This window comes from Gorilla gorilla, chromosome 12 (assembly GCF_029281585.2).
Source record: "Gorilla gorilla gorilla isolate KB3781 chromosome 12, NHGRI_mGorGor1-v2.1_pri, whole genome shotgun sequence".
NCBI lineage: Eukaryota > Metazoa > Chordata > Mammalia > Primates > Hominidae > Gorilla > Gorilla gorilla.
This window is the reverse complement of record NC_073236.2, coordinates 97,868,884-98,013,062: the sequence shown is the minus strand read 5'-3', so window position 1 is coordinate 98,013,062 and position 144,179 is coordinate 97,868,884. Positions and strand designations below refer to the sequence as shown.

The 144,179-nt window shown below is 41.3% G+C and overlaps 1 protein-coding gene, 1 long non-coding RNA gene and 1 pseudogene across 2 annotated transcripts; 2 read left to right on the top strand and 1 right to left on the bottom strand.

Moving 5' to 3' along the window:
* The first annotated feature begins 53,850 nt into the window (after positions 1 to 53,850).
* LOC115933414 (L-lactate dehydrogenase A chain-like) lies at positions 53,851 to 58,472 on the top strand (annotated as a pseudogene).
* Positions 58,473 to 87,884: 29,412 nt separating this feature from the next.
* Positions 87,885 to 88,283, bottom strand: LOC101142199 (small ribosomal subunit protein eS12-like). Its single transcript, XM_055377781.2, has one exon. It carries the CDS (start codon positions 88,281 to 88,283, stop codon positions 87,885 to 87,887), a length of 399 nt encoding a protein of 132 aa, XP_055233756.2.
* Positions 88,284 to 114,365: 26,082 nt separating this feature from the next.
* Positions 114,366 to 131,650, top strand: LOC134756716 (uncharacterized). The gene is made up of 3 exons (XR_010129810.1): positions 114,366 to 115,387; positions 127,960 to 128,027; positions 130,132 to 131,650. It is a non-coding gene; the product is annotated as an uncharacterized lncRNA (long non-coding RNA).
* Positions 131,651 to 144,179: the final 12,529 nt, after the last annotated feature.

Below are 144,179 nucleotides of genomic sequence, written 5' to 3'. Positions count from 1 at the left end.
TCCAAATACCACATGCACAGTTATAACTGTTCAATTGCTTAATGTCATAAAGACCAACTCTATAAGGTATCTGACAGTGGCTCTAACCTCTATTGCACCGGATTTTATTTGTGTTGTTCACATTTCCTGGTTTTCTACTCATATTTAAAATAGAAAACTAATGAGACATTAGTCTGACTTGTCCCTGCAGAGAACTGGCTTTGCCTTGCTTCTTTCCAAAACCTCTTCCCCCTTCTTCTCCCAGCCTAAGTTGTCCAGTTCCATCAATACAGACAATGCTATACAGACAAAGATGCAGATGTAAGATTAAAAGAAGCAAAGTTCTCACATCAAAAGCCTTGCGGTACTCAAAAGATGGGAGCAAGACCCATTTACCAAGTTCTAGGCCAGAGTCCTTCATCTCTCCAGGTCCATCCATCTGCTTAACTCAAACATTACATCAGATATTTTTCAAAATGACTGAATAATGGCATATTTTTTTTCTTTTGTCACAACTTGCATTGAAATGATTGTGCTCTGGACCTACAGGTGAGTGTATACTCTCTGGAAATCCAAAAAGCTGACCTTGTTTGTTTTGTGTGGGAAGCATTTCAATGAAATGAGAGAAACAAGCCCCGTCAACTACAAACACTAAGAAGAATACACAATGAATGGTGCTTCTTTTCTGCTGGAACATTCATTAATCAGAGTTGACAAGGATATGTGGGCTCACAAGGCGGGGGAAGCAAGGGTCCCTGCTGTTTTCTAATCTGTCAAATCAAGTGCCTCGCCCTGCAGCCTGTTAAGGGGCAGCACTTAGTTGCTTTGAGTACTGACTCCCTTTCTAATGTTGTCATAGCAACATAAATGTTTGTTATTTTCAGGTCTCCAGGTGAAACATATGAGGGAAAATCACCTTGTTGTCATTTCTGCAGAGACAAGAAAAAAGGAGCTTTCAGTCCTTAGAAGTACGAAGACAGTATCTTCTAGTTCGATAGCCCCTTCTACAATAAAGGACTTGGATGTGCAGTATCTTATGCAGCCTCACAACAAACCTGTGAGCAAGGGTGTGGCTTACATCCATGTTACCATGTTTACAAGCAGTAAAACTGAGAAACAGAGAGGGACAACCATTAGAAAGGCAGTATAAGGAAAGATTGGAAAAAATGTAAACAGCCTCTCATTCTAAGCTAAGAGCATTAAACTTAACAATATTATTTTATCATTCCTAATGATATTGAAAAAATAATGGCTCATTTTACAATTACATGCATTTTTACTATTACATGCATCCTGTAACAATCTTACAGGATTGTTACGAGAATACCAATTGTTATATCCTTATAACAATCCTGTGAGGTAAGAATTATACCATGCTCCATTTTAAAAGAGGAAACTAGAGCATAGAGGAGTTAAGTTGCACAGCTGAGATCACAGAAGTGACAGGAGTCTAATCATGCAGGCCATGTCAAGGACTATAATGTGAAATGTGGAGCTTCTGGAATTTTTTGAGAAAGATGCAACATCATCTTTAAAAACCGTCAGGCTGGCTGCTGTGTTGGAAATAAATTGTGGAGATGCAAGGGTAGAAGCCAGGAGACCATGGAGGCTAGAGCAGGAGTCCAAGCAAGACATGATGGTGGTGGCTTAGATCTAGATGGCAGCAAAGAGGTGATGAAAGTGGTCAGATTCTGGATAGATCTTCAAGCCAGCATTAGTTCCTGCTGTTTAGACATGGGATGTGAAAGAAAGAAAGAATCAAGGATAACTTCAAGTTTTTTGGCTTAAAAAATGGAATAATGGATTGCTGTCAACTAAGATCAGTGAAGTTTGCAGCTGTTATAGGTTTGGCAGGAATCAGGGGGACAGGAATTCAGTTTTGGACAGTTTCAGTTTGGGAAGACAGTCATCCAAGTGGAGATGCCAAGTACACAGTTGGATATAGAAATCTGGAGTGTAAAAGAAAAGTCTGGACCGGACATCAAAATTTTGAAATTGTTGGCATATAGAAGGCAGTTATAGCCATAGGACTGGATGAGATAACCAAGAAGGTGAGTATAAACAGCAAAGAGGAAAGGACCAAGGACTGTGCCCTGGGATATGGCAACATTAATAGATTAGTGAGAAGAGAAGGAACCCACAAAGGAGTCTAAGGAGGAGGCACCAGGAGAGTATGGCCTACAGGAAGCCAAGCAGGGACAGTATATCAAAGAGTGGGGAATAAATGACTGTGTCAAATGCCTCTCATCATTCAAGTAAGATAAAGACTGATAACTATGAACTATAACACTGTGGAGGTCATAGGTAACCTTGATAAGAGCCATTTCTGTGGAGCGATTTAAAAACAGAACTGATTAAGTAACTCAAGAGAAATCATGAGGAAATAAATATTGGAGACAGTGAGCCTAGATAGCTCTCTGGGGATTTTGTTGTAACCAGTACAAAGAAATGGGGTGGCAGCTGGTAGAGAAAGTGAGAGAAAAATTCTCCATTTTAAGGTGGGAGATTAATAATATGTTCATAACAATGATCCAGGAAAGAACAAAAATGTCAATAATGTAAGAGAGGAGAGAGTTGCTGTAGTCATGTCCTGAAAGAGGAAGAGGAGAATGCCACCTAGTGCACACGTGGAGGAGGATCTGACCTTAGCTAGAAAAGGTAGAGTGTGCAGGTGCTGATGCTGACAGGGGAGAAGCCTGTGGCAGCTTCTTCCAAAAGCTCTGATGCTCTCAATGAAGTAGAATGCAAGGGGACCAACTTACAGCAATGTTAAAGAAGGCGCTGGAGGTTTGAGGAGAGAGAGGGTCTGAGGTCATTGTCATTTTTGAGCAGGGAGGAAGAGGAGTATTTTACTGATATTTTAGTTTAAACAATAAGTACCTAAAATGCAAATGTAATATAATTACTTCTGGAAGTACTGGAAGTGTGGAAGGAGAGAGAAGTATATATGATTTTGTTAAAAGGGGTAGCTATGCCATTATAAGATATCATCTCATGTAGCAACATTTTTAGCAGATAGACTTCTATATCTAAGAACATACTGAAATACCTCCAAGTAAGGAGCTTCCTAACCATTGCCTATCTATGGTACAATAAAAGGATAGGACATCAGCCTTGAGAGAGAAAAACATTAAACCTCTTCTCCCCATGCTTTTAAGGCCAATTCCTGCCTTTTTTTTCTCTTGTGCCACTAGGATAGAGGTAGCTGGAGTCAGGATAGAGATGAAAAAGAATTTTAAGGAAAACTGTCAGTGTAAAAAGCAATTAAAAAGTGAAGTCGGCTTAGGCCTGGTGTGGTGGTTCATGCCTGTAATCCCAGCACTTTGGGAGGCCAAGGCAGGTGAATCACATGAGGCTAGGAGTTCAAGACTACCCTGGCCAACCCAGCAAAACCCCGTCTCTACTAAAAATACAAAAACTAATTGGGTGTGGTGGAGCACGTCTGTAATCCCAGCTATTCAGGAGGCTGAGGCACAAGAATTGGTTGAACCCGGGAGGCAGAGGTTGTAGTGAGCTGAGATCACACCACCACACTCCAGCCTGGATGACAGAGTGAGATTCTGTCTCAAAAAAAAAACAGAAACAAAAAAACAAAAAAAAAGGTGGGGTGGGAGGGAGTTAGCTTAAAAGTCTGGTGTCAGAAAACACTTGGTCAGGATCTAGGCCTACTGAAAAGCAATATGGCTAACACTTCAAAAAACTGAGCACAGTTTACTATAGTAAGGACATGAACAGCAGAAGACATTGCCTGGAATGGAAGGATTTGCCCTACCGTCTGTAACAGAGTGGTAGATCACTATACAGAGTACCCTATTGACCAGGGCTTGCCTCTACTTTACCCTGGCCTAAAACTTGAACTTTTCACCACTAACTAACCTGTCCATTTCCTCAGTGGGTTCTAAAACACAAACCAGGGAATTCTCACAGCCTTTTACGCGTAGGGGCTCAGGCAGTCTAATAGGCACCATCAAGACACTGAAATGTTGACTTCTTCAGTTCTCTTTCCAGAGGTCATCAACATTCTTGACAAGGAGGCACTGGGGTGTTACATACTCAGGAGCAGCAACATCAAATAGTCCAGGAGCAGCTGTCTGTAACACCCCAGTGTTACAGGGGTCTTTCCTGGAAGAGCCTCTTTTACTCCAAAGGAGTATGAATGGTGATGTGGAAATTAGTATAGTTGCATTAGTTATCTATTTTTGTGCAGTAAATTGCCCCAAAACATATCTGTTTTTTAAAGAGATAGGGTCTCATGGCCAGGAATGGTGGCTCATGCCTGCGATCCCAGCACTTTGGGAGGCTGAGGTGGGCAGATTACCTGAGGTCAGGAGTTCGAGACCAACCTGGCCAACGCGGTGAAACCCCGCATCTAACAAAAATACAAAAATTAGCTGGGTGTGGTGGCAGGCGCCTGTAATCCCAGCTACTCAGGAGGCTGAGGCAGGAAAATCGCTTGAACCTGGGAGGCAGAGGTTGCAGTGAGCCAAGATCGTGCCACGGCACTCCAGCCTGGGTGACAAAAGCAAGACTCCCTCTCAAAAAAAAAAAAGGGAAAGAAAGAAAAGGAAAATAAAAGAAAAGAAACAGGGTCTCAGTTGCCCAGGCTGAAGTGCAGTGGTCCAATCACAGCTCACTGTACCCTCAAACTCCTAGGATCAAGCATCCTCCCACCTCAGCCTCCCCAATAACTGGAACTACAGGTGTGTGCCACTGCATCAGGCTAATTTTTTAATTTTTTGTAGAGGTAGGATCTCACTATATTGCCCAGGCTGGTCTTGAACTCCTGGCCCCAAGCAATCCTCCCACAGCACTGGGATTACAGGCATGAGCCACCATGCCTCGTCCAAAACTTAACATCTTAAACACACATTTTTTTCTATGTCACATTTTCTGAGGGTCAGGAATCAGGGTGCTACTTAGATGGTTTTGTTTTGTTTTGTTTTTGAGATGGAGTCTCACTCTGTTGCCCAGGCTAGAGTGCCAGGGCTTGATCTCAGCTCACTGCAACCTCTGCCGCCCAGGTTGAAGGGATTCTCCTGCCTCAGCCTCCCGAGTAGCTGGGATTATAGCCTCCTGCCATTGTGCCCAGCTAACTGTTGCATTTTTAGTAGAGATGGGGTTTCACCACCTTGGCCAGGCTAGTCTTGAACTCCTGACCTCGTGATCCACCTGCCTTGGCCTCCCAAAGTGCTGGGATTACAGGTGTGAGCCACCACACCCAGTTAGATGGGTCCTCTTAAAGTCACAACACTCCAGTCAAGATCAACTAGGGATGTAATCATGGAAAGGCTCAACTGGGCAGGATTCTCTTCTAAGCTCCTGTGGTTGCAGCACTCAGATCTTTGAGGATTATTGGCCTCAGTTCCTGAGTCCTTCACTGACTGTTGACTGGAGGCTTCCCTCAGTTCCTTCCCATGTGGACCTCCATAGGGCAGCTCACAGCATGGCAGCTGATACCATCAGAGAAAGCAAGTGAGAGGGAAAGAACAAGCAAGACAGAAGTCATAGTCTTTTTTGCAACTTTATCTTGGAATTGATATCCCCTTCACCCCATTCTATTTGTTGAATCAAATGACTAGGTCTAGCCCACATTCAAGGCTGGTGTGAGGTGAAGTGTGGATTGCAATGGATGTGAATATTAGTGGGTGGGGATCGTTGGGGGCCACTTTAGAGGCTGCCTTACCATCACAGTGAACTTAAAAACTAACCAAACATGGCTCCTGGAAGTCTTTCCTTCAGATCATTTGCCCTCATTCCCAGCTGTGAACAAAATAAAGCTCTGACATGAAAAGAGGCTGGCTGTTGCTTTGCTGAGGAGTAGTTTAGCCCGTGGGGCAGGGGGCTGTTTTTATTTCCTAAGCACGTGAGGCTCTAGCTGTAGCCTTTGGGCCTGCTTTTGGCTCCAGGCTTTGCCTCCCCACACTACTTAAGCTCGCAGCTTTCTTAGGCTCACATGGTCCCTGGGGATGCATCCTTTTTTGGGTTGTTCACACATTGTCAGCCGCCATCATACTTCCCTCTCTGAGGGCCTTTCTCACTGCCAGCGACAGGATGCATTTTGTCTCCTGTCAAGAGATTTCCCCAGGAAGGTGAGCAAATGACTCATACTTCTCTCGCCTAAATTCTAGCCCATTCTGCTTCCACCAAGAGGGAAATGGATGGTAGAATTCAGCAGGCGAGAGACACTTCGGAATGTTTCAGACTTCAGTTTAAATACAAATTTCCAGACTTAAGTGTAGAGGACTGAAAGGTCAAATGATGAAGCATTCTTCCAAGAAAGGAGCCATGAGGAATTACACCACACCAGGAATAATCACCTCCCTGGGTATTGTTCACATTGCACCCCTCCAGAGAGCTGGGAACCTGGGGATGAAGCCAACCAGCCACTTTCCTTCCCAGTGCCTTCTACAGCTGAGGAAGCTGGTGATACAGGGTAGAGATTGGCTCCTGCAGTTCAGCACCTCACAAACCTCAACTTGAATCCCAGCTCATTTTATTCACTGGGCAAGCCTGGGCACATGTCTGAGCCTTCTGTGCTTACTCTGTGGCCTTAGAGAAAGAATTAAATGATGCAATTATTGACATAGATTAGGGGCCAAGGAGCTACCCTGCCCTCTGGGAGATTTCTGTCCTCCCAGGGTCCTCACTGTCTCTAAATGCCACGACTGTCCTAACCCTCTCAGCTGTATTTCCCATTTTTCCTCATTGCTTCCTATTAAAACTCATTTTTGAAAGATACCCTACCAGAAAACCCCTCCTCTGAGAGGCTCTCTGGTAAAAGAAAGCTAGTGAGGTCATTCGTCCTGTGGCATTCAAGGCTACAGTTACCCATCAAGGGGGGCCTTACGGTCAAATAGGGACACTAGAAACACCTTGAAGTCCCCCTCCCAGATCTAATCCCAGCCTTTAATCATTTTAATTTTGCCAATTCCAGCTCCAGTTAAATTCAATCCTTTTTATCCTCTCCTGTTCCCAAGCTGTTGAAAATTATAAAAGTCTACTGACCAGTTCCCATTATAAATCTATGCCATTCAACATCATTGCTCACTAATCCTTTTCTTCATCCTTATTAACTATCTATCCCACACCATATGGCAGCAATTTCAATCTATTTTACTCTTCTCTGATCCCCAAATAACCTATCCACTTCTTTCTGAGCCTCCTCCTTCACTGAAAAACTTAATGTTCTCTTCTTCACCTCCTGTTTCCTTCATCTCAAAGTAACTTCATTGCTTCATCTGGTTCCCTGGACTCCCTCAGTCTGTAAAAAGGAAGGACCCCAACCCTTTTCCCATATTAACAGTAAACTTTTGATCCCATGTTGTGTGCCTCCTCCTAGATTTTATCACCTTAACCATCTCCTCTCCTTCTCCTGCAGGTTTAACACCTCCCTTTATGCTTCAGGTTAAGACGCCCTTTCCATTCGTCCTCACCCTTGTCCCCACATCAACAACTCTGCTTCCATCCACCAAGCTCATACGCAAATCACACTCGCCACCCACAGTTCTACATCACTCATGCACCTCTTAACTCCCTAGAATCAGACTTCCATCTCCAATATTTTACTAAAAATTCTTTCTCAAATGTCTCTAAGTGCTAAATCCTATGGCCTCATCTCAGTCCTTTTCCAATCTGACCTTTCTGCAACATTTAATGTAGCTATCCTCTCCTTAAACTTTTTCTGTGTCCTCTGCTCCTGCTTTTTCTACAGTTCCTTTTCAATCGTCATTGCCTGTGCATCTTTTTCCTGTTAGCTCTTAAATATAAAGATTTCAGATGTGGGCTACAAGTCTCTTTTCTTTTTATGCACATCCTTCTGTGTGCAATCATACCAACTTCCTTGGGTCTATTATCGGGTCAACACCAAAGACCCAAACCTGCCTCGCTGATGCTAAGCTCACTGTGAATCTCAGTGCCTTCTGAGATTTCCAATTTCATGCTGAACATTAACCAGAAAATGTCCTGCTGTCACTACCAGCTCACCTATTCTAGAACTGTTTAAGAACAGAATCAATCACCTTCCCCACCAGACCACAAAAAATCTCCTTCACCTGTGTTTCCTCTTCCCACTATTCCTTTAATTATTTTCTCTTCTTTCCCTGTGTATGCACTTAGGATTCTCCTTAGTTTACCTGCGTAGAACTCCAATCCCCCACATGACTGAATGCCGTGAAATCACTAAGTCTGTTGATTCTTTTGCATTTCCATTGGTACCATGTTTATCATTTTTCACTGGGATTTTGCTGCTAGTGATTCATCTTAAAACTCTCACCTCCCCCAAATGATGTGTATTACATAGCAGTAACAGAGTCAAAGTGATGGCCACGAGGAGTGAGACCAAATCACTGGACATGCACAGAGAGTAGATATTCAGGGTGACTGCCACAGAGCACAGAGACATGCCCCCCAGGGTCTGGTTCCAAAGGGATCAAAGTCCCAAACACATCTACTTTTCAATTATTGGGGATGTGAGAATAAAGGTTATACTTCAAGGACACTAAATAATGCCTTATCCAAAGGAAGGAGGGTTTCATGCCTTTAAGAAGAGTCATGATGAAAGAAGAGATCCCTCCAAAAGAGGGATGAGAGGTCTCATCAATGAGCACAATTGTCTTTTTTAATTTTCCAGAGCCATGACTGTGGCAGTAGACACAGCATTTCAGGGACCCTTCTCAGTTGAAAATCAGAGCTTCCCTTGCTGTTCCCCATCTGGTCAGGAAAGAAGATCCCCGTCTTAGTCTTATTACGGTGGAACCAGCCTACCAAGGGACACTGATGCAGGATAGAATGAAGAGACACCTTCTCCAGTCACCTTCAGCTGATTCAAAGGTTCTTGTGGTTTATCAAAACAGCATGCGATGTTCCCATTCATAGGTGGGAACTGAAAAATGAGAACACTTGGACACAGGTTGGGGAACCTCACACACTGGTGTGGGGGGAGGGGAGGGATAGCCTTAGGAGATATACCTAATGTAAACGACAAGTTAATGGGTGCAGCACACCAACATGGCACATATATGCATATGTAACAAGCCTGCATGTTGTGCACATGTACCCTAGAACTTAAAATATAATTTTAAAAAAAATCATGTGAGATAGGAACATGGTTCTAAGCTAAGCGTGTTTCTCTACTGGCAATGAACTGGTGAAGCAGATGGGAAAGGGCAGAATCCATCAAACGGCCATCAGCCAAGCAAGGCCAGCTTTGCTAACCAAATGTTTCAGACACATTTGTCATTCCCCGCCTTCCATGTGCAGGCGCTGCATCTTAAAAACTTAGGGCTCCCATTTCAGCCATCCCATGTAGAAATATGCAGCCTATTTCCACTTCCCATCATGTTGCATATATCATTTCTCTTTCTAGTTTCATTGTGATTTATAGGGATTGCAGGCAGCAAAGAGTCAGCAATGATTAACTGGAGGAGATACCTCTAAGTCACAGATCAATTCACTTACTTATTTAGCAATCTGAAGAAGGCATCTCATTTCTTTGTGGTTATTTTAGTAACACTGAACCTCAGTAATAAATGAGACTTCAGAGCTCATCTTTCTGTCTGAGGTTGAGTTTAAATCTTAGCAGATGGGGTAGGGAACGGGGGCAGAGAGGAAATTTTGCAAGGGGCCTCTCCTACCAGGCCACACACCCAGATAGCCTCACCCTGCACCATAAAGACTCATCTCATTTTATGACCATCAAAGGCTCTGCAGAAACTTCCCAAGTGTTAGGCAAAGATGTAGGTTCAAGGTGATTATTTCATGACTTACAGAATAAATACTTGGGAAAGAGTACTCAACCCTGAAGTCGACACTCACCAAATTACCTTTTCCAGCTAAGGTAGAGAATAATCTGATTTTTTTAGTGCTAACTATAGACTATTCTCCCAAGAAATTTTTCGGTCCTCTCCACCAGTCTGAGAGCAAGAGCTAGCAAATCGGACTGATTTACTTGATTTTCTTTCCCTGATACAACAGTGCATTTAGCAAAAAAATGGTGAAAAAGGCAAGCAAACAGATTAGCTGAAAGAAATTAAATTAGGAAAGAAGCACAGTGAGCCCATGGACTCTTTTTCCCAGGCCTCCGGAACGTCACCACACCTTGATTTGACTCCATTAACAAACTTATCTAGAGAGAGCTGGATTGCTTGCTAGGTATTTTAGTATGTATTAAGTATAAATTCAAAAATAAAAATGCAAGTCCATTTTTGTGCTAATTCCAAGAGGTGGATATAACCATCACACACAGTACTTCCTAGGATGTATTAGTTATTTACATCACTAAATAAAGCGCAAGACAGTAAAATGCGTATCCAATTTTCTGGCTATGGAGGACCTTTGGTCAATTATTTAACTTCTCAGTTTCCCCATCTGTAAAACGGGTATAACAATAGTTCCTACTATTCTATATAGCAGGGTTTCACAACCTCAGCATTATCAACATTTGGGGCCAGATAATCCTTTGTCGTGGAGGGCTGCCCCGTGCATCTTAGGATGTTTAACAACATCCCTAGCCTCCACCCACTAAATTCCTTCAGTATTCCCCCACCTCACTTAAGACAATTTAAAATGTCTCCAGATATTGCTAGATGCCCCCTGGGGGCAGAAATCATCCATAGTTTAAAATCACTGCTGTAGAGGAATAAATGAACCGATATATATTTAATTCTTAGACCTATTCCAGGCACACAGCAAATGCTCATGACTTGACCCAAAGGATAACAAGTCTGGAGAATAGAGAGACAATTTGTTCTTTCACAAAGAAGAACTTCACTTTCCTTGTAGAGCTCCTAATAAAGTTAAAAATCACTCTCTGATACATTTCTCAATCATTCTCCATCCTTCAAAGACCTTGGTGAAAGGATCCAGGTGGTACTGACTACCTGACAAACTTACAAGCACTTGCTTTATCTCCCTCTTCTCTATTGAATGATACAAGCAATTTGTTGAAAATTGTGTTTATTATCCCCGTTTATACTTGAATGCCTGCCCAGCCGAAGACATTGTACACTATAGAGAATATTTTTATTGGATTTAACCAACAATAAAAATAACCCATCTGGTCTCACTCTTTTTATCTTCGTTTAAAAACCATTTTGTTATCATATCAAAAATGTGGTTTCTCTACTACACAAAGTGAACTGTTGTCTCAACTCACTGGCTCTTTGATACCCAGCACTATCCCAGTGATAAATAATGAGCACAGCCATTCCATTAATGGACAGCTCTCAACGAGAAAGTTTGTCCTTACCCCAAGCCTAACTCTCTCTCCTTGTAATCTCTCTGCGCACTGTTCAGTCAAGTACTAATTATGCAGCTGCTGTGTGCAAGGGCCCATGGCCTTGGTCCACACAGGGGTTCTATTCCCTTTCATGACAAAAATCCGGACACATGATGATAATGATGACTTCTAATTTTGGGCCTCTCTTCCCTAGCTAAATGTACCGAGTTCCGTTCACTATTTCTCATAAATTGTGGTATCCTGGCCCCTAACCATTGTGGTCTCCTTCTTTTAGATAAATTTGAATTTGTCAATGGACTCTCTAAATGAGGTATCTGCATTGCACACCACACTCCAGCTGTTATCTGACCCAGGAAAGAACCCAGCAGGGTTATTACATCTCTGAGCTACAACCATTAGACCTGCAGTGCAGCCCAAGATGGGCTATCTCTTTAGCAGGCAAAGCCTCTCAGACTCTTAAGCTTTAAGACAAAGTAAGAGCTCAGATTTTTATCATGCAAATTCCCTCCCAGCAAGTTAACCCCCGCTCTGTGTACTCACAGGCCATATTTTGAACCAAAAATGCATAATCATCTATTTATCCCTACTGTATTTAATCTTGGGGTCTTGAGCAGAGGCCAGAATGTCAAGATAGCTTTGCATGTTGGTTCTATAAACCATGGCATCAGCTACTTCTTCCTCCCCCAATTTTTCCCAGCAGCTTTAGGCCCTCGTAAATTTTAACTTGAATAAATTGTTATATGTGTTTCTAAAAAAGAGTATGCAAACTGTAGCCCACAGCCCAAATTCAGCCACTACCTGTTTTGCAAATAAAGTTTTATTGGAGCACAGCCATGCTCATTTACTATTGTCTATGACTGCTTTCCTATTACGACAGCAAAGTTAAGAATTTGCAATGGGCTGGGCACGGTGGCTCATGCCTGTAATCCCAGCACTTTGTGAGGCCAAGGCGGGTGGATCACCTGAGGTCAGTAGTTCAAGATTAGCCTGACCCACATGGAGAAACCTCATCTCTACTAAAAATACAAAATTAGCCACGCGTGGTGGTGCATGCTTGTAATCTCACCTACTTGGGAAGCTGAGGCAGGAGAATTGCTTGAACCCAGGAGGCGGAGGTTGCAGGGAGCTGAGATCATGCCATTGCACTCCAGCCTGGGCAACAAGAGTGAAACTCCATCGCAAAAAAGAAAAAAAAAAAAAAAAGAAGATGTAGTGGAAACCATATAGTCCACTAACCAAACATATTTACTATCTGGCCCTTTATGAGAAAATTTTATGATCCCCCAACCTAAAGCCTTGAAATATATATAATAGACTCAAGCCAAAATCAGAGTGCTATGGACCTCCAGTTTATTTAAAATGACAAACCAGCACATTTAGGAACAGTGGCTCACACAGCTTTGAATTCATTTAAAAACGAGGCCGTTCCCAGGGCCTGTGCAGAACTCAAAATATACTCTCTGCTATTGGCATTACTTCATCCTAATAATCCCATCAAAGTAAAAATAGGATTAATGAACTAACTGTGAATTAATTCAAAATTTGTTCTCTTATGATAGAAGTAGATGAGGGGAGGGAATGGGAAACAGAACATGTAAATCTTGAAGAAAACAACAGGAGTCTGAAGAGAAAATTGATTCTCAGAAGCCCCTGGAAACCAAGAACCAAGAGGGGTTTTTGTAGAGATATATGGATTTGCTTTTTTGACGATTAATATTTCCTCTCACACTGGCCTTTGTTGGGGTTAACATTGCTCCTGAGGCAGGTAACTTGGCAAATTACCACAGCTGCTGCTTAAAACCTGCCAGATGGGCTTCCTCATTGTTTCCCCCATAGACAGGTGATTACTAACTAAACCCAACACTGTAATGGAATCCAATGTTCTCATAGGGTAGTAAATTCTCACAGACTTAAATCCAGGCAACCCAAAGCCATTTTTCCCCCTTTAAACTCCATGCCCTTTGCTTATTTCCAACTAACAGTTCCCACAGCAGGTTCTAGAGCCTAAGTACCGCAGGCTAGATTGTGCAATGTCAGGCTGACGGCTCAGGGGAAAAAATAATATTTGCATTTGAAAACACACACTGATACAGCACGGATGCCTGTCCCCTCCAAATCTCATGTTGAAATATGATCCCCAATGATGGAGATGGGCCCTAGAGCTAGGTGTTTAGGTCATGAGGGCAGATCCCTCATGAATGGCTTGGTGCCCTCCCCACAGTAATAAGTGAATTCTCATTCTGTGAGTTCATGTGAGATCTAACTGTTAAAAAGAGCTTGGCACCTCTTCCTCTATCTCTTGCTCCCTCTCTTGCCATGTGACACTCCAGCTCTCCTTCCCCTCCACCATGACTAAAAGCTTCCTGAGGCCTCACCAGAACCCAAGCAGATGCTGGTGTCATGCTTGTACAGTCTGAAGAACCATGAGACAAATAAACCTCTTTTCTTTATAAATTACCCAGTCTCAGGTATTCCTTTATAACAATGCAAAACAGAATAGCCAAACCCTATTGTTAACAAATGTTAGGCCCAATGCACTGAGGCTGAAAATGATCTTGCAAATGGGTCATTTGCCAGGAGGAGAGAATATTGCCAAGTAGTTCAGGCCATGGGCAGGCCTGGAATGGAATCTTGACCCGTTTGTCTCCTCCAAATCTCAGTTTCTTCATTTGCAAAATAGAAATAATAGTAACATTTCTTCACAGTGCTGTTGAGAGAATTAATGATATAATGCATATAGAGCACATAGTATGTGGTATCTAGGAAACATTCAGGAAAGTTTAAATTTACAAGAATTTCTAAGACAATACCCAAAGTACCCCTCTCTGGACAACAACACTAAAGTCACACACACCACTTAACAAATGAGAACACAAGAACATGCAAGTTTTCAGATTTTTCCCAAGGCAAGAAAACAAGCACTGGTGCAGATGTGGAAAGAATGTTTTCAGTCTACTGCCTACCTGTGATAACCCAAAAAAGAAGTCATTATTAAACAAGCAATTGCCTTTGTTTTATTGTTTTTCCAAATAAATTCACCCATGTTGAACCTAAAAGCCAGCCACATGTGACTCCCCACGTCCTCCAGCCTTGCTGTATAACCCTTACCTGTAATATTTGCATTAAGAGACAGGTTCAGCTCCAAAGCACAGAGACACACAAATACCATGGCTCAAAATAAATAGACATTTATTCCACCCTTATGGCAACAGTCTGGAGGTGACACAAGAGGTTAGGTAGCTCAGCTCCACAGGAGCATCCAGGGACTCAGGCTCTTTCTGCTTTGTTGTTCTGCCATCTCCTGAGGTCCCTGAACCAGCAGGACCAGCATCACTCAAGAACTAGTCAAATATGCACATTTCTGGGATTCTACCTCAGACTTACTGAATCAGAAATTCTGGGGGCCCAGCCATCTGTGCTTTAACAAGCCTTCTAAGTACTGTCGTTACCCAAGTAGTCAAAATGAACTTACCAACATTTCCATGTTCTAGATCATGGAAAGGTAGAAAAGAAGAAATGAAAGACAAATCATTTCCTTTCAAGGAAGTAAAAGGGAAATTGCACACGTTGCTCCTTCTGTTCACTCTTCCTTGGCAAGATGCATGGTCAAAACGATACATCCAGCTGCAAGGCAAATGCAGTCCCCAGCAGCATAGTTATGGCAAACTGGAGGAATTGGGCAGGGGGCGGGTTCTATTAAAACCAAGAATAAATATTGGGGAAGGGGGACAATTAGAAGTCTCTACAACAGTATTTAAATGGAAATGGATACAGTCTCCCACCCCCCCACACAGAGGAAACTCAGTATCACTGGTACCTCTCAGAGGTTGCATTATTCCCTTGACACTTCTAGATTTGATTTCCTCCTTCCCCTGAATAATTACCTTACTCAAGTCAATCATCCCCTAGTATCTTTCCTTCATTTTCCCCAAAACCCTTACATGAGAGTAGTTACCTGGAACAATAATGGTGAAGGGATATTACTGCCCAGCAGATCATTTAAAATCAAATCTGAGACCCCTTTGTTCTAAAGACCCCCTTACCCCTTCCAACAAGAACCTCACCCTGCTCAACTTTCTTACCCTTCCCATCTCTCAGATCCTTACCCCTCACTTCTGAACTGCCCATGGGAATCTAAAATGGCTGCCAGCTCCTTTTAAAGAGAAATAATTCTTATCTCCACTATGCCAGCAGGGGCAAGGAGGCAGTGTGAGCAGGAACACCCTCTCATACCTGAAGAAGCTAATAGCAAAATTTTCTAAACAAAGGCAAATCTTATCCTCTCTTACCAGGTTTAAAACAATACAATTTTTTCCTCCACCCAGAAATAGGCCATGGTGCCACCCTGCATTGAAGTCAATCAAATCAAAAAGTCTTAGAAGAAGGGATTATGTAATTGTTTCAGAGGTTAGTTTTCTATTACTTAAAATGGGTTCTTCAAAACTAAATCTTAAGTATGAAATGGCACTGATTTACTGAAGCATTATTTCTAGACAAGAATTCTCTCTCCTGCTCTTAATTAAGGTTTTTTTCCCTTAATTACCAGAGGGGAGAAATGTTTAGTTATTTGAAATCTTAAAAGTAGATGGTTAAAAAGTTGAAACAGTACAATTAAGTACAAAATCAAAAAGAAAAATCTCCCTCCCTATTCTATTTCTTCCCAAAGGTTACTTTGTTAGCAACTGCTTGTGTATCCTTCTGGAGGGGGAAAAGTGCTTATTATAATGATGAATATGTCTAAGAATGTATTGAATGCTTAACCCATGCTAGGCACACTGTACTAAGCATTTTGCATAATAAGCCTGTAATCCTCCCAACAACCCTATGATATGAGTACTATTATTCTTAGCCCTGATTTTACAGGTGAAGAATCTGAGGCACAGCAAGAGACTTAGGCAACTCACCCAATGTCACACACTAAGCAGTAGAGATAAGAATCAGCCCATCCAGGCAGACTCCAGAGCCCAACCTCTTCAGCACCATGCTTAGTGGGATCTTCTCCACCCAGTGAACCATACATTTCTCAAAGTAAAGCCATTGAGCCACTTACTCAAGGGATCCCAAGGTATCTGTTTAAGAGATGTTCTCCCTCTCATCTATGCATAGCATTCCTAATTTGTTCCCTGCCCAAGAATTTAAAATATATATTTAAAAGAAAAATACCAAATGGAAAGAATCTTATGGAAATAGAGATCAGACCCAAGGAACAGCAAGAGATGGGCTGGAGTAGCCCTTTCCCTCACTTTCCCTGTGTCATCTCTCCTAAGGAAGCACTGGTATGAGCATTTCCAGGGAAACAGATGGAAGAGGGAGGGAACAGAAGCGGGAAGTGGGTTCTTTCAGCCTAGACGAGAAGCTGGTGGGGCATCTCCCAGGGAAGTTCCATCTAGGGAGAAAAGGTGGCTCCACAGAGGTGTCCTGCTTCCAGATCCCAGAGAAAGGACTTGGATTGAGCAAAGTCAAAGCAAAGTTGCGCCAGTGTTTAAAAGGCAAGGAAGACTTTATTCAAGACTATTGCAAGAAGGAAAGCAATGAACTCAACTGCTGAAACAAAAGGCAGGAGAGGTGTTGAGTACTGGGGTGAATTCATGCAAATGTATGGGAGGGCCTTGAAGCAGGTTAGTGATGAGATTAATCTGAGTTTGTTAACTGACACTTATCATAGTCTCCTATGTTCCCACCAAGACTGGGAGATGGGGCACTATCTTTCTTGATGACTATATATCAAAGGGATGGTATCATCAGTCCCAGAAAAAGACATCTGGATTGAGCAAATGAGTAATTATAAACAAATTACTGGCTTATAAAACTGGCAGCAGGGACAAGAGTTACATCTCAAAGGAGCAGAGAAAGAATTTACATTAAGTTTTCTAAAGTAAATGCTCTAAGAAAATGCACATCTGGGGCCTAGAATCCTCAGGAAGAAGGTTGTTTATAACAAACTGAGAGGACCTTAAACCCACCTTGGTTGGCAGGCTCCTGTTCAGTGACTAGGGTCCTCTGGATGTTTTGCAGGCTAGCCCTAAAGCCCAGATCTGCAGCAACTTTCCCTCTGTGCCCACTGAAGCAGTTCACAGTTGATTTTTTCCTTTTGTTGTAAAATTAGCCCCTGTTTTTGGAATGTGATTTTTTCCCCCTTTAGCTTTGGCTTTCTTCCCTCTCCTTTGGCATCTAAACTTTTAGGTTTTGAAAATCATTTCATTTAAAGAGACAGAATAGAATAGTGAAGCTTTCATAATCAGTTCTCTGTACTGCACCAACTTAGCTGACTTTGCATTTTTTAAATGCTGCTTGGCTTCCTACAGAGGCAAGATAGCAACCATTTAAACAAGGCTGTTGCTAGTGGGCTTTCTTCTACTTAATTCCAGGCAGCTTTCACCTAGATGGTTTAGGTATCATTCTACTCAGAGACAAGACTCTCCAATGGGTGACCCTCAGCTACAAAGATGCTGAAACAGTGTCAACAGCAATTCATGCAGAAAGGAGAAGAAATTCTACTTAAAGCAATACTAGGAGCACAGTTCACAGCCTTGACAACAGACAGTGCCTGTGTCTACCTCTGGAAAAGAAAGTCATTCATCTAAGCATCTTCAAGGGACACTTCGTCAAAGCTTATTAAATTCCTTTCTGCTGGGATAGAAAGTTCTGAAACTGTCCCCAAGAAATTTTTATAAAATCAATGGATAAAATATAAAATAAAATTCAACTAGGCTTGTAACACAACCCACAGTTATCATGAAGCCAGTTTGCGCTTCGGCCCACCTGTGGCTTGTCACTGCTTACTACCCCGGGATGTGCAGGCCTTGTCACAAGACTGTTCTCTTTCTGTTCTACAGATGAAACCTAAGACATTGTGAGATAATAAGCTTTCCACTGAGTTTCTCCGTAAGGCTCTGCATACCCACAAAACTACCCATGCCAGCTGGTCCAAAGGGCCCAGCAAAAAGTCAGCTCGTTAAAAAAAAAAAATAATAATGATTTCACCCTCCTTACTCTGACCAATCGATGACCTCAAATTTTCCAGACTCTCACCCTCCATGATCCCCTAAAAAACTCCTGCCCAGCACTTTGCAAGGCCAAGCAGGCAGATCAGTTGAGGTCAGGAGTTCAAGACCAGCCTGGTCAACGTGGTGAACCTTCATCTCTACTAAAAATACAAAAATTAGCCAGGCATTGTGGCACACACCTGTAGTCCCAGCTACTCAGGAGGCTGAGGCAGGAGAATTGCTTGGACCTGGCAGGTGAAGGTTACAGTGAGCTGAGATTGCGTCACTGCACTCCAGTCTGAGCAACAGAGCAAGACTCCATAAAAAAAACAAAACAAAACAAAAAAAAACCTCTTGCCCAGAATCCTTTGACAAAATGGATTTGAGGCTGCAGCAATTTGTGGCGAGTCAGCCAGGAACCACAAGCCTTCTGGGCATTTGCCTACATCCCTGGGCCCCCTTACCTTTAGGGCAGACCCAGAGACAGCCCAAGCAGCCGCTTATTTCTCCTGAACTAAGAGCTATCCACAGGGGCTGCCCTATTGGCAGGATGGTGTCAACCTTCAGCGCATAACCTTGCCTGCAGCAGAAAAACAGTTTCTGGTCTCTGGAGACATCTCTGGTGAGCTTTCTGTGTGCAACCAGCACCCCCTTTCCTTCTCCTGATTTGTAGGCCTCTTTGGAGGTCTCATTGACCATCTTACCAGTACAAAAACTAAAAACTAAGGAATATATGTTTATACAGGATTTAAGGGCCATTAACCAAATCCTCAAAGACATCCATCTGGCAGTCCCCAATCCTCACACACTACTCACAACTCTAATCAGTGAGTTTTGCTGGTTTTCAGTCTTACACCTAAAAAGGTGCCTTCTTCTATATTCCTCGAGTCCAGAGTCCCAAGAACTATTTGCCTGTAAATAATAAGACCTTGACACTAAACCTGAACAGTATTGCTACACAATACTTCCCTGAGGCTTTAAAAACTCACCAATCATTTTGAGAAAAATACTTGTTAAAGACCTTCAAGAAGTCAATTTAAAAATGAGATTTTGTTACAGTGTGTTGAGGACATATTAGTAGCCAACAGAAACTCTGACCAGAATACTACAGCTGACTAGATGCAGATCTAAGGTATCCAAGAAAAGACCCAGATCTCAAAACCCTTCAGTTAGGTATCTTAGACTTAAACTTTCTCAGGCACAGAAAAAAATCTACTTCAAGATGGAGAAAAGCTCTTTTCATTGTGGCCAGACCCAAAACACGGTGACACGGTGACACTGTGAGGATTTTTAAGTATGACTGGATTTTGCCATATTTAGATTCCTAATTTTGACCTTACAGCAAAACTTCTCTATAAAGCCACCCCCTGCCACCAAAAAAAAGATACTGAACCCCTGGAGTAGACTGGAAAATGTCAAAAGACCTTTCTAACCATTAAAAATATATATATTAACAACTCCAGCGTTGAGAGTCCCTAACCTAAGAAAACTGTTTGACTTGTTCATACACAAGAGACAAGAAATGAGTTTAGGGATGTTAATGAAAGACTTAAAAAATATCAAGAGGCCTGTAGCCTACTTTTCAAAACAACTAGACATTGTCACAAGGGATTGACCTTCTTGCCTCTGAGCCATTGCCACCATTTGTCATCTTCTCCAGGAGACAGTAAAGTCCACACTGGGTCAACCTACCCCAGTACACACCCCACGACCTGTACTCCCTTTGTTAGAACAGAAGGTGGGGCCACTGGTTTACTTCTAAATGGTTAGACATCAGTCAGGCCATCCTCCTGAAAAATCCCAATGTTACTTTAAAAATTATCTTCACTCCAAACCCCACTACCTTACCTCCCCAAACCATGGCTGAACCTATACATGATTACTTAAAAATTATTAAGCAAGTTGTATATTTCTCCTTCAGATACTCCTTACCTGAAAATGCAGGGTGGTTTTTACCAACACTGTGGGGCACCCCTGCCATCTAGTGGTAACACTAAAAATGACAATCATACTTTTCTAACCGGAATTCGGCACATGTGCTTGATATTCAGTCTTAGGAAAAGATTCAATTTTCATTTAGTAGTGATAAGTAATTAAGTCAATTTCATGAAAGCCACTTGACCTGTGGCAAGTTTGTTTCAAATTTTTCCCCAACCCAACCAACACTATTCAAGATTATTGACATTTTTCACTCTCTTAGGTTCATAGACTCACTTTCTGGTATCATTGCCAGAAAGAACATTAGGCACTCATGGAATTTTCCCTTCTCATTTTATAGAAAAGGAAATCTGTCTTTGGACTGAGGCCACTTTTTTTCATCAACAATACCGTTCTACTTTCTAGAAATGTCCTACCAAGAGGCTCTGAAGCTAGCATCCAGATCTACATTAAGAGACAAGTCAAACCAAGCAACATTTGAGATCAGAATCTTCGAAAGTCATCTTTGGCATGGTTTAATAGTGCAATGCCATTAAACTTCCCCATATAACTGGTAAAGTGTAAACTGAGTCCACTCCTGCCATAAGAAACTCCTTGCTTTAAGATTTCAAATACCGCTCACCAGATCCATCCTGTATCTGTGGGTGTTCTTACAAGCTGCATTACAGATTGACAGGCCATGCCTGACACCAGTCAGCCATCAGTCATCTGAAGTTGGACATCACAGTCAGTTGAAGTCCTGAATTAACAACTGTTGAATCTGAGTGATGGGTACATGCAGGTTCATTGCTCTACTCAACCTACTTTTGTGTATATATCAAACTCTCTCTAGTAAAAATTTTAAAAGAAAAAAAGAGGTGGCCTTTGCCACCAAGAAAAGGAAAAAGATGAATTTCCCCCAGCCCCAACAATCAATACTAATCAGAGGTACTGGTTGTTTCAAACTCAGGCTACACATTAACATCTTTTCAAATATATCAATCAGAGGTGCAGTAGCTCATACCTGTAATCCCAATACTTTGGGAGGCCAAGGAGAGAGGATCTCTTGAGGTCAGGAGTTTGAGACTAGCCTAAACAACATAGCGAGACCCTGTCTCTGCAGAAAATTAAAAAGTTAGCTGGATGTGGTGGCTCCCACCTGTAGTCCCAGCTACTCAGGAGGCTGAGGCAGGAGGATCCTGGAGCCCAGGTGTTTGAGGCTGCAGTGAGCTGTGATTGCACCACTGCACTCCAGCCTGGGCAACACAGTGAGATTCTGTTTCAAAAAATAAGTAAATAAATAAAATTTAAAAATTGTAAACGTCAATCCCAACCATAGGCCCTGCTCTAGACTGATCAAATCTGAATTTGGAGGAATTGAGCCCAAACACAGGATTTTTAAAGGTCTCTAAGGGATTCTAATATTGAGCCATGGTTGACAACCACAGATAAATATAATCTTAACTCCTTGTTGCTTTTCATGCCCTGTTTGGATGTTTTAACAGTTAGAAATGTGGCAAGAAACAGAACTCACCCTGCATGGGACTAACCATAGAAATGTAGACAGGATAAAAGAATGAACAGGCACCCAGCAGGAAGCCATTAATTTCCCTAGAGATGAAGGGCTCAGCGATAGTAGCATTACCAGAGTGTAGTGAGGGCAGAAGTTGTGAAAAAACCCTAGTCCTGGATGTGACAAGGGGCCAAAGCAGAGAGGCAGCAGTGACAAGTGCCCTGACCTCCCTCTCCTCCACCACTCAGGCTGCCAGGGAAGCCTGGAGTGACACACTCTCTGGGAGTAGACCCTCCAGGACAGCACAGAGCAGGGTAGAAACTGGCCGAGTGTACACAAGGGGCGGTGTCACACAGTATGCAAGGGGCAGTGTCCCACAGGCTTAACAAAGAGTTGGTGCAAGTGTCAACAAATTCCAACCATTTCCTGCTGCCCGTCTGGCCTGGCCTAATGCCTACCTTCGCCACCTCCTCCTTGCCCGCTGGTGATTGGAGAAACCACTGAGTCACTTGCTAGGACCCACCAATGAGGAAGCACTCAGAGGCTGATCTCAGAGATGGCCTTTCCGTTCTGCAGAAACTATGCATCAATCACAACGAATTTAAGTCAGCAGTCTAGAGGAAATGTAGAATCACATGTCATTTCACCAGCAGAGGATCAGCCTCTGATTTCCCTTTTCTGGACATTCTTTTAAAAAAAAAAATAAGTAAATAAAGAACAGATTGGGCAGTATTGTTTTCAAAGCATGTATCTATAAATGCTGTATGAAATCTCATTATTTGATCTGGAACAGTCGAGGGACATCATCTAGCCTATCCCACTCATTTTACAATAAACATACTAAGACCAGAGAGATGGAGTGACTTGCCTACAGTAACCCATCTGCTGAGGAGCACAGTCCAAATGTTCTGACTCCCAGCCCAGAGCTTTCCTCCCTGTACCATGCTGCTCCTTAAGGTGTTGCCTTCTCCACTGGTCAAAATTGGACCATTAGACCCTGGAGCAGCAAGAGAATGTGAGTGCCTGCAACTTACATTTACCCTTCATCTCTAGATGTGACTTCCCAGATTATTTCATAGCAATTACTTGGTCTGTCTCAGATGACAGAGTTTTTAAAGCTGAGAAAGGAAATAAGTGCCAGAAAGCTTCCGCTGGCTCGCCTGAGAGACACCAGATCCAGAAGGCAGGTGCTGAGTGGGCCACCTAAAGCAGCACTAAGTTGTCCCAGGCAGTCGTGCATGGGAAGGAAGCAGGCTTCATTAGCTTCCTGATAAAAATCCAGCTCGCCCCCGAAATCATTGCTTCTGGAATTCACTCAGCGTGCAGGCCCGGGAGCTGCATCCCAGCAGCTGGCCTGACTACTGCAGAAACTGGCAAAGTCGGCTATAGTCTTCTCTGCCTCTATCCCTTCCCTCACCCCTGCATACCCCTGATAGGACCCCTGTGGCAGGATGAGGGCTTATGCAAGGGCCTGTTCCCCCTTGAATTGGGAGCCTCTGTCTTCAGTTGGGCACAGGTGGTGGGAGACACAGAAGTGGCAGATCCCATGGCCCAGAGATGCTTTCCCCAGCTCGGGTGAAAGGCAGGCAGGGGCGGGCCAATGACTCAGGGCAGCTCTTCTAAAATAAGATGGGCTGGGACACTTGAGTGGGAGGTCCAACCACAGATGAGAGGGAAGACCAGAGATGCCACTGAGTTCCTTGCAGCCCAAGACAGCCACATCCTAGAGAAGGCCACCAAAGACAGCTCCCTGCAGCCCACATTACTGAATTGTCTACCACAATCCTGTCAGCACCCTTCTAAGCACATCACAATTTGGAATTATGAATTCAATTGTTTGTGTACTTATTTATTATCTGTCTCCCTCAGCTGACTTCTTTCCAGGAGGTCAAGGATTGCTGTGCCTGGTGCCCAGGACAGGACCTTATACTTAGTAAGCACTCAAATAAAGATCTGTTGGAATTGTTAAATAAATGGTTGGCTCTATAAAACATCCTTATGCCTAAAGAGGGGCAAACACTTGCAGAGGCAAACAAACTCTTGCATTTGTAAGATGTACAGATTGTAGTACATTCTTATACCTCCACCTCTTGCCTAACTGGGATCCCACTCTGCCCTATAAGATAATAACAACAGTTAACATCTGTATAGAGCTTTACTGATCTAAAAGCCCTTCCATAGCCATTACTTCATACTCATAAATACTCTCCTAGTTTTTTTAACTATTACTTCTTTTAAAAATGGAGAAATCATTGCTTAAATAAGGTAAATGACTTACCCAAAATAACTGCATTAATAAGTAAGAAACGCTTATTCTACTTCCAAATCCAGTGCTCTTCCTGCTACCCCTATCATAATCCTAGTTCTGAACATACACCCAGGAGTGTATTATTGTTCCATTTTTGCAGAAGCTAAATAGGGGCTTTGAGAAAATACTTTGCTAGTCACAATGGCCTAGAGCAAGAACCAACACTCCTCCTTAGATCAAGGGATTCGAAAGGAGAAAAAAGGAAATTGAAGACTAAAGAGGCATGTCATCTTCCTCCTGGTAGAGAAAGAGGAGAAAAGCAAAGGAGAGAAAAGAAAGAGAGAGAGGAAAAGGGAGGGTTTCTGGCCTTGTAATTAAACAATAACTCAAATGGCAACCAATACTCCATGTTGCCCCAGATAAAGAAGGTGTGTGCTGGTCACTGGGAAATGGCAGTGCCCTCCACTGGGAACTCACTTTTGCTGCTACTATGCTTCTTTGTACTCGCAGAACCTTTTTCTTTTGAAGGGCAAAGTGCTTGACGTATAATAAAACTATTGTTGTCATTAATAATGCCAACACTCTGATTTGCATAGTTACATTCTTCCTAAGACTTTAAAGTCTTCCTCACATATCGTCTAATACTCCCTTAGAATTCACATAAGCAAAACACTCCCAAGGTGCTCTGTAAATACATAAAGACACATGCACACGTATGTTTATTGTGGCACTATTCACAGTAGCAAAGACTTGGAACTAACCCAAATGTCCAACAATGATAGACTGGATTAAGAAAATGTGGCACATATACACCATGGAATACTATGCAACCATAAAAAATGATGAGTTCATGTTCTTTGTAGGGACATGGATGAAGCCATCCATAGGAAACCATCAAATAGGAAACCATCCATAGGAAGCCATCCAATAGGAAACCATCATTCTCAGCAAACTATTGCAAGGACAAAAAACCAAACACCACATATTCTCACTCATAGGTGGGAATTGAACAATGAGAACACATGGACACAGGAAGGGGAACATCACACACTGCAGACTGTTGTGGGGTGGAGGGAGGGGGGAGGGAAAGCATTAGGAGATATACCTAATGCTAAATGACGAGTTAATGGGTGCAGCACACCAGCATGGCACATGTATACATATGTAACAAACCTGCATGTTGTGCACATGTACCCTAAAACTTAAAGTATAATAATAAAATTTGTTTTTAAAAAAACATATTTCTGCCTTATCTGTACCCTCTTTGCACATTCCCATTTTGATTATCTGTCTTTGAAACACCAATTTTCCAAACAGAAATCTAAAAATGCAACTGTAAACCTCCCATCTCTGGCAAAATTCTTGCTTCCTTTTCATGCCTTTGTTACAAGTGTCATCTTCTCTCCCCAGGACTTCAAAAGTGGCACAGGACTCACTCTACCCCACCCCACCCTCTTTGCTATCCTTTCCCTCTCTGATGTAAGTAAAGGGTAGAAACAATGGTTGACATACATCAAGTACCTGCTCTACCCTGACACTGTAAAGCTCATTGCTTTACCTACATTGTCTTATTTATTCCTTGTGGTAGAGATTTCTAGTTGTCTCCCAGTATCCACAGTAATCGAAATTTTAGCTGGGCATACAGCCATCCAGAGTAAAAACTATATTTCTCAGCCTGCCTCACAGCTAGGTGTGGCCCGTAAGTAAAAGTATCCTGTGGAAGTTTCCAGGAAAACAATGCCATCCTTAAGCATGTTTTTCCTCTCTCCTGCTTTCACAGAGATTCTCACAAATCTTTATAGTTAAAGAATCTAAAGCATAATCCATTGATAACCTCCACTTTGATTTTTTTCCAGTGATGGTTCAAGGATTACTCACTATTCCTTGATTTCTCTATCTCACCCTTTATACATTGATGGTCTTTGTTCTCTCCTTCTTAGGTAAGCCAATCTTAAAGGAAAGAAGTTTACCAATTTCAAACAGGCTAGAATAATTTTCCTCTTGCCCTCTTCTTTCTGGACACTGCAGATCCTCCCCTTCTCTCTCCTTTTTCTAATTCATATATAACACCACTATCCACCAGGACCCTTCAGCCTCCTGGAAGAGACAGCCAGGATAGAATCCCTGTGAGTCCTCCCACATCTGCATCTGCTGACACCACCCATACATCCCCTCTCCTCGGTTCCATTTCTTCTCAGAACTTACCTCCTGGCCTACATTATTTTAACTACTTCACATATCCTCTTTTCTCATGACTGCTATAGCAATATTGGCTTCTTCCATAACCCTCATTAGATTAAGATAAATATTTATTATTATTACCATCTTACCAATGGGAAAATGGAAGAAGAAAGATATGTGGGGATTTGCCCAAGGTTACACAAAAGGTGGCAGGTGACACCATATTTTTGGATTCCACTCCAGGATCCTACATCTTCCCCTGCATTCCTTTTTTCTCACAAACAGCCTCCTAGGTTTCCCAAAGGCCATCCAAAAGGTAGAAACTCTGACTTTCACTTATACACACATATATAGTGACTTATCCATGGTCCCTCCCCAAGTTTGCACTAAAATAGTGGTCTTCACTATACCAGGCCTATGCTCTATTACAGCCTGATAGCAGAGAGCCAAGTCTATTTATATAGACTGCAGCTTATGGAATTCCAGGTGTGAGGAGATGGATACAGTTTTAAACAGTGGGTCCCTCAATACTAGAGAAGATGCACCCATGAAAATTCATGAGAACTCATGTGTTGGAGGATAAAGAGCCTTGGCCTGAGCTTTACCAGTCACCAAATCAGGAGAAGACAAAGAGCTCAGGACATGATACTAAATCATCTGTGTGGCCTTGAACAAGGCCCTTCCCTTCTCTGGAGAGTGCTTTCAACCTCAACATCACAATCCACTCAAACCAAGCACTCAGGCACTCAGGGAATGCTGAGTATCATTCAGAAGCTGCAACAGCAGCAAGAAGGCATCCTTTAGACATGGAGGTGGAGACTCAGGGGCTACGTTATTTCATTTTACTCAACCTAGATTTGTGAAGTAACAAGAAGTGGATGGAGACAGAGAAGTTGCTACTTCATAAGGCCAAGTGTCTTAAATGTCTTTGAACCCCTGGTTTTTGTCACCCACAATAGGTCCTAAATATTTGATAATCAAAAGAAGAAAATCAGTAAAATGGGAATGGGGACAGGAAGAATTTGACCAGATATCCCATATTAGGTAAGATGGCTCCAGATTCAATCTTGATATTTGTGGCTACATCATCAGTTCCAGACACTCGAAAGGCTGAAACTGGAGAACAGCAGATTTTCTTTATTTCACATGGTTTCACACATTGCATTTTAAGTGCATTTTCATGCATTATCCTATTTATTGTTATACCAAAAAGTAACCAACAAAGAAGGTCACAAAAATCACTGTTGTACTATGAAAGACCTGATGCTCAGAAATATTCAAGTAGCAGATTCCACATATTCTGACCCCAAACCTGTGCTTGTGCCAGCATCCAGATACACAAGAAATTGGACACTGTAGGGCAGTCACCTACAGAGGGATTGAACTACCCAACATCACACAGTGAAGAGGTGCATAACACACCATTGATTTCCATTTTTTGGACAGTGATGCTAGACGTATAACCCTCCCTATTGGACCCCTGGATGGCCCAAGGCAGCCCAGCAATGCAGTTGAAAATGGGACATGCAAATGAGTGTGTCTAACAGCTGGCCAAGAGTGGTGAAGATAGGAAGTCAATAGGTAGTTATATTCCCAACTTGTTAAGGCAGGGGAGAAGAAAGAGCTGAAAACTAACACTTCTTGAGTAGCTACTATGTGCCCGGTTCTGAGAACATACTTTATATACATTATGTCTTAAATACCCACAACAATGCTCCATAGTCAATAGCATTAATCTATTTAACAGATAAGGAGACAGAAGCTCAGGGAGGTGACCTCACTTTTCTGAAGAAGACAGCAAAGCCATGCTGAAATTCAGGTCCATAGGGCTCCCAAACCCATCCTCTTTGAACTCTTTACTCTGCCAAATTGTAAGAGTATTACCAAAGTTGTTACAAGGTTATTGCCAAAGTACTAGGTCCATCACAGAGACAGAGAAATAGCATAAAATGGAGTTATTTTTGTAGGGAACTCTGTCAGTTGTCTACCTGGCCTCCAATCCCTTCTTCCTCTTTCCTAAAGGAGTCCCAATTTTGTTCAACTATCAATCATTTTCTCATGTAGCACATGTGACTCAGGGAAGTTTACTCCATTTCCAACTCTGAGTTTGATTCTGATTAGTCTAAACAAATCAACGACTGCATTTTCCTGGTGATTCTTACTGATCAGAGTGAGCATACGACCAAAATTGACCCAATAAGATTAAATGGAAGAAATTACATTTGTATTTGAGGAATAATTTCTCCCTTCCTCTTCCCTCTCTCTTCCCTCATGTCTCTATCTTCCTCTTCCTCTCTGTTTCTCCTAATGGATTAAATCAAGGGCACAAGTTTTCCCAATCTCTTTTGGCACCTATCTGTGACTAGAAGAATTAGAAGGTGAAATCATGTACGGATGATATGACACAGATGTGGAGATAATCTGGCTTCTTGCTATTTCCGATCCACTGAGCCAATCAACTCTAAAGTTTGCCCTATTTATGGACTTGCTGCTCTATAAGATGATAAATGTCCTATTTGCTTTAAGCCACTTTGGATAACAATTTATGTTACTTGCAGCCTAAATCCTTCTAACTGATAGCTTGTTTTACATCTTATATCTTTACAAAAAAACATGGTTCAAGTTGGATGGGGGTGGCTAATGAGGAAATGAGAGTTTGACTCACTAATACTTGCCCTAATACTCACTAATAATTGAGTACAGATGCTTCTTAATTTACAATCGAGTTATGTGCCAATAAACCCATTGTAAGGTGAAAATATTCTAAGTCAAAAATGAATTTAATACACCTGAACACTAAACATTATCGCTTAGCCTAGCCTAACTTAAACATGCTCAAATTTGGGCTCAAGTTGGGCAAAATCATCTAGCGTGAAGACTATTTTATAGTTAAGTATTGAGTATTTCATGTAATTTACTGAATACTGTACTGAAAATGAAAAAGCAGAATGGCTGTAATGGTACTTAAAGTATGGTTTCTACTGCATGTGTATTGCTTTTGCACCATCATAAAGCCGAAAAATTGGAAGTGAAACCATCCTAAGTCAGGGACTGTCTGTACTTTAAAGTTGTACTGCAACATGACCACTGCTGCAGCACCATGGACAGCATGTCTCTGACCTCTTACTTTCTGTCCTGATGTCTTCCTAGTAATTTTGGATTTGACACACACAAAAAAGCCAAGACTCATGCCATATAGTCATGGGGGCTATGAGTGGTTCAATTAAGCAATTGGAGGCTGAGATGAAGCCCATGGTGAGTTTGGAAAATCCTCCCACTTCATGGTTGTGGAAGACAGTGGTTTGGCTCAGCAGAAAAGAAGCTTCTGAGTGAGTGTATAAGAGGAGTAAGACCACACCCCCCTCCATGGTGTGGGTTAGTGTGCATGGGGATTTTTTGTTATCTGCTTTGTAGGTTCAGGAATGCTTTCAAATAAGTAAAAGAGAGAGAAAAGAATAATGGAAGAAAAAGCCTTCCAGTATAGGAAGAGTGCAACTGATTGTGTCTAAGAGCTGGCCGAGAGTGCTGAAGGGAGCCCAGGAGCTAAAGGACTTTGTGACTCTGAGCATTTTTAATAACCTGAAGGCTTTGGAATCTCCCAGAAGAGAAAAACTATCCCCACGAAAGCAGCAGAGAGGCAAGGTCTGGGAGTGGGCCAGCGTTTTACGGACACTTCCAACAACAGTGGCCGTATAGAGGCACTTCTTGAGGCAGTTTGTAGACTGCAAGCCACTGCCAGGAAGTTGAAGAGGAAGGAAAGGAAAAAGAAAACAGAGAGAGAAAAGCTCTCCTTTATGGATACGAATGAGTCACTCCCTGGAGACTCCTACAAAAATCTGAGAGAATTTCAGGACACTAAGTGCTTACCATTGTAAGATGGGAGACACAGAGCTATCAATTTTTAGGTATTGATGGCTGTGTGGTCATATTTGAGTTCACATGCTGCCGAATCCCAAGACATCTGGATTGCAATAGTATTCCTAGGGTGACTAACTCATCCCAGTTTTCCTGGAACTTTCCTGATTTTAGCAATAAAAGCCCCATGTCCTGGAAAGCCCCTCAGTCCCAGGCAAGCTAAAATGACTGGCCACCCACTGAGCATCCCCCTACCCACCCAACTCTTAGACTCAATACGCCCCACATTGGTCGTTCTCTTAGTCTACCTCAAAGTGGTTCAACAAGATCCAACAAAAAATAAAAACTAATGATTCTCACTGCCCTGAGCCTCACTTGAGCTCCTGAAGTTATGTTGTTAGTGTTAGAAATCAAAGTACATTCTAAGAGGAAGAGACCTGGACCCAGAGAAGTGAGAGAAGGAATGGATATCAAGGAGAGGCAAAAATCCTCCGTGTACTAAGTCAACCCTTGCTTACCTTGGGAAGCTGCCAAACACCCACTGAGCAAAAAAAAAAAGGCAAGTTCAAATGTCTCTTAAAAAGAAATGAGCCAAGGAACAATTAAAGCCCTTGAATGAGCAATCATCCCGACTGGCAACGATGTATAAATCCTTCCTTGATCAAAGCAGTTAATTGAAATTATCAGCCTTTGGAGGCAAATTACTTTTTTTGAATTAGTGAAAGTGTCATTAGAGTGATGAAGAGCTACAAGAAAAATATTGGTAAAGCACTTATTCAGAAAGAAGAGGTCTAAATTTTTTATTCAAAACCACAGTAATTAAATCAACAATATATTTAGTCAACATGGGTATCCTTGAACTATTATGTTGAATATTACAGTCTGTTCCAAGTTATCCTGGAGCAGACAGGTTATACACCAAACCCAACCAAGGAAACTAAAAGTTTATGTGAACCAAATAGTTTGCTATGGTCACCCAAATTCAGTCCTTGGAATGAGCACTAGGTAACATCAAATTTGGTCTATTTACACACTGACTCTGATTTAAAAGTATCCTTTCTTCCATGTTCATTGTAGAATATATGTTCAGTAAGACTTGGTTATTTTAATTGCTCTGTTTTGGATATTCCAATAATTTAGACCACTGGTTGTCAAACAGAAGCAAATTTGCCTTCCAGGGGATATGTAGCAATGCCTGCAGACATTTTTATTTGTCATACCTGGAGAGGGGGATGCTATTGGCATCTAGCAGTCAGAGACCAAGGATACTACTAAATATCCTGCAATGTGCAGAATAGCTCCCCACAATAAAGAATTGCCCGAACTAAAATGTCAATAGTGCCACTGTTAAGAAACTGATTTAGACATACGCTAATTTGAGGTTCAAATCTGAAAAGCTTTCTTGACCAATAAATGGCACTAGCATAGTAAACAAAAATGTTATTTTAATTACTAATCAGATAACAGTATTTGAGATAAGTTCTTGCCTGCTAACTTTGAGTGTAACAATGACAATATATTTTTTCTATTCCTTAAAGCCAATCTGTCAGGATTTTTAATTGGCTATTTGTCATTATTATTTCTTCAAAGTATTTACATTATGTATTCATTCCATTTCTTTTTTTTTATTTTTTTTTTTTTTTTTTTTTTTTTTTTTGAGACAGAGTCTCGCTCTGTCGCCCAGGCTGGAGTGCAGTGGTGTGATCTCAGCTCACTGAAACTTCTACCTCCCGGGCTCAGGTGATCCTGCCATCTCAGCCTCACCAGAAGCTGGAACCACAGGCACACACCACCAAACTTGGCTACTTTTTTGTGTGTTTTTTGTAGAGACAGGGTTTTGCTGTGTTGCCCAAGCTGGTCTCAAACTCCTGGGCTCAAGCAATCTACTCAACTTGGCCTAATTTTTTCATAAACATCTTTAGCTGTTAACTGGATTTCCCCATGCCATTGAGCCAATTACTCAATTAGTGAGGTTATTTCTTATGGTAATATATTTACATTAAACTCCAAGTAGAAAAAGAAATAGAGATAAAGATATATGATGCAGTTATCCTAAGTGCTCGCTTCAGCAGCACATATACTAAAATTGGAGTAATACAGTTATCCTAAAATGAGTTAATATACTCATATTTTTTTATTTTTGAGCAAATTTCTATTTAATGAGAACTCAACTAAAAAGATATAATTTTAATATATTTGTATTTTATTTTTTATCTAGTTAACTAACCATCTAGAGTTTTGAAAAAAAAATAACAAAATAGCCACTGTCTCTTTACTGAAAGCTTGGCTTTAGGAGCTAATTTTTTGACTGAGGTATAAATATATTCCCTGTTTCCAAGCATTCAACATGTATTACCTGGGAGACTCCTTTGTCAACAGAGCACATATCAAATCAGTTACTTGAAGTATATTAAGATTATATATGTTAATTTGCATTTGACAAACATGCCTGCTGAGACACTAGCTAAATGCTCAGCCTGACTTGCATTATCAAAACTCACATAAACAGAAAAGCCAAATCCCCATACGGGCACAACAACACGAATTACACGATCCAGTGACGGTTCCTGAGGGAAACGGCAGCTTCCAAGAAAAAAAAAAAATTCTTCCAGGGCAAGTCACAACCTTTGATAAGTCATGTGTTTTTTATCTTGTTGGCTTTCTCCAAAGGGGTAAAGGAGTGCCCTTAGAAACAACAAGAATCATATGTAACTAAAAGCCTAGAGTGTCATTGTCAGAACTTTAATTTGAGTTTTGGCATGGCTACTTAATTTGTAGTACATAATCTTCCTTTCACCCCCTGAAAGCAAAAAACTAACTTCAAGAGAGCAAGCCTGGTGTGTGTTAAAGTCCCAGATTCTAGTGCCACTCTGTCATGGTGGCTGGGATGTTAAGTGAGACCCGCCATCCCAACTCCCCCCACCTCCCCCACTCCACCCCTCATCCCCGCTTCTCAAAGTTCCTATTTCAAGGCCCATCACAGACTGGGTCCAGGAGGGCAGTTTGGCCCAAACTAAAGATCCACAAGTCTCTTTAGCATATTCCTATAGACTTTATTTTGGGAGGGGTTTTAGGTTTCCAGAAAAACTGAGCAGAAAGTACAGAGAGTACCCACACTGTCTTCCCTGACTCTCGTTTCCCCCAAATATTAACATTTTCTACTGGTGTGGTGCATCTGTTACAATTGATGAACCAATCTTGTTACATTATTATTAATTAAAGACCACAGGTACATTACTATTAATTAAAGACCACAGTTTACTAGGGTTCACTATGTTGTAATTTTTGCCAAACGCATAACATCATGTATCCACTATTCTCATATCACACAGAATAGTTTCACTGCCCTAACAATGCCCTATAATCCACCTATTATTCCTTCCTCAAACCCTGGCAACCACAGACATTTTTACTGTTTTTATAGTTTTGCATTTTCTTAAATGTTATATAGTTGAATTTATACTATATGTTGTCTTTTCAGGCTGGATTCTTTTACTTTACAATATGTATTTAAGTTTCTTTCATGTCTTTTTGTGGCTTCATAGTTTTTAAAGCATTGAATAATATTCCATTGTATAGATTCATACAATGGAATAATACAATGGAATATTATTTAGTGATTTTAAAATGTATCCATTGTATAGATATTGTTTCTCCATTCAACTATTGAAGAATACCTTGTTTGCTTCCAAATTGTCACAATTATGAATAAAACTACTATTAACATTTGTATGCAGTTTTTTGTGTAAACGTAAATGTTCAACTCACTTGAGTAACTACCTAGAAGCCCAATTGCTGAGTCATATGGTAAGACTATGTTTAGTTTTATAAGAAACTGCCAAGGTGTCTTTCAAAATGGCTTTATTATTTTGCATTCCCACCAGCAGTAAATGAGAGTTGCTGTTGCTCTACATCTTCACCAGCATTTTGGTATCATCAGTCTTTTGGATATCAGCCATTCTCATAGGTGTGTGGTGGTACCTCATTGTTGTTTTAATTTTCAGTTTCCTGATGACTATAATGCTAAGCTTTTTTTCATATGCTTATTTGCCATCTGTATATTTTCTTCAGTGAAGCATCTATTGGGTTGTTTTCTTATTGCTGAATTTTCAGAATTATTTGCATATTTTGGATACAAGCCGTTATCAGATACGTGTTTTGCAAATATCTCCTCTCAGTCTGTGACCTGTCTTTTGAATCTCTTAACAGTGCATGAAATTAATTTTTGCAGAGCCAAAATTTTTAATTTGAATGAAAATTAACTGGCCAGTTACAGTGGTTCACACCTGTAATCCTAGCATTTTGGGAGGCCGAGGTGGGCGGACTGCCTGAGCTCGGGAGTTCAAGACTACTCCCTGGACAACATGGTGAAATCTCATCTCTAGTAAAATACAAAAAATTGGCCAGGCATAGGTGTGAACGCCTGTAGACCCAGCTACTCAGGAGGCTGAGGCGCAAGAATCACTTGAGCCTGGGAGGCGGAGGTTTCAGTGGGCTAAGATCACACCACTGCCCTCCAGCCTGGGTGACAGAATGAGATCCTGCCTCAGAAAAAAATAATAATAATAAAGAAAATTAACTCAATGTTTTCTTCCATTGATTAATTATGCTTATGGTGTTTTATCTAAAAACTCATTGCCAAACTCAAAGTCAACTAAATTTTCTGTTAATTTCCAGAAGTTTTATAATTTTGCATTTTAAATTAGGCCTGTGATCCATTTTAATTTTTGTGAAAGCTGTAAGGTCTGTATTTAGATTTTTTTTTTTTTTTTTTTGCATTTAGATATCCAGTTGTTTCAGCACCATTTGCTGAAAAGACTATTCTTTCTCCTTTGTATTGCATTTGCTTCTTTGTCAAAGACCAGTGACTATATTTTGTGGATCTATTTCTAGGCTCTCTATTTTGTCCCATCAATCTGTCTATTCTTTTACCAATAAAAAAGAAGCATGCCTAATCCAAAAATTCAAAATTTGAAATGCCTCAAAATCTGAAACTTTTTAAGACTAACAAAATGCTCGAAGTTCATGCTCAAAGAAAACGCTCCTTGGAGCACTTCAAATTTCAGATTTTCAGATTAGGTCTCAATGTACCTATATCCAAATATTTCAAACTCCAAAAAAAATCCAAAACTCCAAACACTTCTGGTTACAAGCATTTGGTATAAGGCATACTCAACCTGTACCACACTGTCTTGATTACTGAAGCTTTATAGTAAGACTTGAAGCCATGTAGTGTCAGTCTTCTGACTTTGCTCTTCCTCTTCAATATTTTATTGAATATTCTGGGTCTTTTGTCTTTCCATATAAAACTTTAGAATCAGTTTGTTGATATCCACAAAGTAATTTGCAAGGATTTTTACTGGGATTGTGTTGCAGGTATAGATCAATTTAGGAAGAGCTGACATCTCAACAAGATTGAGCCTTCCTGTCCATGAACATGAAATATCTTTCCATTTACTTAAATTTTTTTATTTCTTCTATCAGAATTTTGTAGTTTTCCTCATATAGATCTTATACACACTTTGTTATATCTATACCTAAGATTATTTTGGTTCTAATGTCAATGATTTTGCGTTAATTTCAAATTTCAGCTGCTGATATATAAGAAAGCAATTACTTTTTATATATTAACTTTACACCAATAGCCTTGCTATAATCCCTTATTAGTTCCAGGAGGGTTTTTTTTTCTTCTTTTTTGAGATGGAGTCTCACTCTGTCACCCAGGCTGGAGTGCAGTGGCTCTATCTCGGCTCACTGCAAGCCCCGCCTCCTGGGTTCACGCCATTCTCCTGCCTCTGCCTCCTGAGTAGCTGGGACTACAGGCACCTGCCACCATGCCCAGCTAATTTTTCGTATTTTTAGTAGAGATAGGGCTTCACCATGTTAGCCAGGATGGTCTCAATCTCCTGACCTTGTGATCTGCCCGCCTCGGCCTCCCAAAGTGCTGGGATTACAGGCGTAAGCCACCACACCCAGCCTCCAGGAAGGTTTTTTGTTTATTCTTTGGTATTTTCTGAATAGACAATTATGTTGTCTTCAAACAAACATAGTTTTATTTCTTTCTTCCCAAGATGCATACCTTTTACCTCCTTTTATCTTATTTCATTAGCTAGGACTTCTAGTACAATGTTGAATAGAGATGGTGGGAAGGGACATCCTGGCCTTTCTCCCTATCTTAGAAGAAAAGTGCCCAGTTTCTCACCATTAATTATGATGTCAGCTCTGTATTTGTTACACATGCTCTTTATCAAATTGAGCAAGTTCTTCTCTGTCTTGGTCTGTTTTTTGTTGCTATAACAGAACATCTGAGACTGGGAAATTTATTAAAGAAAAGAGGTTTATTTAGCTCATGATTCTGGTGGCTGGAAAGCTCAAGATTGAGCATCTGCACCTGGTGAGGACCTCGGGATGCATCAACTCATGGAAGAAAGTGGAAAAGGAGCCAGCATTTGCAAAGAGATCACATGCTGAGAGAGGAAACAAGATAGCAAAACCAAAGAAGTCAAAAAGTTTAACAACTTACTTTCTCAGGAACTAATCCATTTATGTGAGAACTAATCCAGTCTCACCAAAGTGAGAACTCACTTGCTACTGTGGAGAATGACACAAAGCCATTCATGAGGGATCTACTCCCATGACCCAAACACCTCCCACTAGGTCCCAATTCACAACATTGGGGATCAAATTTAACATGAGTTTTGGTGAGAACAAACCAACCATATCCAAACCATAGCACCTTCTGTTGCTACTCTGCTCAAAGTTTTTATTATGAATGAGGTGTTGGAGTTTGTCTAATGTTTTTTCTCCATCTATTAATATGATTATATAATTTTTCTTTAGTATGTTGATGTGATTTTTCCAATGTTAAACCATACTTGTACACCTATAATAAGTTCTACTTGGCATTATATATAATTCTTTGTATACATTGCTAGATTTAATTTCCTAAGAGGGAGTCTTTAAAGGTTCATGGAAAATATTTATTATGAAAAAAACTATTCATGCATTTCAAAAACTTTTACATCAAAATCAACTCACGCTAACTTCTTACAACATACCTAAACAGGAGCTAGTTTAAGGAACCATTAACAAAAAGGATAAGACATCAGATTGAAAAGAGCCCCTATCAGAGCAACATGAATTCTGCTAAAATTGAAACAAGAACAAACATCAAATTTATGGTGAAACTTGGGTGGAAGAATAGTGAAATCATTGATGCTTTCTGAAAAGTTTATGGGGACAATGACCCAAAGAAATCAGCAGTTTACAAATGGATGACTCATTTTAAGAAATGATAAGACCATGTTAAGGGTGAAGCCCACAGTGACTAGACCACCCACATCAACTTGTGAGAAAAAACTTAATCTTATTCCCATCCTAACTGAAGAGGACCAACAATTAACAGCAGAAACAATTGCCACACTATAAACATTTCAACTGGTTCAGCATACACAATTCTGACAAAAAATTAAACAAACTTTTCACTTAATGAGTGCCAAAACTATTGTACCCACATCAGCAGCAAACAAGACTAAAGCTTTTGATGGAAATTCTAAACATGTGGGATCAATATCCTGAAGCATTTCTTTGAAAAATTGTAACAGAAGATGAAGTATGGCTTCACCAGTACAACCCTGAAGACAAAGCACAATCAAAGGAATGGATACCAAGAGGTGGTATTGATCCAGTGAAAGCAAAAGCAGACCAATCCAGAGCAAAGCTCATGGCAACAGTTTTTTAGGATGCTTAAGGCATTATATTTGACTTCCTTGAGGGCAAAAGGGTAGCATCTGTTTATGTGACAGTGTTTTGAGAAAGTTAACCAAAGCTTTAGCAAAAAAAAGCCCGGGAAATCTTCACCAGAGAGTCCTTCACCATAACAATGCTCCTACTCATTCCTCTGATCAAACAAAGGCAATTTTGCAAGAATTTCTATGGGAACTTATTAAGCATCCACTTTACAGTCCTGTTTTGACTCCTGACTTCTTTTTGTTTTCTAATTTTAAAAATATATTTAAAGGGCACTCATTTTTCTTCATTGAATAATTTAAAAAATATTGAATTGACATGGTTAAATCTCTGGGACCCTCAGTTCTTTAGAAATAGACTAAATGGCTAGTATCATTGCTTACAAAGGTATCTTGAACTTGATGGAGTTTGTGTTAATAAAGTTTATATTTCTCGTTTTTATCTTTTAGTTCCATTTATTCCACGAACTTTTGAAGTTCCCCCATATTTTCCTGAGGTTTTTTCCATCTATATTCATGATGAATATTGGTCTGTAGATTTTCTTTCTTGAAATGTCTTTACCTGGTCTTGGCATAAGGGTAATCCTAGCCACATAGAATAAACTAGAATGTGTTCCGTCTGCTTCTTTTTCTCTAATAGATTATAGAGTATTCGTATTTTTTCTTTCTTAAATGTTTGGTAGAATTCACCAGTGAAACAATCTGAGCATTGTGCTTTTATTCGGAAGATTATTAATTACTAATTCAATTTCTTTAATATATATAGACCTATTCAGATTATCTATTTCTCCTTGTGTGAATTTTGGTAGATTGTGTCTTTCAAGGAATTGACCCATTTTATGTAACATCAAATTTGTGGACATATAGTTGTTCGTAATTTTCTTTTATTATTCTAATGTCCATGGAATCAGCAGTGATGGCTCCTCTTTCATTTATGATTAATAATTTGTGTCTTCTCTCTTATTTTCTTGATTAGCCTGGCTAGGTAGTAATGAATTTCCCTGATCTTTTGTAAGAACCAACATGTGGATGTTGGTTTTCTCTATTGTTTTCTGGTTTTTAATTTCACTATTTCTGCTCTGATTTTTACTATTTCTTTTCTTCTGCTTAGTTTGGATTTAGTTTGTCCTTTTTTTAGTCTACAAGGTAGAGGTTTAATTTATTGGATTCTTTTCTAATACATGCACTCAATGCTATAAATTTGCCTCTGAGAACTGCTTTTGCTGCATCCCACAAATTTTGATGGGTTGTAAATGAAAATGTTTTTATTTAGTTCAATATATTTTTTAATTTCTCTTCACACTTCTTTGATCATGTGTTACTTAGAGCTTTTTTTGTATACAAGTATTTTGGGATTTTCTAGCCATCTTTCTGTTAGAGATTCCTACTTTAATGCCATTATGGCCTGAGAGCATACTTGTATGATGTCTATTCTTTTAAATTGGTCAAGGTATTTTTATGATTCAAAACGTGGTCTACCTTGTGAATGTTCCCTGTGTGCATCGGAAACATATGTATTCTGCTGTTGTTGTATGAAGTATTTTCTAAAATGTCAATTAGATTCATTTGACTGATGGTGGTGTTCAGTTCAACTATGTCCTTACTGATTTTCTGCCTGCTGGATCTGTCAATTACTGGCATAGCGGTGTTGAAATCTCCAACTATAATAGTGGACTCATCTAGCTCTCCTTGCAGTTCTATCATTTTTGCCTAATGTATATTGATATTCTGTTGTTAGACACATACACATTTAAAATGATTATGTCTTCTTAGGGAATAGATCCCTTTTATCATTATGTAATGCCCCTCTTTATCCATAACTTTTCTTGCTCTGAAGTCTGAAATTAATATAGCTACTTCAGCTTGCTTTTGATTAGTGTTAGTATATCTTCATCCCTTTATTTTTAATCTATCTGTGTTATTATATTTAAAGTGGGTTTCTTGCAGATAACATATAGTGGGGTTTTTTATCCACTCTGACATCTTTGTCTTTTAACTGATAAATTTAGACCTTTCCTATTTTAAGTAACTATTGTTATCATTGGATTATTATCAACCACATTTGTAACTCTTTTTTACTTGTTGCCCTTGTTCTTTCTTTTTTGTCTCTTTCTGCCTTCTCCCGTTTTAATTGAGCATTTTGTATAATTCTATTTTCTCTTCTCTCTTAAAAAATCATTCATACTTTAAAAAAACATTTTCAGTTATTGCTCTAGAGTTTGCAAAATATGTTTAAGACTAATTTCAGTTCCCTTTCAAATAAAACCATACCACCTCATGTGTAGTACAAGTAATGTATAACAGAGTATTACCAATTCCTTCTTCCCATCTCTTACACCACTGTTGTTATTCATTGCACTATTCCACAAACTACAAACATTTCTTTTTCTGTTGGCATTTTAGTCTAGGAAACTTCTACTTACATATTTCCAAGCTCATTAATTCTTTCCTTTGCCATGTCCAGTCTTCTGATGGATAAGCCCAAAGGCATTCTTCATTTCTGTTACTATGGTTTTGATTTCTAACATTTCTTTTTGATTCTTAGAGTTTTTCTCTCTCTCTCTGCTTATATTACCCATTTGCCCTTGTATGTTGTACACTTTACTGGTGCCCTTATCATATTCATCAGTTATTTCAAATTCCTGGATAAAATAATTATTTAGTTAATTGCTGGCTGAAACTTCAAAATCTCTCATATTTGACTGTTTCTAATGCTTGATTTGTGCCTTCAAACTCTGATTTTTGCCTTTTAGCATGGCTTGTAATTGTTTATTAAAGCAAACATGATATATCAGATAAAAGGAACTGAGGCAAATAGGCCTTTAGTGTGAGGTTTTATGTTTATCTGGCTAGGAGTTAGACAGTGTTTACTGTTTGCTGCAGCTGTGGTGTCAAATGCTAACACTTTCTCTAGTGTCTTTTTTTTTTCTCCCTGTTGTCCTTGGGTGTCCCTGGAAACTCCTTAATTAGGATCTGAAGTTTGCAGTTCTTTCAGCTATAAAAGCCTGTTGTTATACAGAAGCCTTCTTGATATGGTGGTAAGATGTGGAAGAGAGGAAGAATTCTATAGTCATATGATTACCTGTCAGTCTTTTAGTGCATCTGGGATGGATATTCCTCTTCCCTACCCCATCCATCCCACCCACTATTCTTTGGTCAGGTAGGCTTTGGTAAAACTCCAATCAGGCTCTGACAAATTAGTTTTCCCTGACAGCAGGAGTTGTTAAGGAGCACTCTGTGCTCCTTAACAAAAAAAGAGTTTTTGTATATTTCAGAAGGGTTGTTTTTCCATTCTGAAAATCTCTTGAAGCAAGAGTTTTTTTGTTTTTGTTTTTGTTTTTGCAGTCCTCACAGTGAAAACTTGGCAGGGCTCCTAAGTGTGAAATTGGAAAAACTGGAGAGGTCCTCTTAAACCTGTAAGTCCTTGGAGTTTTTAACTCTCAATGAGCCTCCAGCAATTGGTCAATTACAGTTTAAATTGCTCCTACCAATAGTGGCTTCAACTGTGGATTCTGTTTCTGGTCTTCTGCTACTAGTAAGCTGTGATTAACTGTATCTGCCAGATTCTCTCTCCATTTTAGAAAGCAGTTTGCCCTGTGATCTCCATTCTGTGAGGGATCCAGGAAGAGTTTTTGATTTTCAGTTTGTTCAGCTTTTTTTCTTGTTGTCAAGATGCAAGTGATGACTTCTGAGCTCTTTACATGTCAAACTAGAAAGCACCTTTTGGCATTTTTAAGAGTAATGCATATAATTAGAGAAATATACTCAAAGCACTGAGAGAAAAAACATTCAAACTAGTGTCTTTCCAGGGCCACATCACTTGTCATGCAATTTCATATAAATCTTGTGGTTAACACAATTATATTAAGAATTTGGCAGCTTTTAAAACCATTACTTAGTTAAATATAATCATGTAAGTATGTCACAACTGTTTCTTCTTTTTTAACCTGTGAATTTGCCCCCAGTTAGAAGTAGTCAGAGCTTCTCCGGGTATCTGCAAGGTTTTGCCTCTATTCAAATTCACCCCCTCACCTCTCGAAGCCCATCTCCCTTGATATTTGTATGAGACATAAAAGATAATGGTCACTTGAAAGCCAAAAGCACCATAACTAATGTGAGGTACATGAACCCCCATACAAACATGGTTTACCTATAAATCTATAACATGTATAATAAAAATAACAAGAATAAATGCATTATTTCAATTTATTTATCCATAAATCAGAACACATGCTATATTGTTTGTCTTCAAATCTCCAGAAAATTTTGGATTGAAGATATTAAGGATATTTAGATTCATTATTAATCATGATTAAACTATCCATTTTACATTTTAAAAAGCAGGAGAATTTGTCCCATTCAATATAGTCTCTGTTGTAATCTTGAGAGGTTTTGTATTGTGTTGCCATAATCTGCTCTGCTGTCAGTAAAGTGCAATGGGGGACTAGAAGCAACAAAACACTGAAAAAATCATCTACGAAACAGAGTCCCACCCTAGTGGGGAAACACTGAGATCTGGTGGATCTAAGACCTACTGAGGAATAGAAAGGCAGTAGCTTGAAAGTGCTTCAGACAAGAATGGGCAGCCTTGAGAAGGCACTAATCCCAAGGGAACGTGAGGCATCCTTTGGAGACTCTGTGATGAAGGAAAATAAGCACTGAAGTTTGAAAATTAGAAAAAACTATTTTAAAATTCATATGGAACCAAAACAGAGCCTGAATAGCCAAGACAATCCTAAGCAAAAAGAACACAGCTGGAGGCATCATGCTACCTGACTTCAAACTATGCTTCAAGGCTACAGTAACCAAAACAGCATGGTACTGGTACCAAAACAGACACATAGACCAATGGAACAGAATAGAGACCTCAGAAATAAGACTGCACACCTACAGCCATCTGATCTTCAACAAACATGACAAAAACAAGCAATGGGGAAAGGATTCCCTATTTAATAAACAGAGCTGGGAGAACTGGCTAGCCATATGTAGAAAATTGAAACTAGACCCATTCCTTACACCTCATACAAAAATTAATTCAAGATGGATTAAAGATTCAAATGTAAAGCCCAAAACTGTAAAAACCCTAGAAGAAAATCTAGGCAATGCCATTCAGGACATAGGCACAGGCAAAGATTTCATGATGAAAACGTCAAAAGCAACTACAGCAAAGCAAAAATTGGCAAGTGGGACCTAATTAAAGCACTTCTGCACAGCAAAAGAAACTATCAACAGAGTAAACACACATCATACAGAATAGGAGAAAATATATGCAATCTATCCATCTGGCAAAGGTCTAATATCTAGAGTCTACAAGGAACTTAAATTTACAAGGAAAAAACAACCCCATTAAAAAGTAGGCAAAGAACATGAACAGACACTTCTCAAAAGACATATATGCAGCCAACAAATACATGAAAAAAAGCTCAACAGCACTGATATTTAGAGAGACGCAAATCAAAACCACAATGAGATACCATCTCATGCCAGTCAGAATGGTGATTATTTAAAAGTCAAAAAACAAGAGATGCTGGCGAGGTTGTGGAGAAAAAGGAATGCTTCTATACTGTTGGTGGGAGTGTAAATTAGTTCAACCTTTGTGGAAAATAGTATAGCAATTCTTCGACGATCTAGAGGCAGTAATACCATTTGACCCAGAAATCTCATTACTGGGTATATACCTAAAGAAATGTAAATCATTCTATTATAAAGTTACACTCAAGTGTATGTTCATTGCAGCACTATTCACAATAGCAAAGACATGAAATCAACCCAAATGCCCATCGATGACAGTCTAGATAAAGAAAATATAATACATACACACCATGGAATACTATGCAGCCATAAAAAGGAATGAGATCATATCCTTTGCAGCAACACAGATGGAGCTAGAAGCCATTATCCTCAGCAAACTAATGAAGGAACAGAAAACCAAACACCACGTGTTCTCATTTATATGGGAGCTGAACAATGAGACATGGAGAGGAACAACACGCACTGGGGCCTATTGGGGTGGGTGGAGGGAGAGCATCAGGAAGAAAGGCTAGTGGATGCTGGGCTTAATACCTAGGTGATGGGATGATCTATGCAGCAAACCACCATGGCACACGTTTACCTAGGTAACTAACCCGCACATCCTGCACATGTACCCCTGAATGTAAAAGTTGAAAATTTTTAAAAAAAAGAGTTCTAAAAGAGAATTATAAAGTCAAATGACATATCAATGCTCTCACCCACCACCAAAAAAAGGGCCTTCTAATGAAGGAAATGTATTTCATTATGCCAGCCAAAGAGGGCACTCCTGTACCATATAAGCCACTCAAACCTCTCACCCTCACTTACATAGAACCATTTGCTATAGCTGGCCCAGGAAAGCATAACATTTCAAAATGAACAGAATACAGCAGTAAAATCATATTTTAAAAAAAGCATACAAAAAATGCAACATTTCAGCTGATGATCTTTTAAAAACTCCCAAAAAACTGACTTTACACAGAAGAACATTCTATCGCAATGCCTCAACCCAACATGAACTATATAGCCTTTAAAATTTTTTGTATGGTTTAAAAAAAAAAACACTCCAAATTAGAAATTCATAAATTCCCCAGACCTGAGATCCTGGACCCTGGAATGAGCATGGATGAGACCAGAGAAGGTGTGGGTGGAAACAAGCTCTATGGAAAATAAAGCATAAGGTAGGATGGTGAAGAAAAAAAGGAATTCATAAATTCAGAAAGGGAGAAAAAAACAGAAAGATGTGAAATAAGAATTAACTGAAATCAGAAAATAAATTGGAGGAAAAAAATCAAAAAAGCAAGCCAGAAATTGTGCTGAGTTGTACTACTGTCATTTTAGTGGGTGCTACATTTTCCAGAATCCCTTTCCCTGAGTGCTTCCATATTAATTTATCAAAAGATGAGCATGCATGATATATGGAAGGTAGAGGAGAAGCAGCAGCCTTTATTCTCTGAAGGTCTTTGTGGTCAAACACAGTGGCAGACGCAAGACTAAGTTCTAATTTGTCTTTGTTCTCCTTTACTCCACCTCAACCTCATTTCCTAACCCTGATCCCTGCTGACCAACAGTACCCCTAAGCACACCACCAGATACTTGGCTATAGACTATCAGTGCCAGTGGCTACACAGAGGCAATAAATTTTCATAAAGTGGTCTATGACCTCCAGCTTTTGGTCCCACTTCACTGGCTGGATATGCTTGGCTTTTCAGATTTCTCTGCAAGTTCTGAGTTGTCTACCCACACAAGTGCCTTCAGGAAAAACGGTAAGTAACTCCTGATCATCCCATAGTCACCCCTTCCAAACCAACTTACAAAGTACTCAGTAGAGAATAAATTAAGTTGGAAATATTAGGAGAGGAATGAATGATGTACTGGAGCCAACTCATACCAACGTGGCAGAGCAAATTCTGTGTGTATCTTCTCAACGCTGTGTTCCGTGACATCCCACTGGTAGGTGGACATTAGTCATAATGGGAGTATTTACACCACTGGAATTTGCAAATGCTATAAATCAGGGATTTTTTTTCCACAGGTGTTATTAAACATTTACCAGCACATGATTGGAAAGGGAGAAGAAAAATTCAAATGTCCAAGATTAAAAAAATACAAATTAGAGAGAAAAAAGATCCCACAGATATAATTGTGGCCTTGAAATAAGAAATAAACCAATTTTAACATAGTAAAACCAATATTTAAAAGTGGGATCCGATAATACTTTTCAGAAATAAAAGATGTGAATCAACACATTGAAATGGCCCACTGTGTAACTAGGAAAATGTACCTCAAACAGTCATCTCTACGATATTACATATCCAATTAAAATCAGCAATAAAAAAGAATGAGATCCTGTCATTTGCAACGTGGATGGACCTGAAAATCATTGTTAAGTAAAATAAGCCAGGCGCAAAAGACAAACATTACATGTTCTCACTTATTTGTGGGATCTAAAACTCAAAAAAAAAAAAAGAAAATAAATAAAACCTCTATCCCTTCATGTAAAAAAAGACCAAATATTTTACAAAGGAAAGAAAAGCCAGGTTGGCATTGAACTTCTAAATAGCAACATTCAAATCTTGGCAACTTCAAAGCAACATTTTAAAGATTTTTGATGAAAAAAGTATCTGACCTCAAATTTTTCTATTTAACCAAGATATTTTCTATGCAATAACTACAGAATACTGCCCTCAAGAGCTTATTTTGAAGAATCTACTAGAGGACGAACTTCTTTCAATCAAGAGATGACTGGGGAAATTTGACCAAATTCAATTGCAGTATTGCATATAATTAATTATAAATCTAAGACTAAAACAAAGATGAGGCAAGGTTAAAAAAATACTTTGTAAATGTTATATATCCTAACAAAGAAAAAATAACACAACTTTATAAGTTAAAGCAAACTGGAAACAGAGAAGAAAAAATAGAATAAGTCTATTGATTGCCACACAGAGACCTGACAAAACAGTAGTTGCTTAAAGACGGGGAATATTTTGATATTTTGAGTATAAAAGGCATTGATACACAAATAATTACTAGAATGAAAATACAAACACTGTGTGTGTGTGTGTGTGTGTGTGTGTGTGTGTGTGTGTGTGTGTGTGTGTGTGTGTGTGTGTGTGTGTGTGTGGAGTTTCATTCTTGTTGCCCAGGCTGGAGTGCAATAGTGCGGTCTGGGCCCACTGCAACTTCAGCCTCCCAGGTTCAAGAGATTCTCCTGCCTCAGCTTCCCAAGTAGCTGGGATTACAGGTGCCTGCCACCACACCCAGCTAAGAAACATAGCAAATATAACAAAACACACAGTAAATATAATAGAAAATAATATCACAGAGTTGAGACTAAATATATCAGTCATACCAATAAATGTAAATAAACTTTTTATTGCCTTAGGTTATGTTCCTCTAAAATAATGGTATGGGAATTCTTGTTAAAGTGAATTCATGAAGATGTGCTCTCAAGAGAAATCTATTAAGAAGAAAGGGAAGTAAGATAGAGCAGAAGCAGCAGCTAAGCAAATATGTGGATTCGTAAAAAGTCTAGCTTCAGCCCATCCATACCACAGGAAGTTCTACATCATGGACTGCACCACAGGGTTTGTCCCACCTAGAAACAAGAGTGCTGGGTTGTTATATATCAACATCAGTGAGTCACTGTCTGGTATTGGAGGCAGGGGTCATAATTTCAAGGCATCTCCCAACTAGGTGACTCCCATCCACCAAAGGCAATCCTCCAAAGAAAGGTGAAGGTATGAACCAGTATTAGGCAAGACTTGGAGTAGCTGGAAGATAAGTGCACTGGCCCAGTTAAGGGAATTAGGTCCAGGCACAAATATCAATTCCTATGCTTATCACTTAAAGGAAAAACATTTCAGATTGGATCACAAAGCAAAACTGAACTCTATGGTGTATACTCAAGAGACAACCTAACACTGACACAAAGACAGATGAATAGACCAATAAAACGGAATAGAGAGCCAAGATATAAACTCATATATATTTTGGTCAACTGGTCTTCAGCAAGGGTACCAAAAATACACAATGCAGAAAAAAATAGTCTTTTCAGCAAAGAAAACTGGGAAAACTGGATATTCACACACCAAAAAAATGAAACGGGATCCCCTATCTTACACTAAAAAATCAACTCAAAATGAATTAAAGTTTTAAACGTAAGACCTAAAACTATAAAACTCCTAGAAGAAAACATAGGGGAAAAACTTTTTGACATTGGCCTTGGCAATGATTTATTGCATAGACACAAGAAATGCAAGCAACAAAAGCAAAAGTAGACAAGTGGAATTGCATCAAATTAAAAAGCTTCTGCACAGCAAAGGAGACAATTAGCAGAGTGAAAAGGCAACCTATGGAATGGGGGAATATATATGCAATATATATTTCATAAGTGATTAATATTCAAAATTCATAAGGAACTCATAGAACTCAATAGCAAGGAAACAACCCAATTTTTAAAACGGGAAAAGGACTTGAATAGACATTTCTCCAAAGAAGATGTATGAGTGGCCTATAGGTGTATGAAAAGATTCTCAATATCACCAATCATCAGGAAAAGGCAAATCAAAACCCCAAAGAGATCGATATCATCTCATACCTGTTAGAGTGGCTATTATTACAAATATATATAAGTGATGCTGAGGATGTAGAGAAACTGGAACGCTTGTAAACTGTTAGCAAGAATGTAAAATGATGTAGCTACGATGGAAAATAGTATGGAGGCTCCTCAAAAAAAATAAAACTGCCATATGATCCAAAAACCCCACTTCTGAGTATATATTCAAAAGAATTGAAATCAGGATTTCAAAGAGATATCTGTTCTCTCGTGTTCATTGCAGTGTTATTCACAATAGCCAAGACATGGAAAAAATCCAAACACTCATCAACAGATGAATAAAGAAAATGTGATATATTTATAAAATGGAAACTCAATCAGCCTTTAAGAAGGAAATCTTGTCATTTGCAAAAATGTGGATGAACCTGGAAAATATTTGCTAAGTGAAATTAAGCCAGTCACAGAGGGAAAAATATTGCATGATTCCACTTATATGAGGTAACTAAAATAGTCAAACTCATAAAAATGTTAAGTAGAATGGTGGCTTCCAGGGGTTGGAAGGGAAAATGGGGAGTTGCTGTTTAACAGGTATAAAGTTTCAGTTATGCAAGATGAATAAATTCTAAAGATCTATTGTTCGACATAGTGTCTATAGTTAATACTACTATATTATGCACTGAAAAATTGTTAAAAGAGGATCTCATCTCAAGAGTTTTTACAACAACAATAATGAAGAAAAAGGAAAATTTAAAGGTGACTGATACTGTCTATCACTTTTATTGTGAATGAAGTTTTCGTAAGTATATTCATATGTCAAAATTCATCAAGTTGTAGCCATTAAATAGGTAAAGTTTAACGATTACACCTAAATAAAGCTATTTTTAAAGGAAACAACCTAAACCAAAATTATTCGAAAAGACTAAAATTAAAGAGATAGGCAAATGTATACAAGGCAAATGAAAAATACTAGAAACAGTGATTGCCATCTTGATATCACATAGTGAAACCTCAAAAACAAAACACTGTGTGAAATAATAAAGGTCATTTTAAAAGTCAAACAATGCATTACAGTAAAAATATAGTTAATAATATCTTTGTACCAAATAATATAACAACCATATTTATAAAGGAGAAACTACAAGAAATTCAGGGAGAAATGGGCAGAAAAACATTAACAATAGGATACATTAACAATTCTCAGTTAAAAGCAGGTCAAATAGTCAAAAAAAATAGTAAGGATATAGAAGATCTAAACAAAATAATTAGTAAAATATAGATTAAAATATATATTAAGCTCTCAAATACAACAATAGAGAATGTAATTTTTTTCAAGTGTACATGGAACATTCACAAAATTGACCATACATTAAGTTACAAAGAAAACCTCAATAAGTTTCATTTAAAAACAGAGAGATAATAAAGGATGTGTGGCAGACATATTCTAATGATCCCTAATGATCCATGCCCTTGTATAATCCCCTCTTCGTGAGTATGGACAGAACCTACAATGTGCTTCTAGTCAACAGAATATGACTTGGGGATGGGATGTCACTCCCATGAGTATACTATGATATGTAAGACTCCATATTAGCAGACTAGAGTGAGAGATTCTTCTGCTGGTGATATGGTTCAGAAGTGTGTTTCCTCCAAATCTCTTGTTGAAATGTGATCCCCAGTGTTAGAGGTGGTGCCTAGTGGGAAGTGTTTGGGCCATGTGGGTGGATCCCTCATGAATGCCTTGGTGCCCTCCCGATGGTAATGAGTACATCCTCACTCTGTTAGTTCAGACAAGAGCTGGTTCTTTAAAGGAGGCTGGCACCTCCTCCTCTCTCTCTTGCTCCTTCTCTCACCATGTGACACGCTGGCTCCTCTTTGCCTTCCACCATGATTGTAAGCTTCCTGAGGTCCTCTCCAGAAGCAGATGCTGGCACTATGCTTTGTGTGCAGCCTACAGAACCATAAGTCAAATAAAACACTTCTTTATCAATTACCCAGTCTTGGGTATTCCTTTATAGAAATGCAAACAGACTAACATAGCTGGCCTTAAAGTACACAGCCATGTATGAATTGCCTATGGAGAAGATCATGTGTCAGGGAACTGTGCAACCTCCAGGACCTCCCACCAACAGCCAGTAAGAAATTGGGGACTGCCATCATACAGTCACAGTCAACAAATTCTACCAACAACCTGCAAGAGCTTGAAACAGATTCTTTTCTAGTTGAGCCTCCAGATGAGAATGCAACCCAGGTCACACCTTGCATGCAGCTTTGTGAGACTCTGAGTAGACGCTCCAGCTAAGCCATGTTTACATAGCCTCCTAACCAGCAGAAACAGAGATAACATGTGCTGACTTTGTAATGAGGTATTACAAAGCAATAGAAAACTAATACAGAAATAGGATGGTGCTATAACAAATACCTAAAAAGTTGGGAATGGCTTTAAAGCTGGGCAGTACACAGAGGCAGAAAGAATTGAGTGGCATGATAGAGAACACTTAATTGCCTTGAACAGACTGTTAGTAGAAATCCGGACTTGAATCTGCTGGTGTGGACTCAGAACGAAGCGTAGAACATGTTACTTCAAACTAAAGGCACAATGATTCTTGCTATATAAGGCATAGAGCTTAGTAAAATTATCCTTTGTATTTATGTGGAAAGCAAAACGAGCAAGTGGTGAAGTTCAGTTATATAGCTAAGATTTCTAAGCAAAATATTGAAGATTCTACCTGGTTTTTCTTGCTGCTTATAATAAAATTCAATATGAAAGGGATAAATTGAGACTTGAACTGTTAAACAAAAATGGACCAGAATTTGATGATTTTGAAATTTCTCAGCATCTCCAGACACTAAAATTAAGAGATTCAATATCAGGAAAGCAAGCCCTAGAGAAAAGACCAAGAGTATGGTTATACAATCTTTTGCTAAAGCCTCAGAAAGAGCAAAAAATTATATTACTCAGTCATGAGAGGACCCTTTCAAGAAATTAAAGGTGTGTCTCACAGATCTTCTCAATCAACCAGAGGGCTTAAGTGTAGTCCCTTAGCCATCTCAGCAGAAGTCAAGAGACAGAAGGGTTTATCTCAAAAAAGATCTGTCAATATGGCTTTTGTCTAGTGGAATGAACCCCAGGGAAATCTACAGGAGATACACAAAGTTCTTACGGAAACTGTTTCAGCAGAAATACCACCGGCTTGAACAAAAAAGAAATAGAAAGAGTACAAAATACATAAAGACTGTCAGACTCCCAAAATTCTACTGGCAGTGGAAAGGCTGACAAAGCTACTCACCTGCATACTTGTGCTGGCTTTCATAAAAAGGAAGGGTAGTTCAGAAGGCAGAACCAAGAGCTCAAAGGACAGAGAGAGGGAGCCATAGAGAACTTTTCTATTTTCCGTAGATTTGAAGTGTTTCAAAAAAAGTGTTGAGAAGAAAAAGAGAAATAGAGACAGGCTTAAGAGTCAACAATTAAATGTAATAGATTTGAATCCTGGTTTGAAAACAAACAACTGTTAAAGACATTTTTGAAATAATCAGAGAAAACTGCAGCTAGTATTACATGATATTAAATAGTTATTTTAATTAGGTAGAATGTGCTAATTATATATGGTTATATATTAGAAAATATGTATATATGCATATAGATTTTACATGTGTATACATAATATATCCACAGAGTAAGAGAATAATAAAGCAAAAGTGGCTACATTTTAATTTTGTGTAAGTCTGGACAAAGGGATATGTAAATTCAGTGTACTACTATTCTTGCAACTTTTCTGTAAGTCTGAAAATATTTCTAAATAAAAAGTCAAAAATAAACATATGCAGTGTTTTGCAATTATAAACTTAGAGGCTATTTTGTTTTCAAACCACATGTAGATTTTGTGTCATGTTGAAAACTAAAATTTAAATTACAAAAAAGTAAATACTTCTGAAGTATTTGGAACAAGAGTATTGGAAGTATTGGAAGTAAATGGAACAAGAGTAGCAAATGTTGATAATTGAAGCTACATGAAAGGTACATGGAGTTCATTATACTGTTTTCTTTTGTGTGTTTGAACTTTTCCATAATAAAATATTAAAACAGGCCAGGCACTGTGGCTTATGCCTGTAATCCCAGCACTTTGGGAGGCCAAGGTGGACAGATCACCTGAAGTCAAGAGTTCAAGACCAGCCCGGCCAACATGGTGAAACTCCGTCTCTACTAAATACAAAAAATTAGCCAGGTGTGGTGGTGCATGCCTATAATCCCAGCTACTCAGAAGGCTGAGGCAAGAGAATCGCTTAAACCCTGGAGGCGGAGGTTTCAGTGAGCCAAGATTGCGCCACTGCACTCTAGCCTAGGTGACAAAGCAAGACACTGTCTCAAAAAAAAAAATTAAAATTAAAATTAAAACATAAATTGTAGCTCAGAAGTAAGCAGCAGACAACAATGTAATACACAGATCACCTGGAAATCAAAACAATGGCATCTCCCTCAAATGTTCTCTGTAAACTGGTGTTATTGTCCCCATTTTACAAGTGAGCAGACTGAGAATTTAAGATGACAGGACCAAACTGCCTTGCTAGCTTGTGCTGTCAGTAGTAATCTAAGCTGCCACCAGCTTGATGCACTGCGATAATAAATACTCCACAGCCTGGCTGTCCAAGGTGAAAGTGGTAAAACAGCAGCTCATTGGAGGGGTTTTAATGATTTGTCCAGCCACGCAGATACCCTGACAATCCAGAGGGGAATAAAAGCCCATCAGACCTAATGGGGTTACTCTTTTGGAGTAACCTCCCACGGTGACACGTTCTCACACTCCCCCTTACATCTTCTCTTACCCAGCCTGCTCCAATATCTGTGTGATCAAGATAGCCAGAGGCAGCTTGCCTTTTATAGACACTTTCCACAGGAGCAGCTGTGCCTTCCAGCTCATATAGAGGGTGGTTAACCAGAAAACAGAGGTAGCTGAATTTCTTATTGGTCTTGGCTCTGAGATACCAAACCAAAATTAAACATGAACCAAAGTCTCTGGCCCCCACCCCATAAAATGTAGGTAACACATTTTCCTATAAGTGCAAAGTCACCGAGGTAGAGCATGAGCTACCAAAGTCACCTACAGAGATTCAAAATATAAATGACCACACCTGAATCTTCTCTTTGTCCTCCCTAAGGCATAGGAGAGGCCCAGACATGTATATTGCACATTTATAAGCCCCCAAAATAATTCTGAAATTTTCCACATATCAAAGTGGCCTCAATGGCTCTTGGAAAAAGTTCAGGATATAAGATGGAGGATATCATCCTGGGATGAGCTGTGAAATTCCCGGTTGGAAAGTTTTAGAACTTCATCTATAATGGATTTGGTGACGGTTCCAAAGGCCATCTAAGAACCAGCACCAGGATGTCTGCGTAAGAATCACTCAGAACTTATCAAACTGCAAAATAATGGTAGGTAAGAGCTAGTAATCCGGATTTTAACTGACTTCCCAGGTGATTCTGATGTGCAGTCACGTTTAGGACTATATGTATATAGTACTTAAAATACCATGTTGGAGCCCTTTATGCATTCACTCATTCATTCAACAAACAATTTTCTGTGCACCAACTGTGTGCCAAGCACTAAAGATTAAATAATGAATACAACTGAATGTCTGCCCTTGAGAGGTTCACAATTCTAATGAGGGACACCAATCCTTTTGACATGGACCTTATAACACAGTGTGGCAAGTGCCTTCACAGACTATGTGCAAATGGCTGTGGAGAGAAATTATTTAATTCTACCTAGCGAACCAAGAATGGGCTTCACAAAAAAGGTGACATTTGGGAGAAGCGAGGAGTTGCCAGTTGAAGAGGGAAAGGGAAGTTCCAGGTAGAGGTCCAGAGAATGAAAGTGCATGGCATGTCTGGTGACAAGCATGGCCAGAGCAGAGGGAGTATGGGGAAAGTGTGCAATGGGCTGGGGGGACAGGCGAGAAACAGATGGGGAAGGGTGTGGTTTCATGCTAAGGGGGTCATCTCTTGTTTTTAAGCATAACATGGTCAGATCTTTATTTTAGATAATTTTGGAGTCATTGTGCATAGGAGAGAGATATAGATAAAAAAAATTAATTAGGATGATATGAAAAAGTGTCCATGACAGATGACGAGGTCCTGAAATTGGAAAGTGGCCATGGGAATAGATTTGAAAGATATTCCATAGGTAGAATCTACAGAATAAGTAAGTGTTGCTTGAAAAAAAAACCCACATATATATACACACACAAAAACAAGAACAGCCAAAAAAAAACCTGTTACAGAAAGATATCCTTTCTCAGTAGATCTTTGTCTCTTCTCTGCTTCATTCTCACATTATCCTGTCTTCTCACCCTGAAGAAAGGAAGTCAAGTTTCATTTGCCCTCAGTCCTCTCACAATTTATGAAAAATGAAACCAAATTTCCACTGTCCCAATCCTTTCAAATGAGCTCAGGAATGAAAACTGTCGATTGCTGTCTACTGAGATGGGAGGGCCCCTAAGTGATCCTCTTTAGCCCCACAACCTCCTCATTGTACACAATGAAGAAATGAGGCTCAGAAAAAAATACGTGAATTTCCATCATCACACAAATGGTTTTAAAAAAGTACATACTATATCTTCTGTTAGTACCATTTGAACTTTTCAAAAGGCATGACATTCACCCCCTGTGTAGTGTTCCTGTCTGCCTTTCTTTAAAGATTCTAAGGTAAGCTAAAATCTATTATTATCTCTGTTCGCTGTTCTTTTTGATAATCAAGAAATGCCATGGTTTCTTTCACAATGAAAAGGAGTCCAATGGACATCTAGTGGTTCATTTAGATAATTGAATATTTCTTTAATAGTATTATCTATCATTGTATTTAATGGGTTAAATTTAATTAGCATACTGACTAATTGCTTTAGATTAGTGATCTCAACACTTTCAGATCTAATGATCTCTTTTTGTAGCTATTTTGAATCACCCCCCTTTTCTATCCTGAAGTAAAATTCATGTAAAATACAATCTAGACACGTAATTGCAAAATTTCAATATAGTGCCCTTTTATTTTCCTTTTACTTTTATAGAAAATAAAAGGAAATTAATTGCTAATAAAATAATACATCTTTCATATTTAAGTACTTGGCATGGTCACACCTGAAAACATGATGAAGTAGTCAGATGCTTATACTTACATGTGGAATTTCTGTGAATACAACACTTGCAAATGTAGACAGATACAAGTGTGTGAAGTCAACAACTACAATACTGTGTGATGTTGTTTTCTGAAATGGTGACCAACTTTTGAGAAAATTTAGAACAAAACAAAGTACACTCTTTCCCTTGTTTTATGCAGCATTGTATTTCTAGAAAATTACTAAAAGTAATTTGTGACAGGTATAAAGCAGAATTGGAGTCTAGGTCCTGTTCACTGCAGTTTTTTCACTACAAGAATGTCTGCTAAGATACTGAAAGCCATAAGTGAGAATACCACTTCTGGGAAGATAGAGTAGATGTACTTTTCCATATTCCTCCCGCTAAGTAAAAATAGAAATTCTGAACCTTATATATGAAACAAGCATAAAGCTACTTTGAAAGGTGGAAAGAAGAAAAGGATACCAATTAAAGCCCTTGGAGCCTAAAGAATGACATGGTGGTAAGTTATCTGGGTTTTCCTTTTGCCTCATATATCCCAGACTGGATGCTGGAGTAGCTGGCAACATGGAAATGCCAGTAAGTGCAGAAAATAAAGTCTCAACAAAAGCCTGCTCTCTCTAGCTAAAGGACTGGGAAATGAGAAAGCTAGCAATCCATAAAACTTTAGATCAGGAGTTTGAGACCAGCCTGACCAACATGGTAAAACCCTGCCTCTACTAAAAAAAAAAATACAAAAAATTAGCCAGGCGTGGTGGTGGGTGCCTGTAATCCCAGCTACTTGGGAGGCTGAGGCAGGAGAATCGCTTGAGCCTGGGAGACTGAGGCTGCAGTGAGTCGAGATCATGCCATTGCACTCCAGCCTGGGCAACAAGAGTTACACTGTGTCTCAAAAAAAAAAAAAGAATATAGCCACTTTACTGCATTTAAACATCACAGAAAAAAACTATGATCCCACCTCAATTCACACCAGCAAAAGCCAAGTGGGGAGCCAAGACTTTCACTCTCACCAGACTATAATGAAGTACCCCAAACCCTTTGTGGGAGTAGAGTCAGGGAAATCCACACCAAAACAGATCTTGGCCAAAGGTCTGAAAACTAAAGACAAAAACTCTTGAAAGCAGCAAGAGACAAATGACAACTTACCTGTAGAAGAAAAACAATTAAAATCACAGTGGATTTCTCATCAGAAACCATGGAAACCAAAAGAAAGTGACACAACATCTTTCAAGTTATGAAAGAAAATAATTGTCAACCCAGAATGCTTAATGCAGCAAAAATATCCTTCAGAAATGAAGAAAGATCAAAAAGTTCTCAAATGAAGGAAAATAAAGAGCATTTGTCGCCAGCAGACCTACCCTAAAAGAATGACTAAATTAAGTTTTTTTTTTTTTTTTTTGAGACGGAGTCTCGCTCTGTCACCCAGGCTGGACTGCAGTGGCGCGATCTCGGCTCACTGCAAGCTCCGCCTCCCGGGTTCACGCCATTCTCCTGCCTCAGCCTCCCGAGTAGCTGGGACTACGGGCGCCCGCCACTACGCCCGGCTAACTTTTTGTATTTTTAGTAGAGACGGGGTTTCACCTTGGTCTCGATCAAAAGTAAGTTTTATAAATAGAAAGGAAGTGGTTAAAGAAATTTCTTAAAATATTAGAAAAATGGAAAGCTACTTGGGAGGCTAAGGCAGGGGAATCGCTTGAACCTGGAAGGTGGAGTTGTGAGTGGATATCGCACTACTGCACTCCAGCCTGGTGACAAAGCAAGACTCTGTTGAAAGGAAGGAAGGAAGGAAGGGAAGAAGGAAGGAAGGAGAGAGAGAGAGAGGAGGAGAGGAGGGGAGGAGGGGAGGAGGGATGGAGGGGGGAGGAAGGGAGGAAGGAAGGAAGGAAGGAAGGAAAGAAAGAAAAAGGAAGGAAGGAAGGAGAAGAAAGAAAAGAAAGAAGAAAAATGAAAAGAACAAAGTAAGCAAATATATAGGTAGATATAATAGATTTTCCTTATCTTCTTGAGTCTTCTGAATTATGTTGACGGTTGGAGCAAAAAATGTGTAATGTTTAATATGGTCTTGAAAGTATGTAGAGAAAATATTTAAGACAATTTTGTTATAAATAGGGAAGGGAAAGGGACATATAAAGAGGTAAGCCTCCTACACTTCATGTGAAACTTGTAAAATGATGACACCAACAGACATTTGTGTGTGATAAGATGCATGTGTGTGTTGGGGTGAGTGGCTATGAGGTAATACCTAAAGCAACTACTAAGACTCAAAACACTATAAACTAACAGACTCGAAACACTACTGGAAAATCAAAATGAAGTTTTACAAAATGTTCAAGCAGCCCACATTTTGAACAGGAAAAAGGGAAAAGAAAATTGAGAAATAAAAGAGAAAACACAGCAAAATATATAATGGCAGACTTAAACTTTAATGTATCAATAATCATATTAAATGCAAATAATATGGTTTAAAATAAATGGTTAAAAATACATAGAAGTGCTAGAGCCGTTGTCACCAAGTCCAGGTCTCATTTCCACATGCCCCCAATGCTTGCCTGACATGCATTCCCAGTTCCTTTTTGTTCCAAGTCCAATATTGCAACTCTTAAGGATCAGCTGATTCATAATCTTCTAAAAGAAGAACAGACCCCCCCATAAGATTACAGTTGTTGGGGTTTGTGCTGTTGGCATGGTCTGTGCCATCAGTATCTTAATTAAGGACTTGGCAGATGAACTTGCTCTTGTTGATGTCGTGGAAGACAAATTGAAAGGAGAGATAACGGATCTCCAACATGGCAGCCTTTTCCTTAGAACACTAAAGATTATCTCTGGCAAAGACTATAATGTAACTGCAAACTCCAAGCTGGTCATTATCATGTCTGGGGCAGGTCAGCAAGAGGGAGGAAGCTGTCTTAAATAGGACCAGCATAACGTGAACATCTTTAAATTCATCATTCCTAATGCTGTAAAATACAGCCTGAACAGCAAGTTGCTTATTGTTTCAAATCCAGTGGGTATCTTGACCTATGTGGCTTGGAAGATAAGTGGCTTTCCCAAAAACCGTGTTATTGGAAGTGGTTGCAATCTGGATTCAGCCCAATTCGGTTACCTGATGGGGGAAAGCTGGGAGTTCACCCATTAAGCTGTCATGTGTGGGTCCTTGGGGAACATGGAGATTCTAGTGTGCCTTTATGGAGTGGAGTGAATGTTGCTGGTGTTTCCCTGAAGACTCTGCACTCACATTTAGGGACTGATACAGATAAAGAACAGTGGAAAGAGGTTCACAAGCAGGTGGTTGAGAGTCCTTACAAGGTGATCAAACTGAAAGGCTACACATCCTGGGCCATTGGACTCTCACCATTGGACTCTGTGTGGCAGATATGGCAGAGAATATAATGAAGAATCTTAGGCGGGTGCACCTAATTTCCGCCATGATTAAGGGTTTCTATGCAATAAAGGATGATGTCTTCCTTAGTGTTGCTTGCATCTTGGGACAGAATGGAATCTCAGACCTTGTGAAGGTGACTCTGACTCCTGAGGAAGAGGCCCTTTTGAAGAAGAGTGCAGATACACTTTGGGGGATCCAAAAAGAGCTGCAATTTTTTTTTAATTAATTTTTTTTAGATGGAATTTTGCTCTTGTTACCCAGGCTGGAGTGCAATGGCAAGATCTCAGCTCACTGCAACCTCCACCTCCTGGGTTCAAGCGATTCTCCTCCCTCAGCCTCCCAAGTAGCTGGGATTACAGGTGCCCACCACCACGCCCAGCTATATTTTTGTATTTTTAGTAGAGAAGGGGTTTCACTATGTTGGCAAGGCCTGTCTTGAACTCCTGACCTCAGGTGATCTGCCCACCTCAGCCTTCCAAAGTGCTGGGATTAAAGGCGTGAGCCACCATGCACAGCCAGAGCTGCAATTTTAAAGTCTTCTGATGTCATCCATTTCACTGTCTAGGCTACAACAGGATTTTAGTTGGAGGCTGTGTATGTTGTCCTTTTTTCTGGTCTGTGATTATAGCAGTAATATTAAGATGGACTGGGAAAAACATCAATTCCTAAAGTTAGAAACAGAAATGGTTTGTAAAATCCTGCAGCTATATCCTAATGCTGGATGGTACTAATCCTGTGTAGTCCCAAACTGGTTAGTCTGAAATAGTTCTATGACCTCTGAGGCACCACTGCCACTGCTGCACATGCTGCAGTTGCCCCTTGAGTCAGATGGATGTTTACCGTGTGTTTTATAACTTCCTGGCTCCCTCACTGAACAATGACTAGTCCAATATTTCTTCCCAGTCAGTCACATCCTAGGATCCAGTGTATAAATCCAATATTGCATGTCTTGTACATAATTGTTCCAAAGGATCTTATTTTGTGAACTAGATATATCAGTAGTGTACATTACAATATAATGTAAAAGGACCAACATATAAACAGTGCAACCAACTATCCAAGTGTCGTACCAACTAAAACCCCCAATAAACCTTGAACAGTGAAAAAGAATAAAATAAAAATAGAAGAACGGAAAAAGATATATCACACAATCAAAAGAAAGTAGAAGTGGCCATATTGGTATCAGATAAAGTAGATTTCAGAACAAATAAAATTACCAGAGACAGGGAAACAACATACAATGATAAAAGAATCAATCCACCAGTAAAATGTAGTAATCTTAAATGTGTATGTACCAAACAATAGAGCTGCAAAATATGCAAAGCAAAAATTGATAGAACTGAAGGAGAAATAGACAAATCCACAATTATAGCTAGAGATTACAACACCCCTCTGTCACAATTGATAGAACAACTAGACAGAAAACCAGCAAGGATATAAAAACTCCGCAATCCATCAACCAACAGAATTTAGTCGGTGTTTATAGAACACTCGAGCCAACAACCGCAAAATACGCATTATTTTCAAGTGCCCATGGAATATATGCCAAGATTACCAGGTTACCCTGGGTCACAGACCAAATTTAAAACAATTTAAAAGAATTAAAATCACGTAGACTGTGTTCTCCAACCAAAACGGAATCAAACTGGAAATGAATAACAGAAAGATAGCAGGAAAATCTCCATGCACTTGGAAACTAAATAACATTCTTTTAAATAATCATAGGGCAAAGAGGAATTCTTCAAGGGAAATTTCTTAATACATTTAACTGAATGAAATAAAAATGCAGCATATCAAAATTTGTGGAATGCATTCAAGGCAGTACTGAGACAGAAATGCACAGCACTAAATGCATACATTAGATAGGAAAGATAATAGATCAATACTACAAGCTTTCACTTCAAGAATCTAGAAAAGAAAAACAGCAAAACAACCTCAAAGCAAGCAGAAAGAAGGAAATAATAAAGAGCAGAAATGAAATCTCCAGGCCCTGATGGCTTCACTGGAGAATTCTCCCAAACATTTATTTTAAAAAGAACTAAAACCAATTCACACATTCTCTTCTAGAAAATAGAAAAGAACTGTTTCCAACTCATTTTATGAAGACACTATTACCCGAAAAACAAAACGAGACAAAGACTTTACAAAAAAGACAACTAAAGACCAATAACTCTCATGAATATAAAAGCAATAATTCGTAATATTAGCAAGTAGAATTTGACAATATAATAAAAGAAGTACACGCCATGATCAAGTGGGGCTTATTCTAGGGATGCAAGGTTGGTTCAGTATTCTAACATTAAGGACTGTAATCCACTATATTAACTGGCTAAAGAAGAAAAATCACAGGATCATATCAATCAGTACAGAAAAATACTGGACAGAATTCAACATCCATTTATGATTTTTAAAAAAACTCAAAAAAATAGGAATAAGAGAGAACATCCTCAACTTAACAAGGAACAAAACACCTACAGTAATATCATACTTTAGTATAAGACTGAATGTCTTCTCTCTAAGATGAGGAATGAGGCAAAAAATATCCACCCTCACACTCTTATTCAACATAGTGCTGAAAGCTCTAGCCAACGCAATATGGCAGCAGATGAAAATAAAAGAAATAGGTATCAGAAACAAAAAAATAAGACTGTTCCTATTTGCAGTAGACATAACTGCCTTTACAGACAACCCCAAGGAATCTGCAAAAGAAAAACTCGTAGAATGTGAGTTCAGAAAGGTTGTAGGATATAAGACAAACATATAAAAATCAACTGTATTTCCACACAGTAGCAATGAATACATGAATATCAAAAATTAAAAATGCAATGTCACTTAAAATCACTCAAAAAATTGAATGCTTAGATGTAAAACATGTATTATAACTCGTATGTCAAAAACTATTCAATGCCAATTAAAGAAATCAATTATTTAAATAGAGAAACATATCATGTTCATGGATTGAAAGATCCAACATAGTAAAGATGTCAGTTCTCCCCAAACTGACATACAGATTTGACATAACTATCAAAAATCCAGCAAGACTGTTTTATAGATATGGACAAGAATATTCTAAAACGAATACATGGAAAGACATGGAAAGACAAAAGAACTAGAATAGCTAAAATAAAAATAAAGTGATAGGAATCTGTCTTATTTTCAAGACTTATAATATTGCTACCATAATCAAGACTCTGTGATACTGGTGGAAGGAGAGACACATAGATCAATGGGACAGAATAAAGACTGCAGAAATAGAACCACACAAATATACCCAACTCATTTTTGACAAAGGAACAAAAGCAATTCAATAAAGAAAAGACAGCCTTTTCAGCAAATGGTGCTGGAAGAATTGGACATCTGTAGGCCAAAAAAAGATCCTTGACCTAATCCTCACATCTTATACTGACTCAAAATGGAACAAAGACCCTTAAATATAAACCATAAAACTATAAAACTTCTAGAAAAAAAAACTTAGGAGAAAATCTTCAGGATCCAGGGATAGGCAAAGAATGTTTAGACTTGTCACCAAAAGCATGATCCATTAAAGGAAAAAATGATAAATTGGACTTCATCAAAATGTAAAATTTGCTCTGCAAAAGACTGTTGCTGAGGGGATGAAAAGACAAGCTACATAATGGGAGAAAATATTTGCAAACCATAATCAAACCAATAGTCAACAAACGACTATTATCTAGAATGTGAAAAGAACTCTCAAAATGTGACAGTTAAGAAACATTAGATAAGAAAATGAGAAAATTACATAGACATTTCATCAAAAAGGATATACAGATGACAAATAAGCACATAAAAATATTTTCACATCAGTAGCCATTAAGGAAATGAAAAATTAACACCACACTGAGATATCTCTATACACGTATCAGAATGCCTAAAATAAAAAACTGTGACAAAACCTATCTGGGTGTGGTGGCTCACGCCTATAATCCCAGAACTTTGGGAAGCCAAGGCAGGTGGATCACTTGAGGTCAGGAGTTCGAGACCAGCCTGGGCAACATAGTGAAACCCTGTCTCTACTAAAAATACAAATTTAGTCAGGTGTGGTGATGCATGCCTGTAGTCACAGCTACTCAGGAGGCTGAGGTATGAGAATCACTTGAACTCGGGAGGCAGAGGTTGCAGTGGGCAAAGATCATGCCACTATACTCCAGCCTGGGTGACAGAGTGCGACTCCACCTCAAAAAAAAAAATAGTGAAAACACCAAATGCTGGCAATGTTATGAAGGAACTAGATCAAGGTTATGAAGAAACCTTCAAGGTTATGAAGAAACCGGATCACTCATACATTGTTGGTGAGAACATAAAATGAGTACAAGCCACTCTGGAATACAGTTTCTCTAAAAACTAAACGTACAACTACCTTGTGACCCAGCAATTGCATTACCAGGCATTTATCACAGAGAAATGAAGAGCTATGCTCACACAAGAATCCACATATGACAGTTTATAGCAGCTTTATTTGTTATAACCCCGAACTGGAAACAACCTAGATGTCCTTCAATGAGTGAATAGCGAAACAACTGTGAAATATTCATACCATGGAATACTACTCAGCAATAATATTGATACATACAACAACTTCGATGAATTTCAAAAAAAAATGAACCGAGTAAAAAAAAAAAAAAAGCCAATCTCACAAGATTGCACATTAACCTTTTATAAAACATTCTTGAAAGGACAAAATGATAGTAATGGAGAACAGATCAACGGTTGCCACGTATTAGGGAGGAGAGAAGGGAAGTGGGTGTGGCTAAAAAAAGGCAGCAGGAAGGATCGTTGTAGTGATGGAAATATACTTTATCTTGACTGTGTCAATGTCAGTATCTTGGTTGCGATATTATACTCTAGTTTTGCAAGATGTTACTATTGGAGGAAACTGAGTAAAAAGTGCATGGACTGCTCAGTATTATTTCATGTGAATATACAATTAACTGAAAATGAAAAGCTTAATTGTTTAAAGAAGTAGTACTATTTAGGGCAGGGGGAGTCATGTGGTGTGGAGATGGGAAAAATCTATGAGATTGTCAAGTGGATTGTGAGATGTCCAGAATTCCTGAATCTCCTTCTGCTCACCAAATGCCACCCTTTCCTCATTGTTACCACTACTAAAACTTGCCCTACCCATCCCACATCACCCTTTATGGACAATACTCATGCAGCCCACACTGATAGCCACTGCACTGGAAGATAACAATAACTCTATAGAGCTGGTAGGAAGAGGCTACTTTATAAATGAAAACTGAGGAATCTGAGTGAGGTGAAGGCGCCCTCCCAAAATCACACAACAAGTAAATTTCATAGCCAGTTTTTCCACCATTTCACACCACTTCACATAATCATTTCACTTCACTACATTTCTAATCATCTACCATTTTCAAAGCTCTTTTAAAAATATTATCTTAATTGGTCTTAAGCTGTCCCAGCTGAAAGGAAATAGCAGAGGGCTAGAATAGTGGGAGTGGTTGAAGTCTCTTAGCCAATGTGGGTTGCTGTGGCAAATTCCCACCTCCACATCTGCAAGATGCCTACATTTGTGCTCATATTTGCCCCCTTTGCACTCAACAAATTAAAGCTCCTCCTACTTAAGCCTAATTCCTCCCCTCAGTTTTCAGATCCCACTCCCCATCGCCTCATTTTATTGATTATGCCATCTGTTTCTTGCATCTTCAAACTTACTCACTCTACTGCCTCTTTCCCATCAGGAGATGGGAAAGTTTCCTTAGCCTCATGTCCTCTTCAGAACATAGCCCTTCTCCTTTTGAAGGAGAGTGATTAAATTCTCTGCCTTCATTTCCTCTTCTTTCCACTCCAGTGTAATTTGGTTTCTGGCCCACAACTGCTCTTAAACTTCTCTTACCATAGATTCCAAGGTCTACCTTGTACTAGCTCCAACAGACACTCTTCAGTCCTTATCTTACTTAGCCTGTGCTCAGCATTTGATACATTAACCTCTCCCTTTTTGAAACGGTCTCTTCCTTGGCCCAGGCTTCCCTGGTTTTCCGCCTACTCTCTGGCCATAGGACATTTCTCTTCTCCCTGTCGCTCAAATGCTGATGTTTCAGTATTCTGTCCTAGTCTCCCTTCTCTTTTCCCTTTATACCTTCTCCCAGGTTTCATTTACCATCTATATTACCAGCTCATACAAGTCTCTCAAGCTCCAGACCCATGTAACTCACATCCTGCTAAATTCAACAAGCCCAAAATGGACCAAAATTCAACAAGTCCAAAACTGAACATCATCCTCCCCATCTCAAATCTATTCCTGAATAGCTCAATCTGTGGCATTTTCATACACCAGCCACACTAGATTCTTCCTCTTCCTCGTATCCACATTGAATTTTTCACCAAGCCTATTTACCTTCTCAATGCCCTCCAACCTATCTGCATTTCCAATGACACTGCCTTAGTCCAGACTCTCAAAATCTGTCAACTGAAAATCTGCAATAGCTACCTAACTGGTCTCACTGCCCCTAATTGTGTCCCCTTCCAATCTATTCTTTCAATCACAATGAGTTATTTTCCTAAAAACAACTAAAGTCCTAAAATATGACTCACCACATCATGTTCTATCTTTAAACCTTTCAGTGGCTTCTCAGTGCCTTTTAGCTAAACTCTCACCTCACCATGGCCTGTCTAGTGGAGCCCTACCTATCTTTCCAGCCTACTCTCCAACTTGCTTCTCACACCCTGCAACTACCTCCTCTCCTCCCACAGTAAATTTCTTTCAATTCCCAATGCACTGCATTATCTTTTGCTCCTAGGACTTCACACAAGAAGAACTCACCATCTGGAACCTCATTCCTAAACTCCTCCCTCTACTGGCTTCCCCTACTCATCCTTCAGACCTCGGAAAAGCCACTTTCCGACCTCCACTTGATGAGGCTGGGTCCCCCCTGCTCTGTTCTCCCAACACCCTAATCTTTCCCTGTTGTGAAACTTATCACACCCTTTCACAATTACTTATTTACCTATTTGTTTTCCCCATGAAGCTGTAAGTCACTTGAGAATACTAGTCTATCTTGCTTACCTTAATAGCTATAATGCTGGCACAGTGCTTTGAAGGCTCAATAGATGTAGTTTTTAACAGACTATACAAGAATAGATAAAAAATTAAGAAATCCAAGCCTGTATGGCAGCTCTCCTGGGACTCAGCAGTCCCCTCTGGCTCATTTTCTGGCTTATGCAACCTTACGGTGACCCCTGTGTGGCAACCTCCCTTATATGAACCAGCGTTCTTTGTTCACATATAGGAGAGTGCTCTGTTTGCTGTAACCTCAGCTTCGAGAAAACAATGCCCATATTGCATTAACCTGCTAGGCCAGCTTCAGAAAGGATCTCTGAATGTCATGATTTCAGAAACCGTAAAGTTACTCCTTGTTCCACTGCAGAAAAAAAATACTTTTCCTTGAGCAATTCTTAAAATTCCTTTATCTGTGGGTCAAAGATATTATTTGCCAACTAGAGGCAAGTCAAATGCAAATGGCTTTTAAATTTATACTACGGAAATTAAAATTATAAACCCTAAATTTTTAAATTAACTTTTAATTAAAATTACACTTAAAAACCAGAAGTCAGAAGTTTTTCACAGAGCAGTCTTGAGAGATTAAGAAACTGACCTATTGACATGAGGCTTTGAGAATACTCTGCACTAAGCTAATAATTACACCTTGTTATACAGATAAGAACTGGAAAATATTTACCAGTCAGTTAACTTAAACCCACTAAGAATACAAACATTAGATAGCTTGGAGGGGTAGAATGCTTTTTTGTCAGATTTACATTTTTTCTGTATCTTGTCATCATAAAATTCAGTAGTTTGTACAGAGGTCCCTTGTAGGATTTTTCTCTAACTATAATGGTTAAATATTATACAATCTTTAACCTTGAGACTATAAAACTCACCTACTTATCCGTTGTAGGAAATTGCATTCCCCAATCATTGTTTATTTGTTATAGGAAATTGGATTTTGTAATGTTTAACCCACTGTTAACTGTTTTACTGTTTAACGGAGTGACTTCACTGAGTTTGTTATAATTAAATTAACTAGTATAAAAACAATTCAGATCCCCTTGGGGTTACTGAAAAATCACCCATCTTTTTCCTGGTACTGATTTTGACACAAGTAAATATAAAGAGTGATTACAGCAGAAACATTTTTAAACAATATGAAAAATAACTCAACTTTTTCCTCTACAGCCTTAAAGCATACATGATTGAAGCAGGGCCATTCCTTGGGTAATAACCGGGGAGGAGAGCTGGGGTGAGCACTGGACCCCAGTGACTTTGGGAGGGAGAAATAAAGGGACCCCATGCAGAGGAAGAGGGGAGATGGAGGTAGATTCAAAATGGGGAGGAGAGGGCACCAAACAGAGTGTCAATCTAGAGAGGTAACGTGGGCTAGTCGTTCTACGTGCACTAGTTTGAGTCCCATTTGACCCGGGCTCAAATTCTGGCTCTGCCTGCCACTCATGCACTTTATCATCAAACAACTTGCATAGTCTCCCTGAGCCTTAGTTGTAACATAAGGATCCTAACAGTGAACTCATGGAGGTGAGAGGATTAAAAGAGATGTTTATAAAGCCTTCAGCTCAGTCCTGAGCATGAAAATATCCAGTAACAATGCTGCATAAATAGCCTACTTTGTGGTTGTGGTTGTTATTAATATCTTCCATCTCACTATTTCACTTAGGCTCAGTCTTGATGACTCAGCTGAGGCACTTTCTACATGTCCCAGCCATGGGGCAGCCAGCCACAGAGCCTCCACGCATGTAAAGGTGCTGCAGTCTCTTGTCCTGGTCCTCATTCTCACTGCAGTTCTAACCTCAGGGCCCTGACATGGCAGCTCTCTGATGACAGCTGCATCTTCTCTGGGCATCCTATAAGAAATGGCCAAAAAGCCATTCTAAAATGTCTCCTGCCATTATGTTGAGGTATAATGGAATGAGTATAAACTCTAGAATCAGATGTATTTGCAGACAACTTGCTCACCATGTAATCTTGACAAATTTGCTTCTTTCCAGATTCTTTACCTTAATTTGGGTTTACTGCCACCAATCTTGAAGATTCATGGTAACAAACTCAACAAACTGTATATATCACTATTACATTTGTGAATGTTTTGTTGAATCCTTTCTCGGGTTGAAAAATATTGGAGATTAGAGCTAGAATTGAGTTCGAAGATCATGCCCCAGCCATATCCTCCCACATGGAAGCTCAATGTCTCAATCTACATAATCTCAAGGCTTTCTGTTTTCTGCTGACAAGAAAGAAGTCTTGTCTTTTACACATTACCCTTCTTCTCCATGTCCTTTCTTTGTAATCCCCAGGATGCATACATGTACTCATGGCTTAAATCTGTAATCATAGCCAATGCCATGGTCCCCATCCCATGGTGGTGCCATGTAGTTGTGAGTTGGCACGATAAAATCAACCCGTCCTTTCAGAATGAGAAGGATAATGTTATTTCTATCTCATTTCCAGCCATGGAAAGAAGAGTCCTCAGCATGTGTTTATTGGTATGGCACTTTAGATTCACAAACAAAACTCTTTTCTCCGAGGATGGCTGGATCTAGATGAGTTCAAGATTCTGCTGCCACATTGTACCCCAACATTTGTCTCATTCTAAAATCAAGTTCCCCTTGCCCAAGACCTTTTTCTCTTCTTTGAAGTTCTCTCTCAGTGGCCTCCATCACCCTCCCTCAAATAGGACTTCAGACACACATACACACACATGCATCAGTTCATCAGACATGGCTACAGATATTTTAATCTCTGGCACCACTGTGGACAGCGAAGAAGTCTTTTTCCCCTAGGCCCTTTGTAAATTAATGGTTACAAATAGGTACACAGAGATAGCAATGTCTCCTCATTCTATTCACCAAGAGTCCCAGTCAGCCCAGCCAAGACACACTCATAACAGGTGAGGAAAATGTAAGGTTCAGGGACTGAGCCAGGACCAACAGGCATCTGGTGGCCGAGTCCTGGTTCAGGACTCATTCTCCTGTACCACACTGCCCCCTCTCACTTTGCAGGCTCCTTTCTCAATGTTGATGCCTTTGAGTTAGCCAGGTGGTTAACAATTTTTTTGTTTGTTTGTTTGTTTGTTTGTTTTTGGCCAAAAAGATAATTTGCTTTCCAAAAATCTCAAACTAAGCAGCTCGTGACTGCTTCTTAAGATAAACAGAAAGGAATTCTAACACAGCATGGTAGAAACAACTTGACAGGACCCTGTTGCTTCTGTTTCTTATCTCTGGATGCCAGAAGCCTGCTGCTTTCCCTGTCCACCCACAAGGGATTTGTGATTGGGTTTGCATTCTCCAACTCTTTCCTGGAAAAGGCCCCAGAGCCACTGATGTGTCTGCAAGAAAGGAAAAACATTTTGCCCACCGGGTATTGATGGGTCCTAAGGCACTTTGGAGTCCTGAACTTAGCTTTGGGCGGTAAAAAAGCATATTGGCAATTACTGAGTTTCAGAAGCAATTTTTTGGGAAAAAAAAAAAAAGATAGGTAGTCCAAGACTCCACATTGGCTGTGCCGACCACAATGCCACCAAATTGCTGACTTTCAGAAGCAATTTTTTGCAATAAAAAAAAATAAAATAAAAATATAGGTAGTCCAATGCTCCAAACTGACTGTGCTGACCACAATGCCACCAAATGAAAACTTAAAACTTAATCATCCAGTTATGTATCGATAGCTAAATGTTGGATATCATTTAGGGCAAGAATATTTTAACTAATGTTTAACCAGAATTTTTATTTTCCATCGTTAAAGCATTTTACAGAAATCTTCCATTTCTTAAATGTAAATTAAGAAAAATCAGTCCACAAAACACAAATGGAAACAAGCACAAATTTATTTCACCACCTTTTGGAGAGGCCGACTCAAAGCTGACAATGCATATTCACCATTTGAGAAGACATTTAACAGATTACATCCTTGGCTTCTCAAAGAGATGTTAGTGCCCACTTACTCGATATTGGTAAGCTCCTTCACTAATCTCTGATTATTTTACAGTCAAGGCTCCTTTCTCCCATCCCTTCTCATAGCCCCCTTTCATACTTTAAAGCATTGATCTAAATACAAAATGGGAGAACCTGTGTATTAGTTTACTAGGGCTGCCGCAACAGAACACCACAGATTGGATGGCTTACACAAGAAAAATTTATTTTCTCACAGTTCTGGAAGCTGGAAGTCCAAGGTCAAGGTATCAGCAGGCTTGGTTTCCTCTGAGGCCTCTCTCCTTGGCTTGCAGTTGGTCACCTTCTTGCTGCCTCTTCACATGGTCTCTGTGCACAAGTGCCACTGATATTCCCCTGTACATCCAGATTTCCTCTTTTTAGAAAGACACCAGTCATATTTGATTGGAGCCACTCTGTGGGTCTCATTTTAACTTACTCACCCATTTAGAGGCTCTATTTCCAAATACACTCATGTGCTGAGGTACTGGGAGTTCAGGCTCCAACATAACAGCCGGGGAGCACAATTTAGCCCATAACAACCTCTCTTTAAGGAAAGTTTCCAAATTGTATCAGACAGTGAAGAAATCTGCTCCTAACTTAAGAGTCCTGTTGTTTTGGGCTGTGTAGAAAGATACAGCTAGACCCAACATGTGGTTTAATTTTAGGGACTGCATGCTTCCTGTTCCCCAAAAATACTTCATATGCCTTCAAATTCTCTCATCAGAAATTCGTATCTTCTCAGAGGCTTTCTTGTGTTAAAATGAACAGAGCCTTAGGTTGAGCCTCATCTGTCACTAGACTTCAGTGCAACCACTGCTTCCTTTCTGAGGGCAGTTTTTGATGAAGAGCAGAGGACTGGGTGCCAATAGGGCCATGGAGGAAGTAAGGGGAGGATCATAAATGGAGACAAAGGGAAGAGAAACAAGAAGCTGGAGGCGTGAGAAGACAGACCTTACTGGCTTTACCATTTCACCCAAATAGTGGCAGAGGATGAGTATTCATGCTCCAGTCCATAATTGTCTCTAGAGAGCGACTGCTTCACCCAGACACCATATTCCCTGCCTGGCTCCTCTTGCCTCTAGGTAGGGCCATGGGACAGACTTCTGGACAATGGATTGTGAACCAGGAAGAACTCCATTGCCAGAACTGATCTATAGAAATTTCCCACACATTTTCTACCTTCTCTGTTTTCCATCTACCAGGGGAAGCAAAAGATTCTGAAGCCCTAAAAAATGGCAGAACCACAAAACGGAATAGAGGCTGGATCCGTGAATCACCACGTGGAAGGCCTCTCACTGAACACTTGCACTAAACTGTCACTGTGTGAGCAATAACTCCTGTCAATTAAACCACTGAGATTTTCAGGGTTTGTCCTTTTTAGCAACTATTAATGTTATAATTAATAAGTTAATACAGTCAATATAGGCTGAGTTTGGCAGAAAACTAATAATCACTTCAATGCTGATGGTTTTGCGCTGGTTTATTTCAAGAGTGAATGCTGATAGTAAGAAGAGTATAGGCTGGGCACAGTGGCTCATGCCAGTAATTCCAGAACTTCAGGAGGCCAAGGCAGGAGTTGAGCTCAGGAGTTTGAGGCTACAGTTAGCTATGATCAGGCCACCTCACTCCAGCCTGGGTGACAGAGTAAAATTCAATCTCAAAAAAAAGAAGAAAAAGAAGACAACAAAGAAGAAGAGGATTACTTGATTTGTAATGTAAAATGACATTTAGATATTAGTATTCAATTGGGTTGACCTGTAATAGTAGTGATAATAATCACAGACAGTTACAGTTTGCAACTATCATTGCATTTCAAAATGCCAGCCATAATGAGAAGTACGCAATAAAATAAGAAAACACTGATAAGGTAAAAAGAGTGCTGGACTGAAAGCCAAGCATCTTGAATTCTAGTTTCACCCCAACACAAACCATTTCTGACCAGGAGTCTCACCTCTCCAGTCACTACCAGCTCTAAAAGCCAGACTGGAAGTGTCTGTTTAGAGGAAATAGTGCCTCCTATGAGTGAAAAACAAACTACAGGAGAACTGGTCACAGTGCTTTGTGCAGAGAAGATGCTCAATACAGATTTATTCAATTAATAAAAGTTTTAAAAGGGACTCTGATAAAGTAATTCAACTAAAATGACAGAGGGTGAATACAGATTTAGACACCCACCCCTGTCCCCTCCCACTAAGCTAGAAGAAGTGTCTCTATGTATTCATGTGTATAGAGAAATTGGCTCCATTTCTGAACAGTGAGAGCAGGGCAGAAAAATGAATAAATCTGGGGATGACATAAAATCAAAAATATAGCCATCTGTTTAAGTCCTGCATCTAAAATTTAAAAAACAGAAGAGAAGCCACCTGTCTTGCAATATTGAAGTAAAATGCAAATCTATTTAATTGAAAACAATAATGTAATGTAAACTTTAGTCACAAGCAGAGAGCTTTCTCTATATAGTTATATTAAAGGGCTTAGACCAGTGCCTGGAGCATGATAGACACATAATTGTTTGTTGAACGAAAACATTCTGGATGCAAAGCATAGGGCAGGCATAGTGAGAGATGCTGAGATGGACAGAAAGTTATCCCTGCTCTCCAGAGACTTGCAGGCTGGGAAGAGAGAACCATGTCATCAACCCACTTGAACACAAGACAGAATGAAATACATGCTAAGCAGAGGTAAAAGAAACATGCTAGGAGAGGAAGAAACATTTCATTCTGATGGGAAGGAATCAAAAATGAGGCAGAATTAAGGCTGAGCCTTAAAATGAACAATCTCCAGGCTCAGAGGATGGCATGACTCAGGTAATAAAAAGATCGGAAGTGGTAGGCTGGCCGGGTCCATGCAGAGAACTTTGGGAGACAGCCTTGGAAAAGAGTGTTGGAGCCACATATAAGAGTCTGGTTGTGACTTGGGAACAAACTCTAACAGCCACAAAATTGGGCGCCTAGGGAAAGAGGTAGATCCCCTTTCTTTTCTTTCTCTCTCCAAGTTTATAAAGCATTTACCTCTCTTAAACCATATAACATGTCATTTTATTAAGTCATTTAAATATGTGTAAGATGACTGTCAGGCCCAAACTATTTTAATGCTATAAAAGTTAAAATAAGGTGAAAAAAATGTGTTATAGAATAAAGCATGTGTATATTTGAGTTCTGTCTTAAGTTACTTTAATTTCTGGATAACAGAGACTCCCTTAAGGGGAGTCTGCATTAGCAATCCATGTGCATCCCCTGGTATACCATTTTGCTTCAGAAAAGGAATTGAGCTCAGTATAGAAAGTATTTATATGATGGCGTCTAAAGAGAGGGTCTGCTAAGAGTTCCCCAAATGTCAGCACCATCCTATTGGTAATCCATGGTCATTCAAAGCATTTTAAGAGGAACAGAAGAAACGGCCTTGTTTCAGTAATTGAAAGAAGGCCAATGTGGCTGGTGCAGAGCAGCAAGAGAGAGTGTGAGATGAGTCAGGGTTATGGACCCAACCATATCATGTAGGGTTCTAAAGGCCACAGAGAGAACAAAGAATAAAGAAGTCTGAGTCTTGTACAAAATGCAATAAGAAGCCATTGGTGAGTGTTAAGAAGGGTGATATGATGTCATTTATCCTTTATTTTGGCTGCTGTTTGGAGAAAGAATTGGAGTGGGACAGAAATGGAAGCTGAGAAAATAGTTAAAAGACCATTAAAATAGTCCAGAGGAGAGAAGTTGATTTTTCAAACTGAAGGTGACAGTTGTAGAAATGGAAATAAGCTAACATATTGGGGATATATGTTAAAGACAAAACAGATTAACTGGATGTTAAATGCAAGGAAAAGAACAGAGTGACTCCCAGGTTTTTATCTTAAGAAACTCGGAAGAAATGGTGCTATTTTCCAAGTAAGAGGCCAGAGACCAGGAGAACAGTTTAGGGAGAGGGAAAAGCAGAGGATGAAGAGTTCTGTGTAGGGCCCTTTACATTTAAGATGCCTGTTTGACATCCAAGTCAGGTAGGCAGTCTGACATCAAGTAGACAGTTTGATTTATGAGCCTGCAGGCTCAAGGGAAGGTCAATGGAGATTTACACTTGTGAGTCATCTGCATATAGATGGTATTGAAATTACGGGACTAAATGAAATCTACCAGGGAGATGGCATACATAAGAGCCAGGAAGGTGCCTAGGAGGTCAAGCAAGGAAGATAGACCCAGTAAAGAGACTGAAAGGGAGCGTCAATGAGATTGGAAGTGGGGAATGAAACATGAGAAGCTGGTGTCGTAGAAGCCAAGAAAACAAAGTATCTGCTTTGAAATTAGCACAGATAATTTACAAGGTTTTCTGAGTTGCTTAGAGCCTTGAGCCAATAATTTCTATCTCACTATTCCTCATAGAAAGAAAAATATCAGGGTTGTTGAGACAATCTGCCTCCCAAATGCATAGCTGTAGTCTCTTGTGGAGTTAATGAGCATGTTAATAGCCCTGCTTCCTCCTATCACTGGAATAGTTCATGTCTTTGGGGCACTGACTAGAGAATTTTCTTCATAGTCAAAGAACAACACGTTCAAGATAGAAGTTCAAATCAGCTATGCCTTTAAGAGAATAAATTTATCTTTACAGATATATTACACATATTAGAATATTAAGCTATGGCTTACCACCAGACAGGTCACAGATGATGAATGTGAGATGGTTTGCTTGCTATTAAATGGGTTGCCTTTGAGAATGTATTCTAAGTGAAATATTGTTAATGGCTGTCACCTTGTCTATGGAAACAGTTTGACCTGCTGCAGATGTTACCTAATTCAATACCCCATGATCATTGACTTGTCTTTTGGTAAGGCTGTCAAAAATAAGAACATTTAACAATCAAATAATATGTGAAGAAAATTCCTTAGTCATCCAAATAACCTCATTTCTTACGTTAACTGTGGCTTATAATAAGACAGTTCTTTTAGTAATATAAAGATTCTAGATTAGCCAAGGTGAGATATATCCAATTCTGTACCAACTTTAACAGACCCCAATCACAATACTTGAGAGTTTTTCAAATGATAGCTTGAAATGTCAGAGTTGGACACCTTCAGAGATCGTTCGCTTGTTTTCATTGATATGGTTATATTTGAAGGGATTCATATACTTTTTAGTTGCTTGAGTAACATGGAAGAAATAAAATTTTCTCATCACACACACAAATCTTAAGAGGTCCGTCAAAGTACATAAGTTGTACCTAAAAGCATGTACATTGGTGTACCCAGAATATTTCCACCCTCAAGTGGAGAAAAATTTCCCCATCCACGAAAATATATGTGAATAAGCTTCCCCACAAATTTACATACAATTTCAGGAGGGTCTCAGATCCTTTGAAAACTACGTGCACCCTCACAGCATCAGTTTCCAAGCTAAGCACTCTGGGTTTAGACTATTTTCTCCTATGATAAAATATGATGCACCATGTGTGCCTTCTCCTTATTGGCCATCAGAAATAAGAAATTTCAGTTTCCAAAAGTATGGATTTAAGGAATGCTGGTGGTGGTGGTGGTGTTTCTAGGAAAATGAGCATGCTTCCTTGAGAATTAAAGTAAATTTCCCGCAAGGTATGGAGTTGGAAATTCTGGGCTCTGTCTCGGGTCCTGAAACCTTGGTCCAAGGTCACGAGGAGCTGTCCAAGGTCCCAATGTCTTAGACCAGTGCTTCTCCAAGTATGGTTTACAGATAACCTGCATTAAAATCAACTGAGGGCGTCCATTACACTGCAGATTCCTGAGCCATCCAAGAGCCATTGAATCAGAGACTTTGAAGGTAGGTCCCACAAATCTGCATTTTAAGGAGTGCCTCAGGAGATTCTTCTGTCTGACACTAAGATAATGTCTACCAAATGTTGGTACCACTTTGTTAATGGCTGGAAACCATTTAATCCCATTTAAATTCACTAATCATTATAAATGCACCCGCTACCTTTAATATCATCTATATTAACCATCATAATGAGTTGCTATGTTCCTGTAGAAGACACTCACCAACTTTCTTCCAGATGGTTTCTGTCACAATTTAGCACCAAACAAACACATAAATCCAAGCCCCATCAAATCTCAAGAAAAGCAAACTCTTTTGGAAATCAGCTTCCTTGATCTTTTAGCAAATCTTTCCTCCTCATCCACTTTAATAATGAAAATAATTACAATTACATGTAACCAATATTTACTGATTATTCACTCCATGCCTTCCATCAAACCCATCATAACAAAAGTAGTAAATGCAATAAAAAACAATTAACAAGTACTTACTATATGCCCAGAAATGTTCAAAGTTCTTTATGTGATTCCACCATTTAATCTTTATAATATTGTACCTATGATACCAAGAAAGACAGGAAAATGTGTATTCTATATTACTTAAGCTACTGGTGCCACTTATAGGCTTTGTCATATAAATATTATGCTAAAGTTAATTCCCTAGTGTTCTTTTTTAAAGTATGAAAATGGGAAAGAAGCGAGTGCCCATTATTGATTGCCTGCTGTATTTCTGGCACTTTAACATATTTTCTTCATTAAAACATCACCAACTATTTATGAATAGATTTTATTATCCCCATTTTAACAGGTTTATTGAAAGACTGATATGTCATAAACTGCACATATTTAAAATGTGCAATTTAATAAGTTTAGATATATGTATATACCTGGGAAGCCATATTGCAATCAAGGTAATGAACATATCTATCAGCTCCCAAAGTTTTCCTCTCTCTCTTTGTAATCCTTCCTCCTGCCCCTCCACTTGCTTGTCCCCAGGCAACCACTGACCGGCTTTCTGACACTACAGATAAGTCTGCATTTTCTAGAACTTTATATAAACATAATCTCAGTATGTAATCTTTTTGTCTTGCATCTTATATCCAACATGATTATTTTAAGATTCATCTATGTTATTGTATTTATCAAAAGTTCACTCCTTTTTACTACTGTTATTCCAGTTGTCCCCATTCTATAGATAAGCAAACTGTGAAAATAAGCAACTAGTTCTAAGATCACATAGTAAAGGACCAGATTCAAATCTAAATCTGCCCAACACAAAAGCCCCATATTTTCCCACTAAAAATTATGCCTGTCTTCATTTTTAACTGAGAAATAACTCTACATATATCTTCAGAATGGAAGAATGTGGCCTCCAAAGTAACCAGGCTATAGTAACTGCACCAAAATTATTGCTGGATGATTAATTGGAGAGGGTGTCATCTGTCCTACCCACTTACCTCCACAATTTGTGCTCAGCAGTACCACCCTTAAACTTTGGGCTTCAATTACAAGGTCATTCATCCAAAGAAGAACCCTGGAATCCTGGGGCTGCCAAGACACATGAGACCACTGTATGCAGGGCCTAAGCTCTAGCTAGAGTCCTCTCCTATAGGCCAGAAGAGAAGGAAGTGGGTGGGGCAGATGATGGGAGGTGGTCAAACGTATGGTACAGCAGGGAGGCATCCAAAGAACCATGAAGGTCCTCACTGAACTGGATCACTTGTGTGACTTGAAGGATAGACTTTTAATTAAGGACAGAAGAGAAGATAAGAACTACAAAATGGAAAAGAAAGGAAAGGTAGACTAACCCTTGCCAAACTCCCAAACTATTAATTTGGTGATCTTAGGCACTCATCACTCTTGAAATATAAAAACAGATTAGATTTCTCCATGATTCTTGCAACATACGTTTGAGGAGGAATTATCTGTGATACTGTGAATAACAACCATAACTAGCAGTTATAGAGTGCTTATTATGCACTACACACAAGAATCATATTCTATTTTCATTTTACTACAAAGAAATCAGTTCTCAGAAAATATAAGTGACTTGTCCAAGATCACACAGCCAGAGAGTGAATTCGTTTTAGCCAGAATTCAAGTCTCCAAGTCAGTCCAGTAATCTTCCCATGACTCAGAAACACTCCAGACTACCCTGCTCCGAACCAATCACCCAACCACCACTACACACCTCACCATCATTGGTCCCAACCCAGGCTCACCCTAGAGTATATGCTGACTTATGTCCTTTGATTTCAAACCCCTGAAACCCTTGTCTTCATCAGTACATGTCCTTCTATGTACACTGCCCTCAGAATACTGTTGAACACTACAGCCAACTTAAAAGATACTCTAATAAACCAATTCTGCTCCAATAAGTTAATCATTATAATGTTATGCTTTCATCAGGTGCCAATGGGGCTTAAGAAAACAGTGCCTAAAAGAATAATGTAAACTGTGGGCAAGAGTGTGATATAGAGATTTTCCAAGTCCTATGTTCATACATGTGAGTGTCATAGGTTTACAGACTAACTCCAGACAAAGCAAGCCACTATTCCTCTTTCAGAAGGGCCAACTCAGGGTGAAGTAGCCTATTGACTGGGGGAGGAAGAAGGGAAATAATAATCATTATTCCCTTCTTCATAAATATTCATAAATGATATGAATAATAGGGGCCAACATTTATTGATTGCTTTGTATTGGGTATTTTATCAGTACCACAATTAAACCACAATTCCATGAAGTAGGTGTTATTGTTAGTCTCATTTCCAGATGAGGAAACTGAGACAGGGAGGCTATGTAATCTCACCATGCTAGTGCTATGCAGGCTTGGGACTCAACAGGTATTCTTTCAAACGGCAAAATTCTCATTCTTTTTGTTTTTTTCTTTTTTTTTTTTTTTTTTTTTTTTTGAGACAAGGTCTCAATCTGTCACCCAGGCTATAGTGCTGTGGTGCAGTCTCATCTCACTGCAGCCTCGACCTCCCAGGCTCAAGTGATCCTCCCACCTCAGCCTCCCAAGTAGCTGGGACTACAGGCACACATCACACGTCTAGCTAATTTTATTTTTTGAAGAGAGAGGGTCACACTATGTTTCCCAGGCTGGTCTCAAACTCTTGGACTCAAGCAATCCTCCTGCCTCAGCCTCACAAAATGCTGAGATTATAGGTGTGAGTCACGACACTGACCCATAATGTTCATTCTTAACCAGTGCACTGATCCCCACCAGTTATTGCTTATCGTGTACCTATTATGCGCATGGCACTGTGCGAACCTTAAACATATTAATTTCATCGAAACCTCATGGCAAACCTTGGAGATAGGTATTATCATTATCCCCATCTGACAGATGAGGCTCAGGAAAGAAAGGAAACTGAGTTAATGTGGAGCTGGAACTGACGACAGGCATTCTGACTAAGAGCTCTCTTATTCAGCACGACTGATTCCTATTCAAGTTTAGGTATTTCTCTTTCTACTTCATTTAGGTTAAAAGGCTTTCCACTCCAGGAGCCTGGCAAGCCAAGCCCGCCCTCTGCGGGGCAACAGCGCGAGGCATTACCCCTATAGACCACTTGGGGGCGCCGTCCGTCCTGAGTTGGAGAGAACGGTGGGCAAGCAGGGCTCCTTCCCCACGCTGCACGGTTCCTCTCCGGGCCCGCCCCCTTCCAGCAACAGCCAATCAGAAACTCGCTGACAGCGCTAGGCTCTCCACGGTAATGGCCGTGGATGATGATTGGCTAAGTCTCTTAAGGGACGTCTGGTTTCCGGGGACGCAGTGATAAGCGCAGAACGGGAGGTCTCTGAAGCAAGATGGGGCTCCAGACATCATCTTTACCTGAATAAGCCCCAACGCTGGGAGTGTCAGCCCGATCCTCCTACGGTGGAAAAGGCGGCAGCCAATTGCTACAGTCCCTTTAGGCTGTTCTCTCCCGCCAATCCTCACTCTGCCCTACGAGAGGGTTCTTGGCCGCTTCAGCTCGGCTTGCTGCTTACCAACCCCGCGGCCCAAGGGGAGCAGGGCTCCCTGGCCCGATGCCCCCGGGGTATGCGGAAGGGCCCAGCCGGGACAGCAGCCACTGCATTTCTTTGGCTTGCGCTGCAGTCAGGATGGAGCTCGGTTCTGACCCAGAACATGAGATCGGGTTCTCATTAATTCAGCCCAGGGCCTTGCACACGCGCCCCGCCCCTGCTTGAAGTGGCTCACCTCGGACTTTGAGGATCTCACACGAAGTGCTTCGCTTTCCCCTGCAGGGATGGTACTCTCTGAGCGCCCTTGGAACTTTGTAAATAGCCGCATTGCAGCACTTCTCCATTGTTTTATTTCACGCATATTGGACTCAGGGTAGAGACCATATCTTAAACGTCTTTGCTTTGAGCAAGATATTTAAAATCTCTGTGCAGCATTTTTCTCAACTGTAAAGTGGGGATAGTAGTACCTCTTGCATAAAGTTGTGCGCACTAATACATGTAAAGCGCTTAGAAGAGGGTCTTGCACACAGCAGATGATCAGAAAATGTTAGCCACTTGTTATTCCTACAATGCCTAGCACGAACACATCATAAATACTCTACAGTGTTTAGAATCAGTTTCATATATTTGTTCTTGGAGGTTTAAATCTCAGCTTTGTCAGAACTGCTCCAAGAAGGAAACGGTAAATATATATATACATGGCTGTAAATGTGTCCAAGTGCTTCAACATGCAGTGGCAGTTGAGAACAGCAGGGAGCCTGGGTTCAAGTTCTGACTGCAGCTGAACAGCCGAATGACCAACAGAAAATTAACTAAAACTTAACTCCTCAGCTGTGGAATGGAGATGATCATAATAATATCTACTTCATCGGGTTGTGGTGCTTGCATTCTTATCCCACTTTCACTTTGGGAGCTAGGACAAGAATGTAATGACACAGTATAGTATTTCTACCTTATATGTGTCTCCCACTTTAACTTTTGCAAAGCACATTCATATATTATCTCATTTAATACTCACAGCAACCCTGTGAAGCTCAGAGCACTTCCTGGTTGGAATCCTACAGCATGTCCATGGTGAGCTGCAGCTCAGTTTCTTTGAGTGCAATTTCAATGTCAGTGCCATTGCTCTGCATCAGGACTGAACCAGTGACCACCTGGGTCTCAGATAAGCAGAAGGATTCGCATCCTAGATTTTCAAGCCAGTTGTTCTATTTTTTTTATTTCTGATTACAGCAGAAAGACGTAATTACATTATCTTTTAAAATGTGAACAAAACAAAGTGCAAGGTCTGGTCGACCTTCACACACACTCCCCAGAGGCAGCCACTGTCATCCATTGAGTGTGGCATCTTCCTAACCTCCTGGGTATGGTTTCATGCATGTACCTGTGGCGGGGAGAAAGCTAGGATTTTTTGTTGCTGTTCTTTTGCATAAACATGATTGTATTTTAAAATTTATTCTACAACTTGTTTTCTTCAATTAACAGTACATTTCAAAGATCTTTTTATGTCTTTTCTTTTTAACTATTGCAGTCTTTTATACCTGAACTCATTTAACCATTCTCTTGTTGTTAATTCTAATTTTTAAAGCCAAGTTTTTTTGAATCCCCCTCAAGTCCCAATTTTGTTGTAGCTGCTTAGATTCTGAACAGCCTCTGGGCCTAAAGATTCAAGTCACCAGGAAATGAAATCCTTATGGTCAAGAGTTCCACCTGGCTCCATATTCTTCCCATACTACAAGCCCAAAGCCCTGGCAAGCTGTGAAACTGGAGTCCCTCCTCCCAAGAGGAAAGAGTGGGAAAGAGGATGCCCACATAGGGCCAAAATGGGCTGATGACGACTTTACTCCTCAGAACATTGCTCAGAGCTGAGGACATCTCTGGAATTTTAAAAGCCTCATAATTCCCTCCAAGAATCTGCATGGCTGAGATCCCTTCTGAAGAGGTGAAGCTGGTGAAACTTTCTCTTCCTTGAGGCCCTGGTGACCCTCATGACTCAGTCCTTCCCCAGGCTCACCCCTCACTTCCAACACCCACAAGTATCTCCCAGGGTTGAAACCTCTACTTCAGAACGCAGACTTGGAATTGAATTGCAGGGAAATGGTGGGCACATCCTGTGGGTACTTGTGAAACACATGGACCTCAGATCCTCAGATAACCCTAAAAGAAATGATATGGGCTGGCCACGGACTGGTCTAGGGACAGTGTCACTTCAGGCAAAATGAGAGGTAGAGAATCAGGGTAGAAATCAGCAGATTACAGGCACAGTTCCACAAGGGAATGTGCTGACTTCATGACCCTTAACTCCATGCCCTTTCTACCCAGCTCCAAAAGGAATTCACTTGCCTTTTCTCCAGCTACAACTAAAGATTCTGTGGAAGGAGAAATAGGTAAAAGTCTCATCACATGAATTTCAGACACATCTCTGGCACACCCAGCATTTTGTACATTAGCCAAAAAGCACATATTCCCAGTTGAATACAATCACACACATATAACACAAATGGAGTCATGTTCACAATCAGGACACCAAACTGAATCTATGTTGAAGATGTTCTGTATTCTAACACCCAACAGAATAATGCACTGGAGCCATACCGGACAAACAACTTACAAAAATGGAACTCAGACTGGAAAATACATTTGAAAAAGATGCAATCTCACTAGTCATAAAAAAACATACAAAATTTTAAACCAGGATTTTATTTTTCACCTATAAAATTGTCATGTTACAAATTATAATATGCATTTCTTTTTTTTTAAGAGGAAGTTTCGCTCTTGTTGCCCAGGCTGGAGTATGAATATGGCTTATGACATACTTAAGAATGACAAAAATGTGCTCTGTCCTCTGTTGCTGGTGGTGGAATAAATTAGTTAAAGCCTTTTGGAAAAATAATTTGGCAATATGTATCCAAATCTCCTTAACCCAGCAACTTAATTTCTGAAAATCTAGTTAAATGAATAATTTCAAAGATTTTTGCATCAAGAAAACCTGGAAGCCAATATCCAACTTCAATATTCAAAAATAGGAAAATGGTTAAATGAATATCGGCACTGTAAAGATGTGTAATAACATGGAAAATGTGTATGATGGGGCATTGAATAAAGAAAATAAGATTCAAAAGAAACAGTTTGATATTATTACAACTACATTAAAACCTGTATTGTATACACACACAAACCCACACACAAATTATTTCGTTTACTCCTTTCAACAATCAGTGAGGAAACTGAGACACAGGAGGGTTCAGGAACTGGCAGCTGGCCACATTGCAAGTGGTAGAGCCAAGTTTTATTCCCATGTTCTTCCCAAAATACCACAAAAGCAACCACTAACTGTGAACAATGCTTGTTGAACTTGGAATCTGAAAGCTCCTATTTACATGTTTTAAGCCCATGATTAGATTTTATAACTCAAGTAATGCTACTCCATGAGATCTCAAAGAGCACTTTTATCTCATCCAGCTAGTCCTGCTCCAGGAAGAAGCCTCCAGAAGTCATGTCAGGCTTCAGAAGCAAACAGAAGAATCTGGTGTGTTACTTACCGAACTCCCAGGGAATCCACCCATCTTTGGGCAGAAGGCCCTTGCAAAATTACTTTGTAGGCCAACTTCAGTGATTTACACACAACCTGTGATGGTTAATACTATCAACTTGATTTGATTGAAGGATGCAAAGTATTGATCCTAGGTGTGTCTGTGAGGGTGATGCCAAAGAAGATGAACATTTGAGTCAGTGGACTGGGGAAGACAGACCCAACCTTAATTTGGTGGGCACAATCTAATCAGCTGCCAATGAATATAAAGCAGGCAGAAAAATGAAGAGGTGAGACTGGCCTAACCTCCCAGCCTTCATCCTTCTCCCACGCTGGATGCTTCCTGCCCTCAAACATTGGACTCCCAGCTCTTCAGTTTTGAGACTCGGACTCCCAAGTCTCTCCTTGCTCCTCAAGCTTGCAGACAGCCTATTGTGGGACCTTGTGATCATATAAGTTAATACTTAATAAATGCACTCACACTCTAGATAGATAGATAGATAGATAGATAGATAGATAGATAGATAGATAGATAGATAGATAGATAGAGATTAGATATAGATATCTCCATCCATCCATCCGTCCTATTAGTTCTGTCCCTCTAAGGAACCCTGACTAATACACAATGCATTTCAGCTCTCCCTGGCCTAACTTTATTTGTTACAATCCATTTCAAGAACTTTTTAACACTAGGGCCTTAAAAGGGGGAGAGAGGATTTGCCAAATGCAAATCAAAAAGGAAAAATAAATCTCACAAGTCTGAGATACACAAACACCCCACACACCTGTTCTTGCCCTGATCCTCCATGTCCCTACTTCTTCCCCAAGACAGAAGGCTCCATGCCCTGCACTCTTCCCCCTTGGAATGGATGGAGATGCTCCTGGAACACAGCTCAGTTATGGGGAGCCCCATCTCGTCTTTTCTGGAAGAAGCTGAAAAACAGGACTTTGTCTGATGATATCAGCTCAGTGCTATTCCTTGAGGCTGTCAGCAGGTCTTAGCCTTTATAAAGTGCTCTCTCTCTCTCTCTGTCTCTCTGTCACCTTGATGATCCTGTACATGGACAGAAACAGTCTTACATAGGCATAGGTTATTATCTGCTAACTTCACTCCCAGTGGTCTTTCTCCTTGGTAATAACAGAACCCTGACTTTTAGAGAGGAACATTGCCTTTCGGAATAAGACTACACTTCCCAGCTTCTTCCCAGCTAGTTTACTGGCCAATTAGATGTAAGAAAAAACTGGGAGGCACAGTAAAGGGAGCCCCGGCCCCCCTTTCCCTTTGCCCCTTCCCACCTCCAATTTTCTGGGAATGAGATGACCTTCACCAAAGATGGCAGTCACAAACTAGGATGGCAGGGCAGAAATGTAAAAGGACACCGAGTCTTGACAAACAGAGACCTTGAACTGCCTACATGCGGACTTCTTTGATGTGAGAAAATCAAACCCTTATGTGTATAAGTCACTGTCATTTTAGGCTGTTATATACAGTCTGGTCTAATTCCTAAATGACTAGCCTCTCTTTCCCAAGGCTTAAAAGTATCTTAACTTACACAGAAAGACACATTTATAAATTAGAACATTCTTATAACTGGGCCAGGTTCACCAGCACACAATTAACATTGCACTCATGAAACATTTTGGACCAAAACATATACTTTATCTAAACCACACATTGGCATAGCCTTGACATTCTATTTTCATGCTGAAAGAAAACATTCTGCCAAAGAGATCTTTTTTTTTTTCCTATCACCCAGGCTGGAGTGCAGTGAGGTGATCTCGGCTCACTGTAACCTCCGCCTCCCGGGCTCAAGCGATTCTACCACCTCAGCTTCCCAAGTAGTTGGGACAACAGGCACATGCCACCACACCCAGCTAATTTTTGTATTTTTAGTAGAGACAAGACTTCACCACGTTGGCCAGGCTGGTCTCGAACTCCTGAGCTCAAGCAATCTGCCCACCTCAGCCTCCCAAACTGCTGGGATTACAGGCATGAGTCACCGCACCCAGCCCCAGAGAAGATCCTTAACACACAGGCAAACACCTGTACATTTTTGTTGGTGGTCATTGTTCAATCCAAGCTCCAAACTGAACTCTAAGTAACAGCTTCTTTTGAACCTAATCCAGATATGTTAGAGGTCTTTGAAAAGTGGTCAAATGTTCACAGCTGAATTCTGGTTGAAAGCCTTCTACACTTCCAATCTGTTTCTCCTTAGGAGAAACTCCAGCTGGCCCCTCTCTTAGCAAGTTCTCATTCTTCTTTAAGACCTTTAGAGAAACGTCCTCTAGTGTGGGCAGAAGTAGCTGGACCCTAGTGGTGGCCTCTGCATAGCCACCCTGAGAGTCAACCTGCCAGGATCTCTCTCTGTTCCCCTGCCACAGGGCTGCCTTCCAGTCCCTCAGGGAGTCCTTCTCCTCCTCACTGGGCCAGTTCCATGTCCCTTATGGTGTGGGGAATTGGAGAGGGGGTGGACATAAATAACTTACTTTTACAATAACTAAATATGTTAAAATATGTTATAGGAAAAGAAAAATGTTAAGGATTACCCTCTTTTGGAAATGTTTGTTAGTAGCTAACATTTATTAAATACTATGTTCTGGGCACGGTACTAAATGCCTATTTAAATACTGTCACCATGTTTGAGATCTAAAACAGGCTTAGAGAGGCGAAGTAGCTCTACCTGATGTAACACATCTACTCAATGACAGCAAAGATTTAATTCCAGGTCTACCCAATTCCAAAGCCCGATCCTGTTTTGTTTTGTTGTTTTGTTTTGTTTTGTTTTGTTTGAGACAGGGTCTCACTCTGTCACCTAGGCTGGAGTGCAGTGGCACGATCATGGCTCACTGCAGCATCAAAGTCCTGAGGAATTCTCTGACCTCAGCCTCCCAAGTAGCTGGGACTACAGGCATGAACCACCACACCCAGCTAATTTTTGTATTTGTTGTAGAGATGGTGTTTCACCATGTTGCCCAGGCTGGTCTTGAACTCCTGAGCTCAAGCAATCTGCCTGCCTTGGCCTCCCAAAGTGCTGGGATTACAGGCATGAGCCACTGTACCTGGCTAAGCCACTGCACCCGGCACCTGATCGTTTAATGCTTAGGCAGCACTGCAGTTTGAAAATGCTGCCAATGTTCTAATGCCACTAGAACACACATTCTCAGCAAGGGCGATATTGCCCTCAAGAGAGCAAAAGCTAGTTCTTGGTGGCCAATTGAAAAAAAAAAAAGTATTTACTCCTTCTAGGTATAAAGCACAGATATACATATAGTGCATAATGGATTTGCAGTTTACTCGTAGTATCAAATTTTCATGAGAGGAGGGGGCAATTAGGGAAAAAAATCTAAAAAGGCTCCTTACAGGGACAATCGTCAATAATGAAAACAAGGTTGAGCAACAGTGTGTTAGGACATTTTGGCAAAGAGCATGTTTACTGAAAGCAAGCACTGTCTTACACAACTCCCAGGGTTTTCTCAGGGCACAGAAGACAGCGTCAACACCTGAGCTTTGTTCACTGAAAGCTTTTAGTCATTATGCCATGTGATGCTCCCAAGAACCCCCTCATGAAATCACTAAGGAAGATATTTACTCTCCACTTTTAACAGATGAGGAAATTGAACTTTAGAGATGGTAACCACTACCTAGATTTAGTACCAAATAAAACTACCCTTTAAGAATAAAAAGTGATATAAAGAAATTTGTAAACAAAGCAAAACAGTTTGTTATAAGTAGATCTTCAGTAAGAGAACTCAAAAGTCTGAGATGTACGAAAGAATGAAAGAAAGAAAGCAAAGTGATTAACATGTGAACAAATCTATATGAATGTTGGTATATAAAACAATAGTTGTAATGTCTACTGTAGGGGCTTCCAGACATAAGACACAACTAAAACACTGGGCAATAATGGCATATAAGTCAGTGGGGAGTGGTTAGAGTTTAAGCATACTCAGGTCGTTGAATTGGTCAGGAGAAGGGTAAAGATATTAACCTGAGAAATTAAGCTAAATATACATGTTAAATTTCCAGGTTAAAAAAAATAGAAGACATCGAGAATTAACTGCCACATCAGAAGAATGAAAAGTGGAAGGAGGCTGGGTGCGGTGGCTCACACCTGCAATCCCAGCACTTTGGGAGGATGAGGTGGGTGGATCACCTGAGGTCAGGGGTTCAAAACCAGCCTGGCCAACATGGTGAAACCCCATGTCTACTAAAAATACAAAAATTAGCTGGGAATGGTGCCTCACGCCTATAATCCCAGCTACTCAGGAGGCTGAGGCAGGAGAATCGCTTGAAACGGGGAGACAAAAGTTGCAGTGAGCTGAGATAGCACCACTGCACTGCAGCCTGGGTGACAGAGTGAGACTGTCTCAAAAATAAAATAAAGCATAAATATAAATGGAAGGAGCAAATCCTATACTTCTCATGACAAATGTTATGAATCATTGAAAAATTATGAAATTGAGTCTTTAAATTCACTTAAAATCATCCTTCAATATAGTTGAATGTTGCTTAAAATCAATTGCATGGGTGTAAAATTTTTTATACTAAAAATAAGAAATTATTTTTCTTTATGGCTTAAAAATTGCCTATAGCTTACATAGTGTTTCCTCAGGGGTGGTTCATAACTCCAGCCTCCTGAGATGCTACACTCCAAGGGAAAGCATCCGTGATCCAGCCATCTGAGGGATGCTGCACAACACAGCCTCACCTGTAGACTCACAAAGCTGCATGGCCCTAAGACTTATACTTAGTAAAGAAACCTGCCTTCCTTGATTAACCCTAGTGTTTTCCAACCATTTTTTCCCCAATGAGGGTACTTCTCATTGTTTTCCTTCATTCATTGGTTACCCACCATCTTCTTCCTCTCCAGTCTAGCTTTGGAAGGTTGAAAGTAGTTGAGACTGAAGAGATATTTCTGAGATAGTCTCCTGGCTCCCTGGGATAAAGCTCATGGATTAAAGTACACCAGAATAGTCACTTTCTTTCCCTATGTGGGCCTCAGTTTCCCCAGTGGTCCAAGGAAGGAGTAGATGGCATGGCTTCTGAACCCCTTCTAATCTCTAATTATACATCTGTAAAATGAAGGGATGGAAGATGATGCCTGACTTTTCTTCCAGCTCCTACATTCTTTGATCTCAAGAATCATCCCACTTCACTCTCTCTCAGAGAAGGCAACTGTAGCTCAGAGAGATGAAGTGACTTTCCCAAGGCTACGCAGCAGGGCCTAGACCTGCCGGGCCCCTGAGTCCTACCTAGCTCAGCATTCATGCGTTTTTACATGTGTGCTGTGTGTGTATATGTGAGCACATATATGTGAATACATGACAAGGTGGCATATTCTAAAGATTCTTTGTGTGTGTGTGTGTGAGTCAAAGATTTATTTTGTCATTTCTTGCATTTGAAGTACTCTTCAATGACATCCTTGGCCTGGGACTCCGTGCCATAGTCCTTAACTACTACACAACTGCGACCAACCACTTTACGGGGTTTCCCCTCTCTGTCAGTTTTACAGAGGCCTACCCATTCCCCTAGTTTCTTGTTGTCATCAACCTTAATTAGGTCGATTTGGTGTTCAGCACAAAGGGCCTCCACCAACTTGACATCCATAGGCTCATCACAGTTGGATGCAAGCACACAAAGATGGGCTTGGTGCTTGTCTAAGGCTTTGGCAGCTTTGCAAATTCCACATGCTAGGCCATCGTGGATGAGGGCGGTCTTCAGCACCTCTTGTAAAGCAGTATTAACGTCCATTACACCTCCAACAGCAATGCGTTCCTCGGCCATGGCAGTGGGTTATGGGTGAAGCCCAATCTTGAACACACCAAAGCCTCTGCGTCCGCACGACCTGGCGGTGGCAGGGAAAGAGCATATTCTAAAGATTCTTGTTAAGCTCAGACATTTCCTAAGGCATCCATGCAGGTCAGGGGTGCTGTGTATCCAAGTCCTGGATGTGAAGCAGGAGGAAGCAGATGTAAGGAGGTAGGAGCTACAGGAATGCTCAAAGGATCACATCTCCCTCCTCCTCCCCCGTCTCTGCATCACAGGGGCTCATGCTCCTTGCTTAGCCTGATGAGGCTACATCCAGCCAGCCCAGCCTGGTGAAGCTGCCTCCTGCTCCCAGCTCAGGAGCTCCAGGCAGGACTGAGCACAGCCAGCCATCAAATTCTGCCTGATCTAGCCCAGTGCAGTTATCAGCATTTTGTTTCTACCTGCATGTTTTGACCCTGGGTTCATCAGCTTGACCTTTAGCCCTAAAAGACACTGTCAGATTTGCTGAGTTTGGGGGCATTTCCACAGCTGCTTCTGTCTTTACCCCCTGCAGCTCCTCCTCTGCCATTCCACTCAGCCCTTCTCTCTCCCAAAATCCACAGGTGCCTAGCCCCACAGTGGCTGCTCCTGCAAGTCTCCCTGCTTTGATCAGATTCCCATGCTGTCTGACCACCATTTTTTTAAATTTTTGCACCCTACTTCTAGTCATCCACTCAAAGGAGGCCAAAACTACAATTCCTCTTTCCTCTTTTCCATCCACGCTGATATCACATCTCTAAGGCTCACTTAGACTTTTATTATCTTCTCCACTGAGGTAGAGATTATAAATCAATACATGTCATAACCTCAGTGTATGGGATGGCTGTGTGTGCGTGTAAGAGACAGAGAGAGAACACAAGTGTTGGGATACTAGAAATTGCAACTGATGTGTTACAATATGAAGAGGGAATATTGCATATCTTCCAATTCCTATTTTCAAAGTCGACTCATCTTTCCAGAACTGTCACTCCCAGCCATGGGAATAAAGTTCAGGAGCTAAGATTGCATTAGCTTCCTCCTTCTCACTCCAATGGGTAGTTTGTACCAGCTCCACCTCCCATCCCCAGGAGGAGCTCCTTCCAGGTTCCTCGACACCTGCCCCATCATACGGCTTACCCCATGGTGAGCAGAAGCTCCAGCTCAGCCCCAGGGACAACTGGCCTAGAGTGAATCATTTCTCAGGATCTCACTGGAGGTGGGAGGAGGTGGGTGGAGGAAGGTTTTGGTGGGTGAGCAAGGGGCAGAGGGACATGGTAGCACTGCTCCAGTTGTTGTTGCTTTGGGATGGAGGCGTTGAAAGATAAATTCATGAAAGAGAGACTGGAAGGCTTTCCTCTCCTGAGATTCAACCCTGGCCACACCACAGAATCCCTGTGACGCTTTCAAATAATGTGAATGTGCGGAGCACATCCCAGACCAAGGAAACTGAAACTCCAGGTGCGTAGCCAAAGAACTTGTGTCTGAAAAAAGCTCCCCAGGTCATTCAGATTCACAGCAACATAACCTGACCTCCTGATACAATAAGAAGCATACAACATCACCAATAAAGCATTCTTGATAAAAATGTCTAACCTGAATCCAACCATGAGAATGCAATCTGACAAATCCAGCTGTGGGACATTCTATAACACGACAGGCCTGAATTCTTTTAAAAAGTCAGTATCATTTAAAAAGAAAGAAAGAAAGAAAGAAAGAAAGAAAGAAAGAAAGAAAGAAAGAAAGAAAGAAAGAAAGAAAAAGAAGAAAGAAAAGAAAAGAAAAAAAAGAAATTTGGCCAGGTGCAGTGGCTGACGCCTGTAATCCTAGCACTTTGGGAGGCCGAGACGGGCAGATCACCTGAGGTCAGGAGTTGGAGACCAGCCTGGCCAACATGATGAAACCCTATCTCTACTAAAAATACAAAAATTAGCCAGGCGTGGTGGCAGGTGCCTGTAATCCGAGCTACTAGAGAGGCTAAAGCAGGAGAATCACTTGAACCCGGGAGGCAGAGGTTGCAGTGAGCCAAGATCATGCCACTGCACTCCAGCCTGGGCAACAGAGTGAGATCCTGTCTCAAGAAAAAAAAAAAAAGGAAAAGAAAAGTCAAGGACAATGGGCTGTTTTAGATTAAAAGGTACTAAAAAAAGACATAAAACAAGACATAATACAATGCATAAATTTGAATTAGATCTTGGATTTAAAACACATGCAAATATAAAAAATATTTTGGAGCAAGTTGGAGAAATTTGAATATAGAATGTAAATTAACTATAAAATTACTAATTTTCTTAGTTGTAATGATAATGTTGTGGCCATATAGAAGTTTCTTACTTTTACAAAATGCTGCTAAATATGTGAGAGTGAAGTGCTGTGATTTCTACAGCTTTCTTTGAAATGGATCAGCATAAAAGAAATGTAGGAAACAGGAGATTAATGAAATGTGGCAAACTGATGACAACTGGTAAATCTAGTGAAGGATATTTGTGTATTTATTCTGACTTTTTTTCTTTCTTGAGATAGGGCCTCGCTCTTTCACCCAGGCTGGAGTGCAGTGGCACGATCATAGCTGACTGCATCCTCAAACTCCTGGGCTCTAGTGATCCTCCCACCTCAGCCTCCTAAGTTACTAGGATTACAGGTGGCCACCACCCTGCCTAGCTAATTTTTCTTTAGTTTTTTTGTAGAGGCAGGGTCTTGCTATGTTGCTCAGGCCAGTCTTGAACTCCGCAATTCAAGTGATCCTCCCTCCTTGGCCTCCCAAATTCCTGGGAATATAGGCGTAAGCCACCGCACCCAGCCAGTTCTACTATTCTTTTCAATCTGCAGTTTTAATATTTTTCACACCCCAGATAGCTATATGACTGCACACAATCAAAGTCACTGCCCTTCCCAGCTCTTCTCCAGCCCCTCCCTTCCAATTCTGAGGTCCTGGAGTCCCTAGAACAGTGATTCTCAAACCTCTGCACACAAGAGCCTGGAGGTCACATTAAAGCACAGACTGCTGGGCCCCACCCCTAGGGTTTCTGCTTCATTGGTCAGCTGTAGGGCCGAGTGTGTGCACGTCTATCAAACACCCAGGTGATGCTGATGCTGATCAGAGGCCTCACTCCAAGAACTACTCCCCCGGAGGGCTAGAAGATAGGCCAACGCTCCTATTCATAGCTCATCCTCCCAGATGTGCTATAGCCTCCAGCCCGTAAAGGCAAGATGCTTAATCTTTTCCAGGAAAAGTTTGTGCAATATGGCAATAACACCCACCAGAGGGCAGCAAACTCTTGCGGAAAGAAATTTTCAGGAAAAGAAAGGAATTTGAACTCTTGGGACCCCTTCCTGAGGATTCTGACATCCCACAGAGGACTGAGGTGGTTGAGGCCATCGGGGTCCGACTATAATAATTCTCTACATTTGGCTAACGCTTCATGCATGTCAAACTTTCCCACATATTATCTCATCCAAACTCTACAATGGTCCTGAGGCAACAGAGCTTCAACATCTTTGTGTGACAGATAAGATAACAAGGCTCAGAAAGACGAAGTGGAGGTGACTTGTCCAAGATGAGAGGGCTGGTGATTTATCAGATCAGGAACTTGGATGCAGGCTGCCTGACGCCTCATTTCTTGCTTTCCCTCACACCTATCTGCAGTAATAGCCGCTGGGATTTCTTGATGATTTTTTATGTATTTCCTCTTTTAATTTTCACAGCAACCTATAAGGCATGCTCTCCAGCTGTCTCCACTTTACAGACAAGGTAAGGGAGGTGGGAGGAAACTGACTTGCACAATTAATGAGTAGTGAAGCTAGGATTTGAGTCAGGCCTGTCTGACTCAAGAATCCACAAACACCTACTGATTCCCTATAGTCATGTGTAGTCAGCAGCCATTTCTCAAGCAGCACTTGCAGTAAGTCTGAGACTGCTCAAGTCACTGGTGATACAGTCCTGGCCCTCCAGCAGCAGCCAGTCTAGAAAAATCTAAGATGAAGGTGCCCATACCAAGTGTCACAGGAAGCCCACCAGGTGAGTTCTATCATCCCCATTTTACAGATGAGGCAATGGGACCTAGAGAGGTCAATTAACTTGCCTCGGACCGCAAGACAATAAGTGATGGATCAGGGATTCACACTTGGGCCATGTACTATACCTGCAGCTTTTGTGCATCTCACCCCAAATTTTCTGAGATGCCATGTGGGAAATAGAAAATGTCCCAAAACATGTGGAACATTCATTCAGCTGCAGTGGAGATTCATTCCATTGCAGTCGTCATCCCATCAGCTCTCTGCTGCCCCTCAGCTCAGCCTGCAGCTCAGACTCCTGCTGGGCCAGGCCCTCCTCCCCTGTAGAACCTCCCTTCCCCTTCCCATTGCCAAGTCAGGGTTTTCTTCTAGGATGGCCCAGAAAAATAAAGTCAGACCATTTTGCATATTGAGGACCCTTGATGAAGAGCTGCTGTTGAGAGTCAAAGAAGCTTCCCTGGGACCCTCACCTGTCAGCCTCCACTACCACCAACAGACATAAAGTAAGGGCAGTGCCTGACAGCAGATCTTGGGCTGGGGACGTGCAGGTGTTTTCCTATTCGGGCCTCAGAGTCCCCTGACCCAAGCCAGGCCCCCTCCCCTGGGCAGCCAGTTTGTTATTCCCGCAGATTCCAGTCATCACACCGGTTCTCCCATCCTTGTGGTTCTCCCTCCTTACTTCCTACAAGTACACTTGGGGATTCTGATTCTTTCCCTTCAAGACTCAGTAGAATAACATGTTCTTCTCTGTGCTGCCTCCTAAAGCAAACTCACATGCCCACTCCAAGAGAAGTCATTTAGTATGTAGAAAAGAATATTGGATTTTGAAATCTGACTTTAAATATCTGGGTATAAGATCCAGTTCCAGCACTCACAAGCAGGAGACTAGAACAAATCTCTTAATTTCTCTTGGCTGGGCATCATTTTCCTGTGCTTACTATGGGAATCATAGCCTCTGGGGCCATCTAACAAAATACAGGGTTACCGTGGTGTTAAAGTAATATATAATGGAAGGCACTTTTTTAATTCTTAAGTTCTTTATGGTAAGTATGAATGTTGAAAACAAAAATTATATCATCTGGTGGCATTTTCAATGATGTAGATGTAACATGCAGGACAACAAAAATGGAGGATTAATGAAGCTATGTTGTTAAGCCTTTCACATTTTGCTTAGTGGCCAGAGTGGAGGGGTTAGCAACGGATAAATGTTAACTCTAAGTAGGATTAGGAGTCAACAATAGGAAACATGTGTAAGATACAAAACCAGAAGGCAGGCTTGGGTTCCTTGATTAACAGTAAAGGAGATCACTGAAACTGGTATTTCTCATCTTTTCATTTGGTGCCTCCAAGATAGCACCACAGAGTAGCAGATTACAGGAAGATCCTGAAAGAGGAGGAGCACTGCTGACCTGTGCAAAGCATAGAGTATAATCGCGGAAGGACAAACAGCTTGAAGCTGCTGAGACAATGGCTCTGGCACCTGCTTTGGGGCAGGGAAATTTTAGGAAAAATACATGTGGAAGTTAAGGATCTGGAAATAGATTCCCTTCCCATGCCATCAAACCTCCTGAAAAGTGCTGCTGTAAACCCAGTTTGAAGATCCTCTGAGATGTTTCTCAAAAAGCACACTCAAGGCCTATATAAAATTGGCTCCAGACCAAAGAGAAGTTGGCCACTCATCCTAGCAATGCCTTCTGATATGATTTGGTTGTGTCCGCACCCAAATTTCATCTTTAACCGTAGCTCCCATAATTCCTACATATCATGGAAGGGACCTGGTAGGAGGTAACTGAATCATGGGGCTGGGTCTTTCCCATGCTGTTCTGCTAGTGAATAAGTCTCACAAGATCTGCTGGTTTTATAAAGGGTAGTTCCCTACACACATTCTTCTTGGCTGCTGCCATGTAAGATGTGCCTTGCTCTTCCTTCACCTTCCACCATGATTGTGAGACCTTCCCAGCCATGTGAAACTGTGGGTGCATTAAACCTCTTTCCTTTATAAATTACCCAGTCTTAGGTATGTCTTCATTAGCAGTGTGAGAACAGACTAATACACCTTCCCACGTTCCTGCCTCTTTCTACTGAGTCTGTTCCCAAGGGCCTCATCTTGCTCTCAGATACACCTGGGTTTCCTGTGCTGCCCAATTCAAGAAGTCTCCCTATAAACTCCTGGTCTTCAGCCCCAAACACCCCCTGATAACCCCACATCTTTCAAGATTCAGACTGCCTCCACCTATCCTTCCTTCCTATATGGAGTTGTGCCTCTATTGTGCCCCATATACACTTTTACCATAATATTTGTAATACTTTATTGATTTTGTTTACACATCTGTTCCCCATTTTTGGAATTAATATTTTATTCCTTTCTGTACCCTCAGTTCAGGAAACACTGTAGAAGCACATTAAATGACAATTGAAGGGATGAAACCAAGGCCTACGTGCTCTTTCTTTGTAATGACAGCCTCTTTCAATCTTGCCAACCTTAGTTTGACCCAGACCTGACATAATGTAACCACAATCTAGCCATGGCATGACCTGGCTTCAAAGTTCTTTCAACCCTGTCAGGATGCTGTTTGCTATCCAAGTTACTGACAGCTAGTCTCAGGGCTGACTGCACATTAGAATCACCTGGGAAGATTTTTTTGTTGTTGTTTTTTAAGGCTAGTCAAGTGAAGCAAAGGAGACAGAGAAGAAACAAAGAAGTCTATAGCTGGTTGTGATCAATTAGTTGTAAACACCACTGCACTCGGCCCAACCCTGGGAAGTTTTTTGAAGTGCTGATGCTCAGGCCTCAACCTAGACCACTAAATCAAAAGCTCTACAGAGTGGGGAGCCTGGGCATCAGCATCTTTAAAGCCTCCCAGGTGATTCTAATGGGTAACCAAGGTTGAGAACTGCCATCTTAACAGAAGGGGCTTTGGGTTTGCATTGTCTTCAGATGTGGAAGAATTCTCAATTCAACCTCAAATTTGTTTCCTAATCTTCCCTCCAAGTGTGGGCTCCCAAATTTTTTCCTCAAAGCTGAATGCACTTTCACCTGGATGTCAGCCCAGCATTTAAGCCCAAAATATCATATATCTAAATATTTAAAAGTTATAGATTAAGCTAAAAATTGTTAAATACAGTATGTCATTTCCTCCTTTCTGACAAATACAACTTTTGTAACACAAAAATTGAAAAAATGTGTACAAAAGTAAGCTTTTACATGACTAAAAGTTGGCAAAATATCAAAGAGAACTGGTTGCATACCTTGATGCGCTGATGTTTATGTGGGTAATACAATAAAGGTATACTATAATTACACTTGGCCCTTGAACAACAAGAGGGTTAGAGGTACCACCTCCCCACCCTACACAGTTGAAAATCCAAAACTTTTGGCTCCCCCAAACTTTACTAATAGCCTACTATTGACTGGGAGCCTTACAGGCAACATAAACAGTCAATTAACACACATTTTGTATGTTATACGTATTATATACTGTATTCTCACAATACAGTAAGCTAGAGAAAAGAAAATCTTATCGAAGTCATAAAGAAGAAAAAATGTATTTACTATTCCCTGAGTGGATCATCATAAGGGTCTTCATGCTTGTCATTTTCACAATGAGTAGGCAAAGGAAGAGGAGGGATTGGTTTTGCTATCTCAGGGGTGGAAGTGGTGGAAGAAAATTCACATATAAGTGGACCCACACAGTTCAAACCTGTGTTTCTCAAGGGTCAACTGTAATTAGTTAGTATAATTTATTTCATAAAATGTATATTTCTTGTTCATTTCAGTGAATCACTAATAATGTTGCTATGATCAAAATTGTTCACAGTCATGCCAAATTGGCAATTTCGTTTAAGGGAAACACTGCTAATCTAGTAGCCATTGGAATTGTCAATAAATTTATTAAAATGATATTTAGATTGGAAATGAACCATAATTTTCAAACCAATCTCAAACATTGTAATGAGGCCATCTATGGTTAATTAGTGTTATCACTGGAAATGTAGCCAAATATTTTAATTTCATGGTAGAAATTACTATTGCTTATTGTACTAGTTTGTTTTCACACTGCTGTGAAGATACTACCCCAGACCGGGTAATTTATAAAGGAAAGAGTTTTAATTGACTCACAGTTCTGCATGGCTGGGGAGGCCTCAGGAAACTTACAATTATGGAAGTGGAATTGTAATTATTATAATTCCAATTGTGGAATTGTATGGAATAGTGGAAGGGGAAGCAGGCACCTTCTTCACAAGGCAGCAGGAGAGAGAGAGAAAGGTCTCATGAGAACTCACTCACTATCACGAGAACAGCATGGGGGAAACTGCCCCCATGATCCAATCACCTCCCACAGGTCCCTCCCCCAACATGTGGGGATTACAATTCAGGATGAGATTTGGGTGGGGACATAGCCAAAACATATCATTTATATAGTTTTTTTTGGCTTCTCTTAAAATAGTATCTAGATTGATACTCTAATCCATATGTTCTTTTAACTTTTTCTGGACTGGATTACTACAAATAAAAAAATACCAATATATTGGTTTGTTTAGATTGCTCTTCAATCAATACAATACCTTAATCTAGAATGGCCACAAAACAGTCTGTAGAAGTCAGTTTCCAGATTGCATATGTGTGAACCTTCTCCTTCATAGTCATGCAAATGTTTTTGTTTTGTTGTTCAAATTTCCTTGTATTTTGCTGGAATTTTACTTTTGTTTCATATTTATCATGCATCTTTTTTATTTAGAATAACAATTTTCTTTAAATCTTTAGATATATTTGTAGAATCCATTTAAAAGTGAAATAAAACTTAAAGAGATCATGGTTTTGTTTTTTTTATTTTTCAGTTAACATTGTTTACAGCAAGCTGTAGTTCATAACAAGTAACTGAATGATGAGATTTAAAATTAATTTCACATTCTGCCAAAGACTGAGACTTGCTCTTTGAGGATTTTCTATGGTTTTGCTTAGCTCTATTAATGTATTTCATATCTTGCTTAATTAAATCTAATTGCTTTGACAGTGTTTCATTAGAATTTCCATTGTGTATCCAAGCGTGTTGTAAGGTCAGATTTGGTGTGTGTTTCATCATGTTCCACCTTTAGAGAGATATAGAAAACAATGTAAATAATACTTGAATTGTTCCAAGGAATACCACTGCTATCAGCACAGGTAAAGCTGACATTTCCTTGTTAAAATTCAAACTACAGTTCAAAGAATGCTTCTATATTTTCAACCAGAATTCTGGATTGCGTACCTTTTTCTTTAATGACCTTATTAACATCATTTTCATAGGCTTACCCTCAATAATCTTTTAAATCAATGGCTAAAATTTAAAGCTGTGTCTTTAAGACAAAAGCTGCATTTTTCAGAAGTGTAAAACCAATAAAATACTTATTAATTTCGAGTTCCTTGTTTTCCTCTCTGGATAGTTTAACAATGAGTATCATAAATGTGAGTCATTCAGGCTGGGCATAGTGGCTCATGCCTATAATCCCAGCACTTTGGGACCCTGAGGCAGGAGGATCACTTGAGGCCAGGATTTGGAGACCAGCCTGGACAACATGATGCAACCCCGTCTTTACTAAACTACAAAAAGATTAGCTGGGCATGGTGGCACACGCCTGTAATCCCACCTACTCGGGAGGCTGAGGCAGGAGAATTTCTTGAACCCGGGAGGTGGAGGCTGCAGTGAGCTGAGATCGTGCCACTGCACTCCAGCCTGAGCGACATGGCAAGACTGTCTCACACACACACAAAAAAGTGAGTCACCCAACTTGACTTTTGACCACTGCTAGCTAGTTGAACTGAATAATATTTGCTTTTTTAAATGTTATTGTTATCATTTTATTATCCTTTAATTTAATAATCTCTTTTAATTCTCAATCCTCAATAGAGATCATTTGTGTGTGTTTTTAATCTCTTTCATGTTTGATCACCCTAGCAGCAAATTTTTAAGTCATTCATACAAAACCCAGAAAACTTCATTGTTTTCCATAAAGAATGTATTATTAAGGCTATAAAAGCATCATTTTGTTTGGCTAAATAACATGTTTCTTTTAGGAATATTATGGCAGATGTTCTTTATTGGTGTTTACTTGTCTTTGCTGACTACTACTCATTGTCTGCTGCTTATTAACATTTTTTTCTCAAACAATAGATTGTGTGCTTTTTGTGTGTGCACAGGGCTTTCCTCTTCTGGCCATAATACATTATTTAACCAAAGCTAATCTTCAAGATTGGTGATAATTGGTATAGAATTCACAAAATATTTTGTATTGAACTTAGCATATAAAAGCCAGTTTCTATGATGTCTTTCCCAGTTAGAAGAGTTTTGGTGTAAAATGGAATACTGGATGTCCTATCATGTTCATCCAAAAATTGTAACCATTCACTTGGATGGGACTGTGTTTTGAGGACACAGTCTCCTGCTATAAGAAGGCCATTTTGGTTGGGTGTGGTGGCTTACACCTGTAATCCCAGCACTTTGGGAGGCTGAGGCAGGAGGATCACTTGAGGCTAGGAGTTCAAGACCAGTCTGGCCAACATGGTGAAATCCCATCTCTACTAAAAATGCAAAAATTAGCTGGGCGTGGTGGCACGTGCCTGTAATCCCAGCTACTCAAGAGGCTGAGGCTGGAGAATCGCTTGAACCTGGGAGGCGGAGGTTGCAGTGAGTTGAGGTTGTACCACTACACTCCAGCCTGGGTAACTGAGCAAGACTCCATCAAAAAAAAAAAAAAAAAAAAAAGAAGGCCATTTTCCTGAATCAGCCTCCCACAGGTACAGTAAAGCCCCCAAGGTTTCAGTTTCATCTTTCTCCTCCCATTGGGCTAATTTCACGAATGTAGCTTCCTTTGTGTCTCCCAGGCAGGCACAAGTTGCATCCATCTGTGGCTTCTGAATTGTGAATTTGATATGAATAATTCCCCTTTACATTCTCATTGTTTTGATCACGAATTAGATCTACATTAAGTAAACAATTTGTAAGGTCCTGTGTAAAGATTTTTTGTGGGCTAGTCCAACAAATGCCTACTCACTTTTATTATTTCTCCAGTGTTTGCAGTGTTAAGCAGATTACCTCACTGATTTTGTTTCTTTTCAGCTTCTGAACTTCACCCTATTTTATCTTTTTATCCCAATCTTGACTTATATCCATTCTCAATAATAAAGAGGATTAAAATGTGATTCAAATTTGTCAATATAAATATATTTCATCAAATACATAAAATTTTTACATATATGTATTAGTCCATTTTCACACTGCTGTTAAAGACATACCCAAGTCCGGGAAGAAAAATAAGTTTAATGGACATACAGTTCCACGTGGCTGGGGAGGCCTCACAATCATGGTGGAAGGCAAGGAGGAACAAGTCACTTCTTATGGATGGCAACAGGCAAAAAGAGAGAGCTTGTGCAGGGGAACTCCTCTTTATAAAACCATCAGATCTCATGAGACTTATTCACTATCACGAGAACAGCACGGGAAAGACTTGCCCCATGATTCAATAACCTCCCACAGGGTCCCTTTCACAACATGTGGGAATTCAAGATGAGATTTGGGTGGAGACACAGCCAAACTATATCACAATATATTTTTAATTTATTTTAATAGTCTTTTAATACTTAAAATTATCTATGAAAATTAAAAGGCAGATACAAATTATAATTAATGAATATAAATTTTAAATAATGGTGACATTTTAATTTAATTTCCTGGAAATTTAATTAGATCATATTCAATGTTTTTATAAAAATAAAACACACTTTTTTTTCGAGATGGAGTCTCACTCTGTCACCCAGGCTGGAATGCAGTGGCATGATCTCCGCTCACTGCAACCTCCACCTCCCAGGTTCAAGCAATTCTCCTGCTTCAGCCTCCCCAGTTGCTGGGATTACAGGCACCTGACACCACGCCTGGCTAATTTTTGTATTTTTTTTTTTTAGTAAAGATAGGGTTTCACCATGATGGCCAGGCTGGTTTCAACTCCTGATCTCAAGCAATCCGCCTGCCTTGGCCTCCCAAAGTCCTGGGATTACAGATGCATCCTTTAATTTTAAATTGCAATACAGCATTGCAATTCTAGCGTCCAAAGTCTAACTGGTTGGTTGTCTTCTGAAGTAAAGAATGGATGCTATGCCTTACACATGTTATATGGAGATGTACATAGATACAAATTAAGAGTAACATCAGTTGTTTGGTGTTGCAAATATTCGTCAGCACTTGGATGCATTTGTTGCAAATATCACACAGGTTCCTGAATAACTCCAGCACCAAGAATTTGAAGTTGGAGAAAAGTAGGAAATGGGATACTTAGCACTTCTGGAAAATATTTAGTAAGAATCTATAGCATTTATATTACCTGAGACGAGAGTTTTCAAAAGTTTATTGGTAGTTTTCTTTCCCTACCTGTGTTTCTAGCACTGAAATCCTCCCTGAACTTGGATCAGTGTCATCTGATATCTGTGGCAACACAGCCCACAAACATACTTCACATGGGAACACAGATACCTTTCATTTCTAGGACATACCACTCGGGACAAATGGAGAAGCATTTGCTGGAGCCTGAATGGTGTTAGAGAGCAAAAGTTTAGGGTTGCAGGTCACTCCACACCATTGCGAAGTGCCACACACCTGAGTGGCATTTTCTGCACGCTCATCACAAGTGGGCCTTCTAGGGCCCTCCTGCCCTAGCCCCTGGCCTCACCTCCTTGACAAGAAAGGCACTTTCTTCTCTTGCCCAAGAGAGCCCCTTCCTAGGCTTCATCCCTCCATGCCCTAACACAGCATTTTTCAAGACACCTCTCCTGGGAGTCAGAGGCTCTGAGTATCCACTTGAAAACCCTACCTACCCATCCCTATCTGCAGCCTGCGCCTCTCTGCCCTATTTACTTTACCTCAAGAATATTCACCCTTCCATATCAATTAAGAGGTTGTCACTGCACCAAGGTTCTGCTCTGGCATTTTGGCCAAATGGAGCCAGACCAAGCAACACAGGCAGACTGACAAGCAGGTAGGCTACAGATCTGATGACTCTTCATCCAATGCTGTGTTGTTGTTTTAATATTCAGAATCAGAGTAGCAGAGAGCTTAAAAAATGGAACCCTGTTGCTCCACTGCCTGGGTTGGAATTCCGACCCGGAACCCAGCTGTGTGACCTGAAGTCAGGTTCCGTATCCTTTCTCAACCTTAACTTTCTCCTCTGTAAAGTGGGAATACCACACAGCGTTGTTGTGAGTCATATAAGCAATGACATAAACTACCTGGGCTCTGCCAGGCGTGGTAGCTCACACCTGTAATCCCAGCACTTTGGGAGGCCGAAGCGGGCAAATAACGAGGTCAAGAGATGGAGACCATCCTGGCCAACATGGTGAAACCCCATCTCCACTAAAAATGCAAAAATTAGCTGGGCATGGTGGTGTGTGCCTATAATCCCAGCTACTCAGTAGGCTGAGACCAGAGAATCCCTTGAACCTGGGAGGCGGAGGTTGCAGTGAACGGAGATCATGGCGTTGCACTCCCGCCCGGGTGACAGAGTAAGCAAGAATCCGTCTCAAAAAAAAAAAAAAAGAAAAAAACTACTACCTGGGATCTACTAACACTCCATAGCTACCCTTTTTTTTTTCTTTTGTGAGACAGGGTCTCATTCTGTCACCCAGGCTGGGGTGCAGTGGCACCATTCTCAGCTCACTGCAGCCTTGACTTCCCAGACTCAAGCAATCCTCCCACTTCAGGCTCCTGAGTAGCTGGAACTACAGGCGCACCCCACCATGCCCGGCTAATTTTATTTTTTGTAGATACAAGCTCTCATTATGTTTCCCAGGCTGATCTCCAGTTCCTGGACTCAAGAAATCCTCCCATTTCTGGGCCTCCCAAAGTGCTGGGATTACAGGCGTAAGCCACTATGTCCAGCCTCCTTTCATTATTTGTTTGACATTTGGTTACATATTTAGAAACAATCTTATTTTACAATAAAATGTTATACTTCTCTCTTTAGGCTTAGAACATGATATTTATCATAGGTAATTTTCCAAACCAATTTACTGGGGAAAGTGGGGAGCATAATAAAAGGTCTTAATTTTGCATAATAAAGTATATCATTTGTAACTAGCATATATATTGGGCCAACTTGTCACAGAATTGCAGCAACTGCAAAAGCCACCATCAAGCAAATAGCAGCAGCTGGACTCAGAGTTACCAGAGTGGCCTATAACGTGTCATGCAAAAAAAAAAAAAAAAAAGTCATATTTGCATGTATAAGTCAACTGGCAGTATATTCCTGATGTGGTCCACCAATGTCTGGATGCCCACTATAGACTGGCACTCCAGCTGACTGAGACTGCCAGCCACTCACCTTGCCTGGTACCTGGTTTTTCTCATGGCCCCTGCCCTGGGCAGCAGCTGCCCACAACCCAGGGGCTGGCATTGACCACACCAGCATCGTCTAACAGCCTACAGCACCTACATGTCTTTTTCTTCAGAGCTGTGTGCCTCCTGGGACCTGTCACTAAATCCCAGTTTCTAGCGCCTCCAGTCTAGGTTTGCTTTGGCTGGTTGTTGTTTTTTCCAGACCTACTCTGAAGCCACTGAGAACATATGCTTACAGGTCTACAATATCAAAATACCTGAAGTGTACAGTAACACTCAAACTTGCCTTCAAGAAAAGGGAGCCTTGTTCTCTCAGCAAGCCCTGGGCCCCAGTGCTGGGATTTGTCTCCACAGGATGTCAAATAGGTCAGTCTCATCCATTTAGTGCAACAAAAACCAGTCAAACCAGTTGTTTGGCATCATGTCGACCAAGCACAAATAAACTAGAAAACAGATGGTGACCAAAAGAAAGAGAAGCTACGCATTTGCGTAAACTGTGGGTCCTATTATCTTTGAGAGACATGGGGCACATTACAATTTAGGCTATGTCTAACCAGTTTCCCCAATCAAGATTACAGTGGTTTCAACCTTGTATGGGGGTGATGAGGGCTAAGCTCTGTATTCTACGCGCAGCGTAGGAGTTCACTCAGCCCCAGCCACACAGCTAGTGCCTTCCCTCTGCAAACATTCCACAAATGACCATAAACATCCCACAAATGACCATTTCCATGTGAGCTTTTTAACAGTTGGCCTCTCAAGCCTTAAGAAATTCTCCACTCTTCAATTTCTAAAAGTAAATCACATTTGGGCATTTTACAGAAGGTCAAGAAGTTTTGCCACCTACATCAAAGACATACATCTTTCCTTCCCTCCTCTTACTTTTGAAATGATAGCCAAATTGAGAGGAGCCCTTCAAAGTCTTCACAATAAGTCTTGCACAATAAGAAAAGGTTCTCTGTGTGATCACTTAGAAAACAATTATCCATTTCCTTCTCTTTGTCCCAGATTTAGAGCCTAAAAATTGATCTTTTGTTTGATATTTATTTTGAGATGAAAGAATACTAGATAAAGATGTATTCTCTGATTTGCTAACATGCAAACAAAGTTTTCCCCATATTCGTCCAGTTACTGAAAGGGAACCCTAATCCACATGCTATTATTTTCCATCAGTGGACTTTGTCCTTCATCTATCTCCTTCTTCCCTTCTTCCTCCCACTTAGTCTAGACATGCCTCTTTTAAATGATCGACATGGTTGACCAATTTCCATGTTATTTCTTTGAAAAAGAATTGTTTCTCTTTGTTATATATGTAGAAGAAGATTTAAGAGTACAGCTTATCAATGTTTCCTACTGTATTTGTTCGTTTTCATGCTGATGATAAAGACATATGCAAAACTGGGAACAAAAAGAGGTTTAATTGGACTTATAGTTCCACATGGCTGGGGAGGCCTCAGAATCATGGCAAGAGGCAAAAGGCACTTCTTACATGGCAGTCGCAAGAGAAAATGAGGAAAACGCAAAAGCAGAAACCCTTGATAAACCCATCAGATCTGGTAAGACTTATTCACTATAAGGAGAATAGCAGGGCAAAGACCAGCCGCCATGATTCAATTACCTTCCCCTGGCTCCCTCCCACAACACGTGGGAATTCTGGGAGATACAATTCAAGTTGAGATTTGGGTGCGGACACAGCCAAATCATATCACCTACTGAATTGCTATTATTGCATGCAGTTTTTTTTAATAGTTATCACATTCCAAGAGGAAACACTGTCACTATTCATAAATTTACCACACACTCAATTTATTTTTCCCGTATTTATTCTACAAAATCTTGAATAAGTGACATTAACTTTTTGCCTAATTTTTCTCCCTTGAAAACAAATTGTGTCTAGCTTGAGTTTTGTCTTCCAAATCTCCACATTCTAAATCCTCATCCATCTGCCTATAATGAATAGTACTTATGCTCCCCCCACTTTTTGAGTGTCTCTTTCAAAAAATCTTACCAGAGATACAAAACATTAACACAATGTTTAAACCTGCTGATGTGGAACAAGCATGAACTTTCTGTTCAAACGCACTGCACAGAACGAGCCTCAGTCTTCTCACATTTAAAGCAGTCAGATGCATTAGACTTGAGAGACAGTCTCTGAGTTCCTCTGCTACTCAAATTTTTATTTATCCTTAGTCATTCTCACAGGACAAAGGCTGCAGGAACCTTCTGGTAGAAAGAAACAAATACAGGAGAAATCAACAGAGAGAGAAATGGAACAGTAGCAAAAAGGAAGCTGTCCCAGATCCAGGCGAGAAAGATGTCTCAGCCAGGGCAAGCCCCATCTGGGGAAAGGAGCTCTTGTCCTGTTGGTTCCTCCCAGCCACAAATACCAGCACATGTGTACACTCCACATAGACAAATCCCACTCTGAAGATACACACACACCACACACATATACACCATCAACATCCACACAAAGAGCTGGCTATGGCTCCTTCTCTCGAGTTGAGCCTGTATTTGAGAACTGTTGAGGAGGCGGAAGCTGGGGGTGGCCAATCAATAAGAAAATAAAAAAATGAGCTCTGTGTGAGAGTTCACTGGGATCTCACAAAATGTCTTTTTAGTCCTGGAATGATTTTCTGTTGTGTGGGAGGAGAGGAGCAAGGGTGATGCCTGGGGATGGAGGTCTTGAGGAGGACGTGTGCAAGTTCCTAGGGAGGGCAGAAATTAAAAATGAAAGTCAAGGTCGGGTGGATGACACAGGGTAGAGAGCCAGTGAGTCTTCACAGCACCCTGGAGTCAGAAGGATCTGCTGGTTCTGCTCAAGGCTGGGATGCACTTTACCTAGATCCTGGAAAGCAACATAAATCACTGCCTTGACTGGCCACAGCTGACCATGGGGATGGGGGTGATGAGGGCTAAGCTCTGTATTCTATGCACAGCATAGGAGTTCACTCAGCCCCAGCTGCACAGCTAGTGCCTTCCCTCTGCAAACATTCCACAAATGACCATAAACATCCCACATATGACCATTTCCATTTGAGTTTTTTAACACTTGGGCTCTCAAGGCTTAAGAAATTCTCCAGTCTTCAATTTCTAAAAGTAAATCACATTTGGGGATTTTACAGAAGGTCAAGAAGTTTTGCCACCTACATCAGAGACATACATCTTTCCTTCCCTCCTCTTACTTTTGAAATGATAGCCAAACCCCAGCGGTTTCATTGCCTGGGAGAATGCTGTGCCACACACAACATCTGTAAGTAGTTAATTTTCCAAATGGGAGATGGTCACCACAGATGCAGAACTTTTAAAAATAAACATTAGAAAAATATTACTCCAGCAAAAATGAAAGCCTAGAATCCACGTGAGTGGGTGGGAGGTAGCTGGTGCAAGGTAGATCAAAGCTGCGTCCTAGTCTGCCTGGCCATGCAAAAGCAAGAAAAATAGAACCACAGAACTTCAGAGCAAAAAAAAAAAAAAAAAAGGAGGACCTTTGGGGGGTATCCTAGCTCCCATATAATAGGGAAATTAAGGCCTGGGCCAGGAAGTGAGTGCCTATCTGTGTTAGGACTGGAGCTCAGGCTGAGAGCTTTCTTCTCTAGAATAAGCCTCATTTTTATTAGGGTATCTTAGCTTTTTCCCTTTTAAGAAAAATAAAAATCCTCTGACTTAACCACGGCCTTTAGCCCCTACATGGGGCCCTTTTGAGGTGGGCGGGGGACTCTGGTCCTGGCCTCCTGAGATGGGTGTATCCCCTACCTACACCCCTCATCATGCATGCCCTGCATCTGCATGGCAAGCCATGAGAAGCCAGGACACTGCAGAGGCCAAGGCTAGAGCAAGACTGACAAAGGCCTAAGAGAGGGAACTCCACTTGGGCAGCTACTTCTTATCTATTTTATGGAATGAGGTGACCAAGCTTGAGAATCTTGTGCCCTGAGACTAAAGAAAGCCTGATCACTGTGACCAGCATGAGTTATAGAGAGGTCGGGGCAGGGCAAGCTGGACATCCAACTGCACCCACATCCTCCCACAACCATTCCTCTCCTGCCTCAACATGAGACTGGTGCCTCTGGACAGGAGCAAAGTGAGGCACAAAGTATGTCCCCTACACAGACAGGCACAGAATAAGCATTCAGTAAACCATAGTTCGGCCAGGCAGGATGGCTCACGCCTGGAATCCCAGCACTTTGGGAGGCCAAGGCGGGCGGATCACCTAAGGTCAGGAGTTCAAGACCAGCCAGGCCAACATGGCGAAACCCCATCTCTACTAAAAATACAAAAATTAGCCGGGTGTGGTGGTGGGCACCTGTAATCCCAGCTACTCAGGAGGCTGGGGCAGGGAGAACTGCTTGAACTCGGAAGGTGGGGGTTGCAGTGATCCGAGATCACACCACTGCACTCCAGCCTGGATGACAGAGTGAGACTCCATCTCAAAATAATAATAAAATAATAAACTGTAGTTGTTTCGGCTTGGAGTGAAATTGAAGAAATATGAGGGACAGATAGCACATTTAAAGGGATCTATTGTTCCAGCCCAGATGAGCCCCTGGACATTCCTGTGTGTTACGCTTTACCAGGTGCCTTATCACTGCTTTATCCATCTCTTCCCTACAGGTGGTTTTCTGCAGGGAGGCTCCAAAAGACAGAAGCTGAGTTCTGCCAGAAGAAAAAGGGAATGGAATATGTAAAAGAAAAGGATAAAAGAAAACTGGGGGCAGACAGGCAAGGCTAGTAGGGAAGGGGGAGTGGGGTCTCTGGGAAGAAGAGAATCCTCAACCTGGGAAGAAGGGGAGGCTTGAAAGCAGAGGGGAAAGCTATGGAGGTCTGGAGGGCAGAGGAAATCCCAGATGTGGTGGCCAGCAGGGGTCGCTGATGCCCCACCAACAGCCTTAGGGCTGGGGAAGACTCAAAGGGAGGAAGATTTTCAAAAGCTCAAGTGGGCTTCACTCCCTCCCCTACCCTCCACCGTCCCCCCTGCCCCAGACTCTTCCTCATGGCATTGAGGTCTCTCTTCTAGGGTTCTGGAGGTTCCTTTCCCTGTGATCCCTTTCCTGAAAGTGAGCAAGATAGCCTGGCCAGGCAGCCCTGGGGGTGATGGAGGCACCGGGTGGGGAGAGGCCTCCTGGATTTGCCCTCCAATGCTGCTCCCATGGGCACCCATGGAAATGGGGGTAGGAGGGCACCTCTGACCACAGGCTGCTGATGGGGTTGGCGCAGGCAGAGGAAGGGAGGCAACTGCTCTTCCTGGCTCTCCTTGTCAAATAGCAAATTCAGAGCAGAGCCACAGTGAAGCCTGGAGGTAGAGGAATGCCCCACGGCCAGCAGTGGTTCAGGGCTGTGCTTAGGAGCACCAAACCTGAGCCTGGGCGCTGCATGCTCCGAGGGCCAATCCCAGCACACACTGTTCCCCCACTGTCTGAGGCCCAGCACCTGTTGTCTAGAGTCAGCGTCTACTTGCCTCTAGGCAGACACCCTGACCAATTCTCTACCCTCCTTGGCTTCTCCATTTTCAGTTCTGCTCCTCAGACACCAAAAGCTCCTATCACTACAACCTTCCTCATATTACCTTTTCCAAGATTCTGGCTTAGCAAGTATTAGTTACAGTTCAGGTCAATCAATGTCCTTCAAGAAGAGTTTAGGAAGACCTGTGTGTCCCAAGTCCTAATCGCATCTCAGAATGGTTCTGCCACAAACTCTGAGATTCTTTCAAAAAGCATGTATTGATCTGCTCTTGCTTTCCTAGGGCCATAAAAGAGGCAGGCTTATGGAACCAAGTATGTTGCGCCTCTGAGCTAATGGTTCCATCTTTGGAGGCCACTCCTCAGGGTAGTTCTTAACTGACAGATGACCCCCGAGATAAGAAGAGATGCCAGCAGAGTCCAGGCCTGGGGTAGGACCCTGAGCTATTTATCCCCAGCAGTCAGAAGGAAGGCTGCACTGTCCCAGGGGCACCCAGCCTCCAAATGAGCCTCAAGGAAGGGTCTGGAATGCCAGACAATACTATGGTCAGATTATGGACTTCGGAATTGCTGCAGATGCCACTGGGGGTAAGGAAGATTAGGAAATTCTGGAACTCAGGAGCTGCCCAGGCAGCCAGACTGCCTCTGACACACCCAGTCCTCATTTGGATTTGAGGAAAGGAGACTTGAGCGCAGGAGAAAGGCACCCAGGAGCCTGTGAGTCGTGCCTAAGCCTCTGGATCCCACATCTGAGGAAACGACTTAATGTAGGCTTTCAGTGGTGCTACCACCGTCGCCTCTGAGGTTTAACCGAGGCGCGATTGTTGCTGATTGAAAACATGAGACCTAATTCCAGCCCCCTCCTCCCTCCAGTGGCAGGCGGAGGCTCCACATCCATTTCCTGCCTTGGTCAGAACTGGCTCCGGAATGGGACAGGGCTGCCTGTGGCTCCAGCTGGGGGAGGCTGAGGTGGATAAAGACAGTGATGGAGAGGGATCCAAGGGAAACCAAGGATGGACGTGAAGAGCTGATGCCGCCTGCCACCCATCCAGGTCCTCCCAGACTTCAGGCTCATGCCAAGGGAGGGTGTAGGTGGTTGCTAGTGTAAGCTTATCCTGTGTCTGTGATGCCGAAAAAACTATATAAATGCCCATCACCTCTCTGGGAACAGCCCTGCTCCCCAGCCATTCCGTGTAAGAAGCTGCCCTTATACAACCACTTTCCCCCAGTCTTGGAGATGGTCAGCTCTGCAGAGCTCACAGAAAATCAAAGATATATAGGGTGTTATTAGACGGATCCTAGCAAAGGGCAGGTTTAACCAATGCCCTCACATTTTATAACTGAAATTCAGAGCGGTTAAGCAACCTCACAGAACAAGATCTAGTCTGCAACTCTTTGCTTCTTGTTTTTTGGGAAAGGGTCTCACTCTGTCATTCAGGCCAGAGTGCAGTAATGCAATGATAGCTCACTGTAACCTCTAACTCCTGTGCTCAAGTGATCCTCCCACCTCAGCCTCCCAAGTAGCTGGGACTACAGGTACATGCTTAGCTAATTTTTTTTTTTTTTTTTAAGAGACATAGTCTCACTATGTTGCCCGGGCTGGTATTGAACTCCTGGCCTGGTCCCCAAGGGATCTTCTCGCCTTGGCCTCCCAAACTACTGGGAATATACACTTGAGCCACCGCACCCAGCCTAGTTTGCAACGCTTGACTCCTGATTCCTGAGTGCTCCTTCTCTGACACCAGAATTTTCCAGAAGGTATCTGAAAGAGGTCAAGAAATAAGCAGCTCTGATCAAACTATTAAAAAATCAGCTTCAGGCCAGGCACAGTGGCTCATGCCTTTAATCCCAGCACTTTGGAAGGCCAAGGCAGGCAGATCACTTGAGCTCAGGAGTTCAAGACCAGCCTGGCCAATGTGGTGAAACTCTGTCTCTATTAGAAATACAAAAACTAGCTGGGTATGGTGGCACACGCCTGTAATCCCAGCATGTGCCACCACACCCGGAGTTCCGAGAATTGCTTGAACCCAGGAGGCGGAGGTTGTAGTGAGCTGAGATCATGCCCCTGCACTCCAGCCTGGGCAACACAGCAAGACTCTGTATTTTTTGTTTTAATAAGCTTCAAAATTGTAATAAGTGAGTAGTCAATGTGGCTGTTTGCAGATAAACACACCAACATGTCATTTCATTTAGCATGATCCTGAGGGCCATGCCTCATGGAGAGCCATCCTCACACTTTTCTGTTTCCCCCTCAGTCTACTCCCCTGAGAAATGAAACCACATCCTGGCCTCAGAGGAATGCCTTGAGGTTGCCATGGTAAGACATATGTGCAGTAGTGTCTCACCAATCCTGAAATCACCTCTCCAGCTGACAGTCAAGGACAGGGAAGTGGAAAAGACCCCCAAACAGCCACTGTAGACCTCACAATGTCCGGGTTCCAAAGTTCATGCCCAGCAGTCACAGAAAGGCCTTTCAGACTCATTTGGATTCTTTTCATTCTTGCTTCACAAACAGCTCTAACAGACTTACCCTTCCGAATTTTTCTTGTTGTTATTATTACTTCTTTTGTTTAGTCCCTGGAATATTGGAAGCAGGCAACAAATTAGAAGAAAGATACTGAACTGCTAGTGATAGGCATACTGGGAATCAAAAAAGTGAGGGTAGCTGAAAGACACAAGATAGCAACAAAAGCACAAATAGGAATCCCAAAAGCATAGAAACCTGGAGTCATTTTAGTATAGAGATAAATAGCCATGTACATTTCGGTAGACCTGAAGGTATCACAGTGTTCCTGAGTCATCAAAAATAATTTCTATAAAAGGAGTCTTTCCATCCATCTTTCATCCCAAGAATAATAGCGCAGCCTCATCCAGTTCATAGGATTTTCACTCCTGTAAGTCCAGTAAGTTGTTTTCAATATCAAGAATGAGATTCTCCCTAGGGAATCTAGCCTGTGTTGGCTCTTTCTCTTCACATGCACTGCACACATTCAGAGGCAACAGACAGAAGCTCTCTGCATTCCCACCCCCTTAGCAGAAAAGAATATGACCGTAAATTAGCATAAAGATTCTTCAGAGACAAGGCACAGAAACAGTGTATGCAGAATATTGGGGGAATGTCCAAAACACTTGAACATGAACTGTTTCCAAGCTCCCATAAGCAGTTGAGCTGCTTCTATGTATCTACAAATAACCAACATGCTCCAGATAATCTTTCTTCTTTATTTATTAAAGGAGACCCAAAGAGCCCCTCTAGGCCACTGTTGACTGATTACATCAATGGGTGGATGGATGGTAAACAAATAAACCTGGTGACATAGCTGGAGTTATTTGAAAATAACAAATCACTTTCCTTAAATACAGCCCTATGCAGACTTTCACTGATTTACACATTCCCCCCAAGGAATCTGCATCAGTGAGACCTGTGTTCATATTTATGTTTCAGGTCATTTTAGCTGCTTATATTTTAAGATGACATCCAACATTTAGATGAAAAGTCAAGAACCCATCATGTTGAAGCATTTGAGTATCCAGATGGTTGGCATCAGTAGATATAAGCATTGTGTATCCATTCATTGAACAAATATTTATTAAGTGTCTGCTCCATGCCCGGCTCTCTGCTAGGCCCTAAAGATCCCAAACTGAGTAAGATTGATGACTCAGTCAACTTCACAAAACCAAATCATCTTGAAGCAGAAGGAAGAAAGCAACTGTAACCTGTGCCATGCCTGCCACTATTTTAGACACTTTTATATAATATCTCTTTTTGTTTCATGACAAATCTCCAAAAGTCAACCCTTAAACAGATGAAGAAACAAACTCGGAGAGGTCAGATAGCTTGTTGAAGCCACACATCTAGCGAGGGTCACAGCAAGAACTGGAGCCCATTTCTCCACACAGCCCGATAGAGGGGCCTGTGGTGGAAGGCAGAAAGCAGACTACACTGACTCTGCCCCACGCTGCTTGCGTCTTTTAAAAAAAAAAAAAAAATGACAAGCTCTTCTGAGCCTCAGTTTCTCCATCTAGCCACTGGGATCACATGCCTCTGTCAGAGGCTAGTTGTGGAAATCAAAAGAAATCGCATATGTGGGGGCTTCTGACTTTGGATCCAACATGCATTAGGTGCTCTGCAGATGTTTATTACAGGGATGGATAGGATCGTCGAACCTTCCTCCACTCTCACCTCCCACCCGCAGTGGTCCTCTACACCAGCGTCTGCCGACAGCAGCATCACCACACACTTCCAGAAGTAGGCAGCTCACGACTTCCTGAAGCACCCTGTTTTAGAACTGAAAGGCCTCACTCACCTGGCATCATTGCATTTCTGTGTGCCCAGACTGTACTAAGTGTGGAGAAGACAGAAGATATAGGCCACCCCTGGAAGGTGACAGTGTAGCTCTGGAGACAGTCTGTCCATTCTTGAAATATTAAAAAGCATTAAGAGGGCCAAGCATGGTGGCTCACACCTGTAATCCCAGCACTTTGGGAGGCTGAGGCGGGCGAATCACCTGAGGTCAGGAGTTCGAGACCAGCCTGACCAACATGGTGAAACCCTGTCTCTACTAAAAATATAAAAATTAGCGGGTATGGTGGTAGGTGCCTGAAGTCCCAGCTACTCAGAAGGGTGACGCAGGAGAATCACTTGAACCCAGAAGGTGGAGGGTGCAGTGAGCTGAGATCTTGCTGCTGCACTCCAGCCTGGGCAATGCAGCGAGACTCTGTCTCAAAAAAAAAAAAAAAAAAAAAAAAAAAAAGCAAGCATCAGAGACCTTCCCAAGATGCATCATCTTCAAGAACAAGAATGGGAGGCAGTGGAGGTGTGGCATCTCCTCCTTAGGATGCAGAAGCTGAGCCAGCCCCCAGGCCAAACAAGGGTGGCCAGGCCTCGCCCTGGATCCTGGTATTCACAGAACTAACTCTTTGGTTTCTTCATCTCACTCCTCCCTCCTGCTCAGCCACCTTTTGAGTTACTGTCCCATGTAATTTCTAAGCCAGCCAGGTATCCCGGCCTTGTGAGACACCAATCTTGCTCTAATGTTTGGAATGTGAACCATCATGAAAAAGTAAGATGATTAAAAAGGAGATTTTGTAACTATTTATCAATGTCAGAGGGAGCAAAGTCTTTCACATTCTACCACTCTAGCTGGATATCCCTAAAGGGTAGGTGTTTAAGCTCTTGAATCTGGCTTTTCTTTTTGAGACAGGATCTTGCTGTCACCCAAGCTGGAGGGGGTCAAGGGCATGATCATGGCTTACTGCAGCCCCAAAATCCTGGGCTCAAGTTATCCTCCCACCTCAGTCTCCCAAGTAGATGGGATTACAGATATGCACCACCATGCCTCCTTTTTTTAAAAAAAAAAAATATATAAAAACAGAGTCTCATTATGTTGCCCAGGCTGGTCTCGAACTCCTGGCCTCAAGTAATCCTCCTGCCTTGGCCTCCCAAAGTACTGGGATTACAGGCATGAGCCACCATGCCCGGCCTGAACCTGGCCTTTTAGATTACCTTCCATCTCTTTTGCTTCTAACTGGTAAACCTAGGCAAGTTATTTAACCCCATTAAGCCTTGATTTTTCTCATCGGTAAAATACTTCCTCCCTTAAAGGACTGTAATAAAGAAAAGAGGTCAGCAATCTGTGGTTATGGGGCCAAATCTGGCTCACCGACCGTTTTTGTGAAGGCCTATGAACTAAGAATGGTTTTTACATTATAAATGGTTGAAAAAAATCAAGAAAATATTTTGTGACACCTGAAAAGGATATGACATTCAAATGTCAGGGTCATAAAGTTTAATTGGAATATAGCCACACACATTTGTTTACATCTTACCTGTGACTGCTTTTCTGCTACTACAGCAAAGTTGAATTGCTAAAACCAAGATGTTATAGCCCACAAAGCCTAAAATATTTACTGTCTGGCTCTTTACAGAAAATGTTTGCCAACCTCTGGTAAAGAGAAAATGAAGGAATGCCTAGATGTGCCTATAATAGGGCAAAAACCTTTAAAATGTCAGCTCCGATTTTCTTTTATTAATGTCTAGCTCTTGTCCAGCCATGGTATTTATGCCACTCTGTATTTGCATTAGGATAATTTTTCAGATCATTGCAAAATATGCATTCTCCTACAGAACATATAGGGATATCTATTTCTTAAATGGCATTGCTAACACACAATGCACTGATCTGACCTCACAAAAAGAAAATGGAACAACAGAGGTCCCGTCCTTCCAAATGTCATCCACTAGTCTTATCCTTATGGAAATAGACAGTACACGGATCTGGAATGGAAGCAAATAATAACCGGGTCTCCAGATTCCATCGTATCACAGAACATGGAACCAAGAAAGTACCTTAGAAGTCATCTGATCCAGTTACCCCTGTTTTACCAACGAGGAATCTAGACCCAGAAGAAGTTAAAGGACTTACCCAAGAGTGCCCAACAACTCTCTGACCACCCCCAGGCTCCCATCTTTGTGTCTCTCCTGTGTGAGCTGTTCCCTGAAGTTCTTCCTGAAATTGCACATTGCCTTTCCCTTTGATTTTAAATCCTTGGCTCAAATGACATGCCCAGACTATATCGTGTGATATGAGCTTGAAAAATAATTTTACGTACAAGTCTTGAAAGCAAATCAAGTTTTAAAACAGAGTAGCACCTACTCTGCCCCAGCCTTGACATCTATTACAAAGCAAATGCTGGCTCTTTAATTTCCCTAATCAAGACTGGTCCTATTTAGCCCACCTCCTCAAGGGGTCCCAGCACTAGCCCCACTCTGATGCCTGATGAAGTTCCAGAACAGGTGAGAAAAATGAGAGGGCCCTGCCCAGAGCTCTGGGAGTCGGCCCTCACTGCCTGCCCTTCAGACAGCAAGACAGAAAAGGCATTCATTTTCTTCCTCCACGTCATGATACCAACCGAAATTACCTTTAAATGAGGAAGAAGGTCATTATTTAATCAATAGGATTGCGTCAATTGAGGAAAATTTGTCTCCAGTATAAACAAGCGGAACGTCTTTGCCCTCTATGAAAACAAGGTTAAATTACTTGCAGATCCGGGCGACGTGGAGAGATGTAGGAAGTGAACCTGAAGCCTGACACACTCAAGGTCTGGGAACCGAAAATAATAGGAATTGTTCTTATTTTTCCAGTGGAATCAAGCACAGAGATGGGCACGCCTCTTTACAGAACGAAAGATTCAGAACTGTGCCTTACCCTTTGCTTATGAGGCGGAGGAGGAGGAAGAGAAAGAACCACCGCAAAGAGAGATGGCAACAAAGGTAAAATGAAGGCTGGGCCAGCCGATCCCACTCAGGCTGACCACAGTGAGGGAGCAGCATTAAAATGAGAAATGATCAGGTTTCGAAGCCCAGCCCTTCCCGCTGAGTCTCGTCCTTTGCTTCATCCATTCCATTAAATAAGTCATATTGAAAATAAATTATTATTAATACAACAGTAGCTAACATTATGGGGTCTCACTCCATGCCAAGCATGCCAAACCCAGGTCATGCACGGTGCTACTCGATGTTCACAACAGCTCTAGAGGTGGGAGCCAGTCATGCCCACTTAGCAGATGCAGAGGAGGGCAGTCGCAGCTGGAGAATGGCGGGCAGTTCTGCCTGTTTCTGAGGCCCCACTGCTTGAACTGCCAGCCTCAGAGCCATCTGCTCACTGGGTGCTCAGCCCCGTGCTGCACGCTGTGGACTCACAGGGGGAAGTACAAGCTAGGCCTGCCCCTAGGGCATCCCCATATCCCTGGCAGAAGGGGATTTGGGGCATTTACTCCTGTTTAGGGAGAGGCTCAGCTCGTCTGGGAATCCCTGGATGAGCAGACTCTGTGCCTGCTCCTCTCCCGTACCCCTTCCCCATCCATGTCAAGGGCTTTGGCCACAGCACATAATGGGTCCAGCGAGTCACAGTCTCTCCCGGAGGCGGCCCCAAAGACCCCTTACCCACACCTCCTCGATCGCTGCTAGGGTATGAGCTGGAGGCTGTTGGTGGTGAATGGGATCTCTGTCACTCCACAGGCATCTGATGAGGTCTAAATTCCCTGCTCCCTGACAGAACTTCTTGGTGGGGTTATGGCTTCCAGGTTCTCCTCACCTACTCAGGAGACTGGGCTAACACTGAGTGAGGTTCGCTGACACCCTCTATTCATTAACAACAGGACCAAAACCAAATAAATTTTAGCTCTGGGCTTTTGGACAGCCAGATTCCAACACTTTGGTGGTGAATCCTGACTAATGTTCCGTCCCCATCCCTCCTCCTCCCATCCCCCAACCCACCCCGCCCAGCTCCAATTCTGAAGTGTCTGAATGCGGAGTTCATAAGCTACCTTTCTTCCATGACCATGTTGCCCACATGGCCTCTACTGAGGATCAGGGCAACACAGTCACCACGGGAGTAGGCCCTCAGTTACCCTAGCAGCGATCTGAGGAGTGTGGGCCAGGGGCTTTGGGGCCTCCTCCGGGAAAACTGTGGCAGCCCAGCCAAGACAGCAAGAGTGTGGCCTGGCCAAAAAAAAAAGGAAGCTTTAAAAAAAATTTTTTTAAGTGAAATGAAACATATTTGACCTGGGAAGAAATAAAAGACCTTTCAAGTTGTCAAAGTGACAAATTAGACAAAGAGGCCGAGCAAATGTGAGCTCCTGGGGAGTCCGTCAGAAGGAGCCCAGATGGAATGGACAAGGCTGGGGGTGACCGGAGGGATGCAGACAGAGGATTTATCCAGGTCGGGGTGGGAGACCAGTCAGAAGGCTGCACAAAGCTACACACAGTCTACCCTTTGTACTAGTATTTATCTAACTTGTCAATTTTATAGCCACATTACCTTCCGAGTGTTCAGGAAGGCAGATATTGGTGCTGTCAAGAGGCCTGGCTGTGGTTTGCACAGCATAATGACAGATGCAAAAAACAAAGGGGAGGGGAGAGGGGCCTTCAGAAACCACAAAAGAGCCTTTGTAATTATGCCTCTGCCTCCCTCGGGAGCGTGCCTTTCCCTCGCTGCAGAGGTGCTCGCTCCAGGGGTGCTCTCTCCCCCTATATGCAGCTGTGCCGGGCAGCTGCACCGGGCAGCTGCCTAGCACACGTCTACCAGTCACCCTGCATGGACTTGAAGGGAGCTGTTACATGACTGCCTCTCTTCCCCAGGCTAAATAGCTGCAGTCCTTTAACCTCTCTTCATGGGCCTGATTTTCCATCCCTTTAATCATCCCTGTCACTTTCTGCTGCAGACTGTACTCACCACAGCCCTCCCCCAGAGTGGAGACACAGCCAACAAGGATCATGGGCCCAAGGGCCTCCAAGAGCTGCTCCTTTCAGACCACCCCCACCATGGGCCCACCCTGCAGCCACAGGTCCTGGGAAGCCCATGGTCATGGAGCCCCCACAGCTGAGTTACTGCGGCTCATGACCCAGTTGGAGCTCTTCCCTCCCTGCTCTTGGATATTCCCCATGACCAGAAAGTCATTAAAATCCCACAGTCTCCTCTGAGCTGATTCTCACCATTTTTCTCTTCCTCTTCATTCTCAGTGCCTCACTCTTACACACTAGACCCCTGGATTATCATTTGGACCATGGAGCCAGCCCCCCAGCCAGCTTCCCTGCCACCATCTTCCCCTCCAAGACACTTAAAGGCCAGCTTTGGAAATATTTTTTTAAATTGAATGTCATTTTTATCAAGTCCTTCCCCTACTCAAGAGCCTTTAGTAGTTCCCTATTTCTTCTTGTTATAGCAGACATAAATAACTCACCAGATTTTGAGAATACTCTCACCACTCCCCCAACCCCTCTTCTGCCTATGTCCAGATCTACACTCAAAAAAAGCCTTCCCTAGTTAATCTCCTCCCCTCTCTGTCCACCCCTTTACCCATCCCCATGGTTTATTGGATACTGTTTTGGGTGTCTTGAGATATTAGGTTAGGGTTCTTTGACGGCAAGCAACAGAAACCAACTCTGACTAGTTTAAGGAACAGAAAGGGATAGATTGGAAACGAATGGCATAGTTTGGAGATTAAAAGCAAGCCTGAACTACAGTCCTGGGAAAGATAGAACTGGGCAGCTCTGAAGATCTTTCTGGAACATTGCCATCAGATGATCAGCTCCAACTGCCTTCTCTCCTTATTTCTCTCTGCTTAAGATTCAGAGTTGCAGGACTGAACATCAACAAGCTCCGTGATCAGGGAGCAGAGTCCTGTGATTGGTTGCCCTACCAAAACCACTCAGGGTGGGGGAAGGTTGCAACATTTAGCAAATAAAAATACAGGATGCCCAGCTAAGTTGAATTCCAGATAAACAATGTTTAATTGCCCATATAAACACATCCCAGGCAGTAGTTCCTGATTTGTCTTCTCATTCTTCCCTTCCTTCAGTCCCACTCTGTTGCTCCCAGGTGGGTCAGCACACCCTCAGACCTGTACCTCTACCCACTCTGACTGCACCTCACTGTTAATGAATCTCTTCAGTCCTTTCAAGGTGGCTGTGAATTTTATTTCTTCCTCTTTAATTTTAATAACCGAGCTTCCACTGACGGAAACTACACATTAACTGACACAAATAAAAGGGTGCACATGCCCTTTGGCAACCTTTATTGTTTATTTTCTCTTTAGCCTCATTGGAGAAAAAAATCAACTTTCTCCGTCTTCTCTCTTTTGCCAAATACTTACAAAACAGACCTAATAACACTTTGCATTTGCATAACTCTTTAGATCTTAATGTACATTTTCACACTTATTTCATTCAGTGTCTTCACTCCTCAGTGAGTTAAGTGGTTAGTGGGCACAGGTAACATAGTCCCCCATTTTACAGATGAGAAATTCAGACGTTGAAAGGTGGGTTACAAAAGCTAGTATGCATCCAAAGTTGTGGATCCAGGACTTGGAACAATGTGTCCTTGCCTCTTTTCTGTAAAGGGCCAGATAGTAAATATTTCAGGCTTTGTATGCCAGATGGTCTCTGTTGCAACTCCTCAACTCTGCCATTGCAACACAAAAGCAGCCACAGGTAATACATAAATGAGTAGATGGATGTTCCAATAAACTGCATTTGTAGAAACAGGCCAGTGGGCCATATCTGGCCCACAGGCTATACTTTGCAAACTAATCCCTGCTTTACACCACACAACAAACACTTTCCAATCTTTTTAAGTCTGTCATGGTTTGCCTCCAATTGGGATGCCATAATTTTGACCTCAATCAATTTTAGATGACTAATTTTTTCTCTCCTCTTTACTTCTTATGCATCAGGATTGCTGCGACAATGACCAACTTGGCTTCCCACACCCACTTGGTTCTTCCTACACTGTGGCAAAGTTTTCTCTCATACGTGTGAATGTGCTCAGCTAAGCCCATTCTTCCTCCGCTGGGTCCTTCTTTACCCGCATATGAGATCAGTACCGACAGACCTTGTGGGGAGGCAACTTTCTAGAATGGGTCATCTTCTGAGGCCCCCAGGATTAACCAGCATACCCAGAATTAACCATTAAACAGGATTAACCATCATCCTTCTCTCTTTCCTTTACTCTGGGCTTCACATGTTTCCTCTCTTGGGCCTTTTCCATGGCAAGTTTGTCCCAGGGAAACTCATGCCTGGAATGGTAGCTCTACGACCTGGTCTTTCTGTGGCATTTTCCTGTGGCCCACGGAAGTTGGGGACTGGGTTCAGTTTCTTCTTTAGCCTACAGAGTGAAAAGACTGGCTCAAGGGCCCTCCCTAAGAAGGGCAGGAGCTCCTTGAAGGCAAACTAGTTTAGTTTATACCTGTCACTGTTTATATATCCTGAGCTATAATGAGGGCTGGAGGCTGTAGGTGGACAGCAGCCTCCTGGGTGACGAGGCCAGCTGCTTAGATGACTGGACTTACAAATCCTCAGACATGCTGATGGCCACCTGGAACCTGAATTCTACATTTTGGGAGCCAGTGGGCCATGACTGATGCCTCATGAAGGGGATGCCAGGTCTTTAAGTGGGCTTCACGTGCGTATGTCCGTGTGCACACCAGAGTGTAAAGGCAAGAGACTGTAGAGATCAAGCTGCCCAAATCCTTCATTTACAAATAAAGAAACCAAAGCCCAGTGATATCACCTTGGTTTACCATGATGCCAAGAGGTAAAAATCCATATTATCTTTATAAATAGCATCCATAAAGGTGATGATAAACTTGATCAATGAAACAGATATTTGTAACTATAAAGCTTTCTTTGGATTTTTTGTTTTGTTTGTTTTTTGAGAAGGAGTCTTGCTCTGTTGCCCATGCTGGAGTGCAGTGGTGCGATCTCGGCTCACTGCAACCTCCACCTTCTGGGTTCAAGTGATTCTCATGCCTCAACCTGTGATTCTCATGCCTCAGCCTCCCAAGTATCTGGGATTACAGGCACACGCCACCACACCCAGCTGGTTTTTCAAATTTTTTTTTAGTAGAGACAGGGTCTCACCATGTTGGCCAGGCTAGTCTCAAACTCCTGACCTCAGGTGATCCACCCACCTCAGCCTCCCGAAGTGCTGGGATTACAGGCATGAGCCACGGCACCCGGACGAATATCAACATAATTTAAATAAGGGGCAGAGAATATGTCCATCCCAGCACAGCCCAAAAGCCATACATGAGATCCACTTTTTCAGAAATAGTTAAGATTTGTTATCAAGATTTCCATGTGTCCAAAGGTGGAATTCTATAGAAACACCAAGAGCCTCCTCCAAATATTTTTGTAAAGCCTCTAAAAGGATCAAGAGAGACAACAAAGAGTAGAGGGCACAAGGAATACTTCAGCTTTGAATGCCCTGGCTCTGCCACTTTAAAGTTGTGTGACCTTGAGCAAATTATTTAATTCGCTAAGCCCCAGTTTTCTCATCTGTAAAATGAGCACAGTGATAGTACTTACCTCATAGAGGTAATGTAATAATTAAATGAGATAACGTATACAGACCACCTAACATAGGGCTGACAATAACTACTTAATATTCACTATTATCGTGGTGGTTGTTGTTGACACCTCAGACTTTTTGCCTTAAGTTCAACTCTATTTTTGAGTTGCCTCCTTTTTCAACTGTGAAAAAGGGATTATCATTTAACAGGAGAGACAGGTAACTAGAAGTTAGTTATGACCTGGACAGAGTGCTCTGGCCCCCTACCCAGAGCCACAGTCTGCCCCAAATAATCCCCAGGCTAAGAGACAAAGTGGCTTTTCGGAGCAGGGTTTCCTCTGCGGGGGTGGCCTCCAGGTAGGACACAGGCCGTCTGGAAGAGGTCATGATCTCAGGTAAGAGGTGCAAGGAATCAGGGCAACAGACCAGGAAATGTGAAAAAGGCTAGTGCACAGTTTTCTTTGTGGACAATCTTTTTGGCATTACGATGTTTTAGTCAAATTGTGCCCTGCTTGAAAGTCCTACAGGTTGAAGGCAAGGGAAGTCAGAATTTCTACAACAAAAAAACAAAGGGCCCAGGATAGCTCCTAGATAAACGTCATCCTTCAAGGACATCTTGGTAGGGCAGACTACCAGCATTTGCATCAACTCATGCCATTAAAAAAAAAAAAAAAAAAAAAAAAGACAAAAAAAGCAGCCCACCTAGAACTTGATTTTTCCGGGGATAGAAGAAACACACTAGACAAAACAACTCTCTCCTTTTCCCTGGGTTACTTGGCAGCAGCAGAAAACACTTGACAAAAAGTTCCAGAAGGGCTTGATATTGAGTTTGAAAAGTACAAATTCCCACAACAATCACTGACTAAAGTAGCAATATTTTAGCCCTTCACAGGAATCTGGTTATTATTACCATTTATGCCAAGTATCTTGTTTCTATTCTTTTTGATTTAAGGTCATTTTCTCTGTAAAAGGCCTGCTTTGTTGAGCACTACACATTGACGTTGGTTTCAGGAGAAAGAGGACTGGGCAAGTTGGGAAAGTATCGTATTGTGCCGAAACATTAGATGGCCTGGTTGTAAAGAAACCCTTTGTTTTTGCTCTGAACCTGATGCATTTCTCTGGTCTTCATTTCCTAGTTCGGTGCACTAATTTCAGCATTGTCCACCCTGACAATGATAATACCTCTGCTTGAGCGTAGCAGGTTCCAAGGAGAGAATCCAAGAGGTTGTACCTATCTGGACAGGCCGGGGTACAACCTGGCCAAAGGAGACCCAAGTCAATACCCATGTCTAGAAAGTCACCCTGTGACTCAGGGTCCATTGTGTAGACATCTTGTGAGAAAGGATACCAAGAGAGTGAAATATCTTGCTCAGTGATGTACTACCAGGGACAATTTTTCACCTTGGGAGACACTTGACAATACCTGGAGACATTTTTGGTTGTCACAACTCAGAGCAAGAATACTATTGCGCCTACTGGGTAGAGAGGCCAGGGATGTTGCTCAACATCCTACACTGCACGGGGTGGTCCCCACAACGAAGACTAACTCAGCCCCAAATGCCAATTGTGGTAAGGTTGAGAAACCCTGAGAAACACAGAGGCACCGAAAGCCCTGCATGGGCAGGCCCCTGCCCACCTGCCCAGCCTTATTTTGCCCCACTCCCCCTATTCTCTAAACCCCAAGTGCGTAGACACCTTCCAGTTCCTGACTTCACTGTGTTCCCTCAGCATATCCAACCCCTCTGCCTGCCAGACTCTTCCTTGGCATGCCTAGTTAACACCTTCTTATCCCCTAGAGCTCACCTCAATACATACTTTCTTGAGATGCCTTCCCATCAAGACTAAGTCAAATCCCCCATTCTATGCTGTCTCCCCTTTATTCTTTCTTTTTTTCCAGGGCTTTTAAAGTATCTTCATGGGGCCAGGTGTGGTGTCTCACACCTGTAATCCTAGCACTTTGGGAGGCCCCCATGAGCAGATTGCCTGAGTCAGGAGTTTGAGACCAGCCTGGGCAACATGGTGAAGTCCCGTCTCTGCTAAAATACAAAAAATTAGCCAGTTATGGTGGCGTGTGACAGAGTGAGACTCCATATCAAAAATAAACAAAGAAAAAAGTATCTTCATGGCTTTTCTGAATTTCCCCAAGCTCCCTACCTCTCAGCTCTTAACATCTGTGGGCTAACAGCACTAAATCTAGAGTCCCATGACTTGTGTTTCAATCCCAGTTCTGGCATATTCTAGTTGTGTGACCTTGGACGAGTTACTTTTCTGTGTCTTTGTTTTCTTACCTCCAGCATGAAGATAGTAGCAGTACCTAGCTCATGCAGATATTGTGAGGATTAAATGAGACAGGCTGATAAAGTGCTTAGGACAGTGTCAGGCCCACTGTGAGCACTATAGAAAATTCTGCTATTATTATTACTTCGAGAATTTAAAACTGCCATTCTGAGACATGTAGCTACAAGATAAGCAAGATATGCGGCTGGGGGCGGTGGTTCATACCTGTAATCCCAGCACTTTGGGAGGCCGAGGCAGGTAGATCATCTGAGGTCAGGTGTTCGAGACCAGACTGGTTAACATGGTAAAACTCTGTCTCTACTAAAAATACAAAAATTAGCCAGGCGTGGTAGCAGGTGCCTATAATCCCAGCTACTCAGGAGGCTGAGGCAGGAGAATTGCTTGAACCCGGGAGGCGGAGATTGCAGTGAGCCAAGATCACACCACTGCACTCCAGCCTGGGCGACAGAGCAAGCCTCCGTCAAAAGAAAAGAAAGAGAGAAAGAGAAAGAGAAAGAAAGATATGCAGCATATTTTCTTCCCAGCAGCACAAACCTACATCACTGTCTTTTTTTTTTTTCTACCAGAGAAATCAGAGCTCAGATCATTTAAGGCAGGGGAGTCAATGTCAAATGCTTTCTATTTACAGACAGAGAAATTGAGACTCAGAGAGGTTAAGGGATTTAGAAAGGTCACATAGCAGGTTTTCTCTACCTGATAACTCTCTCTCTCTCCTTCCCCCTCTCTCCATCTCCCTCTGTCCTTCCCTTTTGAGATGATAACTGGCGTGATTCCTAATCTACACTAAATGAATTATTCCTTAGCAACTATCTTCATCAGACTACAGGTCCCTGCTTCCAGCCATTCTACAAAAGACCTGGCAGTTATAAAATCCAGGCTTATCAGAACAAAACACACCAAACAGAACACAGCGAGGTTTCTAAACAGAGATTTAAGGTGCTTGCACAATATCCTGAAAAAAGAAAATCTAAGCCTGAAAAAAGTAGACCAAATGCAAATAATAACCTAAATAATAAAGAAAACACTGAGGCTGTCTCCTGCCGCTTTCTGCCATGAAATGATTCGTCCTGAGAAAGGACTAGGAATGTCCCTGCAGGGCCCCACAGGCTGGGCCACATCTCTTTAACCTTAACTCCTCCAAATCCTAGTTACCTTTTAAAACCTCCCAGCTTCTTATGACAGTTCTTACTCTTTTTCCACCCACTACAGGTTTTGGAAGCTGACTCTTTGCCAACACTGTGATGTTTTAGCCCAAAGACTTCTTGGAACCTAAGACCTCATGGGGAAGAGTGTGGAATCCAGAATGTAGAGTGACAGTGGCTTCTGACCTCTTAGTCTGACCGTAGCTGAGGAATGCAGCTTTGGCTGGGGTCCCACTGTTCAGGAAGCACATGAACAAACTGGACAGCAGAAGAAAAGTCCAGTCGAGATAACACAACTCATCATGTAAAGGGCAACTGGTTAGAGAAGTCTTAGGGAGGAACATGAAAGCTGTTTTCAACAATCTGAAAACCCAGTAAGATTTTCAGGTTCCAGAAACATTACACAATGAGCTAACATCGACTTCCACTCCCTCTACTAACCCATTAAAATACTGGTAATACATAGCAAAAAAAAGAAAAAGAAACAATTTTGTAAATATAGCTAAGCTCATAAAAATCAAGTAAAATTGGCTGGGTGTGGTGGTTCACACCTGTAATCCCAGCACTCTGGGAGGCCAAGGCAGGTGGATCACTTGAGGCCAGGAGGTCAACATGGTGAAACCCCATCTCTACTACAAACACAAAAAAATTAGCCAGGCGTGGTGGAGTGCACCTGTAATCCCAGCTACTCGGGAGGCTAAGGCACAAGAATCGCTTGAACCCAGGAGGTGGAGGTTGCAGTGAACCAAGATCATGCCACTGCACTCCAGCCTGAGCAACAGAGTGAGACTCTGTCTCCAAATAAATAAACAAAGTAAAATCTCTAGGAGCCAGAAATTAAAACTCCTATTCAGAGTGGAAAACCTCAGCTGATGTCTTGATGGTCCAAGATTATATTTATCCAAATATAAGTCCTAATGTCTAGAGGCTAGAGTTTTGATGGCCCACAAAACTTCAAATCCATACCAAACACAGATGTGTTCTACAAATTTACACTGCTTACCTGTTATACTGGTCAGGGTTCTCCAGAGAAATAGAACCAACTGGACAATGAGATGAGGGGAGGGAGGGGTGGGGGTAGAGGGATGGGGAGAGAGATTGATTTTAAGGAATTAGCTCATGGAATTGTCAGGGCTGGCAAATCCACAATCTTCAGGACAAGCCATCAAATTAGAGACCCAGGGAAGAGATAATGTCATAGCTCAAGTCCAAAGGCAGCCTAGAGAGAGAATTCCTTCTTTTCCTTTTCAGGCCTTCAAGTGACTGGATGAGGCTCATCCACATTATGGGTGGTAATCTGCTCTACTCAATGCCAACTGATTTGAATGTTAATCATACCTTTAAAAAATTGTCTTCACAGCAACACCTAGCTAGGTCTTTGACCAAAAACTGGGTACCATGGCCTAGCCAAGCTGATGCATAAAATTAGCCATCACAACCTAGTGTTTGAATCCCAAATCAAAAAATTCTTCTTATATTCTTAATATAAGAATTTGTCCTCAACAGTCTCCCTGGGGCACATAGAGAAATTCTAGAAGAATAGAAAACTTCTCTACAGAAGATCCTCTCTATCCCAAGGGGAAAAGCAGCTAAAGATGAATTCACAACCAAAAATCACAACCCACCTGAGGAAAGGAACCACCATAAAAAAGACTAGAAGATGAATAAGAGGATTTTCACCTCAAGAATTTAAAATAAAACAATCTGAAATAAAGAACAGAAACCATAAAGTACAAATAGAATATTGTTTCTAAAAAAAGATAAACTTGAAAAAGTAACTTCTAGAGCTTCTGTAAATAAAAGATACAGTCAAAGCATCGATTAAATAGCAGATTAGACAAAACTGAAGGAGAGGCTTAGCAAACCAAAAATGGATCTTGGAAAATTTTCCAGAATGTAACATTAAACAATTAAAAGAGAAAAAAAATACAGAGAAAATACAGGACATAAAGGATAGAATGTGAAGGTCCAACCTACATCTAATATGAATGCTAGAGGGAGAAATTGGAGAGAAGGAAGGGGAAGAAATATTCAGAGGTAATGGCTGAGAATCCTTACATTAATGAAAAGTGTAGAGCTTCAACTGAAGAAGCTCTTGGAATTCTGAGCAAGATAAATGAGTAGAAAATTACACCGAGGCTCATTATAGTGAAACTTCAGAACATGACTGACAGAAAAATTATAAAAGCATCAGGAGGCCGGGTGTGGTAGCTCACGCCTGTAATCGCAGCACTTTGGGAGGCTGAGGTGGGCGGATCATGAGGTCAGGAGATTAAGACCATCCTGGCTAACACGGTGAAACCCCATCTCTACTAAAAATACAAAAATTTAGCCAGGCGTGGTGGCAGCACCTGTAGTTCTAGCTACTCAGGAGGCTGAGGCAAGAGAATGGCGTGAACCTGGGAGGTGAAGCTTGCAATGAGCCAAGACCACGCCACTGCACTCCACTCCAGCCTGGGCGATAGAGCAAGACTCAGTCTCAAAAAAAGAAAAAAAAAAAAAAAAGCATCAGGAATTAAAGAGAGATATCATTCATAAGAAAAAAAATAGCAGACTTAGCATCAGCAAACAGAGACCAATGGAATAATTTTTCTGTGCTGAAGAAAACAACAACTATCATTGTAGAATGCCCAGCCAAGGTCAACTATCACTCAAGAGTGGGGATTTTTAAAAAATCACATCTTCAGAAAAAGACAAGAGAATTTATCACTTCTAGAAGAAAATTGAGCTGAGAGGAAGGAGTAGGGTGGAAGAATCAGTGGTAAGTGAAGAAATGGATAAACATGTGGGTAAATCTAAACAAGAATTGACTGCAAAATAGCAATAACAATACTATCGTCTGATTTTTGTGACATTTAAAGACAAAGTGGGGAGTGGCTCGTGCCTGTAATCCCAACACTTTGGGAGGCCAAAGGAGGAGGATCGCTTGAGGCCAAAAGTTGGAGAACAGCCCTGGCAACATAAAAAGACCCTGTCACTACAAAAATAAAAAAATAAAATAAAATATCAGAATTAGCCAGGTGCGGTGGTGTGTGCCTGTAGTCCCAGCTACTCAGGAGGCTGAGGCAGGAGGATCACTTGAGCCCAGGAATTCGAGGCTGCAATGAACTATGATCATGCCACTGCAAACCAGCCTGGGCAACAGAACAAGACCCTATCTCATAAATCAAAACAAACAAACAAGACAAAGTGGACCTAAAGTGCTAAATACTAATAACATAAAACTTAGGATGGAGTAATTAGAATAAGAGCACCCTAAGGATATACAGAGTCTAATTAATTGTAAAACTGTTACAGTAATATGCATGAATTATATATAACTTATAGCAGCTCACACAGAATATAGTCTCTCTTTAATAGAATCTTGATTTTTCACAGGGCAGCACAGTGCCCAACTAAAAATACACACCTTCCCAAATTCCCTTGAGGGTGAGGTAGCAATGTATTGCAGTTCTGGCCAATGAAATAAAAACGGAAGCCTACTGGTCAACTTCCAGAAAGAATGCTTTGCCCTTTACCAATTATCCTTCTCTCTTCTTCCTACCTAAAATAAGGACAAAATGCTTGGAGAAACAACAGACACCCTGAGACCACGAAGACACGACGAAGTCACACACTAAGAGTAAGAGAAAAGGATAATTAAATTTTAAAACCCTGGGTGCTTGATGATATCCTTAAAGATGTGTACTAGCTCTGGACTTTTTACTCCAGTCTTCTCGTTGCAAAATAAACCCCTAAATGTTTAATCCACTGTTTTCTATGATGTACAGCCAAGTGTAAACCTAAATTGCACAGTGCGATATAGTAAAAATAAGTATTTGATCTTTGTTCCTCCTGACACACATCCCCTAAAATCCTTAGCATCTATGGAGTGGTGAGTATCTTTTGTATGTTAATAAGAGCACTGGTAGTTGAGGGCATGTGGATAGATTCAGGCGTCTTGGTCACCTGAAAGACCAAGGCATGATTAGAGGTTTGAAACTCAGCCCCACTCCACCCACAGCCTCCAGGGAGGGGAGAGGGGCTGAAGGTTGAGTTCAACCACGAATGGCCAATAATTTCATTAATCCTGCCTACATCATTAAACTCCCATTAAAAACTCCTACACGGAGGGGTTCAGCGAGTTTCAGAGTTGGCAAACACATCCATGTGTTGGGAAGGTGGCAGACCCCGACTTCACATGGACAGAAGTCTTGTGCTTGGGACCCTGCTGAACATTGTCCTATGTGCCTCTTCATCTGGCCATTCATCTGCTCCTCTACACAAAAGAAAACTAACAGTCAGCAAAGTATCTTCCAGAGTTCTGTAAGCTCTTCCAGACAATTACTGAACCTGAAATGGGAGGGTGGTGGGAACTCACAACTTTGTAGCCATGTCAGACAGAAGTGGTGGTATCTTGGGCACCCAATTTGTAATAGGCATCTGAAGTGAAGGGAGGCTTGTGAGACTGAGCCTGTAAACCTGTGGAGTCTGACATTAACTTCAGTCAGCAAGTGTCAGAATTGAACTGAATTGTAGGACACCCAGCTGGTGCCGAGAGAGTTGGAAACAGTTGTGAGCATGGGGAAAAAAACCACCCATTTGGTGTCAGAAGTGTTGTAAGTAAAAACAGTTTAAAATTGGTAGCATTCAAAGAATGTTAAAAAATTTAAGGATAACCACTCAAAGGAGAGAATTCAAATGTACGTAACTGTTAAAACAGTAGGAGAAAAAAATAGAAAATTGTCAATATACTAACAGAAAGAAAAAAAGAAACAAAAGAAGCTAAGAGATTAAAACAAAAACATAAAGATATCAATACACACCAGTCATAACTGTGTTCTAATAATAAATGTAGTAAATGTAAAGAATTAAAATTACTTGTTAAAAGAAAAACTAAGATCAAATAAGAAATTTGGCCTTTTGTTTTTTCTAGTAAACACACTTAAAATATAATAACACAGAATTATTGAAATGAAATCAGAAGAAATATACCAAGTGATCATTATCCAAAAAAAATGATAGTAAGTAAAGTATCTCCCAAAGTTCTGTGAGCCTTTCTAGCCAATTATTCAACCTGAAATGGGAGGGTGGTAGAAACCCACAACTTTGAAGCCAAGCGGTGAAACAATATTGAAGTCAGAAAAAATAAAGAAAACAATTACAAAATGATAAAAAGAATTCTCCAGAAAAATAAAACAACCCTAAACATGAATATACCTAATAACATAGCCAAAAATAAAACAAAAGAAAAACTACAGATTTACCACCATGAGGGATTTCCAGGCGGAAGGGAACATGCTTATTGTCCTGGGTAGATGTGAAAGTAGGCTGAGACAAGTGAGTGGAAGTTATGAAGGGGAAGGACTTTGACCACATCTATGGAGGGACTTCTATAACTTTCAGAGCTGTCCAAATTGAAATTGGCTGCCTTGGGAGGGAGGGAGAACTCCAAAAACATGGTTTTGTAAGTACAATCTGTATGGCTACTTAATGAGACTACTGTCCAAATATTCAAATATCAGACACTTAGCCCCATGAGGGCAGGAACCATGACTGCTTTGTCCACCACTATGTACCTGGTGTCTGAAGCAGAGCCTGGCACAGAACAGGTGTTCTTAAGTGGCCACTGTATGAATTTACTATCCAGACAAGAAAATGGAGAAAACCACCTCTAGAGTGGCTTCTAATTCAGAGATTCAGTGATTCTTATCTACCCATTCCTCTGCTATTTGTCCTCATTCCAGTCTGAGGCCCAGGGGCACCACAAACCCAGGAGACCTGAGGCCAGGCCTGAGAGGCACAGGCAGGCTGAGGAATGGACAGAAGAGCAACAGAGAAGCCTGGAGGATGAAAGCCAACTATGCAAAGAGCTTCCAAGAGTCTTCCTGCCACAGAAATTCCACTTGGCCACAGAAATGGCCCTGGCCCTGGGCCTGGAGAGAGGTGGCAACAAGCTGCTCATGGCAATGACTTTCAGTCAACATGTCTTGCCTGTGCTTCCAAGGGTGGAGATGCGACTGTGAGTAGGTCACTGGGTCAGGCAGGTCACAAACCAATCTGCTCCTACACAGTGAGTTCACAGAGACAGAGAGAAGGAAGGGAAGGAGGTTCTCAGCTCTACTGATTCCTTAGGTCAAGGAGGGACAGGGTCCCTGTACTTAGGGACCCTCCAGTCTGATGGGAAGGTACAAGGCAACCCTCTTAGAGCCGTAGAATGAATGCCACCTATAGCTCCTCCCTTCAGGAAGGAAATCCAGTCTGATGGAAGAGACATGGCCCCTGTTGTATCATTCTTGCCTTCTTATCCATGTCAAACAAGGGAGTGAAGGAGGTGGCAGGCCCGGGGATAGGTCCATTTCTGTGGTCAATGGAGGCTTTCAGGGGACATTCCCACAGCCCTGCTGTCAAGGGCCCCTTCCCTTCCTCCCTCCCCGCCACGATGCCTTCCTTACCCACTGGAATGAATCCTGAGCTCTGAGCCTATTCCTAACACATGAATGCTGACCCCTTTGTCACGTCCCGCTTTCCCTCCAACTCTGTTTTTTGTTCTTTTTCCCACCCAGACTCGCCCTCCCCCACTTGCCATTTCCCAAGCTCACCCCAGGGAGACCAGACTCAATGGCCCACTGGTGATCTTGTTTTACATGAGACATTTCCAAAAAAGACCAAAAAATCCTTTCCAGGAAAATGCCATTTTTAAAATTCAGCTCCAGACACTGCGGCAACATTAGGAAAACAAAGGACTTGGCAGAAAGGTTTTCTGCATGGAGACTTTCTCTCGAAAATACCTTCTCCAAATTGCCTCCAGTGGGGATGACTCCAAGGGTCAGTTCTGGAGCACCCAGGCAATTGCAGACAGAGTGACTTCGGGTTTGTACACTGTCCCAGGTCTTTCCTTACCTGATATCACCCTGGGATCTTCCAGGCTTAAACAAGGAGCCCCTTCCAAGGACCCCAAAGGAAGCAGCTGTCTCTGAGGGTCAAGAAATAATGCTGCTTCCTTCCTCCAGAGGGGACTCCTCAGCCCCTCTCTTGCCACCATCACTAAGCCGGGGGCCCAGGTTAGGAGGTGGAGGGACATAGTGTGCTTAGTAGAGAGCTTGTGTTCTCTTACATCCAAGTGAGAGGAATACACAGCTTCCCCTGGGGCATACATAGTGGTGTTCTCCTTTTTTGCATGTATCAGGTATAATTAATCAGGTTGACGTCACATATGTAACAATAATGGCCATTATTTATTAAACACTTCCAATGTGTCCACGAGTAACCTGTTCTTTATGTTTGTTTTACCTCATTTAATCCTGGTAACGATTGTCATGGGCTGAATTGTATCTACCCACTCCCCACCACTCGACAAGACTCGTACGTTGAAGTCCTAACCCCCAGTACCTCTGAATGACTGTGTTTGGAGACACATCCTTAAAACAGGTAATTAAGTTAAAGTGAATCATAATTAGGGTGGGCCCTAATCCAATAGGATTGGTGACCTTATGGAAGAGGAAATGTGAACATTGTTAGGCACATGCTGGGAGGCAAGGACATAGCGAGAAGGCAGCCATCCGCAAGCCAAGGAGAGGGGCCTCGGAAGAATCCAAACCCACCAGTACCTTGATACTGGACTTCCTGCCTCCAGAACTATGAGAAAATTAATTTCTGTTGTTTAAGCCATCCAGTCCATAGTATCTTGTTATGGCAGCCTTAGCAAACTAATACAACACCCACACAATCAATCTTACCATCTTACCATTTTACAGAGGACAAAACAGACTTGAGAGGATATATAACTTTCCTAGCAAGCATATAGCAGAGCTGAAAATGCATAATCAACTGCGTGACTCTGGATCCAGTTAGAACTGGATCCTGCTGCTTCTCCTCTGTGCTCTACTATGCATGTGCATGATCCATTTACTTACTGCTACAAAACAAGCCATCCACAACTTATTGGCTGAAAACAACAACATTTATTTTGCTCATGAATCAGCAATTTAGGCAGGGCTTGTTGAGAACAGCTCATCCCTGCTCCACTTGGTATCAGCTGGGACAACTTCAAGGATGATCTGACAATTGATGCCGGCTGTTAGCTGGGACCTTAGGTGGGGCTGCTGGTCCAAAATTTCATGTGGACTCTCTATGTAGCCTGAGCTTTCTCCTAACATCGCAACTGGTTTCAAAGGCAAGCATCCCGGGAGACAGAGCCAGGCAGAAGCTTCTCTAAACAGCCTTAGCAGACACATAGCATCACTTTCGCCACATTCTCTTCCTTTGAAGCAAGTCACTGAGGCTGGTCCATGTTCAAGGGGAGAGGAATTCAATGCCACCTCTTAGTGGGAGGAACATCAAGGAATTTGCAGACATGTTTCAAAACCATTACAATGCATGTGCCATTGACATGCTTGAACATATTTTATGTCAAGTGTTTATTTACCACCCACAGCACAGTATCAACAAAAGGACATCAGACTGGAAGTCCAAAGTCCTAAACAAGAGCCTGTCAGCTGTGTGGGGCTGGGATTTCAACACCCATCTATGAAAAAAGCAGTACCTGCTTGTTCACTCAGTTCAGCCACCCTCTATATGGAAATGAGGTCACTTAACCCCATTCCAGTCTCTAAAACAAATACTAATCCCAGTCAGAAGGTTAGTTAGAATGCTGCTCCTGGGGCACTTTATTTGACTCTCAGTTATGATAGCCTGGGTTCTCCCTGTCTCTGCGCCTGAGCCCCTCTCTTAGAAATGTAGCAGTCTATGTGTGGAGCACATCCTCAGGACTAGGCACTGTCACTGGTGCTTTATGTTTGCTATCTCATTCAGCTATTTCAACCCTATGAAGGGGGTTTCTTTATGCCCATTTTACAAATGAAGAAACTGAAATTCAGGGCAGGTAAGTTATTTGCCCAAAAGTTAGTAGAGGGCAGAGCCAGAACTACGAGTTGTGCTGTGGCCAGCTCTGTCTCCTCCAGGATCTGCTGTCCTGCCCCTGGACTGCCTGCCAGAACATCTGATGGCTTCTGGGTTGTCTGTACCTCTGCTGCTCTTGCCTTTTAGGGCCTCACCATACTTCTTGTTGAACCTTATCCCTGTCCCCTTCATGAACGACTCACTGGACTTCTACCATCCTGCATTCATCCTCCTGATCTAACTCCATATCCCAGGCCTCTGCATCTGCCCCAGCCTATGGTGCCCAACTGCACAGTGTCCTGGCATGGCTAGAGAGCAAGATCAAGCAAGAGAGCATCACCAGTGAAAAAACAAAAGCTCTGGAGTCAGACCGATCTAGATCCAAATGGTGGAGTGAGCTCCACCGTTTATTATTTGTGTATAAAAATAATGACACCCATGTTGCCTCGTTGTGAGGATTCTCGGTGAGTTAATACAAGTATAGGGTTTGGCATAGTGCCTGGCACCTAGCAAATGCTTAGTAAATATTAGTTATCTTTGCTGTTATTATCAATAATACTTGTAAAAGATCCACTAGAAAGCCTAGCATATGGTAGGCATTCAAAAAATGATAGCTGTTAATCTCATTGTTTAAGTCCTGGAAAAGCTACAGGAATTCAGAGAAGAGCCAGATAACAAGGTAGCAGAGACAGAAAACAGGCTGCCCAAGTAACTGCGCAGATCTGCAGATCTGTCTAATCCTAGAGCTTGAGTATGACTGGCCTTGATTAAGTGGAAACGCCTCCCTACAGAACTCCCATCTTCGTCTGCCTCGATTAGGAGATGACAAGAGCTTCCTGAGCTTGGAAGCCCCTGGGAAGAGGAATTTCAAGAAGGAAAATCAGAAACACCCTGTCTGTGCTACGACTGCACAGGATCCTCTGCTGTGGCAACATATATCACTGGCCACCCCATTGTGCCGTGTTCATCTAGTTGTCCTATATAGGTCTGTGGTTTCACAGGCTTCATCTGAGCCTGCAAGTTCTCAGAAAGTGGGTGAATGTGGTCAGAATATGTTTCAGCCTCCCAGCCTCAAACCCACTCCAGGTTGAGATGTCAACAAAAACAGCAAGCAGGTGGGTAGAAAGCAACCATCAGATTTATAAAAGAGCCGTCAGATACCCACACACACGCACTCACACTTGTGAGCATTTGAGAGCTGTGGTGCTGGTGCCCTCTTTTACCTTATTTTTCCTGCTGCTACCCTCCCAGGATCCTCACAACTAGATCCACCAATGCTCACAGCTCCTGAGTCAATGCTAACCAAGCTGGAGAGTATGTAAAGTTTGAGCAGATACAATGGCTTGGAATAATGTCACCAGCTCAGTTACAACTACTTGGCTCCTGTGTTCCTCCTGATTTTCCTTCAAGCCAGATGATCAATGAGGTGACAGGTATTTCCCCCAGACCACTCTCATTTCCCTTTTCCAATCATACATGGATCTGGTGCCCTCAGGAATGACCTCTAAGAACCCACATTCTTGCACCACGTTGCCTCTGAGCCTGAGCTCTCCTCTCCCCTCTTCTGGGCCCATTGTGATACAATCAGGCTCTTCTGTCCCTAATTTTGCCTAGGACCCAGTTCTTCTCTGTATAAGTCAGACATTGCTGTGATAATACTATGTAATAAACCATCCCATAATCTTAGTGGCTTACAAAAACAAACATTTATTTTCCTCACTCACAATCTGTGGGTTGGATAGAAGGGCTGTGATTCAGGTGGTGAGTTGGGTACAGATCAGTTCCATATCTCTCTCCTGGAACCAGCAGCTACCTGGGATAGGCTCTTCTCATTACATATGGAAGCAGCACACAAAGGGGCTAGTGGAAGCTTCCCATGACTCTTAAGGCCTCAATTCAGAACTGTCTCGTTGTCACGTCCATCCATATTCCCATTAGCCAAAGCAAGGTAACTGACCAAGCCCACAGCTGACAGCATGGGAATATAGGCTCTACCTCCCCTAGTAGGGTGTATGCAAAGCCATATGGCAAAGGGCATGGGTATATAATTCTATTGCAGGGAGGGAGTGGAGAATTGGAAATAATCATTCACTCCACTCTCCAACATTTCTTAATCTAGAACTCAGTTACAAGCTCACCTGAGGGAATATACATCTTTTACTTGCCTGCTGGGCCTTCTACCCCCGATCCCAGCCCACTGGCCTAGGATGTGACTCTGAGTGAAGAAGTGTCTCACATGGAGACCCCACCCACTTGGCTGCCAGTCCTTGGCTGACGCCAGCATCATTTACTCTGATCCACCCACCTGACTGTTCCTCTGGAATTCTTGAAGAAGCCTACCAGCCTAATTAGCTCCTCAGCCCTTATCTATACTGGCCTCAGGAGGGGCTAGAACCAAGAACTCGAAAACTGGAAAAACACTGGGGTACCAAGCAGTTTCTCCCACTCTCTCACTCTGCACTTCTGCTTCCTTCTTGCTGTGGGCATCAGCTTTCTCTGCTCCTCAATGGATGGTGGAATAGGGCCTGCTCTAGGCCTGGAGCCACTTTTGGCACCATCACCAGGATAAAGAGAATTCCAGTGTCCCATTTCCAGAGTCCCAGAGAAAGACCCCAGTCAACCATGGCTGGTATCATGACATAGAAACATGGTTGCCTACCCCTCTAGATGGAGGAGAAGTGTGAGCTGCCGGACAGTAAGAAAAGCATGGAAACCAGAAGTTTCAGGCTGTAGTCTTCTGAGCTGACTCTGGCCAGAGATGTGTTTTGTTTGGCCCAAGGGATTTTTTTAATGTTTTGAATTACTTGACAAAAGTTAGAAATTGAGAGTTCACATGTGAATCCAAATACTTTTTTCTTAAAAAAACTGAAAGGTCTCAATTGGAAAGGAGTGTGAGGGGCCTTATGGGTCCTGATGCTGTTCTGTTCCTCAATCTATGATCTATTCATGGAAAATTTATCAAGCCAAATACTTAAAATAGATCCACTTTTCTATTTGTATATTACACCTTCTTTAAGTTTTAAGAATTTAGAAGGTCTATAATGAAATCACATTCCAGCAAGGAGTAAGTCCTCTGGAGCTGAGTAGTTTCCCATACCACCATACTCCTCACTACTCCCCATTCTCTTCCTATCACTGAGGCCGAGGGTCAGTAGTCATTCATCATCGTCCTAGACTATGATTTTCTTATAACAGAGTTGGGAAGAAAGTAACTTTTATATGGACATTCATATATATATATCCATAACTCAAGCAAAAGGACAGACACGAAAGAGCATCAAAGAGAGCTATGTGTTTGCATGTTTGCAAAAAAAAAAAAAAAAAAAAAAAAAAAAAACGGAAAATAGCTTTTTATTTTTGGAGAAGTTAAAAACATTCTTCCAAGTTTGACATGCAAATGAAATGTGTCAGTATCAAAAGAATTCAAACAAAAAAGCTGTGAGGCTGGTAGGGAAACTTAACGATCTAAAAGAAAGTACTGATGTTTTAACATGTTTTGTTTTTCAAAGCAAATAAAACAAATGACACAAGTGTGAAATGAAGTTATGGAGAAGGAGAAAATATTGCTCATGCATTGAAACCTTTTATGAATGGTGAGTTTACAAAAGAGAATCTACTGAGGATAGAGAAATTCATACCCTGAACAAAAACAAGTATTTGCAAATGGAAGACTAAACAGAAACGCTGGTTGCTCAACAAGATGACGACATGGCTGAGAACTTACAGGACAGGTTGTGTGAAAAAGTTAAATCACTTGTGGCATTTCCTAGTGAAGCTTATGAGAGCCCAGTTAAAATAATACCACCCAGTCAGCTATATTTATTTATGGTTCCAAAGAGACTTCAATGTGATTGGAGAACTTTTGGTCATGGTGTCCATCACAGGCACAATTTCAGGAAATTACTTAGATTTGTGTGTTGAGAAGCCTTGAAAAATTTAAAGCAGACAGGTCAAAATTAGTAAGCCTGGCTACAAAACAGAGCTCCTGAAATGATCAGCATTAACACTGACCTTGTTATGAATCTTAAATCTAAGGTGGCCAATTTTGCATAATTATGGAAACTAAATAATTCACCAGGAATTGCCTTGTGCTAAAAAGTTAAAATAGAACACATATCACGGGCCTAGTGAATGGGACTTACTCCCATGGCTAAAAGCATAGAGTTCAGTACTTTGCCTGATAAAGTGGATATGCACTAGTCATAACATTCGTCTGTTCTAATAAATAAAGGGTAGTTAGTGTGTAATGTCGGGGTCTTTCATGGGTGGGAGGGGAGGAACAGCTGAAAAGTTATTAACTTGTTCATATCATCCAACAAAAATACCCCAGCTCACCAGCAAAGATTGGATCAAAGTATATGCCTTTTCAGTAAATATCACAAGCCATCTAACCCTTTTGGGTATCTCTTTAAGAATCATCACAAATATGCAAATGGACTATTCAGTTTTCTCATTCTTAGTGAAATTATATCTTAGGGAAACTCATTTGGCAAAGAATCATCGGGCTTATTTTCCTATGCTGAAATCAGTTTTCAAAAATGAAAGAGGTCTCTTCAACTGCTCTCTAAAAATTCTGGAGCTGAAGACAGGATGAGATTCCAAAAAAGTTGCTAGTTTTATGAAAATGATCTTTCTCAATATTGTGCCACAAATGCAATTTTCTGAACTCACCTTTCTCAGTATTGTAATATAAATGGAATTTTTTGAACCACAATTCATTCCCTAAAACTAAATTTTGCAACATTAGAATGCCAGAATTCTACAAATATCTCAGGAGTGGTTACCCTAAATATAAAAACCATCATACAAATATTCTATCAATGCTCAGCCATGAACAGCTGTTTTCCATTATGAAACTAAATAAAACGATTGCTCTCAGTTAAAAGATTCAAGGTTGAATTCTATACAGCACATCACAACATGAAATGCAAGACTCAACATTGACATGTTGGGGTAAAAGAAAAAGTGTCACATTTCTGGTTCTAAAGCAAAGAAGTAATGAGGTATGAAAGAAAAAAATTAATAATTACATATTTCTTTTTTTAATGTTACATTTTTCAATTTCAGACTTAATATATAATCTCCAATATCACACATGTTTATATTATATTATGGACTTATGCCCTAGTCAAGTAAAAATGAAAGTTTGATTACATTTCTGGCTGTTGATTTTTCTTAAACCCAGTCCACTTTACTCATTTTTGTTGCCATTCTGAATTCTGTAAGAATCTGAGTTTACAACCTCTGGTGTACACTCTACATGTATGTTATTTTCTAGGAAAAAAATTCTCATTGAAAAATAACACATGCTCAGTTGCTCAATGATGAAAACAGAAAATCTAGAATAGAAAGAGAAGACTGTCTTACCATATGAGAGTGTTTATCCAAAAAATTCATTTATAGAATATGTAATTTTTTTTTGAGACAGTCTTACTCTTATCACCCAGGCTGAAGTGCAGTGGTGCTATCTCAGCTCACTGCAATCTCTGCCTCCAGCGTTCAAGCGATTCTCCTGCCTCAACTTCCTGAGTAGCGGAGATTACAGGCACACGCCAACACACCCAGCTAATTTTTTTGTATTTTTAGTAGAGACAAGATTTCACCATGTTGGCCAGGCTGGTCTGGAACTCCTGACCTCAGCTGATCCGCCCACTTCGGCCTCCCAAAGTGTTGGTATTACAGGAATGAGCCACCACGCCTGGCCTAGAATATGTAAATGTTTAATTAAACATGGGATAATACTATACAGAAAGTTTCATAGATTTCTAGTTTTAAGTGTTCTAGGAGTAGAAATGTTAGTGGTAACATGTTATTCTGTAATGTACTTGTAATATAACTATCTTAGCTTGTTTGCTATTATTGCCTATGTATGTTATTTCCCATTTTTAAATCATTAGTCTTGATACCTAGCCTGGCTCCATCTTTTTCTTTCCTGTAGCCATGTTATTACTCATAAAGTCTTGTACCCAGTAGCTGAGTTTCTTTCCACTTACACCTTCCAGTAAAGGCTGCCATTGGTTCAAGTTGGAGTTTGGTAATCCTCTGAGGGAACTGAAAATGGTTCAAACATGTGGGCCCTTCTTGAGTCCAACCTCCTCTAGCACTTCCATTTTTCTGGACCCTTAGTCCTTGTTGCTCAGAGAGTGACAGGTTTATTCTGTTTGATGAGAGGGGTCTCTGACTGGTTCATTCACCTATATGGACCTCCTTGAAGGGAAAACAGAGCTATTCCAGAAAGATAAAATCTAATCTAAGTCAGAAATTCTTAAATATGGTTAGAGAGAGCACCTCATTGAGGTTTAGACCAACAGCCAACTGCAGCCCAACCAGCCCAGGTATCACTGTATTTTCCTTGAGCCTGTATCTCCTGACTACCCCCATCGCCAACCCCCTGCTCACCATTATTTGTGCTCATCACATATGTCTAGAAATCCTCCTGGTCCTAAAAGAAATAGAGGTATAGATAGGGGGCCTACAATCTGATGAGGGAAGCAGTCCCATTTGGGGAGGCAGTCCCATTTGTGTAATTAGGAAGTCATTTACATCCATGGGGATCCCTAGTTTGACAGGGAGGTAGATCCACCATTCGGGAGCCTCTGGTTTGATGAAAGAAACCCAGTTTGCTGCTGTGATCAAAGGCTCTCAGAGAACTTGCTGATGGCTTCAAGTGGCAGGTCAGCATGTGGAAATAAGCAAGAATTTGCAAAGGGAGATGGAAAACCTTCAGACTAACTGCTTAGGCTGGGGCTCCAGGACTGCAGAATGAAGAGATGAAGAAAAATGTATCTTATCGCAGCTGAACAAAGGATGTCATGAGCTTACCAGGGCAAAACTCTGTAGAATTATCTTTTCTAAAAAATGATAGACCAGGCATGGTGGCTCACATCTGTAATCCCAGCACTTTGGGAGGCTGAGGCAGATGGATCTCTTGAGCCCAGGAGTTCAAGAGCAGCTTGGGTAACATGACAAAACCCCATCTCCACCAAAAAAAAATACAAAATTTAGCTGGGCATGGTGACGTGCGCCTGCACTCCCAGCTACTCAAGAGGCTGAGGTGGGAAGATCGCTTGAGCCCGAGAGGTGGAGGTTGCTGTAAGCCAAGATTGTGCCACGGCACTCCAGACTGGGCAACAGAGTGAGACCTTGTATTGAAAAAAAATTAAACAGATTAAATAATTAAAAAATGATAAAGATCCAAATTAAATAGCATAACAGTACATTTTTAAGTGAAAGAAAAGTCAAGACTGTCCCATGGCAAAAGAGCAGGTGCATTCACTTTTCCTCTTGAGACTTTACCAAAATACATTTTTAAAAGGTATAAATCCTTAATAGGGAAGAAAATGGAAGGAGTCCTTCAGCAGAAGAAAAGTTTCAACCCACTTCTAGAAATCTTAACGCCAATAAAAGAGAATTAGCTGACAAAGCAAAGTAGCTGGCAGGATAGAAATCCTGATCTCCTAGAAGCTTCCTAGAAGGAGCTGTAGCTGCCCCACCTGGCCCTACCCTGGAGAGGGTCTGACTCAAAGACAATAGACAAGGTGGGTGATGAAAGTGAGAATAAGTGGGAGATTAATTCAAAATATGTATACAGCATGGTAAGGGCACTCTAACCATATCCACGACCTCAGCTGTCAGAATGGTTTGCAACCAGGCTCTGAATCCTAAGGCCAGAGAAGGGAGCCGCAAAGAGAGAAAAGGACAGAGGGGAGGGGAAGAAGGGAAGAAGTCTCCTCCAAGGAAATTTCATCGTCTTGGAGAACAGGGACAACAAGGGTTATTGGTGGTACACCAGAGTAAAGAAAGCCCCAATATCCTGGATTTCAGAAGCCCACAGCAAGATGGCCAGCCCCTCAGCCCCAGCCCCCATCTTCCTCTCACCAAAGCCTTCCAGTGACCACCCATAAACACAGAGCTCCCAAATATATTTCCCAGTCCCTCATTCTCAACAACCCAGGACCCCAGACACTGAGGAAAGCCTGCAACATAAAAGAGATCTAGAGAGCTAGCTCCTCATCCATCAGAGCCAAAATCAGCAGATAATGCCTGGACTGGATAAAAGAAGGAAGAATGGTATACACACATTATTTAGATATGTTTTAGAACTAAAAACAGAAACAGATAAAAGCAGATGTCTCTTAGTAGCAGAACAGGAGGTGGAGGGGTGGGATTGGAAGGGAAGGGCGACTGTTGCTTTGCATTATAAGCTCTTCAGTAGTATTTAGTTAGATTTTTTTAACTTTTAAAATATTTTTAAGGAAAGGTCACACTGTAAAACTATTGCCAAAAAAGGAATCATGAAAATAACTCATTGCTATGTAATCTTAACTTTTTGTTCCTGAATTTTTTCAAGCAACCAATGCAAACAGAGATTCTCTAGCAGTTTCTTCATGCATGTCCATATCAGGCAGTAAGTGCCTTATGTTTTAGGGAATTGTTGTAGAGAAGGAACCAGATTAAATTACCCCTAAAGTTTTCCTTTTTGTTTGCCGATTAGATCAAGGAGAAAGATTAAGATCTAAAAGATCAGGTAAGTCTTCCATCACCTCCAATATTTCTTGAGCATACACTGTGTATTAAGCAATGTTCTAGATGCTGGAAGACCAGGACAAGGTACTGTCCCAGAACTAACATTCTAGTGGGAAATAAGAGGCAGAAGACTATAGACAAAAAACAAGGCAATATTAGATAGTATCAAGAGTTAAGCCGAGGATTGAACTGGTTTAGTGATAGAAAATGGCTTAGTGTAGATGATCAGGTCGGTTGGCCTCTTTGAAGGATAACAGTGACATTTAAGCTGAAGTCTAAATGAAAAGAAAGAACCAGGCTTATAGAGACTAGGGTGGGAGGGTGAGTGGTATTTCAAGTAGAAAAGTTCCAAGTGGGCCAGGCACGGTTGTTCACACCTATAATCCCAACGCTAAGGTCTCTGCAGAAAGCCTTGGGATTATAGATAAAACATTGTCTCAGGAGTTTGAGATCAGCCTGGGCAACATAGCGAGACCCCATCTCTACTAAAAATTTAAGAATTAGCTGGCTGTGGTGGTGCGTGCCTGTAGTCCCAGCTACATGGAAGGCTGAGGTGGGAGGATCACTTGAGCCCTTGGAGGTCAAGGCTGCAGTAAGCTGTGATTGCACCACTGCACTCCAGCCTGGGTAACAGACAGAGACCCTGTCTCAAAGGAAAAAAAAAAAAAAATCCAAGTGAAAGTGCTCCTGCAAGTGAAAGAAGGAAAAACCTCCATTTCCTATGATACGTATTTACATATTCTAAGAACTGAAAGAAGGCTATCATGACTGACCTTAGTAGGTAAGAGGGTATAAGAAGAAATAATGATAAGGCGGATAATACAAAGACCAGATCATGTTGAGTTTCTAAGCCATAGCAAGGAGCTGGGTTTTATTATAAACATAACAAACTCTTTGAAGACATTTATACCACAGAGGGACTTGATATGATCTGTTTTTAAACTACTTCTGGGATGGTTTGAGTCCAGTTATTTGATATGTCTTTAATTATTAAGCAAATAAAGAGGGTTAAGGTAAACTCAAATCAAGTTAGAATGACTTCTGTATTAGGAAGACAAGCTTTCATTCATTCTTCATTCATTCATTTGAAACCATTTCTTGATCATTTGCTAGTTGCCCAGCATTATGCTGAGAGTCAGAGATAACACAAGTCCTTGTCCTCAGGGAGGTTGCAGGGACAACTGGCATGGAAAAATCTTATTGAATCTGATACTCAGCTGGGATAAAGTTTGGGATGAGGAAATGCAAGATTTTCCTTCTCTGAGAAAGTTATCAGGCCATCTGGATTTGATAGGACTCAAGAAGAGATGCCTCCTTTCTCTGTCCTCAAGAAGAAATGTAGTAAGCTTGCAAAGATGACCTCCCTCTATCCATGACTTTTGATACATCCTCCTACCCTGACTCGGGGCTGGCCTTGTGACTTGCTTTGGCTGATGGAACAATGGCAAACATTACCTAAACAGAGACTTGAAAAGCACTTGCACATTGAGGCTTGCTCTTCTTTGATACTCTTGGGAAGCTTGCAACTACTGCCCTGTGAACAAGCCCAGGCTAGCCTGAACAATGAGAACATGTGGCCAAGTGTTCTCCGTTGCTCCAGCTGACATAGAGGCAACCACCAGACGTGAGTGTGAGGCCACTCTAGACTGTCCATCCCCAGCCAGGACAGTCTGTCCTGGCCTATCCCCAGAATAGTAAGACCATATTCTGTTAAGTCAGTACATTTTGGGAGTAGTTTATTATACAGCAAAAGCTAGCTGATACAAGAATGCAGAAAAGTCCATTCATTTCTCCCAAAAAAAGCCTCTCAAATCACACATTTCAGGCAAAGGACTGGCTCCTCTTTGTCAATGACTTCTGAAAACTGTCCATTTTTTTTCTAACATTTCATAACATCTATTGATTCTTCCTTTGGACACTCACCTTAGGAGAAAAAAAAAATTCACAGCTCTAGCCAAGATAGGAGCTGGTCCTATCAGAGGTATGTACAAAGGAATCGGAACAGGTACAGTGGAACCCAAGATAAGCCATGTGATGGCAAAGTCAGAGGGGCTGCACTGCCAATGTTGAACTGGGATAGACAAGAGCATAACAAAGAAGACACCAGGGCAGAAAACACCCTAAGCAGCTTTGCTCTGAACTCTCCCATCTGCAAGAACTCTTCACCCAGCCCAGGGATCGGCAACTCAATGGAGAGCCGGTAAGCACAGTAAGAAAGAGTTTACAGCTTCCTTCCTCAAAAGCTTCCAAGATAAACAAAATAAACACCAGTTGGTCTCAGCTGGTCGCACGTTGGCCTGCCTGGAGGAGGCGGATGCCAGAGATAGCTTCTTGAGGTTGCTTCCAGCATTGCATTCTAGGAAATAGA

Coding starts and splice junctions, on each gene's coding strand:
- LOC101142199 (XM_055377781.2), bottom strand. CDS start 88,283: ATGGCCGAGGAACGCATTGCTGTTGGAGGTGTAATGGACGTTAATACT.